The following is a 121,896-nucleotide window of genomic DNA, read 5'->3' on the forward strand; positions in this document are numbered from 1 at the left end:
TGAGCCAGCTCAGTCCCAGGAGGAGGCTGCGCTCGGCTCAGGGGCTGCTTGGGCTCCCGTGTGGGCTCCGCAGTGGTAATGCAGCTTCCTGCTCAGCCTGGCTGTGTCCGTGAAGATGAACGTCCTGCTCTTCGCCCCTGGACTCCTCTTTCTCCTCCTGCAGCGGTTTGGTCTCCTGGGCTGTATCCCCAAGCTCTGCATCTGTGCCCTGCTCCAGGTGGGTCCCTGTTTGCACCAGTGCAGGAGCGGGGAATAGTGGGCTGCCTTGCCAGGCTGCAGAGCCGTGGGTGCAAACAGTGGTACCAGCGTCTGTGGCCTCTCACAGCAAGCTGGGTGTTGATAAATAGTCTAACTCTTGTGACTCTCATCTTGGGCTGACTGTCCCTGTCACCACGCATGGCACTGGGCTTCTCAGGAGGTAGCTGGGGTAACAGTGACCTGGTGTAGGGCTCTGTGATGGTGCTGCTGTGTCCCTGGCAGGTGGTTCTGGGCCTGCCCTTCCTGCTGGTGAACCCTGTGGGGTACCTGACCCGCTCCTTTGACCTGGGCCGCCAGTTCCAGTTTAAATGGACGGTGAACTGGCGCTTCCTCCCCGAAGAGGTTTTCCAGAATCGAGTCTTCCATGCTGCTCTGCTCCTGGCTCACCTGGCAGGCCTGGGGCTCTTTGCACTGCACCGGTGGCACAGGTGAGATCTGGGATTCCCCACAGGTGTTGATCCCTGCCAATCCCATGTGCAGGATACAAATCCATGACTGCCTGCAGTGCTGCAGTCCTGGGATCGCAGGTGTGAGTTGGAGGGCAGTTACTGTTCTATTTTGGGGAATTTAAGGCCCAGGCATTGTGGCTCACAGGGGAACACTGGGGTGGGAGAGACTTTCAGCAGCTGAGATCAATGTTTGTTCTTCCCTCTCAGTTCTAAAGAGAACATTCTGACTCTGTTGAAGGATCCTGCCAAAAGGAAACCCGCATCTCCTCGCTTGACTGTGAACAATATCCTTTGGCAGGGTGGGCAGCAAGGAGAGAGGGAGAAGGCAGGGCAGGGAGAAACCTGGTTGGGTCCCAGATCATGCAGTGCTGCTGTACCAGCCTGCCCTGGAGAAAGGAGCTATGCTGGGGAGTTGTTGTGGGACCACACCTCCAGCCTCCTGTGTTTGCCCCCTTAATGCCAGTGCATGGATTGTCTTCATCCTCTTCTCCTCCAACTTCCTGGGTGTCTGCTGCAGCCGCTCCCTGCACTACCAGTTCTACGTCTGGTATTTCCACACTCTGCCCTACTTACTCTGGTGCACCCCGACCACCAAGCTCGCCCACATGCCCAAGTACGTGCTGGCAGGGAGGGGGAGCACCCATCTGCTGGGGGTCTGGGGGTGAGGATGGCTGGTGTGTCCCCCAGGCTGACCCCCAGCTTTCCCCCTGCACAGGGTGCTGCTGCTGGGCGTGATCGAGCTCTGCTGGAACACCTACCCCTCCACAGTCTGCAGCTCCCTCTCCCTGCACGTCTGCCATGGACTCATCCTGCTCCAGCTCTGGTACGGCACGGCCCCCACGCCAGTGTCACACACCCCTCCACAGAGCAGGAAATCCACAGCCGTGTCCAAGAAAGCCCAATGAGAGTGGGGATGGCTGGCCAGTGGGAACTGGCTTCTGGAACTGCCCCATCTGCCTGCTCTTTTCCCACTTGACTCCCAGGCTGCCCACAGCAATCCCAAGAGGGCCATGAGCCCTGGAACTGTGCAAAGGGGGCAGGTGTGGGGACTCCCAAAAGGCAGAACTTCCCAAATAAAGGGGGCTTTGTGTGCCCTTCCCAAAAATCCTTGTCCTGTGATGATGTCAGAACAGCTGTCTCTGGACTTGCCCCACCTGAGGGAAGGCAGAGCATCTTCTAGAGCCATGAGCACTCTTACTTCCCAGCTGTGGGAACAGGGTGCCCAGGGCTAGGCAGCAGCCTCTGGGGTGAGGTTAGAAGAGAGGAGTTGCAAAACTGCTTTGCCTCAAGGTTTCACTTGCTTTGATGGAACCCAGGAGTCCCTCCAGTACAGCTTTTCCTATTCCCCTGCCTGCTCCCTCCCACCAGAGACGGCTGGGAAGGGGGTGACCCCCTCCTAGGAGTCTGGTGAGTCCTGGCATGGCCTGAGTGGAGCCAGCAGCTCTCTGCTGATAACAGAGACACCAGTGCAGGTGGCTTGGAGCCAGGTGTCTTTATTGGCCCCTTGGGCGGCCGTCAGACGTTGTTGGGGTTGTAGCACAGCATGTTCAGCGTGATGTTCTCGTCCCAGTGACGCAGCAGCAGGAACAAGTGCCTGGCTGCCCCTTTGAGGCAGCCCACGTCCACCCCCTCGGGCAGGCGCTGTGCCTGCAGCCACGCGTCCGCCTTGGCTGCCACCAGCTCCCACTCCTCAAAGAACCCAGCGCAGCGATGCTCCAGCCACGCCAAGGCCACCGCCGTGGCCCAGCTGGCACTCTCCAGATCCTCTGGCCCCGTGTCCTGACAGCTCACGCCGGCCTCAGAGGGGGCAGCCGAGTGGGGCCCGGTGTCGGACTCGGAGCCGTGCCCGCTGTCCGCCTGCGCCCACGCGGCTGCGCTGGGCACCTCGGAGCAAGTGCTGCGGGATGGGGGCGAGCTGGGCTGCGGGGCTGTGATGGGCTCCTCGCCCTCCTCAGCCCCGGGTCCTGCCTCAGGCATGCTCCTGGCTCCTGGGGACACGGGGCTGAGGCTGGCACGGTGGGAGGCGTAGGGGGAGGCGCGGCGCAGGCGGTCCAGGGGGATCTGCACCACTTCAGAGAAGCTCTCGGTGAGCTGGAACGGCCCCCGGGCTTGCTGCAGCTGCACCTGCAAGGAGGGGACACAGATGAGTGTGGGGGGCAGGCAGGGGTGCAGACCCACCGCAGCACCAAACACTGGGGGCTGCAGGAGTGTCCCTGGGGCACAGGGACAGTCTAATGCCCCCCAAAAAGCCAGCCAGAGACATTTAAGGATGCAGCAGGGCTGAGCAGGCACCTACTGGGAGCATCTTCCGCTGCTCATGCTGCTGGGCACGACCTGGGTGGCCCAGCTGGCACCCAGCAGGGCAGGTCCCCCTGCTGGGATGGGGACAGGGGACAGGGAGCAGGTCCTTACCAGCGGGAGGTAGTCATGGCTGGCGTGGTTGCTGGAGCGCTCGCTTTCTGGGCTGAGGCACTGCGGGCGCAGCACCAGGCTGGGACCCCTGCGCCTGCTCAGGCTAAACCTGCGGGGTCACAGGCAACATAACAGGATTGGGGGGAATTCCTGAAAGGCAGCTGGACACCAGACTGCTGCAGGGAAGGGGCTGGAGTGCCAAACCACCCCCCCAACCCCGCCACTTATGCTGCAGGAGCTGGCACAGGACAAGGGACCAGCAGCTCCCCAAAAGTGGCACTGTCCCCCTCTCCCCACAACATGCCATTTTTTGGTCCCTTACATCCCCCCATCCCACAGTGTCACCTGGAGCCTGCAATGCTCTCTGTGGATTTCTGGGAGCCCATGGAGGTGGTGGAGGGGCTGGATGGAGGCCCTGCAAGGGGGAAGAGTTAAGCACAGTGGGAACATGATGCACCCAGAGGTGTCTCCCACTGCTGGGAGGGCAGCTCAGCCCACGTGTCCAGGGCACTGAGGGCACAGTGGATGCTCCAGCTGTGGCAGGACATCGAGGGTACCCCATCTCCCACCCTCATGCAGCCCTCAGCCCCCTCCAGCCTGAACACACCGTTTGAGTAGTTCTGCTTTTCCCAGCCAAAGGTAGGGGAGGAGATGCTGCCTGGAGACCTGGCGATCCCATCTCGCTCTGCAAAAGAGCAAATCTTGTGGGGCCCCGGGCTCCAGGGACCCTCAGGGCTCACAGCTGCTCTCAGGGGCTGCTGTGCTGTCCTCCCACACCCCCCTCCCCAGTATAGGGCAGATGCCTCTTTCCAGATGCCCACAGCACCCTAGGCAGGACCAGCCCCACACAGCCACCAGCTGAGCGTCTCCAGAGACCCCAGTGCAGATCCCTGGGGAGCAGAAGTTGACATAAAGGTCTGACTCAGTACCTGCAGTGCCAGGGGCCTCATCCTGCTCCTCTACACCCTGGTGCTGCCCCTGACCCGCTGAGGAGCTCCGGTGGTGCCAGTTCCCTGCTGCAGCAGCTCGTGTCCGGCTGCCTGAGCCAGCTGCAAGGGATGATGCCACCTCAACCCTGTCCCCTTGCTGCCCCCTCTCCCTCCCACCATGGCCTTGTCCGTACCTATGCCCCACACCTCGGGGGCTGCGGGCAGGGCTGCCTGCGTGGCACCGTCCACGGGCACCAGGCGGGTGTAGAGGGAAGGCACGTTGCAGGCTTTGCTGGTTTGCACGGCTTTCAGGCGGAACCGGCGGGCAAAACCTGCCCGGAGCAACGCGGTTAGAGCGGGGGATGCCGGAGCCGCACCGGGGAGACGCCCCAGCACCCACCCTGCTCCAGCACCCACCCTGCTCCAGCACCCACCCTGCTCCAGCTTGGCTTCCCGCTGTGCCACGCTCTCGTTGTCCCGGACCACGGAGCGCGCTGCCAGGCGATGCAGGGGCTTGTCCCAGGCTTTGGCCACTCTCCGCGGCTGGTCCTCCCTGCCCGGCCCCTCCCAGGGCTGCAGCAGTGACTCCAGCGAGGCTGTCACTTCCCAGGACACGGGCTTGCCGGCTCGCAGCGCGTGGATCACCACCTGGCAGCGCAGGGGCACGCTGGCATCACCCAGGCTGGGTTGCCCTGGCTCGGGCGCTGGCGAGGCACTGAAGAGGTAGGAGGGCTCCACCAGCATGTCCCAGTCCAGGTGGGTGGGCGAGAGGAGGTTATCTGGGCAAGGGCAAAGGCTGGGCTCAGCAAGGCGGGGGCACCTGGCTCCCCCCACCGCCCTTGTCCCCAGAGCCAGCACACACTTGACTCCACTGCACCGGGCTGCATTTGCCGTGGCTGGGGTCCCAGCTCATCCAGCCGCCCCTCCAGGGACTGGTTCCTCTTCTGCGACACCTTTTCCAGGGCCTGGCAGAGCCGATGGGCATCCAGCTCCCCGTGGGGCGTGGAGAAGCTGCGCCCAGCCAGGGCAGCCCGTGCCAGCACCTTCTTCTGCCGCGCCAGCTCCTCCGTGCTCAGGGCCACTGTCACCTGCGGTGGGGACAAGGCTGTGGGCAAGCCCAGCATGGAGCCTGGATTGCCCTGAGCTGCCATGGGGCTCCTGCTCCTCTCCTGCTGCTGGCTGGAGCCTCGGCTGTCGTCAGCCCCAGTGCTCTGCAGGCTGGCACCAGCTGCTTCCCAGGGATGCTGCCTTGGCACCACAGACATGGGAAGCACCCACACAAGAGTTTGCAAACATCCCTGGGGACTGACTCAGGCTGATGCTGGAGTTGCCAGGGATTTGTGTGTGTGCAGAAGTGAGGCTAACTAGGATACTCGGGCTGGATGATGTTACAATGGGATGCATTCCCCAGTGCAGAGTGGTGTCCCTGCATTGAGATTCTTCCCCTAAAAGCCACGTCAGGGCAGTGGCACCCATGCTACCTCTCACCCCAGCAGCAGGGAGTTGGGAGGATCATTTACTCTGCAGGGAAATCACTTACGCTTGACATTTCAGCAGCAAAGGGCACCAGCTGTGCTGCTGTGTGACAGGAGTGGGTTACCTAAGCCATGCCACTGGGAAGGAGCGTGTCCTGGTGCTGGGTGACAGCTGGCCTCACCAAGCTTGGGGCCGTCATCACCGGGGCAGCTGCCTTTCCCCACCCCAGCGACCCAGCTGGGTTTTAAACCCAGGTATGAAGCAGTAAGGATGTGACCCATTGCTAATGAAATGTCTGGCAGTGTTGGCTGAGGGCTGCAGTAGCCAGGCTGAAGCCCAGCCAGCCAGCCTTTCTTCTCTGGCTCAACAGATTTGTTACGTGATGTCAGCCCAGCTATTTTCATTTGGTTTCTGCAGCTTTAAGGCGTCACTGAGCTGGCTCAGTGGTCTGTTTGACACTCAGCTGACTGCTGGCTAGGGATGCTAAGGTCCCCAGCTGTCCCACCTCAGTAGGGCAAAATTACCCAGGAACATCCTCGTGGCATCCATTGCTTATTCTTGCTTAAAATTCAGGCTACAGCACTCTGTTTCCCAGCCCAGTGGGCAGATGCCTGGGCACAACGGGGCAGCGAGGCTCCAGCTAAGCCATGAACAACCCCCACTCCATGAGCCCCTGCATCCCACTGGCATCCTTACCTTGGTGCCAGCTGGGGCAGAGGGCAGCGGGGCAGATTTGGTGGAGGACTCGCAGAGGGACAGGCTCTTCTGGCCCTGCTGGGAGGTGACATCAGCACCAGGGGCCGAGGAGCCACCCTCGGGGGCCACATCCCGGGAGCCCGTGGACTCGCTGCTGGTGGAGCTGCGGGAGAGCAGCCCCTGGCTGCGGTCAGTGCTGACAGAGCAGTGTGTCAGGACATACTGCTCCTGGATGTAGGAGGGCTGGTAAATCCGCTTCCAGATGTCTCCCCCAGAAACAGGATCAATACCTGCCCGGTGAGCACACACCCTGTTAGCCCATGGCTCCCATGACTGCCCCCTGCCCCAGCTCTGGACCCCACTCACTCCGCTCTGACACCTCTGTACTTCCAGAAAAAATGTCCAGGGAGGCATCCCCAGTTCCTGGGTTGCTCTGGCGTGGCTGATGGCTCTCCCCAGGACTGAGCACTTCCTGCTGGGAGAGAAAGGCTGAACCCCGGGAGCTCTGGCGAGCCCCATCCTGGCCCTAGGAGAGAGAGGACAGCACCATCAGCCCCAGCTGGGGGAGCAGCCGCAGCACAGGGACCATGCCACCCCCCAGGCCAGCGCCAGCCGTACCAGTGGGCGCCTGTCCCCGAAGCAGGCGATGCTGTAGAGGACGCAGTAGCTGACGAGGCAGTCACCGGGGTAGAGGGCCGGGAGCTCGGTGGGCGAGAGCAGAGCCTCCATGCTGTCGGGGACGTACCAGTCGATGGTGATGTCGCTGATGGCTGGCTCGATCGCCTTCTTCAAGGACTTGATCAGCTGGGGTGGGGGGTGGGGACAGTGTCACACACGGCGGTGCCCCCGTGCCCCCCCTGCCCCTGCCTGGGTCTTACCTTGGGCTGCAGCCTCTCGGCCGGACTCAGGAACTCGGCACGGCCCCGGCTCACCTTGGCCATGGCCTTCAGCAGCCGCCGGCACGCCCGCGGGCCCATGCCAAAGCTGAAGCACCTGCGGGAGAGCCAGGGGATGGAAAGCCACGGCTGGGCTGGGGCCGGGGCTGGCAAAGCCAGCGGTGAGCCCTTCAGCAGGCATGGGCAGGGGGATCTGACAGCCAGAGTGCTGCCCTGGCTCTGTGTTGTGTTGGGGCACCCCAGGAAGAGCCGAGGGCTGAGGGATGCGAAGGGGGAAGCAGCACACCCTTGGCGCAGGCACAGTAAGATTTGAGGCTGCACAAGGAGAAATCAGTGGGAACAGCGCGGGGGATTTAGGGAACACCGAGACCTGCCGGTGCCGGTGCCGTACCTGACGGTGCTGGCCTGCCTGCGCACCAGCCGCAGGATCCTGCTGGCGTTGCCCGCTGCTGCTCCGGTGAAGAGGAACAGCTGGCGAGGGTAGCCGTGGTGGAGGGGCTGTGCCAGCGCCCAGCCCAGGGCTGCCAGCAGGTTGGTGCCACCAGGGTCTGCCCGCAGTCCGCCGAGGTGCTCGCAGGCACGCCGCAACGTCTCCTGCCGGCACAAAGAGCCGGCCTTGCAGCGGTCCCCTGCCTCACCAGCCCCCACCCCAAGCCAAGGAGCTGGGAGAAGGACAAAGAGGGGTCGGTGGATCCCCAGGATTTGCCTGTGGTACTCACGTTGCTGCAGAGGCGACTGGATGGGAAGAGCGGCTTGATGTCGGCGCCGAAGCTGGCGAGGTTGAGCAGTGTTCCTGACGGGAGGCTCTTCAGGGCCACCAGCAAAGCCTCCTGAGGTGACAGCAGGGACCAGGGACAGCTGCTAAGGACTGGCCACGCAGGGAGCACCCCTGAACCCATGGCCATGCCTCACCTTGACCTTGTCAAGGTCAGGGCCGCTGATGGAGTCGCTGCGGTCGACGAGGAAGAGGAGCTCGCGGGTGACGCTCTGCAGGTCCCCGGGGACGCCCTCCACAGCCGGGCAGAAGTTCAGCATCAGCACGGGGTTGGGGAAGATGTCTTTGTGGAAACGCTTCTGCACGAAAGCCACCTGCGAGCCAGGCAGGGCAGAGCTTTCTCACACCCTCCGGGCCACAGCAAGGTCTGCCTCACCCACATCCCACCACCTCCCCTTCCCTCCTCCTGGCTGGGGCAGCAGAAGCTCTGCCCTCTCACCTGTCTCTCGCCACTGCTGTCCTTCCTGGCAATCCTCACGTAATCCCGGCGGCTCCGGATGTGCGCCTCGTACTCGGGGTATGTCATGGTGCCATCCTCAATCACCAGGTGGGGGCTGTGGGGCTCTGGGGGGCACAGGAGAGTTTTGAGCTACGCTGTGCTGCAAGGGGCTGGGGGATGCTCTGGATGTTTCTGGGGTGATGCCTCAAACCCTCCAAGGGGTTCCATCTTCTCTCACCACAAGGGTAGAGGATGATCTCCAGGTCCCTGTCATAGCGGTGGGGCTCGGCTAGGGTGACACAGGTGGTGGTGGCAGAATTGGCCCAGGGGTCGGCATCAGCTCTCAGGGCATGTGAGGGGCTCTCCAGCCCTGCAAAGAAGGGAAGGCAGCAGGTCAGTTCCCCACAAACCCCCTCCTCAGCCCCCCACCCAGCAGGCCCCACAGCAGCGGCTTGTTCCTGACAGAGCTAATGGGATTGACTGGGCCAGCAGCAAAGAACACATCCCCACCAAGCAACCTCGCTCCCCTCCTCACCCACCCTCTCCCCAGTGCATCACATCTCCCCAGGGAAGGAGGCTGCTGACCTAGAGCTGCCCAAAGGCACCGGCAGGGTGACTTTGAGGGACCCCAGCCTCAGGGATGGAATGGGAAAAGGGATTCTTCACCTGGAGGGAGGGCAAGAGGATGCCCAGGAACAGGCCCTCACATCCTCCTAGAAGGGAGGGACCAGGGAACATCACCCACATTTTGAGGAGGTTTTACACAACCAGCTGATAACACCCACGCCACACCCCCTACCTGCCAGCAAGCAGGGGCCCTTCACCAGCAGCTCGAAGGCAAACTCGTAAGGAAAAGGGTTGTAGGGTCGTCCCCGAAAGACATCCACGCTGTCCACAGGCACCACAGTGGGTGACTGGCTCCGGGCACCTGGCCCCCCAAAACAGCTTGTGGGGCTGCAAGGGGAGAGGGGGTGATGGCTCCTGCCCCCCGGCCTGCTGGCCCAGCATTGGCATCGCCCCCCTGGGATGGCAGAGACTGAGGAAGCCATGAAAATCACCATAGGGCCAACCTGTCGTCACACAAGCTTGCCGGCTCGCTCTCGGGGTCGGCGGGGACGTGGGGTGTGAGGACGGGGGGCAGGAGGAGGCGCAGGGCCCCGTCTGGCAGCGTGGGCAGCTCCTGCACTGTGCTCAGGGTGACAGCCAGGCTCTCCGATGGGCACAGCGTGCCGGTGACAATGATGAAGGTGGAGCGCTCCACGTCCTCATCCAAGACAAGGTGGCCTGGGCAGGAGAGGGAGGAGGGATGGGGGAGGTCAGTGAGGCTTGTGGAGGAGGTCATTAGTGGCCCTAATTGCTCCCAAAGGTGACAGCAGAGCACAGGTGTCACGAAGGCTGTGCCCATGATGGCAGAGCCCCAGAAGAAGTGCAGGGAGGGGAAAGGAGACGTTGAGATCTCCAGCCCCAGAGACCCCCCCAGGCACTGGCAGGGGCTCTCAGCCCCTCGTATTCCCCCACACTTCCCCCTGCCCGTTCTGAGCCTCCTGGCAGGAGCAGCCAAGAGCAGCACCCACGGCAGGGCACTTACCGCTGGCACAGCGGCGCAGCCGCCCGGGGCTGGGGCTGCACTGGAGGCAGCAGTCCTGCACCCGGTGCCGGTTCTGGAGCTGGAACGTCACCCGCCGGCTGCCCACTGCTGCCTCAAAGCCCGCCACCACCTCCGACTCCTCCAGCGGGTAGATGAAGATGCCTGCAGGCAGAGAGAGCCCCGAGGCAGATGCCGGCACGGCCATCGCTGCACGAACAGCCCATGGGAGCCCCGCTGAGAACCTGACTCACAGCATGCCAGTGAGACACAGGAGCGACCCAGAGCGAGGATGAAACCCTCCTCTTCCTCTGTGATGGCAATCTGTTTGCTCAGTGTCACTCTCCTCCTGCCCACAGCGTGTGACAGCGGCCCCACCTCTGCTGGCCTCTGTCTTTGCTCCCCAGACTGAGCAAGGTTTGGGGGTCGGGACACAGATGGGCTGGAGACAGGACGCTCTCCAGCACAGGGGCTTTCAGGGGGCCGTGCAGTCCCTGCCACACCTGACAGCCCTCCCTTACCTTCCACAGGCTCCTTGTGGGGGTTGGTGTACGTGAGGTGAGCCGTGATGCTCAGGGAGTACCCGTTGGCACAAGCCTTCACCATGGAGCTCTTCAGGGGCAGAGCCTCCCAGGACAAGAGGGCATAGAGGCCTGGCATGGTCCCTCAGTGGGCAGCTGTGAGCAGAGGGAGGGAAGGCACTGGATGCCCAGGGACAGGATCTGCTGGAAGGGGCTTCTGCCCACAAGCCATTTACACCTGCCCAGCCTGCAAGAAGGAGCAGGTCTCCAGCCCTCCCACATCCCAGGCTGCTCTTCAGCATGCACAGAACATATGGATCTGGACTCAGGTCTCTCCTTGGACCCCAGCCCACCTGCAAACCAGGTCTAGAGCCACAGGAGCCCCCAGAGAGGGCAACAAAACTCCTGTGGGCAGTGGTTACATGCAAGCCCCAAGCCCTGGCAGACAAACAGGGACTCCTGAACAGAATAGACAATGGCCAATATCATGCAGCCCATCTCTCAGCCAGCCCAGAGCAGCTCCAGGCCATCTCCTGCACTGGCTGGGACAGGAGCATCTGCTTCTCCCATCTCCATTCGTCCACAGAGGTTACCAAGGTAATTTGTTAAAAAAAAAAAAAAACAAAAAAAAAACCAAAAAAAAACAAACAACCAGAAGGGTGAGAAGCCCACAGTGTAACTAGGACAAAGCAGCCAGCAGTGTTTGCTGGGGGTTTAATAATTAACAACAAGGTCAGTGCTGCACGGAAGAACAGCACAGAGGGAATGCACTGCAGGGTGGAGCCCGACAAGTGGATGATCATCACCTTCTTTGCCCAGACATGGATGAGTCTAAGGTCCCAGCCTTTGGGAGGAAGAGAGGTGGCTGGGGATACCTTCCAGCTGTGGCATGAACCCACTCCAAACCTCTCTTTCCCTTGGGAAAAACGCTCAGGAGCAGCATCATAAATATTTTTCTGGAGTCAAGGCATCTCTACAAGATCAGCCCACCCTGTGCCATCAAGTATTTGTGTAAAATATTCCTGTCAGCCTCAGCCCTGGCTGTGTGGATGTGGGGACAGTGTGCATGGGGTCTGTTCCACACGTGGGTCTGCACCTCTGCTCTGCCCCAAGCACCTGTGACCCAGCAGCAGCAAGGCCCCTGCCCCACGCCATGTGCTGGTGCTGCAGCACACAGTGTGCCCAGGGCAAGGACAATGCCAGGTACAACTGAGCCATCTGGTGCCCCCACTCCAGTGGCCTTCATCCTGGAAACAGCTCATAAGAGCTTTGGTAATGGGAGGCTTGGGGTGCCCTCGGCGTGTGGTCACAGAGTGCCTCTCACAGAGCATCCTTGAAAGTGGAGCAGGGGTACATCCTTGGAGGCAGCACCAGGACCAAACTCTCAGCTGGCACAAAACAGGGAGCCTTGCAGAAGTGCAGAAGTGCATTAGCAACGTGGCTGCATCCCAGGAAAATCAGCCCATTACACCAGAGGAGAGCCATTTACATGCTTAGCTGGCATTGCAGGGTTATGCTGGCAGATCCTGGCCACCCAACCACACCCCATCATCAACAGCCCTCCACCCTCTGTGCAGGATGCTGCACACACTGCTGCGCCCTCCAAACTGTGCTCCCAGCACACGAGGTGGCACAGGGTCCCTGCACAGCCTGCTGCTCCTCCACACTTGCAGTTTCACAGCTGGGAACATCAACAGCTGGTTCCTGCCCCGACCACGGCACCCAGATGGGATCTGGAGACCAGGATGCCTCCAACCCAGCCACACTGAGCCATGAAAGATGTATTTCTCCCCAGAGCTGTTTAATCTGTTCCCAAGGCACCCAGTTTAGTGCTCAGCAACGTGCCCGCTGTTTGGCATGCCGCCGTCGGCCGGGTCACTGCCAGCTTGTTTACCAGGGGCTCGCTGGAGGAGCCGTCCCGGCTGCGTTTATCACTTCTCTTTGCACTTACCCTCACAGAGTAAACAGGCCCCATCTGGCCCTGCCACGCTTTGTGCTGGCTGCTCTAAGCCCCGTGGTAATGAATAAAACCAGACCTGATGGTCCTCACCCCAGCCTCTTCATCCTCTTTCCCTGGGGCAGCAACTTGTCCCCAGATGTGGCATCACCAACAGGTCCCCAGCCCTCTCCCCATCCCCAGCATTATTTCCAGTACCTTCACAGCCCTCTCTTCTTCCTCCCCTCCACCTACTGCCTACAGGAGCTGGTTTATCCAGCAACACCCGCAGTATAAAAGGGCTACAGCAGGCTGGGGGTAGCTCTCTGTGCTGGCAGCTAAAAACTGTCTGTGAAGGCAAGACGGAGCTGACTCTTCCCTAGGTCAGAATAAATCAATGTTTCTCATCTCTCCTGTGGGCAGGCTGAGTTTCCCAGCAAGGCTGGAAAGAGAGGCAGGTGCCTGAGCCCAGCAGACCCTCCTTAGCTGCCTGGGGAGTTGCCAGAGTTTCACCTGCTGCAGCAACAGCCGCCCAAGCCGGGGTTCAGCACGGTCCGGGGCAAGGAAGAGGCCAAACCCGACACAGGCAAAGCCAGCGGAAATTTCCATTGGTGATAGACACACAGGCAGGTTCAATAGAAAGGATGGAAGGAGAGGAGCCAAAACTCTGCAAGAGTGCCTGGAGTGAGGGGCCATTGCTGCCCCTGCTGCTCAGCTGCGTTACCCCCTGCTTCCCTGGCCTCCTCTCCCTGTGAGACATCCCATGTCTCACAAAGAGCACAAAGGCAGGAGAGCAGGATCCATCCCAACTCCTGGAGCATGGAGAAGGCCATGGATCCAGGAGGTGATGGTGTTGTTGTCCTGTACCCATGGGACACACCACTTTGCAGAGCCCAAAGAGGAGCGAAGGGGAAAGGAGCTGCTGGATGGAGCAAAGCACTGTCTCCAGCCTGTGGTGCCTCCTGCTTTGTCTGCTGGGGAGTGGGAACAGGGAACAGAGTCCATTGCACAGGCGCGTGCAAGCTGGCACTCACACCCTGACTCCGGCATCACATCCAGGACCACCACCTCCAGGACCTGAGCTGCTGCTTTCGCCTCCCCAGAGCCACCAGAACCCCTGGAAAAACCCATCCTTGTGTCAGGGAACAGGAGTTACTTGTCCTCAATGCACCCTAACAATGAACCCCCCAAAAGAAAAGTCTCAGCCCCATGGATTTCCCCTGACAAAGGCAAACCCTGGCAGGGCAGTGCCACAGAAGGGTCCCAGTGTCCCCCACCACGGGACAATCATGGGCCAGGGACCGGCTGCTGATGACCTGGAGCGTGCTCCCAGCAGTTACTGTGTGCTCCCTGCCGGATGGTGATTTCAGCACTTTTGTGGCCCTGCTGTCTCATCTCCACCTCTCACCCCTCCTCTGACCCAGAGCTGCCCTGACAGCGGATGCACAACCCTAGGACACTGAGGAATTGTGAGACACCCTTGGGGTCCCAAACCACCACGGTCCCTGCCCTGCCTGCCCCTGGTCCTTACCTGGAGGAGGAGGATGAGGATGACACAGAGGCTCCTTTCAGCACCCGCTGGGTCCCTGCCTTCTGCAGAGCCCTCTTCCCTGGGGATGGGTTTCCCTGTCCCTGTGTCTGGGTGGCTGCGGTACCCGGGGGATGAGCGCTCCTTCCCCGCCTCTCCCTGCTGCAGGCTCCCTCTCTGGCACTGGCTCCTTCACCGCCCTCGCTCCATCCCTCACTCCCTGTGCCAGCAGCAGAGCTGCTCCAAGCCCAGCCTCATTAAAGAGACACACTCCCTATACCGGCACCCTGGGGGGGTGGGGGGATGCTCTCACGGGGAGCCGTGGGGGTCTCAGGGGACAGCCAACACCCTCACAGAGTGACAGGCACCAGTCGAGAGCAGAGTCCTTGGCTGTGGGCTGCTCTGTACCCACAGAATAGCAATGTCCAGGCAAACTGCTGAGACCCCTGGTGATGCTACAGCAAGAAAAACCACAGGGTTTGTCTGACTGGGACATGTAACCACCCCGTGTGCCCCCCAACAGATCATGAGGCAAAATAGCCCCCATCTACCAGCTGAACTCTCCAGTACAAATCATGCTGGCCACAAGTGTCACAACCAGCTTCACTAGGAAAGGTCTCAGCTGCCCTGAGACAATTACAAAATGACTGGGAGCAGGTAGATGCTCAATATCCACCCCAAACCCAGGAGATGCCATGCCCTGGGGTACCACTGGGCTTCCATCATCAGCCTCCATGTGCTGCAGTGAAATCACATCCCTGAGGAGCTGGAATGAGAGGGCATTCAGGGACAGCACAGCTTTTGGGAGACAAGTGTGACAACAAGTCCCCCTGGGGAAGGTGCAGACAGTCAGGAAATCCCAGCAAAGTCAGGACATGTCTGCTGGCAGGGAGATCTCACAGCCCGGGGCGCACTGGGAATCCCTCAGCCACTGACAGCCCCACATTCCCAAGCAGGACCAGAGAAATCCATCAGATTTGGGCTAATCCCTGCCCTGCCTTTCCCAGGCAGCTCCCTGTGCTATAGATAGGACTGTGCTGCTGCAGCTCCTTTTTATAGAGCACAGAGAGGAGTCCCCCCCACCTCCTGCACCGCAGAACCCACCGCCACAGCCACACGGAACCTGGAGCCAGTCCAGGCACAAACTGGGGCAGAAGAATCCAGCAGCACCACAAGGGGAGCAGTCCCCAGTCCTCAGCAGGTATTTTTAGATCTCACCTCTGAGCTGACCCATATGGCACTGCAGCTTCAGCCCCTTGACACGCGTTTCACAGGTGACAGCAGGAGCAACGGAGGGAAATCTCAGTGGAAGATGCCCTTGGCTACAGCGTGAGACACGCTCCTCCTTCCTGACCCCTCACCCCGAGCTTTAGTCAACAATTATCTGGCCAAGAGGCACTCTGTGCATCCCTAGGGCCCTTGCTAGAGCACTCTGGGCCATTCCCTCCCCCATGTGAGATGGCCCATGGCATACCCCTTCCCCTCCCGGCACAGAGAGGAGAGCTGAAGTGTGCAGCTGCTCCCCTTCCCTCTCCTTTAGGACCACAGGAGAAGGATGCTAATCCATGTGTTATCCCTCCGTGACAGCCACCAGCTCTGGGAGCTGCTGGAGGCCCCACACACACCACGACACATCCACACAGCCTGGGACGTGCACGGCACTCCCGCTCCCATCACCACAGAACGCGCCACAGCCACTCCAGCCCCAGGAAAAACCCACAAGCTTTGATTTTTCTCTGAGATATCATTTCTAGGCCAAGCTGAGGCGAATAAAAGCATCCAAATGCGAGCACTGGTTCAGTGCCACCAACCAGGGTGATGGAGCTTGGCCAGCCCCCAGGGTCAGAGGTGGCCCCGGTGTGGCAGCAGGTGAGTGACAACGGCATGTGCAGCACTGGGGACACAGCTGAGCCTCCCCAGCGTGCTGGCAGCTTCGGCAGGAGACACAGAAGGGCTCCATCCCAGCAGCATCAGGTGTTTGTGTCCCTGCTCTGCACTGTCACAGCTTCCCTACAGCAGTTCATCACCGACACAAACAGACCTGGAGAGCTTGGCATTGCTCTTCGGCAGAGTGCTGAGCTACGACGTGCTAAATTCTGCAAAGAGAGGCTCAGCTCAGCCCAATGGCTCCATTCAGCACCTTCACACCCCAGTAACACCTCGCCAGCAGCTGCAGCACAACCCAAGGGACCAATCAGGATCTGGGTATTTATCCCCAAATCACCTCTTCCTGGAGCTGAATTATCACCCATTGATAGGACTTGCTGGAGGGGGCACAGACCACAGAGATTTTACAGATGCTCTCAGGCCCTGAGTAGCTGATAAGCCCTGTGAATTTAGTGTGAGTTGAGCTATTTTGGGAAATAACCCAAAACCCAGGCTGGCAGGAACTGTGCTCAATGCAGCTGCAACTCCTCAGTCCCCGCTGAAGATTGTACAGGCTTGCCTGTAGGGAGAGAGGCAGGGGAGTCCTGTTTAGCTGCTCCAGAATAAGCAAGAACTAAACCAAACCCTGGGGATGGGTAGCCATGGAGGAGGAAGGTACCACTGTTGTTTCTGGTCAAAATCAGGCACACTTTGGCTTAACCTGCATAATACTGGTCTGCCCAGCCGCAGGGAGTTACAGAGAGCCTGGAGGGAGGAAATGAAACGACACATCAGCAGAGCTAGAGATGGCTGGTGGAGACATCTGGGATCCTTGGGGAGAGGGGCTGGGAATGCTGCCAGCACTTCAGCCTGCCTGCCTGAAATCTTCCCAGGATGCTGGCAGAGGTAGATGGAGGGGCTGGAAGCCCCTGTGGGGCTGGCTCTGACACAGACCAGGCCACACACTGGTGGCTGCTGGATTTGCTTTCGGCAGCCGAAAACAACAGGGGCTCCCAGCCGCGGGGCGGGCCCGGGGGGAGCTGCAGCAGCCTCTCTGCAGAAACCGAAACTGCCCGGATTTGGGGAACCTGAAACTCCGTGACGCCTGCCTCCGCTCCCTGCCCGGGGGCCGAGCCCTGTGCGAGGCTCGGAGGTGGGGCTGTGCCAGCCCTGCCGGAGCTGCTCCCCCGGCGGCACGGCACGGCACGGCACGGCACGGCACGGCACGGCACGGCACGGCACAGCGGGCGCTGCACGGTGGGTATCGCCGCTCCAGCTTCTTGCCCTTCTCCCGAACGCCTGCTCGCGGTGGGACGTGGAGGTTCAGATCAGCTTGGGCCATCGGGGCTCGGCGGGGTCCCGTCAGGTCAGCCTGTCCCTTCACGGTGGAGCTCGGGAGGCTCAGCCCTCTGCCCACGGGCGGGATGGGCTCCGCGAGGGCCGGCTCGGACCCCTGCCCACGGGTGAGGCTGCGGGGTTTGACCCCAGCCCGGGGGTGCCGGGAGCGGCGTGATGCGGGGAAGGCGGAGGGATGTCGGGCCGGAGCGGAGCGGGCATGCCCGGGCACATCCCGCGGAGCGAATGGCCGAGCGGCTGCTTCCCTCTAGCGGGGACCGGGGGCTCGGCCGCCGGCTGCGCCCGGCCCCGCGCCTCCCTCCCCGCCGCACCGGGGCCGCCGCCCCTGCGGCACGTGGTGAAGGCGGGACGCGCTTCCGGAGCGGCGGCGGAGCGGTGAGAGCGGCGGCCCCGGGCCGGGAGCTCCGCACCGCGGTCCCGGAGCGCGCCTGGGATCTCCGGGGCCTGGCCGAGCGGACGGGCCCGCGGGGAACGCGCCGCTCCCGGGCAGAAGCGGCTCCGCGGGGCCGCCGTGCCCCCGCCCTGCCCTCGGGGCGGCCCGGGCTGGGATGCCGGGAAGGGGGGATGAGAGCGAGCACCCCAGCTGGGCCAGCTGCCGCTCCTCCGTGACACGTGAGCCGAGGGAAGGTGTGGGAGTAGCAGTTCTGGCACGGACACGGTGTGCCCTGGAGCAGGCGCTGGGAGGGCTGAGAACAGGGAAATAAGTGCTGTGAAGATCTGCATTAAACTTTATTCCATGTTCGCAGTATAAGACCGTCTGACTTGTAGCAATGGGGAGACCCAGGAAGGAGTCTGCTGGCACATCATCCCCCCGACCGGCCACAGCCACCTCCAAAATTGCTCCCGCTGCGCCCCCGCCTTCCACTTCAGCCAGCCGGGCCAAGGCCGCAGCTGCAGGGAGCCAGTCCCGAAGCACTTCGGCTGCCAAAGCTGCCACCCCCACGCAGGGGCGGGGGACAAAGGCAGCCTCTGCTCAGCCGAGATCCACAGCATCCCGTGGAGCCCGAGGAGATGCTGGGGACAAGAGCAGAGCACCCAGCAGGAGTTCTACAACCCAGAAGGCGCCTGATGCCAAGGGAGCCGCTAGTCCTGCCGGAGCTGACCTGTACCCACAGAAGAAGCAGCCTGGGGCTGACCTCAGCAAGGCCTGTGACCAGATCCTGCCCCCTGTGAAGGGCCAGGACATCCCGAAGGTGGAGAGGGAGACCCGGGGCCAGCGGGAGAACCCCAAGTGGTACAAGTGGCGGGAGAACCGCATCACTGCCTCCGTGGCCCCCAAAATTGCCAACAGCAAGTTTGCCAACAGCAAGACAGACGAGGTGCCCAAGTCCTACCTAAAAGAGGTGATGGGCTCTGGCTCCAAGGTGCAGACCCCAGCCATGTCCTGGGGGATCCGCAATGAGAAGGTGGCTGTGGAGGCCTACAAGCAGAAGTCACAGAGGGAGGGCAAACCAGTGCAAGTGGAGGACTGTGGTCTTTTCATTCACCCCGAGAAGAATTGGCTTGCTGCCAGCCCAGATGGGATCATCAAGGATCCAGCCACAGGGAAGGACCTGGGGCTGCTGGAGGTGAAGTGTCCCTACAAGCACAGGAACAGGACGGTGCGCGAGGCCTGCAAGGACAAGGACTTCTGCCTGGAGGTGGATGGGGATTCCTATGCCCTGAAGAAGAATCATCCCTACTTTACCCAGGTCCAGTGCCAGCTGGGAACCACTGGCTTGCAGCGGGCTGACTTCGTGGTGCACACCAACAAGGAGACGGCTGTGGTCCCTGTGGAGTTTGACAGCGAGTTCTGGGGGAAGACAGTGCCCAAACTGGAGAAGTTTTACACAGAGGCAGTGATTCCCCACCTGGAGCAGAAGGCAGGCAGCTCTGTCTGGGCCAAGGAGGAATAGACCACTGCCTACCTACCTCGACTGGATACTTGCTTGGTTGCATAACTCCAGCTTTGTTCCCTAGCATAGAAGTTATACCCAGGTTAGTTGCTGTTCCTGAACCGTTTGCAGCCTTGGAACTGAAAAGTAGTACCAGCAGGACCCTGCTTGGTAAGGGTCCCCAGAAACAGTGCCTTCTTGCTGCCCCAGCCAGGTCAGCACTCAGCCCAGAGCCTTCTTGTCCTGTCACCCTCACTGCATCCCCCACCTGTCCCAACAGCCTGATGGAAGCTGGCACACGTCTGGATCTGCAAATGAAACCAGTATCTCTGTGTTGGAATTAGAGGCTTATTTTGTGCAGAAAACTGGAACCTTTGGTACCTCACTTGCTGTTGGGACTGATTTCTGACTGCACTCCAGAGTGGAGACAGAGACAAGGAAGGTTTGTCAGAGCCCAAGAGCAAAGCTCTCCTTTTGAGCCAGTGATTTGCCTTAAGCATCAGAGCAAAGGCACATGGACACCCGTCCTCCCTGAGCCATCAGACCTGCTGCTTCTGTGGCATAACCCACAACATTCCCTGTGAGATGGCAGCAGCCTGTGGAACATGATTCCCACTGAAAAGGTTGTCCCTCAGGCCATGCACCTCCTGAGGACCTATCCATGGAGCATCCCTGTAAACTGCAGCAGCGTGGGGAGGTGGTCAAATACAAATTAAATACAGATGCACTGGTCTGCTCGTTTCCTGTTGTTTTTGCAGCTTGGGATTTACCTGGGGGAGTAGCAGGGCTGAGAGGTGTCCCTACACCAGATCCCCTCCCAGCCACAGCAGAAGGGAAGCAGGGGAACGCCTGGTTCCCCCAAGGGACGTGAGAATCCAGGTCACTGACCTATGCCAAAGCCACCACTGTTATGGCAAAAGTATTTATTATGTACATAAGACTCCAGTCACACTCCACAGGGCAAGGACCAGAATTCGCTATAATACAAAGAAACTATAATACAAAGTAACTATAATACAAAGTAACTATAATACAAAGTAACTATAAAAACATAAAGCACTTTTGGGGCCCAGGCTTTCCACAGGAGGAGAGAGGCACAGGGACAAGCCTGGGGGCTGCTGTGTGACAGGGGGCTGTCCCACACCCTGCCCCCAGCTGTGGTCCCACAGTAACCAGATGTGCAAGTAGGAAAGAACCCAGTCAAGAATTATAGTCATGGGGACTGGCAGGTAGGGGCTGAGCTGAGTGTCACCAGGACAGGAGCAGGGCCTGCATCCCCCAGGGAAAGTGCAGAAGGCACATGGGCAGGGCTCTTTGGAGGGGCTGTGAGGAGGAGGTGGGATCCAACAGTTAGTGCATGTGGGGCCCCAGGAGATCACAAACACTAACACACCACCCACAGGGATGAGCATCTGGACCACCCTCCTATCCCCTGCACACTTCTGGGATAACCGAGCTCTATGGCCAATATGATCCTCGGGGAGAACACGCAGGGCAGCTTTCAGGGGCCAGAGGTGTGAGGGGACAGTCCAGCCCTGTGTCCCAGCCCCTCCCCTGCCAGTGCATTGATTGTCTAAGTCTTCAGGTTAAAAAGGGACCCCCGGCCTTCCTGCTCTGCAGGAGCATCAGTCAACGAGGCGCTTGCGGGGCACTGTCCGAGCTCGGTTGGAGCGGCGGATCTCCTGCTTGGCGTCCCGGCACCGCTGGCAGATGAAAATGTCAGGCACGTTGGATTTGCGGATCTTGGCACAAGAGAGGTGGATCCAGGTAGCGCATTCGTTACATTCGATCATGGGCCTCCCTGCGAAGGGCTTCATGCAGAAGCAAGTGATCAGATCCCAGGCATCGTCATCTGCTCAGGGAGAGAGAGAGACACGCTCAGACACCGCCTCGCCAGCTGCACCTCTGCTTGTGGCCAGAGCAGCCAGTTCTACTGCTGTTAAACGGGACAGCCCCCCACTCACCTTCTGCTTTGGTGTTGGGAACTTCTGCAAATTCGACTGCTAAAGTTGCAAAAGGGGGAAAAAGAAAAAAAAAAAATCAAAATCAGATGAGTAAGGCAGCCCTGCACCCCACTTCAGACCTGTTTCAGGTCTGCACCACTTGCTCAGCAGAACAGAGCTAGCAAAGGGCTGGTCAGCTTCCTGCCCTCTGCACTTCAGTCCCCCAGGTCCCAAAAGTATTCCTCTTGCTGGGAGAAGCTTGGGCTATGGACAGACCCTCCCTGTGGCCAGCAAGGGTGGCTCCAGCAGAAGGAGGGACAATGTTTGGCACTGGCTGCAGCACAACAGGACCCTCTGCAGTCCCCCAGACACTTACCACTGAGCTGGGAGGTCTCTCTGCTTGTATCTTCCCCTGTGCTTTGGTCCAAGGTATTACAGGGACTAGGGCTTTTCCTCTCTCCAGAGAAGGAGTCATGCTCCTTAAGCTGAGGATCATCTGCAGGCTTCTCAGTTCCCTGTGCTCCGTACATCAAGTCCTTCTCCTCCGTCGCTGGCTCCTCCAGGAGGGAGTTGGGCTGGGGGTCCCCAGGCGGGTTGAGGGAAGGCTCCAATATCTCCTCTTTCACAGGAGACAGCTGTCCTGCCAGTGCAGCCAGCTGCTTCACCCCATCCTGCTCTACCCCAAAGTCTTTCCAAGCACTCAGCGGCACCCTCTTCTTCACCTCCTGCTCCAAAATGCGTTTCTTTGCTGGTGGTTTCTTCCGTTTGATTTGCTGGGGCCGGACGTTGTAGAAGGCAGTGGAAAAAGCAGGGCTGTTCATTAGCAGGCCACTGCCCACAGCCCCCCTGGCCACAGCATTCCTGCTCTTCCGATTGTCCATGGGGATGTGGCCATCAGAGGAGTGAGATGAGGTTGAGCTATCGCTGTCCTGAGTGCTCCCCGTGCTGTTCTGGGGGCTCATGCTGCCTCCGTGGGTCCAGGGCACATACTAGTGGAAAGAGGGGAAGATGAAGGATTAGCAGGGGAGACCAGAGCACAGATACTTGGGGTAAGGAGAGAATGACTCTGCAGCAGTGTCTACCCAAACTTCAAGGCCAGACTGAATGGGCCCTGAGCAACCTGATCCAGTGGGTGACACCCCTGCCCATGGTAGGGGAGATGAAACTAGATGATCTCTAAGGTCCCTTCCAAACCAAACCAAAGAGCTGAGTCTACACATGGCAGGGAGACCAGGAGAACCAGTGTCTTTGTAGAGGAACACTGTGCCAGCCCACTTACCTCTTCAGGGTAGGGGATGTAGCCTGCATAGGCCAGAACGAAGGTGCAGAACTGGTTGAAATCCTCCACAGTTCTCCGTCGTTTCTGAAGTGGCTGCAACAAACACCGCGAGTGGATTAAACTCCCGGGATATCCCAACCAAGCCGGTATCACAGCCGGCTCTGGCGGCAGCCCTGGACCACCCGCCAGCTTTACAAGCACAGAACATCGAGGTCACCCAAACACCCATCCTTCCCGTAACTCTTCATCATCAGCCGAGGCAAACGCAGCCCTTCCCTTTAAACCCAGATCCCGGGCGGGGTGGCGGCGGGGCTGGGCGGGGGGGGAGGGAGGGCCGGACACACGCGACGACACCGTGACGACATGCCGGGACACCCAGAGCCGGGCAGCCGCCGGCGGAGCCTGAATCAGCGGCTCGGGGCCCGGTGCCGGGACGTCCGTGCACCCACGGGCGGTGACTCCGGGATGGGGGACGCTCCCGCGGCAGCGCCCGGCGCGCCCGGGGCTCGGTCCCGCGGGGGGAGGGCCGGGCGCCGCCGGCAGCACCAGCGCCCCACCGGGGCAGCCCCGCACCCCGCGGCCGATCCAGGGGGAGCCGGGGCCGGGCCGCAGCGCTCCCCCCGCGGCGGCCGGCCCCCCCCGTACACACTCAGAGCCACACAGAGGGCACCCCCCTCCCTACACACGCACACAGAGTGAACCCCCCCGTACACACACACAGCCACAGAGAGAGGACCCGCCCGGACACACAGGGGACCCCCTCCCCCTTCCACACACACACAGAGGGGACCCCCCCCGCACACACACACACAGACAGAAGGGACTCCCCATCCGCCCCCCGCCGCCCCGCTCCCCCCCTGGGGCGCCGGGGACGCGGGGCTGGGCACGGGGCTGCTCCCCGCCGAGCACGGCCCGCCGCGGGGGCAGGGCTCCGCCGGCTGCCCGCCGGCGCTCATGCCGGTGCCGGTGGCGGTGCCGGTAGCAGTCCCGGTGCCGGTAGCAGTCCCGGTGCGGTGCCCGCCGCCGGTGGGAGCGAGGCTCGAGCGCCGCCCCGGCCGCAGGGGCGGGACCACCTGGTGGCGGGGAAGGCGGAGGCGGGGCCTCGCGCCGGCCGTCCCGGTGCGGGGGGGTGCCGGTGAGCGTCCGCCTCTCCCGGTACCGAACACGGGAGTGCAGCCGGGCTGGACTCGCCCGGACCCGCCGCCGCTGCCAACGGCAACGCCGAGGCACCGCCCACCGCCCGCGCCGGTCGCGGCTCATGGAATGTTGGGGCTCGGGAGGAACACCGCGTTCGAACGGTCCCCGCGCGCCGGGGCCGGGCGGGACCCACCCCACCGGAGTGCTCCGTCCGACTTGGCCTGGAACGGCTCCGGGGCCGGGGCATCCACAGCTGCTCCGGCCAACCTGTGCGCCTGCCTCTGCACCCTCCCGGGGAAGAATTTCCTCCTCATATCCAAAGTGTCCCCTCTTTCACTTTAAAGCCATCCCCCCTTCTCTCACCACTATCCGCCTGTGTAAAAAGTCACTCCCTCTTTTTAAAATATGTCAACAGCAAAAACCACCCCAGAATTCACGTTTTCTCGTTACTAGATGAGGATGGGCATCCCACAAGCAGGTAGATAGGCGAGGCAAAGATGTTTAATGCCTTCTTCCCTTCAACTTTCAACACCAGTGATGGGCTCTAGGGGTCCCTGAGCTGGAGCACCATGACTGTGAGAATAATAAACTCCCAGTCAACTCCAAACTTGTGCAGGATCTGCTGCTCCAGCTGAATCCCTTTCTAGGGATGCTGTACAAGGCCTTATGGAATTCATCCAAGAGTACTCAAAAGAGTGGTGGATGTCATCATGAGACCTCTCTCCATGATTTTTGAACTGCTATGGGAACCTGGAGAGATCCCACTTGACTGGAAATGGGCAAACATTTTCTCTGAAAGGGCTAGAGGGATGATCCTGGGCACTATAGGCCTGTCAGTCACATTTCAGTGCCTGGTGAAATTATGGAGAATATTATTCTGAGAGTTATGGAAAAATACCTGAAGGACAACACAGGCATCAGTCACAGCCAGCAGAAGTTCATGAGGGGAAAGTTCTGCTTGAGAAACTTAACTTCCTTTAAGGACAAGGCGACTCAAGTAGTTGATCTAGGGAAGCCTTGATACAAAATTTGGAGTTCAGTAAAGCTTTCAATATGGTCTCTCCCAGGATTCTTCTGGACAGAATGTCCAGCACACAGATGGATAGATATGTCATGCTGTGGGTGAGCAAAGCCTCACAGGTCACGTTATAGTGAATAGGGTGGCATCAGACTGGTGACCAGTCACTAGTAGGGCTCTGCAGAGCTCAGTTTTAAGGCCAATGCTCTTCAAATCTTCATAAACAACCTGGATGCAGGACTTGAAGATACACCGAGTTTGCCAACATATCTGAAGCAAGGCAGCTGTATCAGCAGACCCCCCCAGCCAGCCAGCCTGCAGTAGATGCCAAACACAGGGTGTCTTTTGCTGGTCCTGTTCTTGATTTTTACCCACAGGCTCTCAGCCTGTTCATGGCTGTTACTCAGAGGCAGCTCTTCACTACCGTCCCTTCCTTAGGAGAGTACAACACCCCTGCCCCATCTTCTCATCCTCTCTTCTGAAACCTTGTAGCCCCCATTGCAGTGTTCCAGTCGTGTGGCACATCTGTTTCTTTGATAGTAATTATGTCACAGATTTTTAATTGCACCATGGTCTCCAACTCCTCTCACTTGTTACCCATGCTGTATGCTTTGGTGTGGAGACACTTCAGCTGGGGGTATTTTTGCTGTTTGGGAGGAGCCCTGCCTAATAATTCTTTTGAGACGATTTATGGGTATTACCCTGTTGCTTCCTAAGGTGTTGATGTTTCCCGGTTCCTTTCTGACACCCAGAAATACATCCCCATTCTCTGCTCAATGTAATTTAAAGCTCTGCCCCCTTCCTCCTGCCCACCCTGGGCCCATTTCCCCCCCAAACCACAACCGGATCTGGTACCCTCCAGAGCTGACATCCAAGCCAGCCTCACACCAGCTCCATGCCTGAAAGGTGGCCGGTGGCCTCCCACTGCCCAGTGGGACACTGGCACACTCCATCCAGGAGGTCCCAGCCTCACCTGCACCACATTTAACTCAGATAATAATCTGGAAAGCATCTCCCCCTCACCAGCCTTGTGTTTGAGGCAACAGCAGGACAATCCCGACCTCCCCTCCAAAATCAAGCCCCACAGCCCCCCAAGGAAAGGAGAGCATTTTACCCACTGCGTCCTGGGTTTATTTACACCACAACCTCTGTGTGGGTGGGCAGGGAGGGATGCTGGGCAGCCCACCCCAGGGCAGTCCACCCCCGAGCCGGCTCAAAGGCAAGGCAGGCAGCGAGGAGGTACCGGCAGCAGCACAGGGAAAGGAGCAGGGAGCACGCCCAGGAGAACAGGGCTCTGGCTCCCTTGGCACTACAGACGTAAGCAAGCCCCAGCATCGGGGGGCTGGGGAAGAGGCAGGGGTCACTTTTAGCAGCAAATGCCTCATTTCCCTCCAAGGCAGCAGGGAGGACAGTGGCATGTGATGGAGCTGGACTAGTGCTCAGGCAGTTAAACAAAAAAACAAAGAAAGAAAAAGGCAGAGGGTGAAGCGAAGAAACACAGAGAACAGCTCTTCTGCCCTGCAGAGCACGGAGTTAAACCGAGGGTCAGGACGCTCTGCCTTCCCTCCTCTCGGCACAGCAGCTGCTCCAGGCACAGCCTTCCCAGTGTGCCCAGTGCCAGGCACAGCCCTGGCCAGTGACAGAGCCCCTGGCGTGCCCCTGGCCACGCACACCAGGCTCCTGCTCCCGCGCTGTCCTTCCACGCGGGCCCGGGAGGGGAGAGCAGTTCAGGTGGCAGTTTGATGGCATGGCTGACGGTCCATGTGGGCAGCAGCGTCCTCGGCGCTCTGCCAGGCACAGTTGGGATGGAAGCCGAGGTGGCTGAGCTCTGCCCTCCGGCCCCTGGCGCAGTCCGGCTCCCACCTCCCTTATAGGAAACCCTCCTTCCGGAACTGCTCCTTCAGGATGTCTCTGTACTGGTCAAAGCCGCCCTCGATGCGTGTGACGGTGGCGTTCTCACACACCCACAGCTCCTGGCACACCAGGCGGATGAAGCGTTCGTCATGGGACACCAGGATTATACCACCCTGTCAATACACAATTGGGAAAATGGGGAACTTAGTGGAGCATAATCCACGGCCCAGGATGGGTGGCATGGGGATCTTGTGCCTCTCTCTAGCCTGTGCCCAGCACTTCAGGTTTCCATCAGCTCCAGGGAAAACTTAACAGTATTTTACAGGCAGGGAGCTCATCCCAGCTTTTCCTCCCTTCAGGGGGACAGACAGATCACCTATGGAGGAGCCATGTTAACATGTAACTACATGAGCAGTAGTAACACATTTAATCTTCTCTCTCAGAAGTCAAGTGCAACGTTTCTTACTGGCTCTCCAGGTGTCCAACAACTTCAAGGATGGAGAATCCACACAAAGTCAGTAACAGTGAAAAGGTGTCTGGGTAGGGCCCTGAGCAGCCTCAGCTAAGCTTTTCTGTCATAGGAAAACTGCTCCAACCTGAGCAAGAACCAGTGAGATCCAAGGTGATCACAGTGGTATCTGGAGGCTGAGTCTCTGGAGATCAGGCATAAAACGTGCCTAAGGAAGATCTGAGCGGCCTCAAGGCAAGGCTGGCTGCACACAGCATGTGAGAAGCCAGAGTGTAGGTGAGGATGGGACAAGGTGCTCTCTGGGCTGCTACTGCCTCTCTCAGCCACTCCTAGCCAAAGCCATCATGTAAACAAACCACCAGGATGCATGGCTAAGGCACAAATGTGACTAATTTCCCAAATTCTGTCCTAGACTTGAAGTCACTGCTGGTATTTCACCATCCACCTCTGGCTGAGATAACAAGTAACTTGAGTTGGAGGCTGCAGGAGGTGTTAGAAAAACAAGAGATGTTGCTGGGAGAACCTTACCCGGAACTTATTCAGAGCCTTTGCCAGTGCCTCAATGGTCTCCATGTCCAGGTGATTTGTTGGCTCATCAAGGATGTAGAAGTTCGGACTGGAAGAGAAGACAGCTCTGAGGATGCAGTGAAACAGGCTCAGGCTGGGTCTGCACCAACTGCTGCTTTAGCTGCTTAGAGCCACAGCCACTGGCATGTGGCTGGCCCCAGGATTGGCACTGCCCAGTCCCAGGGACACCTCTTATCCCTGTGAGCTCACAGCAGTGGAAGAAAACCACCTGCCTCCTTCCAGTCTCCCCAGGGTGACACCTCCCTCTCCATAAAAACCCCCAAGGACAAAGCTTCTGTGAGGTAGCACAAAGCCCCTGGATGCCTGCCTTCCTCCTGGTGAATCAAGCTCCAGGGATGAAGCCATGCAAAAATTAACAGCGTTTGGGAGAACATTACCAGGGCATAGTCATCTGGGCAAAGGCCACCCGACTCTTCTGGCCCCCGGACAGGCTGGCCACGGGGCGCACGGCCAGCTCCCCGGAGATGCCGTAGCTCCCCAGCTGATGCCGGTACTCCTCCTCCGTCTTCCCTGCAGGATCATGTCACAACACAGCTATGGCACACCTGGTGTGACACAGGGTCACAGCTGGACAGCCTCTGTCACACCAGCAAATGGGAGATCAGCAGCACTTCCAGGCAATTCCCTCCCATGGAAGGTTTGTCAGGGAAAACCTGACACAATCAGGACAGGGGCTGCAGGGCTGGTGACTGACACCAAGTGATGCTGCTCCCAAGTCCCTGTGTCAAGTAATGGAGAAAGGAAACCAGAAAGGAACCAGAGGTTTTCACAGCTGGGAAAGGGGGATCCAGTGCTTATCCTATGAGCAGGAAAGCAGCTCATCTGCCCCCAAAACTTGGCACCAGCCTGAGATCTGCAGACTACCAGCTACCCCTGCTTCTCATGGCCAATGACCTGAACTTGTCTGGATGAGGGGAGTTATCCCAGTGTTGGCAGTAACCCTTAAGCACTGATGGGACAGAGCCTTTTGCCCAGGGGCATGGACAAATCAATACTCCTCCATGCACAGCACATGTTGATCCCTCTGGGATCAACAAAAACTCACCTGGGAACTTTCTTGCCAGTAATTCTACAGCACTGATATTCAAGTCTAGTTGATCCACATGGTGCTGGCTGAAGTAACCAATCTTTAGGTTTCTGCAAAATGAGAACAACGACTGGGAGCTGGTACCAGACCCTACAACCACAGCATTCATAGCTGCAGTGCCATAAGGGGGCACATGTGTGGGTGTGCTGAACCCATCCTGGTCACTCAAGCAGCCACTGCTCCAAAGCACAGCCCAGGAGCCCCCCAGCTGCACCATTCCTCCCAGCCCCCCAGCCCTTCCAACCAGGTACCTGTGAGCATGTCTGATCCCTCTGACTGGTGCCAGCTCCCCCATTAAGATCTTTAGCATGGTTGACTTGCCAGCTCCGTTTTCCCCAACCTACAGAAGCAGCAGCAGCATTGGAGAATGTGAAATCCATGAAGGCACTTTAGAGAGGGGAGCAATGAGCAGGGAATTTCAGCTCTTGCAGATGATGAGGGAGAGCAGGACAGAGCACAAATGGTGTACCAAGAAGCTGCATTTCTGTCATTGACAAACAGCACTGGCAGCTGTGCCAGATGTTCCCTCCCCAACCCTCAAGCCTAAGGATTACCCAGTTCCAACCTCGTCTGCAATACAGTGTCTGCTGCCCCATCCAACGCAGCAGGGCCCCCACTACATGCTGCTGTCCTGTAACAGGAGTCCTGTATGGATGCAGTCTCTTCCCAGACGTACCCAGTGAAAGGATGAAATCACAAGTTCTAAATGGTACTCAGAAAAATGTCCCAGTGTTCCTCAAAATGAGGATGATCAAATGCTCTGATGGGAGCCAATGGAATGGAAGAAATAGTCCTCCCTGGAAATATCCAAAATTCAACTGCACAAGGACCTGAGCAAGCTGACCTATAATCAAAGTTATCCCTGTTTTGAGCAGGGTCCTCCCAAGGTCCCTAGCAGCCTCCATTATTCTGCAATCCCACATACCACACAGATGCGGGACTCCAGGTCGGCAGAGACAGAGAGGGAATGAAAGATGTAGTGACTTGGCTCATAATAAAAGTCTACTTCATCCAGCTGCAGGATTGGGGGGGAGAACTTCTCAAAGCCATCGGGGAACCTGAGAAGGCAGGAAGTGGTGAGAGATGCCAGGAACTTCAGAGACTCCCAACCACGCAGAACCACCTCTGTAACCCCCATGTGACAAGGAGGGCTCCCTATCATGCAGAGCCTTAGGGAAGGATGGTCAGAAGAAAGCAAAAAAGACCTGCAGCCCTGGCCCCAAGAGAGAACCCAGCCTGAATGAGGGGACCTGTCTGGTCTCCCTGTCAGAATAAAACTGGCCCACATGAAGGGGTGGCTGTCCCAGCTGGGACAGCACCCTGGAGAAGTTCATGTCAGAAATGGATCCAGGTGCCCTCCAAACAATGGCTCAGGGGACCCCTACCTGATGATCACCTCAGATTCCTTGTCCACAGGTTTCAGCACTGGCCTGAAAGAAGAGGAAACATAACCAAGGTGCTCTGCACTGTGGGTCTGCTCCCACACCAGAAGCCCAGGTAGAGTCTCTAGCTCTGTGACACCTCATCCTAACCACAGCCTCTGGACCAGAGACAGGCACCCAAAAAGCCCAAACCACAACTGTATCTGCCAGGTACCCTGGGAACCTCCATTTCTTCCCATGAGCAGTGCCCCTTTTCCACCTCCAGAGAGGAGCAGGATAGGCACTCACAGCTTCTCCAACAGCTTGAGCTTGCTCTGGACTTGGGATGCCCGGTTGGCGTTGTAGCGGAAGCGGTCAATGAAAACCTGGGAGAGAGAAAAGCATCAGAGAGCCCCAAGTCCCTTCAGCACCAGCCACCCTGCTGCACTGCCAAACCTACAGCAATACAATCACTAAGGCAGAGAGAAAGGGACAAGGCTGGGAGAAGAATGCCCCAGCTCCACTGGCTTCCCCCAGTACCTGGATGTGCTCACGGTACTGCTGCTGGGCTTCATACTCTCGCTGCTGGTTCTTCAGCCTCTCCTCCTTGATCTTCATGAAGTTCTCAAAGTCCCCACGGTACATGTCCAGCCGCTGCGAGTGCAGGTGGATGATGTCCGTGGCCACCGCGTTCAGGAAGTTCCTGTCGTGGGACACCACGAGGATGGTCGACTGCCAGGTCTGGAGGAGACAGCAAGAGGGAGGCCTGAGCACCACCAAGCCAGAGCACAGGGGCTGGTCCCACACCCAGGCAGGTGAGGATATCTCCCTCCCTCACCCTTTCTTGGTATCAAGGTCTTCTCCTACCCCCCTACCTGTAGGTAGCTCTCCAGCCACAAAATTGCCCTCACATCCAGCATGTTCGTTGGCTCTGAGGGAAGGGGAAAAGGCATGAGGTCAGGAGGGGGGATGAGGTCAGGGATGGAGATGGCTGGATTCTATTTTTTTCCCATAGGAAAGGCTAGTGATCTGCATTGAGGGGAAAGAGCCTGCGTGGAGACCTTCCCAGCCCAGCTCAGGGGACTTGTGTAGGGTGTAATGCTGTGTGTGCACGGGGGCTCAGGCTTAGGCAGGGATGCTCCTCACAGCAGCATCTCACCCAGATTCCCTACCCAACCTGGGCATGCTCTGCAGTGAAAGGACTTCCCTCAGCACAGACTGGCAGCCAGGGTGCATTCCAGGAACTAGCAAGGGAAAGGGAACAAAACCTGGGGCAGGATGACATGCAGGCCACCTGACTGGACACAGGGCAAGGCTCTGCTGAGCACAGTGAGAGCTGCTGCCCAGGCACATTTCCCTGTGCCACTGCTGCCAACTGTGCTGCCAGGCCAGCCCATCAGAGGGCTATTTTGAGCAGGCAGATAAAGGCCATGGCATGTTCCCAACCCCAGGAAGGGCACAGGCAGGCACAGCAGTGTCAGAGGGGGACTCACAGTATCAACTTACCATCTAGCAGAAGGAGATCTGGCCTGGGGAAAACAAGACATGGGTATCAGAAGTAGAAGGAGCACAGGGTGGGTCAGTGCAGAGTGCCTCATCACACACACAGAGCTGCAGTGCCTCCAACATCCCCCACCTCAAGAGCCTGGGTTGAGAGGGCCCCCAGGCAGCACCCCTGCACCTCGCAGCACAGACAACAAGGAGGCTTAACCCCAGAGCATGAAGGCCTGGACACCAACCTGGCAAACAGGGCCCTGGCTAAGGCCAGTCTCATTCTCCAGCCTCCAGAAAACTCTCTGAGGAGAGAAGATGCAGAGAGGGGTTACTGTTCAACACAGAACCACTGTGGTTGCCTGCCTGCAGGATCCCTGCTCCCCCATGGGTCTTTTGGCTCTGCTGTCACCCAGAGGCAACTTGTCCCTGCAGAGATTTCAGGCACAGCACAAGATCTGAGGTCCAGCAGGAAGGTGGTAGGAGACCACAGGCACCCCCAGGGCAGGAGACCACAATGGATGGGCAAGAATAAACCCTTGCTCTTCCTTACAGCCACAGCAGTGCCTGGGGGCTCAATTGGAACATCTTCCCAGCCACATCACTGCCTCAATGCCCAAAGTTTGGAAACTTACTTGGTTGTCTGTTGTTGCATCTTTGCATTAAAGCCCAGCCCAGCAAGAATGACGGACGCCCTGGGGAAAAGGGGAGAGAACTGGAATCCAGCTACAGCATCCAACAGCAGGGCACAGTCTGAAGTCTCACACCCACAAACACAAAGGGAACTCTGCTACATATTTTAAAGCCATTCTGGTGCAGGAAAACTTCCCTGCACACCCAAGAGAAGCACGTGGCTAGGAAATGCAGCCCAGCAGGGCACGGCATCCACATGAAGTCCCAGGAGATTTGCAAGGAGTTTTCATCTCTTTGGCCAGGAAGAGAGTCACACCATTACCATCCCAAAAATGCTTCCCAGACACCAAGAAGCTAAGGAGGTCAGACAGCAGCAGCAGCAACAGTACAAGCCATTTGGGGCAAAAAAAGTCCCTCCAGCTTCAGTAGAAAGCTCAACTATTCCTAAACTAGCAGAGCTGTGACAGAGAAGAGACAAGAAGAAAAGCAGGGAAACCTCATCCCCACATGCTGGATGCCAGGGCCACAGCATGACTCTTCCATACCCCAAACCACTGCTCAGCTCTGGCCATGCCAACACACAGCAGTGCTCACAGGGCTGTCTCACCTTGCTGGGGCCTTGTCCGCCTCAATCTCCTCCAATTTAGCATAGATCTCCGATAGCCTGGCACCTTCTGTCCCTTCTCCCCTAGGGCAGAAAAAGGAGGAGTGTGTGGGACTCACCAAGTCAGGGTTTGAGTGCTGGGGGAGGCTGATCTCCCCAGGCAGGACTAAGGTGGGCAAGATACAGCCCACCCCTGCCAGAGCCTGTCTTTGGAAGGGACAGACCTCACAATGAGACCTTGTGGTCAAGAGGCCACAGGAGGGCTGGAAATCCAGGGAAATCCACCTCACCTGCCAGAACTGATCTTGGCTGTCAGGTCCCTTTCCTCCCGCAGCAGGCTCTCACGAGTGGTGTCACACTCCAGCACACTCTGCAGCGCTGGTGTCTCATCCCCTGCCACCTCCTGCTCCACGTGCAGGATGCTGATGTGTGAGGGGATGCGCAGGCTCTGGCTGGCGATCATCTTCAGCAGCGTGGTCTTCCCCAGCCCGTTCCTGCCCACCAGCCCGTAGCGCCGTCCGAAGGCCAGGTTCAGGTCTGCTCCCGTCAGCAGGACACTGAAGCAAGGGAACAGGAGGTCCCTGGTCAGACTGTCCCATTAAGAGGGGACAACTGACAGCCGCCTGCCCCTGGTGTATTTCAGGCTGTGCTGTAGCCAAGCAAAAATCACAAGCTTCTCCTGCCCAAAGCCAATAGAGTCAGTGCCCACCTTGCTTCCTGATCTTTGCCACACCCTGTGTAATTTCTCAACTGCTCTCCAATCCAGTCTCAATCCCCCATGGCCCAAAATCCCAGGCAGGGTCTGTCCCACGTCCCCACTGCACTCACCGCTCACCGAAGGACACGTCGAAGTTCTCGATGCGCACATCATACGACTTGTTCTTGCCTGACGACTCCATGCGAGTCTCCTTCTTGCTGGAAGCTTGGCTGGCAGACGCCTCCTCAAGGACACTGAGGACAGACAGAACACAGAGAGGGGGCTCAACAGGAAAGCTCTGGAACAGCCAGATCCCAGCCACGCTCAGCAGAGCAGGATGGGGATGTTCAAAGCGCCCTGCATACTCACACAGGGCCAGATGACTTCAGGGAATCCCGCTCCAGCCTCTTGTCCTGCTTGGCTTTCAGCCTGGCTTCCGCCTTCTCCAGTTTCTTGGCATTCACCATCTGGGACACAGAACACAGTTTGAAGAAGAGACAGCATCTTCAGCAAAACCCCCAAAAGCCCAGCTCTGGGAGAAAAAAGATCAATCAACCTCTCAAGCCTGGAAGAAAGGGAGGGAGGAAGGACAGGGAAACTGGGACAGATTCAAGCACATTTTGAGGAGGCTAACCAGGCCAGGAAGCTACCTCAGGAGTGAAGTCCTAAATCAACAGCTCATACACAAGTTTTGCTTCAGTAAGGCAGAGGTTTTGGCTGACCCTCTCACACAGTCAGTTTCTGTAGTTCCAGGGACCTGGATCAGCCAAGTCACTTCAACAGCAGCAACCTGCAATCCCAGTGCCTCTTCTGGTATAGCCTGTAGCCACTCTTGAAGGGCACCGTGAGGTGTTTCCCTTCCCAACACGTTAAACGTTAGCCAGTTTGGAACAAACTCTTCTTGAGCAGGGGATCAGAGACAAAAAGCATTTAATTAACCCTGAAGGCAAGAAGGCGCCAAGTGTTTAAACCTGGCTTCTGGTCTTGGCCAGGCTTTCAGCCCACTCCAGCTTATTCCTGCATAGACTCAAATATTTGTGGCTGACCAAGAACACTCCTAGGTATTTCTAGGCAACTCTGCAGGCACTGGAGCACATTAGAGACCTGCATGCCAGACTGAAGAGTGTCTTGTTACTAGAGCTGTGACTCCACACCTACAGACAGAGTCACTCTGTAAACTATACCCAGCTTTCTGAATCTCCCAGTAAGACATGTCCTCCAAAGCTTGACAGGCCTCTCAAGGCTTTCTCTGAATCCTCTCCAATTTTTCTGAAGAGCCTTTTTTGAATTGCAGACACGAGAGCTGGAAAGTGAATCCAGCTGCAACAACTCTGGTGCCAAAACCAGCCAGAGCTGCCAGTTTTTGCCTAAGACTCCTGTTCAGACGTGGGAATCATGTTAGGTCTCAGTCCCCAAGTGAAGGGTTCTCATCCTCAACACATTAACCCATGGAAAGGGAGCTCTGTGAGGGACCAGCCTGGCAATGACACTGCCCACACTGTGCAGCCACAGCCATCCTTGCCTTGTGGATGTACACCTGCACCTCACCCATGCTCAGACTTTGGCACATCCAACACATACGGCAAGCCAGGCTGTTCCTGAGCAGCTACACATTCTATCAAATATTTCCTCAGGTCATGGAGTGGAACTGCTTCCAAACTTCTCTGCTCCTGATCTTATGCCCAAACCACAACAATCTACAGCTGGCTCTAGAGCTTAAAATGTCCCTGCAGCAGCTCTCTGCTAACTTCCCACCTGTAACAGCCCCCTCTCCTGCCATTACCCAGGGCTTTACCCCTTGCTGGACAGTCAAGATGTCATTCAGGGACATCCTATTTTCTCAATCAAAGGCCTTGTTGTAGGAGCCAAAGGTCCTTGCAAAAGTCAGAGTTCACTAAGAAATTACAGCAAAATAGATCTTGTCAGATTAATAAGCTGCTAACTCATCTGGAGCCTCTTCACCAGACCAAGGTCAAGAGTTTCCCAAATTACAGAGAGCTTGACAAGGAGGAGCAGTACCCCCTGCAGCTATACTCCAACCCAGGCTGCTGCCTGCCTTGGCTGCTCTCCAAGGGCAACCTGGACCGGAGCAGGGCAGGGCACCTGCAGCCCCACGTGTCAGCTGTTCCCACAAGGAAGGGCACAGCCCTCACTTACCGAGGTCTGGCCTCTCTTCAGCAGCAGCCCCGGCAGCAGATCCGCGCTGGCGTCGCCTGCAAGGAGCCGGTGGGGTTGGGCTTGGTGAGCACGTGTGGCAGGGAGGCTCTGCAAAGCCCTGCCTTAATGACCACCCATGCCCAGACATGACCGATCCCTCTCCCGACAGGATGAGGGGACCAAAGGGCATGTCTCCACCTCCACCTCAGCTTACCCCGTGGGCACTGCTGCCCCGAGCTCAGCAGCAGGATGAGAAACATGGCGTGAGGGAGAGCCTGAGGCTCCGCTCCCCAAGGTCAGGAGAGCACACCCAGCGCCCCGAGCCCTTCCGAGCTCCAGCTCCCTGGCGGCAGGACGCGAGCCGAGGGCATCACTCACCGTATCCATCAGTGATCTGGGAAAGCTGGATGGGGGCATCCAGCAACACCTGGCTGCAGCGCTGGGCTTGGCCCTCGTCCCTACGGAGAGGAGGAGGAGGGTGAGGTGCGCGAGTGGGGTGAGGAGGTGCGAGGGGACGCCGGGTACCCTTACAGCTGCAGGGTGTTGAAGAGGCGCTGGCAGATCTCCCTGATGGCGCCGTCGTCCTTGGTGTCCTGCGACACCTCCCGCAGCAGCTCGCCCACCGCCTCCTCCAGCTCGTCCACCGACTCGAAGTCCGCCCCGCTGCCGTGCAGGATCCCTGCGGGCACACGGCGCCGGCGCTGCACACCCCGCCGCCGTCGCGACAGGTGGCACCCTCCCGGTCCCCCCACCGCACCCTCCCCGGCCGCCTGTCGCGATTCGGGCGCCGCCGCCAGTCGCCACAGCGGCGAGGTGTCGCGACATGCGGCGCCGCGGGAGGCCGAGCCACGGCGGGCAGGCGGGAGCCGCTCACCCGTCACGTAAGCGAAGAGCTCGCCGTCCAAGTCGGGGAACTCGGAGCGGAGGATGTCGGCGCAGGACGCCATGGCGGGGCGGGCCCGCCCCGCGGAGCCGCCGCCGCTCGAAGCCGGAAGGGACGGCGGGCGCTGCCGGGAAGGAGGCGGACGGTCGCCATAGCGCGGGGGCCGCCGGGAGATGTAGTCTGTAGCCCGGGCCCAACCGCGCCTGCGCATTACGGGGCCAGGAGCGGGGCTCCCGGCGCCACGTGCCGGGACAGCGGCACCGGGAGCGATCGGGACGGGCCCAAACCCCGCTCAGCCCCTGCTTGTCCCGTCGCCCAGGGAAAGACGTTTTGGGAGGACTTGGAATTCTTTTCTTCCCTCTTTTAAAAACAGTTTCTGCTTTTAAACCACAATCAAGACACTGCAGGTTCGGGTTTGAATTTTTTCATCCACCGATGGGGAATGACCACTTGGATATCGTCACCTGCTCACAGACTGAAGGCAGAGGGGCTGAGCCAGGGGCCAGGTCCAGCTGCTCAGCAGTTACTGACTCCCTCAGCTACCCCACACAGCACCCACCTTGGCCCCTGCCTCCACAAGCCAAGTTAAAAGGAGAAACTGGCTTTTGAGTTTTTTTTCAGGTGAGTGCAAGGAAAGATGACCAAGATTCTCTTGAGCCTGGCTGGGGCACAGGACCGTGACTTACAGGGGGCTGGGACACACCACTGAGTTCAGTTCATTCCAGCTGCAGCCCCAAGGAAAGCCCAGAGCATCCTCATTTCTCCAGGGAGCTGCAGCACTGGCACAGCTGGAAACAAAAGCATCACTTGTCCTTTTCACCTACTAGCCCCCAAGCAGCCAGGGCTGGAGAAGCAGCACGAGCAAGCCCCAAGAGATTGTGGCACAGGCCCAGGGCACAGCCCAGGCTCTTGCAGCACCAGTCCCAAACAGCAGCGCAGGCAGCCTTCTCCATTCTACATACTTTATTAGATTCAGAGCTGGACAAATCACAAAGTGTACAAAATGGAGACCACACTACCAGAAGCAGGATTGTGGGTTCCAGCAGCATTCCTATGGCCCAGAAGCATTTGGTAGAAGTGTGGAGAGGGCAGGCTGGGTCAGGGTGCTCTTACTGCCAACTGCATTTGAGATTCCCCAAGGACAGACCCTGTTCACATCCTGACAGAGCTCAGCTGGCCCACACTCCCTGGAACAGCGGGGCCACGTCTCCAATTTGTTTGGAAAGGACAGACTGGCTCAAGCCAGCAGTGGGTAGGGGTAAATGCTCCAAGGACCTGAAATGCTGTGCCACCCACATACACACCAGCAAGAGCCTAAACCCTCATCATCCTTTTTGGTCACAAACCTTCCCACGGCAGGACTCTATACTGACAACTTTGCAAGAAATAAGGTGGTGGTGAGATCTGGTGAGCCCACCATCTTCCTGTGGTGGGGGCCCAACAAACTCACCACCCCAGACATCTCAGACTGGCCAGCAACATCTACCACAACAGCAATAGCTAGTACAGAAGCCAGGGTAACTTCAACTCAGATTTGTCCAGTCTATGTTTAGGTCTATTCTACGAGTACATATGCACAAGAACTTCAAAAATACTAGGATATGATGCAAGTAGTGAGACACCAACAGAAGAGGAGTTTAATGGTGGACGTTCCCTAGAAAGATCACGAGAGGATGGGAGTTAGACTAGCCCTTGCCCACCCTGGGACGGGGAGCAGGAGGCTGACTGCACCCCTGCACACGACTGGGTTCTGAACTTCATCTGCAGCGTGGGTGGTAACTGAACACAGGCAGGCGAGTCCACTCCCGGGGTGAGCCACAGGGTCTTTCAATCTGCGTCGAGGGGCCAGGCAGACATCTCTGAATGTAGCTGAAGACCGAGGAGAGGCAGAGCATGGCTTGGAGAAGAGGGAGCCCGCCAGCCTGCTGGGGCTAGCATCTGGTCTCATAGATCCCACTCCTGCCGATGTACCTCACCCATTTTATCACATCGTGGTCACTGTAGTTCAGCTTTGGCTCAAAGACTTTCAGGTAGCGCACCTTCAGCCCAGAGGGTGCAAATGGGACCTATTGAGAGAGGGAAAGGCAACAGAGAGCATTGGAATGGGGGTAAGATGCTCTCCGTACACAAATGCCAGAGGACCCCTGGGCAATGCATCTAGAAATGGACATCAAGAGCCACTGTTCCCTTCCCTGCTCCCTGCGTGCATGGTGCCAGGCTCCTGTGGCTCTAAGGGCAATTTGCTTCCATTAGCTTCACCATCTGGCTGACCACACCTGTCAGCTTGTCACAGGGGATGCTCAAACCTGAGTAACTCCCAAGAGGGGCTGACAAAGCTTCTCCAAGGCTGGGTGCATCCTGTAAGGCAGACGGGTACTCACCTCAAAGTTCATGGAGATGGGAGGCCGAGCCCACTTCTTCTTGTCGTTGGTGGGCAGCAGTTCAATCTCCGCACTGATCTGGGATTCCTTCATTCCAGCCATACGTTTTATCCTATTGGAGAAAGCTCAGAAGTAAGAAGGTGCCAGAGTTTATGTTTCCCATCACTACATAATCTCAGGGCACTAAACAGACCCTGCCTCCCAGAGGCCTGCCCCTGCAGGCCAGCCCCACCACGCTCACTTACTTCCAGACAATGGCATTCTCACTGGCCTTGTACTTCGCCTTCCCTTTCATGCAGATGACTTGCACTCCACTGGTATTGAGGGGCGTTGGGATCCGGACCTGGAAGGCACAGTCTGTAAGTGGGGGCAAGGAGATTGCAGCCTGGGCACTCTGGGCAGTCTCAGACGGTCTGTCCTGCACCCCTTGGGCCTTCTCTCTCCCAGCTCAGGGCCCAGAGGACATCAGCTATCACAAGGCATCCTCAGCTAGCCCTCCAGTTTCTTGCTTTGAAGTACACGTTCACAGTTCCATAATACACAAAGTCAGTAAGGAAAAGGGCAGAGATCGCCATGCTGCAGGAATCCTGGCTAATGTTGGGAAGATGAACTCAGGAAGGATGCCAGGCATTGCAGCAGGCTCTGGACAGCCCAGTCTTGCAACAGTAAGCCTTCTCAGATAGGGACTAAGCTGCAAAGCCATCCCTAGCCAATCTTACACAGCTCACAGCCTGCTGCCTGTCTGACATACCATCAGATCATGCAGACAGAAGAACATGATATTTTCACAGTGGCTGAGGAATTAAGTGAACAATTGCTGCAGGGATGGCATGAGGCCCCTGCCAAGGCAGCTGTGCAAATGAAAACAGCTTCCACCTCCCTACTCTACAGCACCTCCTTCCCACACAACAGCAGCACCACACACCTAAGAGATAAATCAGTTCGCTTTTTAAGCCCTGTTCAAGCTTGAGGACTCATCTGTGAGGACTCTACCACAGTGGACATAAAACTAGGACAAGATACCACAGTTGTTTGGTTTTTTTTTCTCTTACCTCTATCTTCTGGGCCAGCAAGGAAGGTTTGAAATTTGATTTGATCACCACCTTCACTTCCAGCTTGGTCCGGCCCACCTCCCGCACCAGTGGGATCACACGGAAGGGAAGGATAATGTCCTTCGTGGTCCGGTATCTGCAGGGATGGAAGCTACAGTGAACTCTGAGGAGGAGTTAACTCCCTTACGCCTCAAACTGTATCACCCTCCTAAAGAGATAGCCTCTGAATATGCCAAACAGCTTAAAAACATCAGCCAGAAAGGGAGACATGCCAGAAGGAAATAGCAGTTAAGATCTGTGCTCCTGCAGGGCAGCAATGGTTTCTTGTGTCTCAAGTTTTATATCTGGTTCCTGCCAACAGCTTTGTTCAAGGACACCAGTGTTAAACACTAAAAACAACAGATACAAGAAGCTCAAAAGCAAGAAAACCCAATCCAACACTATGGTTGTGGCAAAGAAAACTAAACACAGCTGGGCTTCCACATTTGTAACAGATGGATTTGTGGGACACCCTACAGATTCCACTCTGAAAAGGGGGTGGTAAGTGTGTATTTCTTAAGTGCTCAAGGGCTGCAAGTCTGCCTGGGAGCAGCAACACTACCATAGCAGCAAGCAGATGCCAACACCAGCCTGTTCACCCTCCACCCACAGTACCTCATGAGCTCAAATTCTCCATCTGGTGGAATGAAGCTGATGCTCCTCTCAGAATCAAACTTGCTGAGCCTCACACACTGGTGGAAAGTGCAGTCATCAATGGCAATTGACTGTTTGCCGCTAAAAACACAAAACACAGTTAGGGAAGCACAAGCTGCAGCTCTCGTATCTTGGTGCAGTCAAAATCTGTCCAGGCAGAAACTACTCTACAGAGCATGTTGCCATTGCAGGTGTCCAGGAAATGGGGAGGCAGGGAGAGATTTAGGGGACAGCAGCCTCTTGGCTCAGACTTTCCTTGTTTCACCACCACAAAAATCATATTTCAGGAAGCTTGTTTGAAAGAATTTTCCCCCTCCTCTCTTCAAAGAGGAGAGAGCTTAGAAGAGCACCCTTCTGTCATAGCCAGCAACACAATGCTTGGGTCTGCCTGCCAGCAGCACTCAGTACTGCAAAGGCAACTCTGCCAGCCCAAGTCTTCCCAAAGCACAGTCCAAAGGAGAGAAAACACTTTCCTGTCCACAAAGCTATCCCACTGCCACACAGCCAGGAAATGCCAGGTTCAGAGTCTTCCTGTTCAGAAATCTCTTCACCGCTGTTCATTTCCACACTGCCAGCAGGTGGTTTGATTCTGAACCAAATCACCAAAACCATGATATTGTGACATACAAGTCTGTATCTCTCCTAAAAATCTGAAGAGCTACCACCTTTCCATGTATGTGCACCAGCCTAACCTGTCAGCACTGAACTTGTGCCAGGTACTAATTCCTGAAAATACAGGTCCTAGGCCAGCCAAAACCCCTCAGCTACTGAGAGAGACCAGGAGGCAGGAGCAATAGAAGAGGCAGCAGTGTAGAGCAGGTGCAGCAGTGTATCACTATGGTATCTAGGCTGCCTCAATTGCTGGAAGCAACAGGACAACCATGCCAATATGCCAAGATAGTGTGAGAACGACTGCAAGTTTAGCTCTCCGAGGAACCACCGCTACCTACACAAAGGGGAAGCAGACTGACCCCAGGCTGACTGGCTGTCTACTTACACAACCACCAGTGGTCTGGTTTGTGCTTCAAAAGGAGGAGTTAGTCTTTCCTAATCTGCTGCTCAGATGACAACCAATCTTAGTCAACTGATTTCTATTTCTTTGCAAAACAGCTGAGAAAGCCCTCTACCTAGGACTGCTCCACGTCTCAGGCAGCATTACTCACGGTTGGCCTTGCCACAAGCTAGATCCTAAAAAGCAACTGACAGCAGCTGTCCTTTTGGTCACCTCATAACTAAATGCTTCTGGAGAGTAATGTCTCCAAGCTGAAGATATCCACTGGATAATCACAGAACCACCTACCAAGAATCCCTGTTCATCTTACTTCTGTAACTCAGAAAACTAGCATATTTACTGGCAAAGGCAGTTGGCACAGGAGCTTTGGGACAGTGCACTGACTCTTCAAGACCTGTGCAGTTGATATTTTCACTAGAGTAAATCCTCACTGGGTCCATCAGCCATCTCAGGCTCATCCATTTTACTAGCTCAATTCAGGTCCAGGAAAGATGGCTTAAAGGTGACAGTGAAGCAATAGCTCTTGGCTCGGTTCTGAGAGAAAAGGCAAAGAGCAGCTCAGCTCCATTTACAGGAACCATCATGGAAAGTGTCTGAGATCCAAGTTACATGCACAAGTCACACAAAGCAAGAGACAGAGGGAGAGCAGAGTGCACACAAAGCTGAAGCAGATTATCTACCTTCCCAATTCACTGGGGGTCAGCAAAAAAAAAAAAAAAAAAAAAAAAAGACAACCAAGAGAAATACAGATGAGTTGCAAATGGTTAGTGAGACTAAAGTGGCAGTCCCGTTGCTTTTATCTCTTCACCCCAAGCAGGAAAGCTGGAGAAGGTGTTAAGAGCTGTTTTCAGTTTAACGTGGATACTGACTGAGGTGCAGCTGGGAGGGAGGGTAGCTGGGCTCACAGAAAGGATGTGCCTCCTACTCACACAACCACTGATCACCTGTAATCAGCAGGAGTGGCTTTCCCAGTCTTTGTTCTACTTTGTGGGATCAATCCAGGTAAAGCATGCAGAGGGATTCTTTCACTGTTTCTTGGGAGCACTGCTACTGCTTTTATGATTAAGAATCTCTGCACTGAGCAAAACTGCTAAAGATACAGATTCTAGGAAAATCCATCTTGGGGAAGTGTTTCCAGATGCAAGTACTCTAGACTTAAAACTGTGTTTGAATCTTAATACTTCAAGAGCTGTGGAGAAGCCCTCTGTATTGAAGCCCTCAGGATGGTAACTTGCATGACAACTGATCTACCCAAAGTCAGCAGTACCATCTGAAGAAAAAAGCCTAGCTTTTAGTCTGTCAGATCAGAAAAGCTGTTAAGGGCTGCCCTTTCCTAAGTCCTTGGTGGCAAGTGGTCACCAGGTCCAAGCCTCTTACCTTTTCCCCGTTTCATCCGCAGTCCCTTTGCCCTGTTTTTCAATGACAATCTTGTCATTCATGCCAAACTTGCACTCTGGCATTCCACTCAGATAACTCTTCATCACCACTCTGCCAGAGACATGGGCACTCAAAACCTGACCTGATTAGAGAAGATCACAGTTCAGAACACTTACAAGAGTCACCACTCACAAACCCTAAGCAGGAGGAAGATGCCAGCTCAACACCACCTACTCACCCTGCGGGGACATTAAGAGATTCACACTCTCCAGCACATCAAGAAAGAGTTCATTGCGACGGTATTTGATTCCTTCACGTCTCCATCCAATCTGTCCAGTCACCTGGCTGGTGATCTGGGACTGCTCTTCCTTGGTCTGAAGAGAAGAAACGACATCTCAGACATAACTAAATTCAAAGACTAAGAAACCTTGCTCTGAATCTAAGAGCAAACTCTTGCCATTTACTACACATAAAAGTTTTTGTCACTTAGATACGGGTGCTGTGACACCTCACATGATTTGATCATTCCCTCCTCAGAACACCAAATTCTATGCCTAACCAAGAACTGGCCATAGCAACAGCAGGGAACATTGTTCTGTTTTGCCAGCAAGTCCATTAGGCTGCCTCGTAGTGCAGGGAGGCATGGGTTCCACCAATGGCACTCAAATCTTATCTCAGACTGTCACATCAATCCATATTAAGCAGAGAAGCTTAACATGGATTGATGTAGCAGTTCACACCCTTACCAAACATGAAACCCCAGGGCCACAAGGGAGCTAATCTCCAAGGCCTGTTTATTAATAACTGCAGTCATAAAAGTTACACACCAACACAAACCCAAAATCCATCTAACAGCACCCAGGCTCTAAGCCTCCGAAAAGTACCACGGGCTGTGCTGAGAGGCACAGAGAGATTTCCTACCTGATGCTAGAGGTGGGGTCCAGTCACACGCAGAAAGTCAAGAAGTAGGTGTATAGTAGCAAGTGCAGTGCAGACAGGGTTAACAGGCAAGCAGGTCAATAGCAAGAGAAGGGAGGAAGGGAGAAAGAGGCAGATTAGGCTTAAGGCTACCCGAGGACAGGAGAAAGCAGGTCAGCTCTTTGTTAATTAGGGAGCTAATTAGCACAAACAAGATGAGGGGTTTTGACCTTTAGCTCCCTGCAGGAAACCCAGCACTCCAAGCAGTGAAATGAATTTTCAGACTTGGCCCATTATTGACAATCCAAACGCAAGGTGGAGCAGAGGGGGAGACAGGCAAAATACCACTCCCAATAATGTTTCTATGCAGAACAGACTCATGCTGGTGTTCCTAATGCAAATCTTGGATGTCTACCATGTCACAGATGCCCAGACTATGAGAAATAACAGGCACTTTGGGTTCTGTATAAAGTGGTATCCTTGTTAATTCTGCTCTTCCACACTACAGCAGCTCAAGACACAAGTGAGTTCTCCCACAGCAGCCCTGCAGCAGGCCCACAGGGTGGCAGTACATGACCTCAGCTTCACAAACGCTCTTGCCACAGACATGGTCAGTTCCTGAGCAAGCACAGGCACTGTCTCATCATCTAAGAGACAGAGTATTATATTCCCCTAAGAACTACCTAGGTAAGTGCTCAATACAGTACACAAAGTACCTCTCTTGTCTGTCCCAAAAGGAAAAAAAAAAGCACTGCCTTGTTCAATGCTTTGTTCAGGCTTTAGAAGAACACACAGATTTAATACCCAGTGCTCTGTCTTCCAAAGGGACGTTGACCATGTGATGACATTCTCATCTCCTGCAACAGCACCAGTACCCTGACCTGACACTTACTCTGTAAAGTAACTGGACGGATCTGGAAGCAGCTACTGAAGTTGACACCACCCAGCAGCATGACTATTCCCTAAGGGAGGCACTGAAGACCTCTGGGTCTGGGATTTCTCAGGAATGGGTGCTTCTCAGGGCAAATCAGCTAAAATGGCCCAAGAATACCCACCTTGTGCTGAGCTGTCAGCATGCTGACTAGGTTAAAGACAGCCAGCTACCAGCAGGTTTCCTGGGATCTTCCAGCTGGTGGTGGCCCTCTGTCCACTTTAAAGAGTAACACCAGCATTTTAGCACTAAAGAGTATCTATGGTTTGCAGAAACACTGTAACTAAGAGCCCACACACCCAGAAATCACTTGGAAGAAAATTACAGTGTACATCTAGTTAGTGAAGTCTGGACAAATACAGATTGCACCTTAAGAGTGAGAACAGTACATGAAGCACAGCTACTTCAAGCTGTAAGAGCAAGGTTAGGCCTCTGTTGGAGGAGATATTCAAGCCAATTGCTTCATCAGCTCTGTTACAGGACATCAGCACAGCCTGCAGTCCTGACATCTGAGTAGTGGGCTATTTCAGGTGTAGGAACTAGAAGTAAAACTATGTTGCATACCAACACCTTTAAAAACCAGTGTGGAACATCACTCCATTCCCAGAGCACACAGCTATTTTCCTTGGCAAGCAGTGCACCAGTTTCAGTCACACTTTAAAAGAGAATAAAACAGATATTGCATTTCAAGATCACCTGCCCTGGAAAGATCACTGTAGCCATACAGGGAGGGCATTCAGAACACAGCAGCTCAGTACGCCTCCAACCTTCACTAAGAACAAAGTCAAAAAGTCAAGTTTGGAAAGTCTGTCATAAGTGGATTTTGCTCCTTAAATTCCTCAGGACACAATTCCAAGGAAAGCATCACCAGGAACTACGTGAAGATAAGGAACACAGATTATAGGCCAGATGATTCAGACCCAGATTTTGGTCCTGGGTACCTGTGTGAACTGGCTCTAAGTCAATGAGGAGCTGAAGGCTAGAAGAATCAGAGTAGAGAGCAGACAAGGAAACATGGTAGGTACTGTTTCAACTGGAGCCCTTGCCATCCTGTGCCAGCAATGGATTAATTCTCGTTTTTGAACTGGGCTGCGCAAAATTCCAATACTGAGCAGAAGAACTGCTTACTTGTGTAAAGCTGAAAGCAAACTCCTCTTTGTAAGCACTAAACCTGCTGTTGAATTAAAAGCATGACGTTGTGACAGTGGTTTGCACACAAACGGGCACAGAAGTTTGTTAAAACTAACAAAAGCAAAAAAAAGAGCAAGGGAAGGAAATGAGGGGTGTGGTTAGTTTTGAGTTTTCCTAGGAACAGGAGCTGATTCAGCTATCTTCAGTGCTGACTGCCCAAACTGTCAGACTGCAGAAGGCCAGAGATTTACACTAGGACTCGTGATGGGGACTGAGGCCGGATGCATTCACATCTGGCCATGTTGCAAAACAGTTTGCTGTTCTAGCGGGAAATACGTTGCTCAGGGGCAGCTTCTCTCTCTCACCTCCTCTTGAACTGCAGTTAGTCTTGCTACTAGATTAAAAGTTTTCAAAGGAATTCTCACAAAATCAGTGCTGATGAACTGAGTCGAAACAGAGCCTCCAGAGACTGACCTCTGCTAACCTAAACAAGAACAGTCGCCATGCAGGCTCTTGTTTAGCCCTTTGCTTCTGTTTGTAGCTGAGGCTGAAGCTTCACTCTGCCTCAGACTGCCTCCACGGACACACAGCTTTTTGTTCCTGACTCACTGCTGTGCTGGGGAGAGCACTAACTTTAAGGCTAAGTCCTTATTATTGACTTGCACAGCCGTGTCAGATGGACAAGGTGGACAAGATTCCTTGGGGACATGAGAAACAGACTATGAGTTTCCTTTGAATTGAGAGGTTAAGCATGAGCTCATGAGACAGGAAACCTAGTTTTGAGGGCTGTACTTGGAGTAGCATTAGAACTAGTTTAAACACATTCCCCAAACCAGTCCAACTAACCCTCTTTTTCCCATCAATTCCTTTATCTCCAAACACCATGTAAACTTTATTGCAAGGGTTAACACTGCTAAAAGCACAGCAGAGATTCTCATTTCTAACCTAAGAAAGCTCAGATTGTACTGGCACTGACCTGCAAGGATGTTACAGGCAGAGACAGAGCAACATGAGCTTCCTGACTTCACAGCAAGATTCACAAGGCTGAAGAATACTTCATTATAAGGCAAGCATGAAATCCTGACAGCTCTGGTGCAGAATAGACTTGCTCAGTGAGATTCACATGCAAAAAAGCTACTTCTGGTTCAGCAGGTAGATTTGTTTATCCTCTCAGAAGCTGACACAGAGCAGAGCCTGAAGCCAGCAACCATATTTACATGCAAGGGACTGACATTATCCTAGCTCTGGGCTCTTCCTCCTGCATCTTACTGTGTGCCAGGGAACATGAGGTAGCATAGGGCAGGGACACCTAGAATACACTGAGCTACATCTCTGCCAGGGTGTTCTCAACCTATTCAGGCACCTTCCTTCCATACAAGTCAAATGGCTAGATGGTAATTAAGACCAAACTCTCTTGAACAGGTTTAGCAAAAATTAACCAGCAGAACAGTGCTGTACCCCAAATTCCTCTGATTACCTGACTCTTGATGCCTTGCTGAGTGATGAAAGTCTTCAGGGCCCCTGTTTCAGAGTTCTGAGGATAGCCAAAGTCCAGGATTTCTACAGAAAGGTAAAAGGTTAGTTCAGAGCCACAAGGTATAAACACATCAACTAGGCTAACTGCTGCTATAAGGAGAGAGGCAATTAGTGCACAGATACTGCTTACACATGGAATTTCTGGGTAAGTTGCTGCAGCATTCCTTACCAAGGGAAAAGAATCATTCTTGCTACACTGAGCTCCCAGAGCAATACCTGGAGGTCAGGGGTGATGGAACGCTGTGTAAGTGCTGAATTTGCCAGTTTTTAAACATAACAAGACCTCAGGACTCAATATCAACTAACCTAGCCATCTGTGCACAAGGCACACTGAGGAGTTTTTCTAAAAACATCCAAGGGACAATAGAGAGTTTGTACAACACCACAGCAATTTTATCTTTGAAACTATTTTTTTTTTTAAGTTTTGTTCTTATGAAGTTGTAATAAAACCAAAACCTAAAACAACAGCTGAGTAGTGGCACTGCAGGATGAGTGTAGGAGGGAAACAGATGTTAACTACACACCAGGAACAGTGCACACCTACTCCCCTCAAAGAGGAAGGGAACAACCCACAAGAGATTTAGAGGGGAAAGAAGACCATTAACATGATACTGAGCACACTGACAGATTTGATCTCACTGTGCCTGCAAAGAGACAGCAGTGACTGACCAAAGCAGAGAACAGGCAGTGTCTTGGTCTGCCCTGAGGAACAGGGAAAACATCAGTCACTGTGATCCTTGGCTAAGAATCTCAGGACACACATGTATGGTGCACTGTCTGGAAAACAAATTGAAACGTAACTAACACAAAGTCCTCACGATATGTGAAACAGGGGCAGCTCAAGGGCAACCTCCACAAGCAGACTGATATCACAAGCAGCTGAAGGGACACTATTATTAATCTGAGGTGAAATTTGGAGCTGTATCTGTGGGGGAGGTAGGGCTGGGACAGAGCACATTGTGTTTTGTTGACTTTCTTCTGTTCAGAATTGAGCCCAAAAGGCAACTTACTAGGGGCAATCAGCTTAAGCCTGGGGTGGCTGATTCCATACACTGCTAGAGCCATGTGGGCACCAGCTGGCCTTACAGGTGTTACTGACAGTCCTGGTGATATACCTCAGGGTAAGGAAAGCCTGACACGTACACAGGATCCCCTCAGAAGCTGAGCTCCAGTACCAGCTGTCTCAGTCTCAGTTGTACAAGTGCACAGCTCCCAACATTTCAGGGAAGGGAATCTGCACAAGGCTATGGACTTGGACATTCACATTAGCAGTACAGGTGACATCAGAAAGCTGAACAAGTAATTTTGAACTCTGCCACACGTTAAAAATACTTCAAGGATTATTACTACATCATACTAAGCGAAAGATTTCAGAATGACCAAGTGCAGTAGGCCACAGTATATAAGGGAAACCTCTCACCATCCAGCAGCTCATAGATCAGCACGAAGTTGTTCTTTATGTTCTCCTCACTGATCTTCCCGAAGTAGGCAGTCATCACGTCACACATCTTGTAAAGAAACTCGAATACCATGGCGGCATTGACATTCTGCTTGGTGACAGCAGCCAGCCAGATGTTGGAGCGCTTGACATGGAAGAAACTTGTGCGGGCGATGTTGGTGACGGGCGAGCGCACCTGCTGCCGTGCGTGGATGACGTTGACGCGGAAGGCGTCCACGGCATTGCGCCTACGAAAGCATCACCGAAGACAAGTCAGCACAGCAAATGTGACACCGGCCGGCTGCACTGCTCTGCTTCTGCCATTACGGTCACTGAACTACACACACCAAGCTCACCTAGGGAGGGTGCCTGGGGATGTCTCTAAGACGGCAAGTGAAGGCTCTGAGCAGAGTTAGACACTAAATTCTGCACAAGTTCAAGGAGAGAGAGTGCTGCTGGTATCTAGGGAGCTTTAGACTGCAGTGTAACTGTACTCAGAAGGAGAAGCAAACCTCCATCTGGAGTAAAATGGTAAAGAAACCTTCCCTTCAATTAATTTTGACGGCACTCCCAATCGATTGTCATAGCCGGAAATAAACACATCAGCAACGTACGGCTCAGAGAGTCCAGTTTTGACCAAACACCTAATTATTGTCTATTCTGCATGCCCAGGCCTTCACACTCTTGCCCCAAAGCAAGCTGTAGTCTCCCAAGATACATGTCAATGGCAGTTGCTCCCAGACATACAACCAAGGAAAAAACAGCAAAATTTGCTTGGACCACCCAAGAGATGTCAGTGCCCAGGTACACTCCAGAAGGGAGCTTTAGTTCTCAGATCCAGCTCACCTCCTTACCCCACACACCTTGGAGGTCAGGCTCAAAGCAGCAGGAGGATTAGGATCACCATTTGCTTTCTAGTTACATATCACCTCCAGACTGCTCTGCTTCAGAATGGGTGTCTCGCATCCAGACTCAGAGTCCCCACAGTGCAACATGTCAGCAGTGCTGCATAGTCCAGGACCATTTACAGTCAAGGGTTCTGCCCCTGTGCTGAAAAACTGCTGCACAAGCAGCCCATAGGTACTGCCCTCTGATCCAAACTATCTGTACACTAGCAACAGAGGAGAAAACCCTCCTTGTTACACAAGGAGTCCAAGTGACATTCTGGATGCCAGCTCTTGCACAATGGTCTCCTTTATCCTGTAACTACAAGTCAGAATAAACTTCCCAAATTAAGTCCACCAATCCTAAGAATACAGGAAGGAAGCCCAAGTGCTTTATATGACAAGACCAAAACTTAAAGCAACAGTCTACACACAAAGCCAAAACTCATTTAGTCGTGCTTTATTATTCATACTCTCAGACACTGTAGAACAGGGGGTTTGACTGCAGCATCAAGGCCATGGCACCGATTATGCAGAAACACGTTTGAGAGCAGACAGTAATATCATCCTTGCAAGCAAGGATACAGGCATACAAATGCTTGTAGGCACTGAGGGTTATCAACAATCCAACACACAGTTCTAAGTTAGAAAACAAAGGATATTCTAAGGAACATATGCTACCACAGCAGGTGTTTGCTCCTTGAAGGTCTGGGGACATATGTAGAAGTTTCATCAGTAAACACACTCCCCCATCAGAAAAATTCTGGCTTTTGAATACTTCTTAGGTTTTATTGCTCCAGAAAGTTTGCAAGTTGGAGTTAAATTAATATTTCATTTCCACTTTAGTTTTTCCATAAGAAAGTAATTAAATCTACTGTAAGATAATAACTAAAAGCCCAAATCCTCCCCTCCAGTAAGACTTGAAAGGAAAGTTCAGCTTGTTCTGGAGCATTAGCCCTCCCAGCCTCAAGTTCTAACCCGCTAAAAGTAGCACCAGAACCAGTCACCAGACTGGTGCACACTAAGGAGAAGCCTCAGGTCAGGGAGGCTTTGCTAGCACACCAGGTGCCCACTGTGCAGTGCCAGTCGTGGCCTACCACGCGTCTCTTACCTATTGCTACAGCAGCCAATGAGATGGGATGGACAGAAATGGCGCCAGCGGAGAAAGGAGGAGTGACAGCAACAAGAGAAAGGGTTAGAAACACACACACAAGGCACAATGAATCCAAAGAGATAAGAAGAGACCAAACAGCACCCCCTCCCCCTGCTCCTTGGCACAAAAGGCCAAGGTGGTATTGGATGGACAGTAACAAGCTACAGCAGCAATGAAGCCCTCACGAGGTACAACACTGACATGCCATGGTCAGGCTGTCAGCATGGACAGATCTGTGTTTGGCTGAACTTTAGGGATAACTGAGCATTCAGTCCAGGTGAACTGCACCCATATCACAACAGTGACACCCAGTCTGCTCTGCTAATATAGGTAGCAGGCCCTGGTGTGGAAAAACCCCAAAGCCTCAATCAGAGGCATCACCTGGGGACTGCAGAGTATCAAGTATCTTCTTCCCAGTCTGTCTCAGGACAGGGCTACAAGTCTGGGTGGGAATTTCTGTGACAGTACTTCTCATTTGAAGATGTTTGGGTCGATGCTTTCTGGTTTGGTCCAGCCAACAGGAAATACAGCAAGTTTGATAGAGCTGGAGCACATCTGGAGAGATAGGGCACATCCTGCAGATTCAGACACTGCTCTATCCAGCTTGCACTTTTTCCATAAGGATCAAGAGCCACGAAGCTGACGTGATGTATTAGAAGCTCAGAAACCAAACACCTATTACATTTAAAGTGCATGCAGTTTGTCATGTAAGCTGCTCAGTTTCAAATAGCTGAAGTTTATTACACAGCTGCATTCTTAAATGCAGGTAGGTTCCCCAACGACTAAGCCACTGAAGAACAAGACAGTCGAAAATTACAGCAGAACCCTCCATGGTATCCTGAATTATATGCATGGTGTTTTGCCTTTTTTTTTTTTAATAAGGCTGCTTACACATGCAGCTAGCTGCTGTATGGACAGACGTGCTACATGCACCAAAGCCATTCTAAGTTGCAAGCAAACAAAGTTCAAGTTTTGTGGTACTTCTGCCTTTAACAAAGTCATAAGAAGGATATCCTCATTGTTCGTTGTTTTGGTCGTTACATCTGAGCTATGTGCTTTTTAAGGCCCTTAAACTGTGCAAGGGGAGGTGTTCTCATAACCACAGATGACCTTTAATATCTCCCAGCTCAGAAACTAAGGCTTCAGAATGCCAAAGGCAATGGCCAAGACTAAGGAGTCCTATGGGTCAATCACTCATGAAGACAGGGAGCAGTTATGCTCTTTTCCTATTCAACTACCTCCCAACAAGCAGGGTGGGTTCAGCCCTCAGCACTTCAGAACTGCTGCTTAGGATCTAAGAACTGTATCTTATGCTAGAAGTCTATCACTCAGCTGTTTGGTTAGAGACAGAATTCCTATAAAGTTGAGTACAAGCTACAGTATCTTTTAGCTGTTCCTTTCCTTACCTCCCACGGACGGTTAGAATATTAAAAATTTTAAATAGATCTGGCATTAATGCTAACTAATGTTCAGACTAGGAAATGGAAAGACTCTCAGTTTATTGATTACACCACAAGATGAGACATAGCCATTTTAAAAAAACTTTTTCTGTAAGGCTACATCTTTTAAAAAATCCAAACCAGCACTGAAGGCCTGTTTGAGAAGAAATCCAGCACCTTGGGAGCAAGTTCAGTTAACAGCCAATGCCAGCTCCACCTAAGTCACGAGACTGACACTTTCACAAGAACTGAACAGATGATTTCACTGAAAGGAACACCAACTCCTCAAGTACTAGAGAAAACACTGGAATATTTTGGCACTCTGCCAAATGAACAAGTTAAGATAGGATCAGGCAGGAAATCCCATTTTCTAGCTTGGTTTGGCCAGCCAGCAGGAAGTACTTTATCACGTACAGAACACAAGGCACTCACTCTGTAAGAGAAATGAGCCAAGATAAAAAGCAATAGAAGATCATATTAAAAATACCTGCTTTGCTCCCCAGTTTGCATCTCCACAGTCATAATACCACTTAAATCAAAAGGCCTTCTTGAATAAACATCAGTTTGAGAACAATCTTGCGTTTCAAGTTTGCAAACAACAAAATATTTTTGCCAGAAACCACAGTGAAAGTGTCCCTAGCCCCCACCTGAAATATTCTCCAAAGTTACCTATAATCCAGACTGGCTTGGCTCAGTCACTGTGATACCAGCTTTACAAAGTCAGTCCTGTCACATAATTGCTCTGAAGAGCTTCAGCTAACAAGTACTGAAGACTGGTAAAAGTTTGTACAGTAGAAAAGACTCAAAGCATCACAGCCACTGGCTTTCTGCTTGAGAAATACAATGCTTCCTTGGCTCAGCTATGTATGGAAGTCCTGGAATAACTCAGTCAACCTTAGAACAGCTACTTCGCCTTAGCTGACCTAGAACAAGCCAAGAGACTTAAAAGCTCATTAGGTGAAGCCTCATTACAGACACTGTGTTGACTGCTTCCTCAATGAAACAGTGCAAGCCTTGACTAGCTACTAGTTCTACCCCAACTTTTAACCTCCACTAGACAATCCATAACCAGAAGGGACATACTCTTCAGATCAGAGCAGTCTGAAGGCAGACTGGCTTGACTGCTTTTGTAATTTATGGCAACAAGTTATTTCACAGCACATTCTACCACTAGTCATTGTGAAGACCTGGTACAAACTGCTTTTTCCTAAATTGGCCTGAAGGCTCTCTCTCACTGAACTTTGAATTAGCACCTACCACAGCTCTGCCTCTGTTAGCTCTGTCATAACTCTGCCAACTTAATTACTAACTTCCACACTAATGAAAACCCACTAGAAAGAGTACTGTTGTGCACAAAACCCTTAAATTTAAGGTTTTCAGCCCAAGCAGCACCATCACTTATGGTTCCCTACAGCACTATCCACTGCCTACAAGACACTGTATTTTTAGTAAGATGCCTTCTGGAAACTAGCAGCCTAAGGGTTGCGCAGATCCAGTCTAAGTGAGCATCATAACACTTCAGGGAAGTGCAACAAGACACCTACAATCCACTGAAGTTTTTCAAGGCTTCCCACAACTTTAGTTGCTTAATGAATGTAAGCTTTTCACACTAGGCTGCCATACAAAGCTGGGGAACAGAAAGCCAGCTGTAGCAGAGCCATAAGACTGCTTGCAGATGAAACTTTCCAAGACCACAGTCTCCTGCATGCCTGCACTTGATGTTAAATATCAGTGCCTGAAACTAATTCAGAACCCTGGCTATAGTGTGTGGCCGACAGTTCTCACATTACTGCTCCTGTAAAGTTTTAGCAATTACTAAGGTAGGCTCCCACAGTGGCAGTCCATGCTGCTGAAACATTTGGAATAATGGCCAGATCCCCACCATCCAAAATAAAGTCCCAGGTTTGGCTGCAGGCCATCCTTCACTGTAGGTGACCAGGGCTTAAACTTCTTTATTCTGAGGTAAGCCTAGAGCAGCAAGTTGAGTTGCAGTCTCACATGCATGCACAGCTAATGCAGAACAAAGCAGCTCTGGGTTGTTTACTGCACCAAAATGAGACAAAAAATGCAAAAAACGGAGATGCAACAGAAGCACTTACCCGATGTCATCCCGGTAGACACGAGAGATTAAAACCTCTCCTTTGTGATTATAGATGAACAAGCCTCCGATCATGATGGAACTTTAGTCTTCACTTCCCATGTTGCTTAATACCTGAAGCAAAAAAGAGCATATTTAAGTAGGCTGTACAGAAAGTATTTGTAGCCAGGACTAAAGCTTAAAGTTGGCACTGAAATAGAAAATGCCTTACTTCTCATTCCAAAAATCAGCACGGACAGATTAAGCCTCAAGGACAAGCATCCCAAACATACCTCTTGAAAGTGAGAAAAAACACAGGCCTGGAAACTACAAGAAAATCAAAGACCCCTTACTTCTACTATAAAGTGTCTATCTCCCTAAAGACTGAGATACAAATCAGACACAACTCCTCAGTCTTTTTACATGCAGTTCACACAAAGGTCTGACATGTCACCAAGCCTATCACCACACGACGGAGGGTTCCTAACAGCAAGTACATCTCCATTTATTACCTCTTTTCCATAGTTTTTACACATCAGTGTAAGAGCCTTTGATAATCCCTAGCAGCCATATCAAGTCACACTTCAGAATTTAAACTGAGAGCCATTCAGCTACAAGGTACCACTGGAGCAGTCACAATCATGACCCATCTGAATGGGGAGACAGTCCCTTAGAAGTTACCCTCCTAAACTGCTAATTTGCTCTTTCTTCAAAGGAAGATTGCTTAGGAGAAAGCTACAAAGCTCTCTCCAAAGACATATATTATTGATAGGGTAGATAGACATTGATAGAGAAGACTTTTTAAAATATACAGCTACTTCACCAGATCCCATTCCATCCAGTGCTCCTGCACAGGAGCACTCCTCTTCACTTAGGTCAAAGTTGTAACACCCACAAGCAGCAACTGCTTGGTTGGCTTAGTCCCAAGAAGAAAACTGCAACCCTGACAGGGCAGGCCTTGGGGTGGTCACACAGGAACTCCTTAGCTTGGGCACTGCAGAGCATTAGATAACAACCATCTCCACACTGCTCTTTGGGTGGGTTAGCCTCCACCCACTAGTATGGGCTGGGTAAAAAGGATAGGGAGAGGCCAACCTAGAGACAGATGCTGCCAGTGAACCGATATGTGTCTGCTCAGGAACACTGCAATGACAAAGTTGAAGTGACCCAGCCTTGGATCACTTCGAAGGTCAGGAAAAAAAGAAAATACAAAAACAATGCACACATCAGAGGGACTAAAGGACTTCTGGATTATCAAAAATAATGTATCCTCTAGAAGTTACACCCAATAAACTACAGTAGCTGCCCATCTGAAGGAAGAACTGCAGATGTGAGTTCTGTGCTAAACCAAGGTTTACATTGCAGCCACTACTTTTAATTTCAGCAAGACAAAAAAAAATTTTAAATTTCCTAAGCCTTTACACCAACATTTTTAGTTACATCTAGTGAGTCCTCAAAGAATAACACTACTCATACCTCTCTGCTACAGGTCTTCAGCTTCCAGATGGGTGCTTCTGCTTATTAATAGAAAAAAAAGAGCCCAAAAGTCAGTTACATCAAAATAGAAAGAAACAAGCAGTTTTCCCAAAGCTCAGCAGTGAGCTTTCTGGCTTTTATTCTCCCATTCTGCTGGTCCAGTATCACTGGCTACTAATGGGCTGCCTTCTGCCACTTTTCAGTGGCTTCTTGTGGCACTGTCACCAACATATTTTCATGCGAGACTCCAATTAGCACAGAACAGCTTTCCAAATATGTATTTCTTCCATTCCCAATCATAACACTTTATAACTCTGGGATACAATTATTTATTTCTAAGTCTCTGTAACCAAATCTATTAAGACATAGGCAGCTCCAAGATTCCCATGTAGTTGGAGTGGGAAAAGCTACTGTTTTGTGACCAAGGCTACAAACTGTAGGGGCAGCAACATCAGCATCCCCACAGCACAAGAAAATCCCACTGGTCAACCAAGTAACCCAAATTTCTCAGACTAAAAGAATTGGCTGTACCACAGACTCACAACTACTTACAGAAAGCACACACAGCCCTAACAGGCATTAAAAGACCACTGTAGGTGACCAGGGGAGGAAACGTGCAGGGCTGAAATCCAAAACATGGAGAACTGAACACAGCTGCCCAACAAGACAGGCAGAAGCTGAAACATTTGCAAGGTCATTCACACAGGTCAAACAATGAAAAAAATTAGAAACATTATGACAGTGAAAGCAACTTGTTGCCCACTCCAGAAAAATCCTTCCTATTAACTAGTTTTTTCACTCCAGATAAGAAACAAGCATGTGTTTTCAGAATTCTACAGTGCTGGCTTCCACATTCAGATACGGACTATTGCAATCCAAGATCAAGAGTTCCTGCATTCTTTTTAAGACTTGCATTGTATAGAGCAGCTTCCTGGAAGCTTATGCAACTGGTCAAAGCTGGATCATAAGAATCCTACAAACCCTTTCCAGAAGAATCCTAGAAAGCACATCCTAGTCTTAAAAAAAAATAATCTCCCTCTGGGTTTTAATGCTGCTTAAGCTATTTGTTTCACTATTTTTAGTATAAAGGAAATGTCTGCTTTGATAAGCAACAGGATCAGACATGCAGCATAAACAAGACAAAACCCTTTGCCAGCATGACAAGCCAATCAATTCTGAAAAAGCCTTGATTTGAATATTTACTGCATTACTATAAAACATGTAGAAGATTGCTGATCAAGCTTTGCATAGGAAATTAAAAGCCTTCTCTTAGGAAGATCTACAAACTTTCAATGTTGCCTGAAATAATGATGCTATGCTTTCTCATGTTAGTTTAGAATATATTCTGTAACAGCTTTGCTGAAGTTACAGGCAAAAAAAATCAGCATTTTTAATTGTATCACAGTACCAGGCAGCAGAGTGAACTGCTTCCTCATCTTACATGTTAGTAAAAGCATGTTTGATGGAGTAGATAGATTATGATTCAAAGGCTTTTAGTCTTCAAAAATTCTTCATCAATGCAATGAAATGCTAGGATTCTTCCTTACACAAAATATCCCAGGAGATGAGTTCGAGCTTCAGACCCTCCATGTAAAGTTAGCTCCTGGTTCCACCTTCACTGGCACAGTTAAGAGCTGCATTGGTTCATGTTGCAGAGCTACAGGTGAAGCCAGAATTGCCTTTGCTACTTCACCCACACACCTCCTATACGCACCATTGTACAACTGCGCATCGTGGATTTAGGGTGCCATTTTGTAGTCCCACCTGCACCTCTTGGTCTGCTTTGATCTACTTTGCCCTTACCACTCTGAATACCCTCACATCTCACACATCCCACTGCCATGGCTACTCACCAGGAGTGCTCTTATTGCAGATTCTTGTATGGTACAAAACAGAAGCATGCAGAGATCTGCCACCAACCAGCTGACGTGTGCTTGCTGTACTACACTGGCAAAACAACTCAATAATGAACTTGCTCTAAATCAGAAGGGGCTGCTCTGTGCTACGTGAGGCCCTGGTGAACACCTGAGCTTGCACTTTTCCCTACTACTACAGATTTGGCCACAGGATCAGGACCATTCTGACAGTTTATTTCAAAAGGGCAGCAAACCATACTGAGACATGCGTGAGCATTATTTCACATGTAGCAGCAGAATGCCTCATATGAGTTAGGATTCACCTCAAGTCTGAAAGAACTCGCAATTCTACAACTGTAAAAATTAAACCTGAATTCACATTGAAGTACAATTTATCCAATGATTTGTGTCAGACAATCGGTAAAGTGTTTCCAGGTGCCAACAAAGTCACATGGGCTAAAAACGGTGACTATAAGAACAGTTTTAGATGACCTACCCAACTGCACCAGCTACCAATCAGTTCTTTGCAGCAGCTGAAGGACACAAGCAGTACAAACCTCCAGCTGCACTCCCATCTAATGGCATCAGAGAACAAGGAGGTCTCAACTACGCTTGGTCTGCTCAACTTCTGCAGTTCAGCATCTTGAAGAGTTCCAGGCATCACAAGCATAGACAGCACAACAGCATCAACACAGCTTCCAGCAAGTTCAGTTTGGTACAGGGCTGCTCTCTGTCAGCCTTCACCAAGCTTGCCCGTGATGGGAGTTCAGGAAACGTGGACAACATTCCAGTCTTTTGTTCACATCTTGCACTACATCCCTCCAAGACACAAGATCAGAGTGACTACACTGCCTCTCCACACAGAATTACTTCCAACAGCTAATGGAAGCATGTCCACACAGCTGGAAACTCAAGAGGTGGAGTAAGTAGCCCAGAGATCTATGAACAGAGCAGAAAGCTATACAAAGGGCAGAATGCAAAGAAAGTTGCTTAAAGCTCAGCAAGAAGAATGGCTCTTCAAGATGACAATGCCTCTCCTTGAAGTGGCTGCAGTGAAAATAAGCCTGCTTTGTTTTGAGCCTCCTTTGTGCTTCAAGTTTCACAGATACTCCTTTCAACTATTTCAAGGTTACATTCTAACTAGGATGAGGATTTTAGTGGTACAATTCAGACCTAGCACAATCTTCCACATATTTTAAAATAATTTATAGTTTTCTTTACAGATTGGCTGTGGAAGTTAAAGATCTTAGTACTTGCAGTGGTTAAGAACTGCAGGGAAGAGGGTTGCAATTAATTTCAGACTGACATTCAGTGTGACTCATGGCTGCTGGAATCAGAAGGCCTCAGAATAAAAACTCCAGCACAGGAGATGGGTTCATCTGCTCCCTGTGCATTAGCAACATGACTCAGAAAGCATTGCTCAATCAGCTTTCAGTGACTCATTCTGCCCCTCTCCAGTCAGCCTTTCCTAGGGAGCTTGCTCTACGCTGCTTCTGAGTTTCCCCAGCCTAATATCTCACTGTCAGACACAGCTTAAGAGCAAAGCCCACCATTTCTTCAACTGTTTACCACAAAATGCCTGGAAACCAAGGTGACTCTAGCTGAAACCTTTGGGTTAATGATCCATCAGCTGCATTTTCAGAGCTTTGCAACTTCACTCCTGTTTCACTAGCTTGAACATATGGCAACCTGCTCCACGCTGGTAGCTACAGCTTTCTGCTTACAGTGTGGATGGATTTATTCTAGTTAAGGTACAGGGATAATCCACATGTATGCTGAATTCACACCAGTTGGTGACTAATCACCTTAATTTAGGAACAACAGCCCTCTCCCAATACACTCTGCATTCTTCAAGCAGCTACTAGGGTAGATGTAACATCTGAATGCAGCTCCTACAAATACCTAAGGCCAGTAGGCTTCCTACCCTCCTGCCAAGTGCTCACATTCCTACATACTTCCATTTCAACCCATAAACAGAAAAGGAGCATAAAGAACATCACAGACAGACCACACACTTATACACATGCTTATAAACCCACCAGGAGTTAAGACTACATGGAAATGACTTTTCAGAATGCCTTTTTACTCAAGTGAAGATGAGAGCATTAAAACACACCTTTAGAGCAATTGTGCCAAAGCAACAGCATTAAGACACCAATTGCAAAAAAAAAAAAAAAAAAAAAAAAAAAGGTTCATGTATAAATACAAAGCCTGGGATAAAGATTTTAATGCATTTCAGTAGTTACATAACAGAAAAGCAGCAGGATTAGCTGGGCCTACAAAGACTGATACAATAACATGCACTTTCCTAAGAATCACACATACTTGCCTCAAATCCTGTCTCAGTGCTCCCACTGGGCAGGGGATGTGCAATAAGCACCCCTCTCTCAACCAACCAGGAGATGCTGGAAGCCCCAGAAGTCAGTCTGCAGCAGGTAAGCTGCAGATCATAACCAAGAGAGTCCAGAGAAAGATAAAGACACATAAAGCACAGCATCTGAAAAACTGCTTTTGTCCACTGATTCTATCATAGATGGAAAATGCTCCGTTTATTAGGTCTGATCTAAAAACAGGTGGCTCTCCAAAAGTCAGACTTCATCCTTTCAGTGTGCCACCCACTTGGAATGCATGGGCGGAGTCAGGAGCACAAGCTCAGGCAGCAGGATCCTGCTGCTCGACTGTCAGCTTCACATATTGTGAGATGCAACAAGTGGCTGGACTGGGAGCTGCCTGGTGAGATGTGGCACCAAACCTGCTTTTATCAAGTGGAGATACAGCAGCTCTCTCCTGCAGCATGTGAGAGCCCAGCCTTCCTCTTCCATTTCCTCTTCATCAATTCTGACTTACATTAGCTGCACAAAAATGAACAACACGCAGCTTGGAGCTTTCTTAGACTAAACAAGGCACACGTAAGGAATCAACTAACCAGCACAGTTTGTTCCCTCTGCAGCTGTTTATCTAAAGCAACTCTTTCAGAACCAGCACAGCACACAATACCAATGCTGTAGTTTCTGTTCAGTGCATCCTTCCATGTTCTCTCTAATTGAGAAGCCAAAGCATCACAGCAGCAATAAGACACGCAGTATCAGTCATTTGTTCATCAGCCTATGAAAGACTAAGCTGAATTGTAGCCCAAATCTCAGAGACACAGATATTCAAATGAGTGATTTTCTCCAATACCTTTGTCCTATAACCTGAGGTCTTTCACATGACACCACACAGACCATTAACCATTCCCTGCACCAGCAAATGGTAGCTTCAACCTACACCACAACTTTGAAACAGTTCTCTGCCTTTTGTAACTGTATTTGCAGAAGTGAAAACAAGCAAACAAGCTGAACTGCTCAAATTTTTTGCTTAGGAAAACCAGTGAATTTTTAGTCTGTTTTCTTCAGTGGTAAAAGAAACTTGGCTGCAGTAATTCCAGTTTCACATGCAAGGCAAGAAGTACTTGTTCTAGCTCCAAAAGAATTAGGAACTGTCTGAAAGAAATGTGTCACTAGCAATGTGATGCACCTACAGCCTAATTGTACCAGAGTCACCATAAATGTTGGGTGTATATTGGTATTTCTACCTCAGGAAAGTACAAATACAGTTCTTTGTATACTTCCATGCCAGCTTCTCTATGTCCAGTGTAGGCCAAAGTTGAGGAACTCTTGAGCCAAGTCTGTTTGCTCTCATGGCATCTACTCAGCAAATCCTCTGTGTCCTCTCTTCAGAGGTGCAGTGGTGACACAGCAGCTCAAGAATAACTGCTCAGGAGCAACGTGACTGCAGCAGTTCTTAGGCTGCCTGCAACAACATAACTACAGTTTCACATTATCACCCCAGCTGTGCCAGGATTTGATGAGCACCAGTAGCGTCACCAGTGAGCACATCTGTCCACTCATTTTAAGAGGTAACTTGGGGATCAGCTGTATTTTCCCAAGCCAGCTGTGTGGGTGATACTCTTACCATAGAGATACCTGTCCAGAAATGTCTGGCACTCCAGGTGGGGAAAATAAGCCTTCAACAAGCCACTGACCAAGGCTGGATGAGCAGATGTCAGGACTGCTTGCTGCTAACCTGCAGAGCCCTTTTGGCCACAACCCCACTGTGAGACAGGCCATGAGTTTCATCCTGTACCATCCGGTACAGGGTACAAACAAACACAAGTTGATCAGTAGTGAGCCCAAGACCCAGCTGCTTGGACTTTGTCACTCCCATTAAGGGGCTGAGTTTCCTACAGCACAGACATCACTTAGCTTGAATGCAAACAGGAATGCTGATTTCTGTAATCTACAGAGCACATCCAGGAAACAACGATCACAAGTCAGTTAATAAGCTGGTGTAAAGCAACCAACCCCTTTAGTAGTCTATTAAAAGACAGTTTGGGTTCTGACTTAATAGTAAGTAAGACTTCTGTGCATTAATGAGCTTATCTAACTAAGCAGTTCAAGGTACATTGGCTGCTGAGTTTTCATCCAGGAAGAAATCAGGAGAGGTACTGAAGGCAAATCACCAACTACAGCCATTTCTGCATTCCAGAAATCAGTATGATCTTGGACAAGTGACAGCAGCTGAAGCAGGAGAGGGATTAGTCAGGCTGCTCTGGCAAACTGAAGTTGTTGAGAAAACCCATCCTTTTAGCTAGCACTAGCCATTATCAACCCAAGACTTAAGGCTCAAAACAATGCCATTACCCCACCAGCTAATCTGAGCACCTAAGCCTGGCTTAGTTGGCTGCATTAGCCACTTTCCAGGAGGCCACGGGCTGCACTTGGTTTGAAACAAGAGTAGCTGCAATCACTTCATCCTGGGGAAGACAGGCTGCATAATTTACTTAAGGGGCATACCCCGAGCTAAAGAGCTCCTGAGATAAACCCATCAGTTTCAGAGAAACTGTTCCTATTTTAAACACAATCCCATAAATCCCCATAACCAGTGGGCAGGAAGAGAAGCACGTTCCCTCAGCAGGCTCTCCTCCCACAGCCCACTTCTGCGTGCCATACTGCACGCAGCCAGTCTGAAGAGTAACAAGAGATAAATACTGCCACAGGGAAACACAAGAAGCTCCAGTGAAACATCACAGGTACAGCATTTAACACATCTCTCAGCAATATTTTGAGCCCAACCTGATGTGAACAGTTCCAATGCCTTTTTCTACCACCCGTTCCACCAAAGCATTTCTAAAGTCAGTTTGAACTGCTTGATTTTCACTCTTGAGCTAGAAACCTCAACAGTGATTTGCTTCCTATGCACCTTCTAACAGAAGAGGTTCGAGGCACAGAGTGGAGTTTGAGTAAGAGCTTGTACTCTGCAGACCACTAATGGTCTAGGTGCCCTGATGTGTCAGCTTTTCTCTCACTACTCTTACTGGAGAGCAGATAACTGCATTTCACATTCTGTGCCTCTGCCTGCAAGCTTTTAGCTGAGTTGCTGACCTCCTGCCAAGATCAAAATAATACATGACTTGCCAGTAACTTTTGACTCAGTAGGTCACTCACTAAAGGAGAGAAGCAGACTCTGCCTCACAAACCAATTATATTTTGGCACCACAGGCCATCCTCCAGTTGGCCCCAGGAACAGCCTTTAATGGTCTTCAGTAGAATAAGCTTAGAAAACCAGTGCAAGACATTGAGCTGCAAAAGACAGTCTTGACTTTACCTTTTTTGATGCAGGGATGAGGCAAGAAAGTTTAACTAGGGTTACAGGAAGTTTCTTTATAAAGCCTGTTTTGTTTGGTAACTGTTGCTGTTCCACCAAAAAATCAGGAACAGCCTTTGAATACTCTAATGGTCTTCAGTAGAATAAGCTTAGAAAACCAGTGCAAGACACTGAGCTGCAAAAGACAGTCTTGACTTTACCTTTTTTTGATGCAGGGATGAGGCAAGAAAAGTTTAACTAGGGTTACAGGAAGTTTCTTTATAAAGCCTGTTTTGTTTGGTAACTGTTGCTGTTCCACCAAAAAAAAAAAAAAGGGAAAAAATAAGAGATCGTATCAAACAAGAATGCATGTCCAGTCCCCTGCTTTTCAAAGAAATTAAGATGTAACCCTTCACAGCCTCAAAATTCAATTCTCCAAAAGCCAGGACTGTGCTCTTTTGGGAGGAGGAAGCAGCTGGCCATGATACCCTTCAAAGACACCCCAATGCTCTCCCTGGAACATGGCCACTCTGCAGCCCAAAGAACACCAGGTATCTTTGTCACTAGATGTCAGTAACATGGCATTTCCTACAGAAGAGGAGTGATGCCTCCCTTCTGACAGGAAAAATATGGAAGTAGACAGTTTGGCAGCATCTCTTCAGATTTGAGATTGTCCCTCCAAGCAAAACTCACAGGGACACACAGAGCTTTTACTATAGGGAAAAAAACAGTAGCTACAGCTCTGACAGCATTCAAGTACATGTTGCCCAACCAAACACCACCATGAGCCCATGTACAGTTAGAAGCCTGAAATACCGAGACTTCCAAGCCACAGAAGCCGTCCAGACTCACCTATCTGGGCAAGTTCCAGGCTCAGATTTTGGCAGCCTGAGGCTAAAACTTGATAGCTTTGTCATACAAAAGCAAGCAGAAAACAAATCGTGCACTCACACAGCTTATGGAGAGAACACTAGATCAAAAAGCAAGTCATTTCCCAGTGGGGAGAGAAGTCAACTGCACTGGCTGATAAACACGGGCTGTGCTTCCTGCAGTTATCCTGAATCCAAAAACCTAGTCTTGGTTAGAATGGATGTGGAAATGCATCCAGAAGAGCCGCTGGATAGGAGCCTGCTTTAAGCCTCAGAATAAGCAGCTCGGCATCAGCAGCGCCGCGTTCTGCCTCAGCAGGTTTTCCGGGGAGGAAGCAGAGTGCAAGCCATGACCCAGCTAATTCACATTTCGATCAGCAGTACAGGCAAATAATTTTCGGTGAAGTTCCAGCCCGATCCGACTGAAAAAAAACCTTTGCTCAGGCTGACCTGACGCATCGGTGCCGGCCTTCCTGTGCCACACACAGCGCGACCCTGTCCCCACCCTCCTCCGGTGCAGCACCGCAGGGCTGCCGCACAGCTAGTCCGGCCAGAGAGCTAATTAACAGCTGTTAATAACCCCCCTGAGCCACAAGCAATGTACGAACGAACGATGGGGTCGCCCAGCACCTCCCCAGAGCAAGCCGAGGAAAAGCCCTCCCGTCGGCCCCGCTTCTCTCCCTCCCTCCCGGCTCCGGGGGCACTCTCGCGTCCCTCCCGAGGGCAGCCGGCAGGACACCTCACCCTGCAGCCGCCTCCCCGCCCCGGGGCCTGCAGACCCCAACCCCCAACCAGCGCCCAGGGAGCCGTCACCCGCAGCAGCTCGGCCGCTGCCCGGGCGCGGCCGCAGAACGAGCCCGACCGCAGGAAGCCGCTCGGAGGAGGGACGGCGGCCGCGCAGCCAGGCGGGGAGCGGAGCGCCTCACCTGCCACTGCCGCCACCACCCCCCTCACCCCGCGCCCCCCCGCGCACTGCAGAGACGCCGCGCGCGCGCCCCGCCCGCGCCCCGCCACTGCGCATGCGCCTCCGCGAGGTGGGAGGGGGGGCAGCACGGCGGGGGCGGGAATTACATTTTTCGCGCGGGGCGTACTGGGAGTTGTAGTCTATGGTGGGGCGAGGACGGCACGGCAGCTGCGCTCAGCGAGGGGCTGGGCCGGGGGTGCGCCGGGCAGGAGGCCGCGCTCGGCCTGCGAAGTCCTGGGCTCGCCGCGCCCTTCCAGAGCCGCTGGCTCCCGCCGGCCTCGCGCCCCCGCATCCCCGCACTGCTGCGCCAAGGGCCAGCGCCCGCGGTCGGACTGGCCCCTGGTTCTCCCCGCAGTGCTGCCGCTGGAAACGGGGACCCAGGGAACCCCGAGAGCCCCGCGCAGGCCCTGCTCCGGAGAAACAGCCTGCAGCCACCCTCGGCATCCCGGGAAAAGACAGCTGGCACACTGACACAGGGTGCCCTGACCCTGCTGGGATCTCGCTTTACAGCGAAAGGCAGGAGGATGGAGGAGGCCGGGGGGAAAAGAATAAACGAACGACACAAGGCAGGAGTCCAATAAAACTATGTTTATAAATAAAAACAAGGAGATTGGTGTTGTTTTTATAAAACCCAGTGGATAGGGCAGGGCAAAGGGTGCGCAGTGGCCAGGGAGGCTACTGGGGACAGTCTGACTCCAGCGGGCTGAGGGAAGGAGAGGCTTCAGGGAGTCAGGGAGATGAACTGATGGCGTGTGAGAGCTGGCAAGGGGGCTGCAGGGGCAACGCAGACTCCCAGGGAGCAAAATACAATTCAACTCCATCGTATAAAAACTGTGAACACAAGAAAGGCCAGAGGAGGCAACGCTTGTGGAGAAAGCCACGGCGTGGCAGGAGGAGAGGGCGCCGGGGCGCCAGCACCAACAGCGGCAGGGTCGACATGTCCATACTGTACCGTGCTCGGCCCTGGGCATGGGGAAAGGGCTGCCCCAGCCCCAGGCACGTCTCCGAGTACCCAGAAGTGGAAGGAAGAAAGGCAGGGAGCACTGGAGCAAACAGATTCAACTGTCCCAGCACACACTGAGCCCAGAGGCCATGGTTCAGGCTGCAGTCTCACCCCTGGAGAGCTCGTGTTGCCACCAGGCACGGCTCACAGACCAGAGGGAGTGGGGCTGTCCCAGAAGTTTGTCCCTCCCAGCAGCCAGGCCAGCAGCACTGGGCAGAGGAGAAAACAGGCCCTTCAGACGGCAAATACAGGGGACCTCCATGTTTCTCCGAAGCATGAAAGTGAACCAGTTGTGCCCCACCCTCGCCTTCTAACTTAGTCCAGGCCCCTAAAGGTACCACACAGCTGAGCAGCAGCGCGACAGCAGGAGGGAGAAGGCCACAGCTGCCACCGCCAGCCCCAGGCAAGGGACAGCCCCTACAAACAGGACAGGCAGCAGCACATTGCAGGCAGGAGGGCAAAGAGCAGGATGGAAGGAGCAGAGCTCTGCCCTTAAATCCCCCCAAAGAACCCCAGGGCAGGCGTAGGGCACTGAGTCACGTAAGAGACTGCACAGGCAATCACCACCTCTCTGGGCTGAGGTACAGCCCCAGCCCTGAAACCTGGCCAAGGTGAAGGAGGGTCCTGCCATGGGTCAGTGTCAGGCTTGGACCTGGCCCAATATGTGGACAAGAGAAGGGAGGCAAGAGGGAAGTGGCAGCATCTCTCCACTCCCTGGAGGCACTGAAGCCCTGGAACATTCATGCATTAGCCAAAAGGCAGCTACAATGGGATTTAAAATACATATATAAGGCTGGTCCCTGCTCCCCTCTCAGGGCTGTGGGAAGGGCAGGGCATCTTCCGCGAGGGGGAGGAAAGAAGCCATCTTCAGCGCCATGCGTGCCCAGCGCCCTGGAGCTCCGTGTCCTGCTGTCGGGCCACGCCATGCTCCAGCTCTCCCCCCCATGGGCGGCAGGCTCAGAGAAAGTCAAACACCCCGTAATTCTTTGCTGCTTGATAGAAGAAACACAAAAGGGTGAAAAGAAAGAAGAGATGTTTAGGGTGAAAGGACTGAGGCAGCAGTGACACACGGGCAAGCAGCACAGGGTGCTGGGACGGATGCGGATTAATGGGGTTAGAGAGGATGGCAGGAGGGAATTACCATCGGAAATACACAAGTCTGGGGGCAGGAGGGGCTGACAGCACCCAGCAGGCCTGCCAGGCCTGTCCACCCTACTCGAGGAGGGATTAGAATCAAGGTTTAGTTCCATTTATTATTTTTTTTCCCTTTTTTTCTTTTCGTTATCAAGACCAAAAAAAAAAAGAAACAAAAAAAACCCCAAAAAAACAAGGGGTGAAGCCAGGGCTGGTCCTAGGAAACAAACAACAGGGATAGAAGGGGGAAGGAGGGACAGCAGACAGACAGGGGACGGGCGCTTCACATTACATCCACAAAGAACTCACTGGGGTTGCCCATGGCCATTCGGAAGGACTGTCTACTGGCTGTCAGTTCGGGGGGCACAGAGGCCAGGTCACGGCCCGGCGGCGCCCCGGGGGGCCCCATGGCTGACGGCGGTGGAGGCATCAGCAACATGGGGGGGCTGAAGAGAGGGGGGAGGCCGGGCGGCCCGTACGACTGCTGGCTGTGGTGGCTGCGGATGCTGTGAGCCAGGGAGTGCTGGCTGCGCTGGCTGTGCTGGCTGGCCGGCACCGAGCGCTCGCTGGCCGCACGCTCGCGCCGCATGCTGCTCCTCGTGGTGTGGTCCGACTCGCTCCCGCTGCCGCCTGACTTCGACTCCCCGGTCTTCTCTCTCTCCTTCCTCCTCTCGCTGCCACTGCGATTGGAACCGCTGCTCCGGCTCCCTGCGAAGCACGTGAGGCAAGGTTAGGCACCAGCTCGGACAAAGATCTCTTCTAGTGGACAATGGATCTCCTCTAGCCAAGGGAGGACTGCAGCACACTCCGGCACAGCCAGGCCCCAGCACTGTCTGTGCTCTCAGTCTCCCTTCAGCAGCGAGTCCCACAATCCTTCCGAGATGGCTTCTACCCTGGCTTCCCCCACAGAGTCCTGCTGCTGCCCTGTACTGAACAGGGTATCTGCCCACCTACAGGTATATTTTAATCCTTTTCACTCACCTTCACTGTGCTGACTGCCTGCACTGCCCCCTCCGTAGCTGTAGCCTGGGTCAGGGAAGCCGGGATGGGGGTTGTATGGATGAGGCGGTGGATACTGATATGGGAAGGCCATAGGCCAGGGTGCAGCTCCTGGGTGGGGGAGCGGAGCCAAAGTGTCCTGATCAGAGGCGCCGCTGGAGCCGTCATGATCATGAAGAGACAGATTAGCCATGTCTGCAAGAAAGCAGAGAATAGGGGTTAATCCAAGCAGAAAAACAACCATGTGTGGTGAAGCAGCTTTCTGTCCATTCTTGCTGATGGACAAGGACAGGATATGCAAGGAGACACAAGAAGTTGGCACTCTCTCTGTTAGTCAATGCCACCATTTGTGCTTCCTGGCTGAACAACTGCCAGGCTGTGGGAGTCCAAGCTGCCACTCTAATACAGAGACCAGCTTGGTGGGAAAGGACCACATCAGAGCTACAGCTCACTCTGCCAATTCCTTCCCCCATCTTATCTGAGCAGCCAACTCTGAGCACCAACCCCTTGCCAGCACTGAAATTGAGAGCCTGGAGACAGTCAGTAAAGACTACGACTCTGCTATGACTGTCCAGGAGAAAAGATCACATAGTAGGTGACTCTCAATGCTGCTTCCAACTTTACTACCTCAGCAGCAGGACAAGGGAGCTGGGATATTCTTCATCACTCCTTTAACAGAGTCTGTAGAACAAGGGGCCCAGCCTGATGGCAATGGATGTAGGTGTGTCTCCATGCTTTCAGCAGGGCTCTGCAGGACCACTACCCCTCCATCCTCTCCCTCCCACCCATGCCAAGAGCCATACTTCCACAGAGGTCCCCGAAGATGTAATAGCACTGCTCCGAGAAGGTGATCTTGTTCACGGTGTGTCGGATGTAGCCAGCCTTCAGCAGGTTGCTGGCATATTTGCGGGATTCACGGCGGTCTGTAAAGCCCTCCACATGGTGATAGAGCCAATCTACCACATCCGAACCTGCCACCAAATACAGAGTTAAATTTGGCAAGAGAGAGGAAGACAGCAGCCCTTGAGGCAGTGAGCCACACTGGAGCAAAGACAAAGTGGGTCAAAAGGTTCCATTTCTGACTCTTGCCTAGTCAACAGCTTGTTTATGGTGTCAAAGATGCTCACTTGGACATCTGCCTGAAAACAGGCCACCCATTCCCCAGTCCCTGCCTCTGCTGCAGGCAGCACGGTCTCTTACCAATGAAGGCATTGGGGATGGTGATCTTCAGCCACATGCGGTCACGCACTTCGAGGCCTGACTCTGGTGAGGCCATGGCTTTGACAATGGTGGCCATGTCACTGTGGATGGACAGGTGAAAGTCATCGAGGCCTGTGGTGTGGATGAAGGAAGGTAGGCAGAGGTGAGAGAGGACAGAAGAGATTACAGGGCCACATGGAAGCATCACACACGGGAGGAATGGGCCAGGGAACAATACATCACAGACAGCCTTGGGGTACATGCTGTGTAACCCCCCTTCCAGCCTTCCCATGTTATCCTTCACATGTCAGCAGTTTCCTCTTGGGCAAAGCCCAGGCAAGAGTCACAAACTTACAATAAACTCTTGGCTTGTTGCCTCACCCAAGCTCTCCAGACCCTTGCTTCAGGGCTTTATACACCACATCATACCAAGCCTTCAGAAAGCAACCAAGAGGCCTGTGCTCAGCAGGACCCTGCCCCACCACGAGGCTCTTTGCTCTCAGCTGCCTCCTCTATCCTGCTCTATCTGCTGTCTGGGAGGAGCTCTCAATTGCTCCAGGGACATGCTGAATCCCTTTGGCTTCACATTCTCAGCAGCCAATCCCTAGTCAGCCTTTCCTCTACACCTGCCACAGCTCCTGATTGCAGCCAGGCTCCTCTACTCTCCTCACACAGAAGGCTTAAAAACATGGTATTAATTTTCCCAGGCAGAACTCCTACTGATCAAAGTGCCGGCCCGGCAAGAGCTGCCTTCCTCCCAGTCCCTTCGCAGGGCAGATCTGGCCCACCCCAGCTGTCCCCAGGCAGATGTATTGGTCCCTTCACAGCATAGTGAAGGTGAGGAGGCCGTGCAGCGGGTGCAGCACGGAGGCACAAGGACTTACGTTCAGTCTCTGGGATGGAGCTGGTGATGGAGGAGCTGGTGGAAGTGATTGTGCTCATGGATGGACTCATACCGTACGCTGGGTAGGTGCCAGTCATCGCTGCCGTGTGAGACACCCAGGCTGCCGGGTCGATGGGCCGGATGGGCTCACCTGCAATGAAGAAAGAGTCAGTCACTAGTTTTAAGAAATTATCACCTCATCAAAACAACCTCTGGGGAGGGACAGGGACACAGCACAGCCCATTCCATCCCCAGTATTTGCCGGGACTCACCCGGATCGGAGCATGGAGAGTCTGGCCCAGCCCAGATCCGCTGGGGAGCAACTGGGAGAGAAAGAAGAGAGGGAGGGTCAGCAGGAGAGGTGCAGAGGGAGAGATCCCCCTATGGCTTAAGGGGGGGGTTTCTCTTTCCTCTGGCGCCCCGAGCAAGTGACCTCCCTGCCCCAGTGAAACGCGTCCCCAGCGTGATGTGGGAAGAAGGGCTGGGCTTATGGGCATTTTGGTTTGGGAATAGGCTATATCAGCCTCCTAAAAGGAGAGCTGAAACCCCATCAAACCCCAATTCAGTGCCCCATGGAGTCACACACACAGGGGAGGAACAAGACAACAACCAAGTAAGTGCTTAAGGCAGGGCTCTCACATGAGCTGGGCACCAGCGCTAAGGGTGGGTCAGCTATCCACTTACTCCTGGGTAACGAGAAGCAGCCACGCGGACTGGGGTCCCAGCACTTGGCCACTGTCAGGGTGATGGGCCTGCAACAAAAAGGTGAGAGTCAGAACCAGAGCACAGTAACACAAACCCTGCACGATGAGTGGATGCTGTGTGCCAGCTCTCTCCTGGGAGACAGGGAGAAGCTGCTAGTATAGTGACTTTGTTCCCCTCCAGCTATGGGTTTCCCCTAGTGACATGAACAAAATGATGTGACCCTGCTGAGGGCTGCTGGTGACCCAAATAAAATCAGAGAATCACAGCAAAGTTTGTTTTGGAAAGGATCTTTAAAGGTCATCTAGTCCAATTGCCCTGCAATGAGCAGCAACACGGCATCTCCACAAAAAAAGGGGCACAGACCCCAATTTCCTGCAATTCTGTTGGCTGCAATTCTTGCATTGGACATGAAAACCCAGGAATCAAAGCAACACAAAAACCTTAAGTTCTGAGCTTCTGCAGAGGCACCGGCAGAGGTAGCTGGAAGATACGCCTCACACGCTCCAAGCACAACCTGTGCAGATGTCCCTGGATGGAAGGACAACCCAAGTACTCACCCCGGCTTGTGCACGATCTCCCGCAGCACCCGCACAGCATCGTCGTTGCTCATGTTCTCAAAGTTGATGTCATTTACCTACAAACAACACAAAGAGGTGAGTCCCAGAGATGTGACCAGAGGCTGAGCTCCCCACTCGGCCCAGCAGTGACTCAGCTTCCCTCTTCCAAGCATGACTTCCTGGGTTTAGCCTGCCAAAGTTCTCAGGGAGGCTTCTGGGTCTTTTCTTACTGCTTTCCCAGGCCCAAAGATGGAGATATGTGGGTGTGAAGTACCTGCAAGAGCATGTCTCCTGGCTCAATCCTGCCATCAGCTGCCACAGCACCTCCCTTCATGATAGAGCCAATGTAAATGCCTCCATCCCCACGCTCATTGCTTTGTCCCACAATAGAAATGCCCAGAAAGTTGTATTTCTCTGCAGGGATGGAAAGAGAAAGATGTAAGTCACCCCAAAGCATCAAGCACAAGCAGACCTAACCTCCTAATGGTGGTGATTTGCACCCCTGTCCCAGAGAGATGTCCTGGGACACACAAACTCTTGAGAGACAATTTCTACAAGAGAAGCCAATCTCCTACAGAATCCATCTCCTCACTCCTCCCCCATGCGTTCTCTTTGCCCCTTCCCCAGTTCCCTCTCCACAACCCAATCTTCCTCTGGAAAGACTGCAGGCTCCATGCACACCTCCCACTCACCCATGTTCAGCGTGACTGTGATGATGTTCAGGGACATGGTGGAGTCTGTGATGCTGCTGAAGGACGAGGACTGCAAAGTAAGCAAAACATGAGATGTCCTCCTGTGCCTAAGTAACATTCCTAACCCTAGCTTCCTCTACTTGTCCTTTCCTTCCTGCCCCTCCTTGTGGCACCACAGCCACCACCCACAACTCCAGTCTTATGCTGTGATCTTTGCAGAGCCAGAGAACAGCCATGGTCCTTATGACCTCTCTACAGCCAGGACAAGGCCTGTGGTCCCAGCTCTTGAGGCTACTTTGGCTTGGAAAAGGTTCACAGCACTTTTTGAAGTCTCAGCACTTGGACACTTGTCCAAAGCCATGCCCATAGCAAAAACAGCTGAATCCCTGTGAGCCCACCCCGACCTGCACTGCCCTCCCCAGGACACCCAGCCCCTCCCTGGGTACCCGCTCAATGCGTGGAGCCTTCTGTTTCCTCCGGCGTCGCTTGTGCCTCCTCATTAGACGGGAAGCACTGCTTTGCTCTGTTGAACTGCTAAACCTGCAGGCAAAAGCAAGAGTCAGCTCTTCTACTGCCATAGTGGTGGTAGCAAGAGAGCCATGGAAATGGCACAAGGAATAGAGGACTGCAGGGGCAGAGGGGAGAAGATGCACGGGGGACAGACAGACAATGGCAGAGGGGTCTGCTGGGTGAGACGGAAGCAGGTCTGAGCCCAAGACTACTGCGCCCTACAAAGGCATCTCTCTGTTCTGAGAGTCAGGGGGAAATTAGTGTTTCCCAAGACCCAAGCTCTCCTACCTGCTGGTGGAGTCATCTTCATCTGAATCGAAGAAGCTGGTGGTCTCCAGCTCGCTGCTCATGAGCGTGGAGGAGCTCTCGTACCCACCCAGGTCTCGGCGCCGCTCTCCCTTCACTGTCCCATTCACCCTGGGTGCTGTGAAAAGACAAGAGTCAGTGGGCTTGAGACAAACCCTTCCCCTGTGCTGGGCTCATGGCAACCCCTTCAGAATAAATCTGGCCATCAGTCAATCCCATCTAGTGCCAAATAACTCCCAGTCTACCCTGGAATCAGATCCATCTCCTATGGGACACCTCTTCTATCACTACAGAATGGGAAGGGGCTGATGGGCCAGTAGGAACAATGCTGCTAAACTTGTGGAAGACTTGCAGCTGTTTCCTTGGTAGAGCAAGAAGCAGCACAAGTGGCAAGGCTAAAGCTCACTCTGCTTCTCAGCTAAGAAAACAGAGGCACAACTGTCTCCTGCTCTTGGGGCTTCTACAGGAGATAACTCCCTTGACTCCAAAGGGTTCAACACCATGCTCTGATGTAACACTGGTGCTAGCTCCTACCTAATGTGAGGCTATGGCCCTTTTAAAAGCTACAGAAATTAAAAGCCCTTTTGAGCTGGGAAGGTTCTGCAGAGCAGAGAAAGCTGCTCCAAGTTTGGAGCTGGTGCTGCTACCATGCCCCAGCCATGCCCTTCCAGAGCTCTCACCATGTTAGCAACACTCACCATGCTCAGGCCCATCTGTCCGACGAGGTCGTTCCCTCTGTGATGACACCACCGAGTCTGTCTCTGTCTCATTGTCCAAGTTTTCCCGACTCCCTCCAGTGTTCGGGCTGTGATGAGATAAAAGCAAACAAATATGTTCAACAGGGAACAACTTGAGGCTCTCTCTACCTCTGTCCTGACCAACACAAGGTTCCAGCCATCAGTTATTTCCCTCTTGAGGGACAGGAACAACCACAGCACATCTACAAGTGCAGGGCAAAAGACTGGGGATGCTGTGCTGGCTCTTTCCCTGCATTATTTTCAGCATGCCCTTGTTTGTTCAATAAAGCAGCTCCACTTCAAATCGGCTCCCATCCCCACTCTCCTCCCCTCTTGCTGGCTGTCATCCTTGACAATTTGGGTAAGAGTGTCCCAGCCTGGTCTGGGATACTGGTCTGGATTACAGCAAATGCACCCTGTGGCTCTTGGAAACCAGAACAGATGTCCATGTAACTTACTGGAAAGAGGGGGGCCTGGAGTCTCCAATTCCTCCTGTGCGCTCCATGGAGGGTGGCAGCTCTGTCTGGTTATCAGCACAGACTGAGCCAGCATCTGAATGGGAACCCTCTGCAGACACCAGCTGGAGGGATGAGAGACAGAAAAGGAAACTGAGAAAATATTTATAAGAGTGGCCAAAGGAGCTGGCCAAAAGCCTGCCTGGCCCAGAATCTCATTTCTGGCAGTTGACAACAGCAGATGCCCAGGAGCAGGTATGGAACAGGCCAAGCATGTAGCAGCATTTTCCCTCCAATGCCTTCCCAGACACTGGCTATTTGTGGTTCAGGAATTCCTGACCCAGCAGTGAAGCCCAGGTGGGTGACAACTGTGCTTGGACACACTGACATCACCTGCACACCACACACTCAGGTAACCCTTAGCTCACATCCTGCAGCAGGGACTGGATTCCTCCAGTTCTCACACTGGGAAAGGCAGTTACAGTCATTCCCTTCCTCAGCTCTAGCAGCCTCTATACTTCTGCATTCAAGCTGTGGAACCCAGCAGGACTTTCACCTTCACAACCCTCAGAAGCTGGAGGTAACAGATCTCAGGGCCAAGGCTGGCTTTGAAATAAACTTTTGAAACAGGCTCTTTTTCTGGCTTCCATATGTACTTCACAACCTTTCAGGCTGTGCTCAGCTTATTGACTTGAGCACAACCTTCAGCCAATCTCTGGGATGCTCAGTGCAGAAATTCAAGAAAGGGTTAAACCCTAGAGCCTCTTTATGCCAGGCATGCTGTGGGGCAGCCCAGGCACACCAACACACCACCATTCTGGCTCTGTAAAAAAAACATCAAATTCAGGGCTCAGGGAATGACCTGGAGACTCTCCCAGGGGCCATGAGCTCACCAGTGGAATGAAACAAAAAATAGCCCAAATAAGCTGCTCCCCAGTATTGCTCCCTGTCCAGATTTGCACTCTCCTGTACTTTTGAGCTGTAATAAACTGGGCTAATCCCAATAGGGTCAAGCAAGAAAGCAACAAAAAGCCTCTTCCTTGACAGAAGCATTCAGGACCTCCAGAGCAGAGATGACAGGGCCCAGAAAGGATCTATCAGAGGTGAGGGATACCCCTATTGCTCAGGACAGACAAAACATGAAAGGCTGGAAAAAAGCTGATAGCTGCCATCCAAACCATAGTACCCAGTGTAAATTCAGAGGCAGTACTACTGCTTGCTGGTGATGGAACCACATCTGCATGGAGCCAAGAGAAGAGGCCAACTCCGACAATAGAAGCACAGCCCATTTATACAGGTCTTGAGTGCTTCCCAGCATCACTGATGAAAGAGCTGTGCCCTGCCCACCTTCAGGAACTGGGGAAATCCTCAAAAGGGGGGTATGGACCCCACAGATCATCTTAAACATAGCAGATGAGAGGTCTACTGTCAGAGATATTGGAAACAAAGACAGGGATGTAGCTGAGGCAAGGAAGACAGGGCAGCCTTGAAAAAGCCAGAGCCAAGGCAGCAGACAGGGCAGAGAGCAGCCTCGGGTGTCAAAAGCTGCAGAGCCTGTCCCACAAGCCCCAGGACAAGCCCAACGGCTCCTGTTCTCGCCACTGTCTAACCAGCTCATCTCACACTCAGGTCAGCTTCTCTCCCTCCAGCAAGCCCTAGGCACACGCCTGGCTCTGCTCCTGGCACCTTCCTGGTGACCTGTCTACCTGTCTTCCCAGGATACATCCCTATTCTGGTAGCCATTGCCTGGGAGCAGAGGGTAGAAAAGATGCTGAAAGTGGCCAGCATTGCCTAGGGAAAAGTCTTATAATATTTTCTGCTTGAAAATCTCAAGGCAACATCAAGCAAATAGAACTGGACAGAGGGAACTAGCCACAGGCAGCTGTCAAACAGCAGTGAGGAGAGTTGAGGGGGTGCTCCCAAGCAGGCAGGATAGATGCTATCTTCCTCTAACACTCCCAAGGCTGGGATTTCCTCTCAGGAAGGTTTTGATAACAATCCTGCACTTTTCCTGCCTCTTACACTGTCAGGAAATACTTGGATCCAAGCCCCTGTCTTTCCCTGTTGCTAAAATTAGTACTGAGTTCCTAAAATAGCATCATCCCAGCATGTCTGTTGGAAGCAGCAAAGCAAGTGCTGCCCTCTCAGCCCCCAAACCACCCATGGACTAGGAGAGTCTCAGCAGAGGTAGAAAAAGGTGCACAAAGGCCTCTGGGACTGCCATTATCCTTCATGCACAAGAGCTGGTAGTGATGCTCACTTGGGGCACAAGTTCCCTGTAAGGATCCAGCCCAGCAGAGCAGCAGCATGGTGGGCACACCAGACAGACCTACACCAGATCTGTGCCACTCACACACTGAACAACCAAAGAGCTCCTGCAAGGAAAGCCAGCAGCTCCATGGACACATGGATCACAAGGAAAAGCACACTAGATAATAAAGGAGCACTGGAATAGATTTAGAGACTCTGGGACTCCCCATAGGGCAGGTGAAAGCAAAAAGCAGCTGGAAGGGGTGGGGTGGTGGGACATCTTGGGGCAGATGCAGCAGCAGTGGGATGGATGCAGAGGAACGTGCGGTGGCCAAGGGCCGGACACAGGCTGTTTTCCGAAGGCCTGGATAACCGCTAGAGGGAGGACGGCAGGCGTCCGGCCCCGGCTCTTTGTGCGGGAGCCCAGCACAGCCTTTCCTCCTGCTCCGGCCTGCACCCTGCTCCCCTGGCTGGAATTCCAGCAGCAGCTGGGTTGGCAGGGGGGTACCTGCCTACCCTGTCACTGTTTGGTGCAGGGATAGAAGCAGAATTAGGTGTGACCTGCTTTGATTTGCTGAGGATTTTTACTGTTCAGAGGCCTCTGGAAAAAGGCACTTGAGTCTTGGTGTAGATCCACACACCCTCATCAGCACAAACTGCAGCTCAGCAGAGGGAAAACTGGATGATGTGCTATGGAGACTCTCCTCCCACTAAAAGAGGGTCCCCGTGGGGACAGAGGGAAGCATGCGAGCAGGGAGCAGAGCGTGTGCATGGCATGGTACTGAGGGAAAAGCTTGTCCTGCAGCTGGCCCAGGCAGTACCTTTAGTCTTCAGGGCAGTTAAGTCCAGTCCGCTTCACCAGCACTAAAGTCACTTAAGCCCTTTGCACCAGTCATTGGAGCGGGACTTTCCTTGGGAAGCTGACCCTGCCATAGGGGCACAGGGGTTATGCTGTGGACAAGCCACGACCATGATCTCTGATCTCTGTTAGCCATCAGTCACCATGAGCTCTTCATAGAGGTATCCCACATCTTCCCTGGCACAGGGGAGATGTGCCCAGCACCACAGAGCCCCCTCTCCAGCTGAGGGACTGAAGTGTGGGGATCCAGCTCATCAGCTTCGTGAGCAGCCCCTGTGCCTCACGGGGCACTCCACATCCAAACGTTGTTTTTCAGAGAGGGCACAAACAAGCTGAGAGACACTGAAGCAAGGGGCTTGCTTACCCACGACACCACCCGGCCGTTGAAGCAGGGAAGCTTGGCATTGTCATCCGAGATCTCTTCTTTCACCACCCTGCAGAGGGGAGAGGAGGCAGTCAGAGCTGGGTTCAGGACTTCAAAGGAAAAGGAGACTCACAGATGGGTATTTGCACACAACACCAGGCAGCCCAGGTTTGGACTGGCAGCTCTCTCCTGCTGCTAGGCTGCAGGCTCCTATGCCCACAGCCATGACTGGCAGCCTGAAGAGGGGCCAAAGACAGAATAGCCTTTCTACAGCTGTTTCATATCCCAGATCACACTGTAATCAGTAAAAGTAAATTCAGGTGCATATAATAGAATTATAGAACTGTTTAGGTTGGAAAAGACCTTTAAGATCATCAAGTCCAATCATTACCCAAGCACTGCCAAAGCCACCACCAAACCATGTCCCCAAGTGCCACATCTACACAACTTTTAAATACCTTCAGGGATGATGACTCTACCATTCCCCTGGGCAGCCTGTTTCAGTGCTTGACCTTTTTGGTGAAGAAATGTTCCTAATGTCCAATCTAAACCTCCCCTGGCACAACTTGAGGCAATTTCCTTTTGTCCTGATGCTTTCTATTTGTAAGAAGAGACCAATCCCCACCTGGATGCTCCTCCTTTCAGGGAGTTGCAGAGAGTGGTAAGGTCCACCCTGAGCCTCCTTTTCTCCAGACTAAATACTACCAGCTCCCTCAGCTGTTCCTCACAGGACTTCTGCTCCAGACCCTTCCCCAGTTCTGTTGCCCTTTTCTGGACATGCTCCAGCACCTCAATGTCTGTCTTGTAGGGAGGGGCCCAAAACTGAGCACAGGGTTCAAGGTGTGACCTCACCAGTCCCAAGTACAGGGGACAGTCACTGCCCTGGTCCTGCTGTCCACACTACTGCTGACACAAGCCACAATGCCACTGACTTTCTTGGCCACCTGAGCACATGCTGCCTCATGCTCAGCCACTGTCAACCAGCACCCACAGGTCCTTCCCCACCAGGAAAGGCAGCTTCCCAGGCTGCCTTCTCCCACCCTGCAGAGCTGTGTGGGGTTGTGACCCAGGTGCAGGACCGAGCACTTGGCTTTGTCAAACCTCATACAACTGGCCTTGGCCCGTCAATCCAGACTGGCCAGATCTCACTGCAGAGCCATCCTACCCTCCAGCATATCAACACTTCCACCCAACTTAGTCATCTGTGAACTGAGTGTGCCCTCAATCCTCATGACCAGATCATTGATAAAGATATTAAACAGGACTGGCCCCAGTACTGAGCCCTGGGGAACACCACTGTGAGCAGCCAATGGACATAGCTCCATTCCTGACAACCTCCTGAGCCCAACCAGCCAGTTTTCTACACAGGGAACAGCACAGTTGTCCAAGCCATGAGCAGCCAGTTTCTCCTGGAGAATGCTGTGAGAAATAGTGCCAAAGGCTTTACTAAAGCCCAGGTAGATAACAACCACAGCCTTTCCTTCATCCACTAACTGTGCCACACTGTCACAGGAGATCAGGCTGGTCAAGCAGGTCCTGCCTTTCCAAAACCCATGTCAGCTGGGTCTGATTGCCTGGCTGTTCTGTACATGCCCCATGATGGCATTCAAGATAACCTGACCCATGACCTTCCCTGGCACTGAGGTCAGGCTGACAGGCATGTAATTCCCTTGTAGATGGAATCACATCTGCCAATTTCCAGTCACCTGGGACCTCCCTGGTTGACCAGGACTGGTGGTAAATGACAGAGTGACTCAGTAAGCACTTCCACCAGCTCCCTCAGTATCTTTGGATGGATCCCATCTGACCCCATAGACTTTCGTGTGTTTAAGCACGTTGCTGACCATTTCCTCTTGGATTACATGGGCTTCATTCTGCTCCCTGTCCTTGTCTCCCAGTTCAGAGGGCTGGGCACCCTGAGAAAAGCTGATCTTGCTATTAAAGACTGAGGCAAAGAAGACATTAAGTACCCCAGCCATTTCCTCACCTTTTGTCACTGTTTCCCCCACATCCAATAAAGGACTGACATTCTCCTTAGCCCTCCTTTTGTTGCTGACATTATTTGTAAAAACATTTAAATTGTCTTTTAACAGGAGTAGCCAGATAAGTTCCAGTTGGGCTTTGGCCCTTCTAGCTCTTCCTGCATAACCTCAACATCCTTATAGCACTCCTGCGTTGCCTCCCACTTCTTCCAAAGGTAAAATATTTTATTTTTTCCTGAGTTTGAGCCAAAGTTCCCTGCTCAGCCAAGCTATTCTTCTTCCCCACTGGCTTGTCCTTCAAGCACATAGGGACTGCCTGCTCCTGCATCTTTTAGATTTCCTTCCTGAAGAATATCAGCCTTCTTGGGCTCCTTCGCCCTTCAGGACTGCCTCTCAAGGGACTCTGTCAACCAAGTCCCTAATCAGGCCAAAGTCTGCCCTCTGCAAGTTCAAGGCAGCAGTTCTGCTGATCCACCTCCTCACTTCTCTGAGATTCAAAAACTCTTACCATGTTGTGGCTGGTTGCACAAGGTGGCCTCCAGCCATCACATCACCCCCCAGTTCTTCTCTGTTCACAAACAAGTCCAGTGCGTGCCTTCCCCAGCTGGCTCCCTCACACTCTGTAGCAGGAAGATTCTTCCACACACTCCAGCAACCTCCCAGACTGTTCCTGCTGTACTGTATTTCCAGCAGATATATTTCCACCAGTTTGCTTATTTCTAAAGAAATACATAATTTAAGTCTCTTTATAATGATCTGAAAGAATCACAAACTATGCCAGAGATTTCTAATAGATGAAAGTGAAATACATTAAACATGCTGCCTACTAAATGATACTGCTGCTTTTTAATTACATACATAATATTTCAACATCACTTCAAGCTTTATAGTTGTGCCATAATGTCATGTTCCTGCATTACACAAACAGCTACATTATCAGCCTTCACAGTGAAAGAAGCACTATCTTTATTTTTTCTCCAGGAAAAAATAAATCAGTTTTCTTCGGAGAAAGTTTATTTTTTTAATTTTAAATAACCCTGGACCCCTAAATACTTTTTCCACACAGAATCTGCAATCAAAACGACATGCAAATTCAGAAGATTCAATTACTACTATCTTTGATAAATCAAATACCAAAATAGGCTTTAACAAGCTCATTTTCTTTTCTATTCAATGACAATATTTTAAGCACTCTTATTTAATACAAAGATATATTAGCTTGTGATACTGTGTTTTTGTTTCCCCTCCCAACCTATATTTAAGGTAGCTTGACACATATTATGCTTAAAACATGAGGTAACAAGATAGTGAATAAATTATGAGGGTAGGGGAAAAGTCCAACCGAAAAAAAAGAAAAATAGCAAAGTAAAAAATGTGAAACCAAGAAAAATTATGTATTAAAACTAAGCAGATTATAAGTGTTCAACACTACTTAGAGGTGGAATCCTATCAACAGCTCTGAAAGGTCCCCAAGCTAGTCCCTAACTCACGAGGAATCAAAGAGGATGCAAAGGTGGGACACGGAGCTGTGACCCACTGCCCCTATCAACAGCTCTGAAAGGTCCCCAAGCTAGTCCCTAACTCACGAGGAATCAAAGTTAGTGATTTTAAGGTGGGACACGGAGCTGTGACCCCCTGCCCCAAGAGTGCCATCAAGTCACAGCACGCTGGGGCTTGGAGAAACAGGCACTCTGGGCTCCTGGCTGTGCTCCCTGGTGTGCCAACAGCTGCCCCAGCTGTCCCCAAAAACAAGACACAAGGTTTGCCAACACTCACAAGGCATCAGCAAAAGGCAAATGAGCAGTGCTGGAAGCCTAGATCTGGGGAGCAGGCCCGCTCCACCCTGCCAGCCCCACTGGTTGCACCGGTGTCACACACGCTCAGCAAAGGGCTGTCCCACGGGGTGACAGGCAGCACGTCACCCTGCCTTTGCTGACAGCTGGCACTCACAATCCCTGACAAAACTGGAGAGCCAGCAAAGGGACTGCACAAAGGCTACCCATCCCCAGAAGGCACAGATGAGGAGGTCATGGTTTGAGCAGTCTAATCCACTCCCCAGGATGTGTGTTAATTCTTCTTGCACAGATGGAGAAGCAGGAAGAGCAGGAAAGGAGCAGTGACGATGGATGAAAACCTTGATAGCTTAATGCTTCACTATGTTCTGTGCCAGCCTCTGCCCAAATCCCCTGCAGCCCAGATGAAAGTCAAATACAGGCCCTTGGGACCCACCCTCTCTGGTGCCCACACCAGCCCTTTCCAAAGCAGGCAAGTTGTCGTCTTCTCACTTCCAAGTGCGCACACATGCACCCTGCCCTGGCTGCACTAGCATCCATTCATACTGTCGCCAGCAGCCTGGACTGCATCCAATTCCTAGAGAGAACTTCAGGCAGAGCCAATTTTCAGTGCTACATACTGCCTGCTCAGGGACACAGAGCCCTGCCTGTGGGTGAAGGGACAGGGTGATATATTTGCTGGGTCAAGGTGACCAACTGCTCAGCACAAGTCAACTATTCCACTTTCAGTGGGGACAGAGGAAACCAGCCCCAAGACCCGCCCATTCAGCCTCAGCTGCAATGCCTGATGGAGAACAAGCTCCCTCTGTCCTGAGAGCTGGTCCCTCCTCACTCTTATTACCCTGCGGCTGCCCCAGACATCCCAGGGGTCAACTCCACCCCAGAGTAGTTTTCTCCCTCCTTCCCCAGCCACTACATTATTTATCACTATTTATCACCCAGATGCCAGAGCACAATGGATTATATATTTAGACTCTACAGAGCAAAAACTGATAGTGCTGGAGTCAGGCACATGCCGAGCAGGAATATCTCTGCAGCACTGCTCACATATGTCACCCCTCACACCATCCCAGCTATTCGTGCCCTGCATTCCTTTCCAGCCTCAGCCTGAACTGCAGCCTTCCTCCTCCATTCCTTTCCAGCCTCAGCCCTAGCTGCAGCCTTCCTCCTCCCACCTCTCACCACTCTTCCAGTCACACTTCTCGCACGGACACGACCGCAGGTTCACACGTCAGAAGCCACCGAGCGAGCAGCCTCTGGGGGAGCTGTGAGCAGTGCCACGTTTCTGCTCCGCGCCTGAATGGGGAGGCAGCCATGAGACGAAACTGTCCCGCGGATGTGCTGGCAGGGAAAGCCATCCTCTGAATGTGCTGGGAACAGCCCCCACCTGATGGGGTCTGAGCCTGGGATTCCTGAAAGAGCAGACCCAGAAAGAGTTCAGGCTCTCTGGCTCTCACCAAGCCTTTCATTTTCCCAGAGCCCAGGGAAAACATCTGCCTAAGGCTGATTTCAGAGGGACTGCTTTGAGTTTACTGTCAGGTTCTGAATGTTCCAACGTCCTGCTGGGGGCTGGGTAGAACACGGCTAAGAATGGTGGCCAGGAAAAAACCCTTTCATGTGGGAGCAACCCGAGCCTTGAGTCCAGGACCCTCGGTGCTGCTGCCCTACCCAGAGAATCGCCCTGCAGCCGGGCACTCACCGGCCCCCTTCCCACCCTGGGGCCAGCAGACACGCCGAGGCCAAGCTGCAGCTCAGCGCCTGGCACGCAGGCCCAGCGCTCCCCGGCACTCATCTGCCTTGAATTTTCCAACAAAGAGACCTGCGGGAGGGAGGAAGGAGGGAGGGTTACAGGGGAGGCAGGCCGAGTGGGCGGATGATTCCACCGCCATCCCCAGTGACACGGGGCCAAGCCGGGGGGGAGGAGGAGGAGGGGACGAGGCTCTGGCTGTGCAGGAGCGCGGCTGGGGTGTGCGGAGGGGGCTGCCAGGGCTGACACAAGCAGCACATCTGCTCCCATGCAGCTGGGGGAGGGGAAGGGACAACCCCGCAGCAGGGAGGGAAGCAAAGGAAACCCAGCTCCAACCCCGGCTCCATTGCTACCCTCCCACCAGCTCCTCCTTTGGAGCCAGCAGACCCTCTCCCCACGGCCTGGGAAGGTGACATGCTCCCAAGTTTTCCTCCCGCTGCCTTGCCGGCAGGAGCAGCGGGCAGCCTGGAACATGGATGCAGAGGCGGGTGAGGGACAAGCAGGCAGACGCTGCCTTCTCCGGGGAGTTCCAGCCTGGCTCAGGAAATTAGAGGGTATTTTATATCACAGAGTCATGTCCTAGGAATGAAGGGAAGGTGGGGAACAAGAGAGTGTGCACAGGAGAGAAAGGAGGCCATAAACCCCAAGCTGCGGAGACGGCTGCGCCGTGTCAGACCCCGGCTGCGCACACGTCGCCAGAACAGCGCAGCTGCTCTGCTCCAGCCTCCTCGTTTCCCCTCGGTGGCCTCCAGCCTGGCTGAGGCTGTGGATACAAGCGAGTTTCTAGCTTCAGCCAGCTCTGGTCTCTCCTGAGCAGCATCCGCTAGCCACAGCAAGGTCCCTGCGAAGAACTCTGGCAGAGTAATACAAGCCCAGTGAAAAAAGAAATCCAAGAGACACGGACAAAGGCTTCCACAGGATTGAACCTCAGCTTTGGAGGCAGGCTTGGAGCTCAGCAGCAATTACTGCTTGTTTCTGGCAGTCCTGTCCCCCAACTTGCCCACCTAAGGGCTTGCCGCAGGGAGGATACTCAGCGAGAAGAAATCACAGACATGGTGGCAAACACAAAAGCTGGATCTGGCATCAGAGGGGTCAGTACCAAGAAGGGAGGTAGCGTTGGGGACCTCTCAAGCATGTTGGACAGCTTGATGGCCAGGATGAAAAACAGGGGACGTGCAAAGACTGAGAAGACAACTGAGCACTGACAATTTCACACTGAAAAGATGCAAAGTTAGTAGAGCAGATGAAAGATCCTCAATTGTTAAGAGGAAAAACATTTACAGAGCGGCAATGTTCTTTCCAACAGTGCAAAGCCCAGAAATTAAATTATAAACAATCTTCTCTTACAACATTCCAGAAGTGCATAATTAGGTTGGTCATTCCTAACCTTAACAGTCCCCATCTCCTACAGCTCACAAAGGAAGGAAAAAAATAACCCCAACCAAACAAAAAAAAACATCAGGAAACACTTCTACCCAACAGCACAAGCTTCAGGGATTTACACACTAGAAATGTGATCTCATTTTCAAGACATCTAGTACACTCCCCTTAGGGCAGGGATGTCTTGCTTCCAATTGATTGTATAGATTAATAATTCTGCATAGCAAAAGGAACCACCTTCATGTTTTACTACCCAAATATGAGCAGTTCCTGGCTCTAGAGTAAAATCCTCATCTCTCCTGTAAGATAATGCTGAAGCTACAGGGATGAGCTCTGCAGCCATTTCACCAGATTAGAAAACTGGACAGGGCGATTCTCTATAGTGCTGGGATTTCAGTTGGGAAATATGTGCCTGTTAGATTAAGCCCAGATATGATGTGTGTATTTCCCAAGGGGATACAATTCACCCAAGAGCTACAGACCCAACCAAAGAATACACATGGCAGTGATCACACATGTATCGGTGAGACCTCGGGCTTTGCAGGAAAACAGGATGAATCAAACAGGATTAGAGGATTTGACCTGTCTGTCTCTGTAAGCCAACACACTCTTTGGGTCTCCCTCACTGTATTTTCACCTCCTGTGCAAAGAAGAGGAGTACAAATTGCATTACACTGGGGTGAGAAGGGCTCTCTGACCATAAACAGACTGTTGCTCTCCCATTTAATTCCCCTTCCAAGCCCCCAGACAGGGTGTTCCACACTGCTCCTCTATGCTGCAGCACAAAGTAAAAGGGGAAACACAGATTTGCAGATGGTTTCATTCTCAGACCTACTGTCCTGTCTGTCCCTGCACCCCATGTGAACATGAACTCCTTTGCAGCACTGTCTTTACCTGGTGTGCTTTTCAAGAATCAAGAAGCACAAATCATCTGTTAGCAGCTGTCCTATATCAAAACAATAGGACACCTCTGCACTTGTGCAGGAATGGCCACCCCTGCCCTCCTAACAAGTCCAGGGAGCATCACAGGGACTCCTCAAAGGTCATTCCATTCCAAGCTACTATCTGCACTCCTTAAGAATAGGCTCTTTCATTTTCAGAGAATGGTTTGAGTTGGAAAGGACCTTACAGATCATTTAGTCCCAGTCCTCCTGCTAGGGGCCTAGAGCCTCCCTCTACCATGGTCACTTCTGCTGCCCCACAGCCCCCTCATGCACCACGAGGCTCCTTTCTCAGCCTTCTGTGCTTTCCCCACCACGGTCAGTCAGGCAAGGGCTGACAAGACATCCAAGACGCCAACTGTTTTCCCTGAGAAGCCCTCATCAACATGTTTGCTATCACTCCACTGGACAAACACCACGACAAGCAGAGCCCCTAAGTCTGGGTGATGCTTGGCTCCAGCTGGACCTGTGCTCAGCCCTACACTGGGTGGCAGATGACAGAGATCAGACCTCCTGTTCACCTAGTCCAAAGACTGGAAAAGGAATGGCATTTAGGAAGGAGCCACCCAGGCTCAGAGGCCAGCCCAGGAGCAGCACTTATCAAAGCAAAGCTACAGACAGATTTCAGGGTGAGCGCAGGGCCCTGGCGGCCCCTCCCACCTTGATCCCAGAGTGACCATCTGGCTGCAGCCCTGCTCTGCAAACAAGCCCGACAGGCCTGTCCTCCACCGACCCACCGGCAGCAGGAAGCTGCACGGGGACTGCAGGAGGCACCTCCTCGCTAATTAATCCCGCCCTGCCCAAGCGAGGCTTCCAACCTTCCAACCTCCGGAAGGACATTTACAGACATCATCAAAGAAAGCATTCTGCAGGGCCCCGAAGGTTCAGTGACACTTTCAGTCTCTTTGAATTGGAAATCAGGACAAACGGGAACTTCCAGCAGAAGCCAAGTCAGGTTATTCACGCTGCTAGCTCAATTTCAGCTCCTCAGTAACTAAAAGCTTGCATAAAGATACAACACAACACAAAGATACAAGACAAGTGGACGGACTCGCTGTGAGAATAAAAGATTTGAGGTTAAACATCTGCAGAAATGACCTTTAGGGAATGGAGACAATTCCACAGACATTGTAACAGTGGCCAAAAGCTGGGCTTGTATTCTGAGTGGGAGAGGAAACGGGCCCAAAGAGGCCCCAGCCAGAAATGTGTATGAGACAGGGTAAAATCCTGATGTGGTTGCTGTGGTTCACACTAATGTGAGGCAGCGAGCGCACCGGAGGAGGGAGGCTTGGTCTGCTGTGACACTCAGCTCCATCTGGACACAGACAGCAGGAAGGCAGAGCTGCAAAACACCAGCTCCTGCCGACAGAGGGAAAGGGAGAGAGATGAAAATAGTGCAGAGGTGGACAAAGGGTTTATCTGGCTACTGCTGGTTACAAAACTCAAAGGACAACAGCAGCTTATCAAGAAGCTTGTGAATGAGGTGTTTGGGCTCCACAGGGAGCTCCTTGCAACTCCACATGAGCGAGAAGTCACTCCCCCCTTTCTAGGCTGACTAGAAAGCAACAGCCTTCCCTGCAATGTCAGGGACTTCACACTGGTTAAGACAACTGTAAGGAGCTGTAAAGAGCCCCAAGGGCTGCTGGGGGGACAGCGTGAGGTTTGCACATACACCACAACCAAGGGAGAAGGCCATGATGCCTGTGAAGGCTCTGCATGCACCATGGGGAATGCAAGACCAGGCCTTCCTTTTCTGGCCCTCAGCTGAGGGACACCCAGTCAGTCCTGCTTTTTCTAACAGCAAGTGAGGCTCCTGCCAAGAAAGCGCTGCTGCTGTGGAATGTGCTGGGCCAGCAGTACAGCTCATTCCTGGAAAAGCATCAACTCAGCGGGAGACCAAGGAGAGGAGAAGAGAGGGAAAATTGGGAAGAGGGGGAGGGTGGGAAACAAAGTCTGAAAGCTTGGACTTCCACACCTGGGGAAGCAGAGAGCAGTCTGCTCACCAGCACCTCCTCGTCATGGGCTGCCAGCACAACAGCCCTGCCCAGCAGCAGCCCTATGCTCTAGGAGCACTCTCTGCCAGCCAGATACCTCCAGAGCAGATCTGGGACCACACAGGCCAAGGCAGATGTCTGTGGGGAAGAGGAGCAAGGCTCATTTCCCCCCATCATGTTAATAATTAATTAAATTTAATGACAGATCTCCACAAGGAGATGACAAAGCAGCCTCCACATGTGTCCTGTCCTCTAGATACTGACCAGCTCACATTACTCTCTCCTTGCATAAACAATTTTGCAAGACTCTCCCCAGGAAACCGACTCAACCTCCTACCCGACGGGAAGGGGTTTTGAAGCATGACAGGCTGTAGATGGCTGCACCTACTCTGCACATCCAGCTGGGCTGCCATCAGCAACAGCTCTGCTAACTGGGTCTGTAAGACATACAGAGAACCCCCATAAAACCAACAGGCTGTTAATAAAGCTCACAACAAACTTTCACCACAAAACATGTGCCAAAGACAATGAAAAGAACTCACGCAAAGAAGAGCCTTTCAGTGTGACAACAGCTGCATGGTGGCAAAGACAGAACTCTGTCCCAGATTGCAAGCTATGGCAGTACCCTGAAAAATGGGCAAACACTGATAATACTATGTCCCTCTGGTCCTAAAATGCAGGAGGCAGAAGAGAGCATGAGGGGTCTGAACACTCATAAGAAACTTTTCTGACCACTGCTAGGCCAGGGACTTTTAATTGTTTTTCTTCCTCATCTGTTTTTGACGGTGTCAAAAGTGGATGGCACAAAAAATTCCCTGTATAAAAAAACAGTGAATAGATCACGTTTAGTAGCCTTAATATACTTCATCAATTTCACTAACACCAGTCTTATTCACCAAACTCCATTCAAGACATAGAGCAACAAGTAACCTACCAAGCATCCTTTACCAGGCCAGCCAGGCTTGCCCTCCAGCCAGCAACCCAGCAAGCATGAAAATACTGTTCAACTCCTGGAAGAAAGAGACAGGAGAGGTGCTCCAGTCCCAACCAAACCAGTCATGTGCTAGCACACAATTTTCTCAACTAGAGGTCCAGAAAGCAGATGAAAACCATCCAGCAGGACCCAATACATTACTGTAAATATAAAGTCTTCACAGTTACCATGTACAGAATTCAGTTCAGGTCCTACTAGGACTCACCTCCACACCAGGAATCATCTTCATTTTCAACAAGAGGGCAAGCTTCCCCTCAGTTTAGAAGAGGACAGTGTTTTGGATCACTGTAGCACCAGGTCCAACTGCTGCTTTTCTTTGACACTGTGAGCTCACCTGACCCTGTCACATACCATGCAAAACCTTCCACCAGCTGTCTCTGACAGCTGCACCAAAGGTTGGGTAATGGCCATTGACCTCCAGAAATCACCATCACAGGACATGGAATGTTTCTCTTGTGGAGGGTCTCAAAGCCACCTGCCAACTCCTAGGTCCTTGAAGGACAGAAGAGTGCAGGGGAAGGATGCACAACCTGTCCACAAGTCTGTATCCCATGAGCTCGGTAACTGTGTTGAACTGGTCATGCTACACATTAGCTATTCCCAAAGGGAGTCCAGAAAAACTCATCACATGTTATTACTGCAATAGGGCCATCTCCTGTGTGTGTGGATCTCCTGGTAAGTCACATTACAAGACCACCCTGATTTTGAGCTTCCTAATTATCTGCAGTACTGACATCAAGTTCCCTTGAAGCTTCTCTCCTGTAAGTTACATGCAGAGTGACCACAAACATTTAGTACCAACACCACATGTTGATCAACCAGGAGTACACCTGGACCCTACAGTCAACATGGCCAGACACAGTCCCACCTCACATTTACAAACCCTTCTACATGGCACAGCTAAGTCAGACCCAGCTCCAACATCAGGCACACTGGCAGAGATGTTACACACCTTGTGTTAGTTTGGAGCTGCCCCAAGGAAACCCAGAGCTTACCCATAAACTGATGCAGATGTTGATATCCTCAAAGTCCCCTGACACTTCCAGGATGACTAGACAAGGAATAGTCTTGAAGAGTTTTCCTAACTCTAACTGTTTGGCCCCAGCTGAAACAACACATTTTTAATCTAGAAGAAAAATCCACCTCACAGGACCCCCTTCGAGACCTAAAGGTGCATTTACCAGCTCCAGGTCTAAGGCAAGTTTGCCATAAGGGACTCAGCTCTGCAGCCAAAACCATGAAAATCCACCCTTCTCAGAGCCACCAAAAACAGTAAGAAAACTCAAACGAACACAGTGCAAGAGGAAGACTTCATGCATTGAGGCCCTATATGGATTTCCAGTATGGCACAGCCCCATCTGGGCCCACAGGCAAGTCTCTGTGTGAATGGCACTAACATACTGGTTGAGCTAGGCAGGGCTGAATGAACTGGGACAGCTGGTTAGCTGTATGCAAACACAAGTTTGCATATCCATCACAGCTTCTGAAAAAAGCTTCAGTTTGAGAAGCTGCTACTCCCTGGAGCCAACCAGGCAACAGCCATCAGCACTGCAGCAACTTTCTCCCTGCCCTGATGGCATCAGGCTACCAAGTCAAGGTTGTCACCTGCTGCTGACACTGCTCTAGCTGTCAACAACAGCAGCACAGCACAATGTAGTGTACAGGGGACAACCTATTTGCTCACAGGTCATGAGACACAAAAACACCATGAGTAAGTAGCCAGAGTAATGCTGAGGGAAAGAGTTGAAGCCCAGGCAGTGGCAGGTTACTGCACTAACACCAGCTCCCCTGCTATAATAATCCATGCAGAGCCAAAGCTCCTGAAACACAGACCCCTCTGGCAGACTCTCAGTGTCCCCAGAACCAGCCTGTAGCCATCAGCAAACAAGGAAAAGTCCACAAACTCTGTTACCCAGACCCAGAACTCCCAGCCTATCACAGAGACAGCTGCCAGCGATCAGAGGGGCCACGTAGCAAATAAATTCCTCTCCAAACCCTAGGGGCAGGTCAAAAACCAGCAGAGGAAGGACCTTCCCACACAGCAGCCAGTGACAGCCCTCCCAGAAACAGAGCTTTGCTCCAAGTCGTGTGAGGAAGCCTTTCCCCCTTCAGCTTCTGTCTTCAGCCAGGACCAGAAGGACAGATTCCCACTGCAGCAACTCAGCCACTGCTCACACTGCACCCTCTTTTCCTCCAGCTCTACCTACTAACAAATTTTAGCCAACAAGACACAAGGACAAATACCCCAGTGAGGAGATAATCACCACAAAGGATTTAGTGGAGTAGGGTACCCAAATGCTGCTTCTGCTGCCTTCCATAGTTAGCTGGGAGTGGAAAATGCCTCTGACATGTACCCATTAACAAATAACTGATACAACAACCACAACAGTCCCAACCCTCCACTGTGATACAGAATTACACAGCACAGGAAGGTCAGGCTAGGCATCTCTGCCTGCCAAAGCCTCCTGAGAGTTCCAGCCCATTCCCGGATGGGTTTAATATTAGTGCTACAGTAGTAACAATATGTGAAACCAAGAGCTTTGGGGCTCAGGGAAACACTAATGCTTCAGCTCTGCAAGCTAATGCAGTCCTCAGAGACCACAGCCCAAAAGCTCACACTCTCTCCTAAGGCCACCATGGCATTACACAGATAAGCACATGGACAAAGCAGACAAAGTCACAGAGATTAGACTAATTCCCCTATTTGTACCTTATTGAAACGCCTTCCAAAAAGCCTTTATAAAAGGATTTTGTCCAAAAATTTCCAACAGCAGCCACCAGGGATTAAGTTTTACTTAACTTGCCAGCTGCTGCCTAACAAGCCAGCACCAGCGGGACAAACAGTAACACAGCCACGTGGTGCCACATCCCCCTTCTGGAAAACAACAATCCATCCAGCACAGGTCAGAAGGGCAGGCTCTGAATAACAAACAAGGGATGGAGAGAGGAGGAAATCAATAGGAAACACCAAAAACACACAGCTCTGACTGCTGCTTCATCAGATGTGCAACATGATGCAAAGCTGGTGCAACACGAAGGCAATTTCCTGCAGACTGTGGTGTGCCGTGATATGCAAGCCCAGCTCCTCTTCATGGGCTTTTTCACAGATCAAATATCTCAAACCACAACATTGTTCTGTCTATTTGGATGCAGTCAAGGGTGGAGGAGTAGCAATTCATTACAGTAGGTACCCTCAGCTCAGAACACTTCAGCAACTGCCATGCAGACATGGAAGAGGCTTCCCACCCCTTTAAGTACACTGAGCTCAAAAAGTACTTCAGGAATTTCAACTATGCTCGCTACACCTCTGCATATACAGCTTTCAAGTCTAGATGAAGGGCCTGATGCCCACCCTGAGAGAGGATTGAAGCCAAACCCATGTGCGCAGCAGAAAAGCTGCAGGGAAACCAGATTTTCTTTGCTTATACTCACAATGAAGGGCCTGATGCCCACCCTGAGAGAGGATTGAAGCCAAACCCATGTGCCAGATTTTCGTTGCTTATACTCACAGACCCTTCTTTCCTGAGCATCCCCACGTGCATAGTGATGGGTGGCAGCCTCCACCTTGAAGAATTCACATCTGCTAGGAGACAGGTGAAGAAATCACAGGAGAAAGAGGCCAGGAGCTTGATGAACAAGAGGGACTTACTGAAAGCTCAGTCCTCCAAGTACAATGACCTTGGGCTCATGGTCCATCTACCTCCACCCCTGCACACCAGCATCTTCCTTCTTAGAGGCCATTATGAAACACAGCCTCCCCAGCAACATCCTGCTCTTACTGCAGCCATGTAGGAAGGAACATCACTGCTTACACTACCACCCAGAAGACCCAGTACCCACCTTGCAGGTGAGCCAGTGTCTGCGATTTGGGAACGGCAAAGTTCTAGATGAAATTCTAGAGTTCACTTTAGAAAAAATATGTATCTCAGCAGGAACCAGAAAACTGAGTGGTGGGGCCACAACTATCATACCATAACAACAAAAAATGCTCAGGTTGTGACCCAAATTATGGTGGTTTATGAGCCATTTTTTATGGCATTTTGCCTTGACCTCCAAGACTGAACCATCCTGGAGCACAGCTGTACCACAGCTGGGGCACACCAATTTACTTTGCAGCAATTTCTGAGACATCAAGGTAGGTTTTTGCTCTGTACTGGAATTTGGAGGACCAGAGTCCTTCAGATGATTTCAGAACACTGAACTGCACCAAAACAGCTGCATTCATACGGCTGAGTAAAGGTTTCTTGACCTTTCTTTCTTTTTTTCAGAAATGACAAAAGAGGCTTAAAATTAAGAAACATTCCCATCAAGCACATAACTGAAAACAATGCCTCTCCAAGAAAAATGCTGGCTTCAACATGACACCATATTTTGGGAGAAAATACATTCAGTCAAAAAAAAAATTTTGACCAGTTCTGGCTGCAAACTAGTTCAATAGCTGTTGTAAAGCTTCATTGTTTGCATAGGACACACAAGGCCTTAGGGAAATTGGTCTGCAGCCTGATTTGGCTAACTTGGCTTTCGGAACACCACCCCTGGGCAAAGAAACCACGCTGCCACTGCCATCCAATGTGGCCTTCAGAGCACAGCTCCAACCACAACTGAGAATGCTGGACACCTACAGAGTCAGTAATAGCTGGGTCTGAACAGCAGGACACAGGGCCAGGCACAGACAATACAACCCAGGGAAGCAGGGAATACTGTCAGCTAACCATCTCCATCTTCACCTCAACCCTGGCACTGCTGTAGCCCCCACCACCACCACAACACTTGTGGTCTCCAGCAGCAGCTCCAGCCAGAATCAGCTCCGGTGTCCATGGGCCACCCCAAGCACGGGCAGCATTACAGGAACTCCCCACCACAAATGCAGACAGTGGTTAGCAGCTCTCTGCCAAATCCTCAGCAGCTCAGGAGACAGAGGCACAGGCTGCCGCAACCTACATGCAAAATGTCTGAAGTAACTGCTGGTGGGCCCTTGCTAACCAGGGCAGCTCACCTCACAGCAGGCACGGAAACACAACCTCCAGAGCACAACAGATGGGGTGCTGTGGCCTTTCATGTGTAAAGTGCTCCTCTCCACATGGAAGGGACAGGGACTGACTAGAAACTGGAAAAAAGTGATGGCCACCTTCCAGTAGGGCCAATGCTGTCACTTAGAGCACCACAAAGGACGTGAACACGCAAGGGAGTTTTGCAGGCCCTTTCACTCACAAATTTCTTGCCAACCTCTCCCAGTATGAAATTCATGCTGACATGGAAGCAGTCTCCATCAGGGGCATGGGACAGGCAAAGGTCTTCTGGAGACAGCAAAAGTTTCCAATTAAAAATGAATTTTAAGAAGTTCCCAAAATCAAAATAAAACAACTCCCCCAACACATGTTACAAAGAGCTGGCAGGAAAGGCAGGGGCACCATGCCAGGGCTCACCACTGCTTAGAAACTGACACTGCTTATTAAGTTTAGGATCCCTTCCCCAGCTCCCAGCATTTCCAGCCAGAAGGACAGTCACCACTGGTATCAATTTCAAAAAGACCCTGCAATAAAAATAAATCACTCAGCCTTTCAGAGAGCATCAACACGTTTCCTCATGCACATGTGCAGAGATGAGGCTGCCAAATACCAATGGCATCTGACCCCTTCACTGGGAATTCCCGCAGCGCCCGCTTTGTTCTGTCTCCAGAGCGCTGTCCTAATCACTGCCTCGTACCCAGCTTTGGAGAGCAGGTGATAATTAAGCAGGTCTGGATAAGACACTGGGCCAGTGATTAGCTGGATACCAATTTTCACTTCACAGCTGCAACCAAGGAATCACTCACCACAGCCATGAAACTCAAATTGGAATGGAGACCTTCAAGAGGGAGAAACCAGCAGGGGCAGGAGGAGCAGCACCATCCCACCACTGTACCTCAGATCACTGCTGTTCTCCCAGCAATGCAGAACCAGTAGGATGGGGAGGGAGGAGTGGTCCCCTTGCAGAAGAATGGGGCCCTTCTGCTCTCCAGCCTACAAGAGGGGAGGTGGCCAAGTGAAGATAAACAAAATGATCACCAAAGTGATTTCTTCACAGGCAAAAGAAATTCAAACTTTTAGCACTCCACAATTTATGGAAAGACAAGGCAGAACTTCAGGCTAGGTGCTAAGGATTTACATGGACACACAATTTGCACTCATTAAAATGCTCTGAAATGTTTAGCTTAAACTTTAGCATGCTCCTGTGGGAGCACATTTTGATCAATAGAAAATGAGCAGTATCAGTAAGGAACAATGAATCAAAAGAAATGACATTTCACCTGATATAAGAATATTCTCAGAGTTGTACCAGATGAAAAGACAAATCTGTAGTTCAGCTGAGGCAAACAGGCACAATACCTGTCTGGTGAGAAGTCCATGCTGCCCAGGTACATTTCTCATGATGGACTTGGGTAGGAGACAACACTTGACACACGACTGAAGCCTATGTCCCAGCAAACTACAAACTACAGACCACCACCATGGTTGTTCCCTTCCCAACTGCACAGGTGCCCAGAAGAATTTACAGTCCTGTTCTTGCAGCACCTCTATGGAACTGAGAGCTGTGTCATGCTAAGAGGCACACAATTGTTTGCCCAAGAAGCTCCCAGTGTCAGGTGGACAAGACAAGGCACAGCTGGAAATTCCATTTTATGGATTAAGAAAAAAAAAAAAAAAAGTCTGCTCAAAATCCCATGAAAAACCTGGGGGAAGGTCTGATGGAGAATATGGATGTCAAAAGCAGTCACAGCACTGCACTGATCTAAGGCCCTCTCCTGCTGATAGCACACAGCTCTTACCTGCAAAACACTGAATGAAAATATTCAAGGTGGAGGAAGAAACCTTCTCTCTCTAATGAGTGCAATGTTAGCAGCCAAGGATAGTTCCACACTTCATGGTGAGACACATCCACACAAAGCATCTCAGGTCCAAGAAGAGTCTACCACGTCTGTGCACTGCCACACTCGCACCACCCATCAGCTGACCTTCATGTGCCTCCCCTTCTGCGATTAGCAGCACACAAAGCCAACAAGGGCACAAATATCTGCACCCTGTTATGTACAGCTGTAGCCCACTGCATCAGAACAAAACCCTGCAGCCTTCCTGCTGCTCACAACTGCTCTCCCCAGGACCAGGTGCAGGAATTCTTTTCATATCTCCTCCTTGCCACCCAGAAGTGACACCACTCTTGGGTCTTAATTATTTGAAGCTGAGCACTAACTCCTGCCATAGCCCGACAACTCCACAGCCACCCAGGGGAACCTCAGTTCACATTTCCAAGGAGATATAAACACTGAAGCTGCTCCATCACTACTCTGATTCTCAGAGCAAACAAATATTAACAAGATAAACAAAAGAATGAAAAATCCCACACACCAAGACTGAGGCTGTAATACTGCCTTGGGGATGGGGTTAGCTGAAGGGGATAACAGACCAGAGATCCACAGCCTGGATAAAAGGAGGAAGAGCAAGAAAGAGTCAGACTGGGCTACAGAAGTGAGAGGAAACATTGGAGATTCTGCTCCAGCTGGCTCTGGAAGGTGAGATGTCTCCATTCCTAATAAGATGAGAGGAAAAGTTTTGTTTATGCCACAGGGATCCAGCAGAAGGTCCAAAGCAGAACCATGAGACCTGCAGGCCTCCTCCTCATTGATCAGCTGCCCTAAGGCCATCTACTTTTCTCATTGAGGGGGCTTTAACCTGGGTCCTACTCCTGGACACTGCCCAGCTGAGAGACAGCAGCCCAGCACAAGCCAGACAGAAGGCACCCTGAGGGAATCCCCTCAGGGAAGGAGCTGAGAGGAATACATGTGTGAGAGAGAAATGCTTTTTCCTGTCACACAGCTTCTGAATGCCACCATTGTTAACCTCCAGTCTAGTTTTCACTAATTGCCCATGCATTTGTAGCCAAGCAGCCAAGGTGCCTCCTGCCCTTCTGTCTCTGATTCTCCCTGCAGGCCAATGGCTCGCTTTCTCATGGACATCAGTTACCAGGGATCATGAAATTCTGTGTGCTGCCTGGGGCTTCAGAGCTTCCCAGAGACAAGGCTGCAGCTGGACTGCTCTGGCTGTTCCCACCATGTTCCAGCCAACCACCAGCACATTCTTCAGCTCTCTGGAAAGCAGCAGAGACAGCTTTCCTGAAGAAGCATCCATGGTGACAGAGGCTTGCTCTGTCTCTCACACTCCAGGCCTTGCACATGCTGCTCCAACTGCACAACTCATTGCCCAGGACTTCTCCAAGGAACAGGCTGCCCACCAACAGCCCCCGATCCCCTCTCAGATGCACCTTCCCTTCCAGAGCAATTTATGCTTCCCAAACAAATTAGCTGAACTGATAACAATAAAAATCCCATCCCATGCATTTCTGATGCAACTGATCTTGCTATCCCCCACTATAACTCCCTTTGCTGCTTTATCATTGAGTTTTGTTAATATATCATCTAGCTCCTCTTCTAGAACCTTAAAGAGATAGAGGATGAAAAGGCACAGCACAAAACCTCACAGCCACCAGACCCCTCTTCCCAACGCAACCCCTCTTCCCCACTGCTATTTATTACTAAACTTTGTTTATAGTTGTGCACTCTCCCACCCACATGGCAATGTTTCATTCAAGACAAGTTTGAATTCACTTCAAGAACAACATTTCAAAGGATCCCAAAGCATTTGTTTACAAACAGCGTGCATGGAGAATTCACTTCTCCCACCAATGAACGTGGTCCCCTCTGAGACAGGGAGAGGCAGCTGTTTCATAGCACCCAACGCTACTCAACAGCTGAGGGACAGGAAACGATCCACAGACAACTGATATTGCTGAGGAAATTTATGGAAAATGAGGGTTGGAGACTTCTATTTGCCAGGAGAGAAGGGGGAAGCTTCTGAGGATTAAAGCTCTCCACTGGGTCAGGAGGAATTTAGGGAGGCAAAGCGTCCCAGACTGCGGTCAAAGGAGCGACTCCAAATTTCAAGCCTCATCTGAAAGCTGGCACCTCCCAAACTAACGGGAACCTGGGCACTGGGATAATTTGGCTGAGGAAGGGAGAGCACCCCCTGCTGAGGCAGCCACACAGATCTCATCCAAGCCCCAAACAGGCCCAGCCCTGTTCAACATGAGGTACAAGCCAAAATCACAGCCTAGAGAGGTATTTGGTGCAGAGAGGAGACACTGGGAAGACTATAAAACTGAAAACACTTAGGAATCCCAGCTCTGTACACAAGACCTACTGTAAACACTAAATCTTCAGAGGAGGAAGGATCACACAACTCCTTCAAACACCAAAGTCCTAGGAATGGTAAAGGGTCACATGTTGTAGAAACCAAGAGGGTCCCAGGATGGAAAAAGAGGTCCTCAAAAAGGCTAAAGAAAAGTCAGATGTAGGAAATCTGGACAAAACAGAGTGAGGACAAAGGGTCTTACAGGGAGCTGGCTTCACATGGTACTTGCTCCCCAGAACAGTAACCAACTACCAACAGGTAGGGGACAGCAGGGGCTGCCCAGAAGATCGGTGAGTGCAACATCCAAACAAGGGACAGAACACACCTCCTCATCTCCAAAGAGTCACCCGTGATGGGAGGAACCAAAGGGCATCACAAAAGAATGATGGAAACACCAGTGCTGGAAGAGAGCTGCCCTGCAGGAGCTGGGACATGAGGCAGGGCTGCACCTCTCTTCCATACCAGAGATTGAGCATGGGACATCTCTGAGGATGAGACACGTACATGGGTACAGTGAGTCTTGCACACATCCCTTGCTCAGAGATGGGCAGCACATGGAGAGCTCTCACTCCTTCTCCATGGAGGTAGGGGAGGAGAAAGCTGGTCTTCTCTACACATTCTTCCCAAAAATGAGATGCGGAGGACAAAGCTGACAAAATGGATGTCCCTCCCCAAAATGGATGGTAGGAGAAAAAAGCTGTCCTCAAATCCATTCCATGGAAAGGGCTGATGGAGGTGGCACTATCTCCACACCCTTTTGGAGGAGGGAGCAAGGGGCACTTTCCCCAGGCAGGCACAGTGGGAGATGCCCAGGCCCTTTTGGTGGGAAACAACAGAGTAGGATACAACCTGGTACAGACAACCCAGTGTGGGCTGCATGGGAGATACCACCTCAGGCACGGTGTTGGCCAAACATCCAGAGTACGGGGAGGATGTGACCCTCAGATGGGGATGAAGGTCTCCTCCAAGGTGCCTCTGGCACCTCAAGCAGGGCATCACCAGCTCCCTCACCGAGGAGTTAGCATGGCTTCCCCAGAGCCGATGCGGGATCCGAGGACGTGCGGCTGTCCCCAGAGGCAGCACCCAGGGACAACGAACCCCAGAGAATGTGCACGGGGGGTATCGCCACCAGCCTCCCACAGGTGAGGTGGGGTGCACGGAGGGTGTGTCCGTCCAGACAGAACCCAAGGGGGTCACCATCCCCATCCCCGCCAAGGAAAGGCAACGGGGATGGAGGATGGATGGGGGTCGCCGTCCCCGCGCCGGGCACGAGGGGTACCTCCCCATCCCGGGGGTCCCGGCCCCGCCGCCCCGGGGGCGCTCCCGGGGCCGAGGGGGCAGCCAGCCCCGGCCCAGCCCCGTGAGGGCGGGAGCTCCCCAGCCACCCCCACTGCTCCCCGGGGAGGCCCACGGGGCCCGGGCTCCACGCGTGGCCCCGGGGGACCGGGCCCGGGCCCGCGCTCACCCGAAGTCGTCGTCCATGGACTTGAAGTAGAACTTGTAGTTGGGGCGGTTGAGGAGCCCCTTGAAGTCGCCGAGGGTGACGCGCTCGGCCGGGATCGGCAGCTTCACCAGGTACGGCGTCTCCTGCTCGTCCAGGTGGTAAATGATCTTCGTCTCGGCCGCCGCCATGGCGCCCCGCCCGCCGTCCCGGCCCCGCCGGAACCGGAACCGGCGCCCCTTGGGGCCGCGGCGCGGGAGCGACCCCGGGACCCGCCATGGGCCGGGACCCGGCTCAGCGGGCAGCCCGGGAGTTTGGGCCCAGATCCCGCCACGATGCTGGCCCGCATCCCGCTCCCGAGCCAAATCCCGGCTCGACAGGAGACCCCCCTTCGCTGGAGCTGACCCTCTCCTTTGGAACGGACCCCACACACCCATCCGCCCCGCTGCTGCTGTGCCCCGTGGGGGTGCATGGCCCCTGGGACTGCCCGTGGGAGCGTTGGGATTTACACTTTACATCCACATCCTCCTGTCCACAGCCTGGTACTCCCCGTGCCCCCACGTGCCCAGTGCCAGCTGGGAATATACCTCTCCCAGGCTCCCCACCCCATTCAGCTTTCACATCCTCTGTACGCCCTCTGATGCTGTTCACACACAGGGTCATTCCTGTGTCTCACAGCTTCCACTTCTGTCCACACCCCAGGCCTCCCCTTCTATCTCTGCAGCCCTAGTCCTTTATCACACACCTCCCAGCCTTCTCCATGCTCCTCATCCAGCTATGTGCCCCATGAGCACAACTTACAAAACATGAGGCATATCCATCTCTACCCTATCCTCCCATGTACAGAGCCCTTAGAGCTTCCCATGCTGTCTCAGATGGCCACCACACACAGGGACTACCACCCACCCCAGCTCCTCTCCAGCTAAGGCTTCCCTCTGAACCCCTTGTCACCATCCAAAAACTAACCCCAGTGCTCAGATCTTTTCCTCACCAAGCAGACTCTTTCCTATGCTCTTCATGAGAATCCTCTGTTCCATATACCATGGCTTCTTCAACTGGGCACCCTTTTGGCTGTGTGATTTCTTCCCATCCTCTATCTCCCCAGACCCCAGCACATTCTTACCTGTAGTCATCAGCACTGTGACCCCAGCCCCTAGAACTTGCCTCTGTTCCACAGCAGTCTCAGTCTGCCTGGTTTCCCCTCTGCACATCTTGCCAGCACCCAGCAGACACCAAGGAACCATTCCATCAGCAGTTTCCCGGAGTTGTGGCTGAGAGCAAAGCTGGGGTGGATGGAGTTTTGGGAACACCCACCAACAGGAAGGGCAAGAACCGCCTTGCACCATCCTGGATTAGAAGGAACAAATGCAGGGGAAGCACCACACCATGGGCCTGCACAGGGCACGAGACTAGATCAGCCCTCAAACTAGACTCCCCTGCCGCAGGAAAAGGAGCCAGAGAGATCCTACAGGGAACAGAGCCAAGTTCCTCAGGCAGGCTGGCTGAGCTAAATAAGCCTTCTGCTAATGCATTAAAGAGTCCTGCAGGCACTGCTGGTAATTACCTGGGCAGCACTATTAGACTGGGGGAAGAACCTGACATTAAACTGAAAAAAGAATAAAAATTCCAGGGAAGTCCTCAGGTAAGCAGAAGTTGTAAGAGGTTTGAGACTCTCCCATGTTTCCACATCAGCTCTTGGAAGATTGTAATTTCCTTATGCTCGGAGCTCTGGTAAAAGCTGGTGTACCTGGAATGAAGAATCCAGGTCAGGAATGGAAAAGTTTAGTTTAAGTTGTTTCTTCCTCTGTCAACCCTGACAGAGCTAATCTTAAAGTCCTTTTGCAACACCTCCCTGCCCCAAAAGCAGGCACATGTGAAAGAATCCCAGTGTGTCCCTGGCAGGGACACTGTCACACCCACCTCGCAGCACAGCCATGGATGCACCTCGGAGCCTGTATTGTACACATCAGACACTTTTGTTACAAAAAGGACAATTTTTGGTAGTGCTGAGTTCCCAAGGGAGCACATGCAGCTCAGGGGAGGGGTGCCACACCTCCAAGGTAGTAATAGATGAAATCTCATTGCTACAGCTGCCTTTTCTTTTAAAACAGGCCAAGTCACTGAATAGACTCAATGATAGATCAGTTTCACTGCTCACAGAGGCCTTGTGCTGTATGACTCACTGAATGGGAGTTAAGAACACAGTGCCAAAGAAATTAGCAGGAGGGGACTGTGCTGTGCACTCCAAGGTCCACAAGGAAGAGTTTTTGAACTGCCTGTTGGCTTATTTTTGCAATTACGGCAACTTAAAAATTGCAGCATGGATAACATTGCTCCTCCTTACAGAGTACACAGGCTTCAGACATTTCAGTGCATCTTGGAACAGCCCAAAGCAGAGGTGGATGTAGTTGAGTTCCATCACTTACACTTTTAAGCAAAACCAAATTATTATCTCCTTTTAAAAGGGTTACTATTGTTAACTGAAGTTGTAGGTTTGATGGAGGAACACCAAGTTCATTTGTTCGTTCATTCCTTCCTTCCTTTCCTTCCCTTCCTTCCTTCCCTTCCTGTCAGATGGGAAGGCAGACAAGTTGGTTATTATAGCCTTAGGAAAGTAAAGTACTTAACTGCTTACATTGCTCAGATGGGCAGCAATGATTCCACATACAAGATTGCTCTCAAAGGCATTTCTAGTCTTGCAAACAAAAAAACCATCTTGACTCAAGCAACAACAAAGCACCAAGCCCACCCTACACTTCAGCAATGGAATAAATGCTCCTTTAAAAAGTACAACACGTATCAGTACATAAGGATGCTGCACCATGCCAGAACTCCACCTTGGAGAGTATCAAGTGTTCTAATTTGTTTTATTTTTGCTACTCTGTTCTTGGCATCTGTAAAACCACCCCACCACACACATCACCAATGCCTGAAGGATGTGGCCATAGAGAAACATTCTTCCCTTGGATTTTAACTCTCAGGTAAAAAGCAGCTCATACCACAAAGTTGGAGCAAAGGAGGGAGGAATGTGGAAAAAAACAAAAGTGGAATTGTTACTTGGCAGAAATAATCAAGAACTTCTGGCAAAACTGAGCCATTTACAGCACTACATGTGAAATTTATTCTTAAGCCATCTTTACCCTGTAAAAGGAAAAAAAAATATTTGAAATGTCCAAGGAGATTTTAAAATTACCAAGTCTTGCAGCTGGTTTGTAAATGGTTTTTCTGTAGCTGCCTCTGCCAGTTCTTATTTCCCAGCATCAGGAGGACACAATGCATGACGTATCAGCCAGCATTCCCATCAATTCCCATAATGACAAATGACAACAGATTTCTTTGGATGTAACGTTCATCTTTGCAACATAATTCTGTACAAAACCAAACCTCACCCACTTCAGGATTCCAAGTTCAGAAGTTTTAATGAATTGTTCTCTAGTTGCAAACAGGGCTCATGAGTTACCATCAAACACTTTCACCAATTAAATGCTGTGCTGATTTCCTACCTGGCTATTGTGTGCGTAAAATCTGAGCAAAAAGAAGTGATGAGTTATTTAACTTACACGTGAAGCCCTGCTCAGGCATGTAAAATGGAGACATACAATTTCAAGTCAAAAAAAGCAAACAAGCTGGTAACACCAGGATACTTTTTATTTGCTCCCTGAATTAAATATTGGCAGATACAGAAAATTCAGATACCGACTATTTCCCCAACATTTACAAGACTGAGTTTGCAATGTCAGAAAACAAGGACATTTATGCACAATCCTGGCAACTGATAGTGTGAGTGCACAAGATGGCCCTGCCTGAACATCAGCTTTTTAAAGGCAGTATCCCTGGTCTCCAGCATCCAATGCTGTCCCCTCACTGACAATTGTGGCACCACGGAACGGCCAAGTAAATATCCTGAGTGGGCAGCTCCAGTGCATTTCCCCCTGCAAAGGATTTATTCCATGCTCCTCCTGAAGGGGCAGAGGCTAGGTCAGCACATCCAACAAATAACCCACCTATGAACACAAGCTGATGGTTGCAGTACCCTTTTTACTCTGTTCTTTGAGAGCAGGGGAGAATGCAGCACAGTGACACTTCCAAGTTAGCTGTTCCTAAAGGCCTTGCTGCTGCCACACATAGTCTGAGCCAGAGGCACACTCACTCCCTGCTGCCTGCCGAGCTGCTCTGCAGCTGCAGAGCCTCACAGTGGGTCTGCAGTACTTTCCCTGCTGTCTGAGGGAAGTTTCAAATAAATAAATGGCCATGAAGTAAGCAAGCTTATGTAACTGAAATCATGTGGATCCACAGACTGTGTGCTGCTGAAGGAAATAGCACTCGCTCCTTTTCACACTGGAGCAGAACTTAGTAACTTGCATTCTCCTCAAAGCAGCTGGTGCAGTCAATGCCCCCAGGGCAAAACACAAGTGTAGTTGGTGCAGCAGGAGGAGCCAGGCACCTCTGCTCCCTTTTCATAAAAAAAATAAGAAACAGACACTTCTCTAAAACATGTCTGCTAAGCTGGGGGCACAGAACATCACATGCAGGATACGGTGATCCGTACAGCCATCCACCATCAACCACGTGGGGAAGCTGAGCACACATCACCCCCAGTTCTACAGCACAGGAAACAAATGGTTTTACCAACTCCACTGTGCAATTTGTGTTAGATCCTAGCATGGCAGATGGCAAGAGATTTTCCCTTTTGCAAAGATCACAGAAGTGCCTTCTAGGCTGCAAAATGCCTTGGGCATCCTCAGACAGCTGTTCTTTAGGCACAAGAACTCCTGAATTCTAGTCCTGCACTCCAGATCCTAATCCACATGCTCTTACCCACCAACCTTGCCGGTGTCTCTTCAGCAGGAGTTTCCTTAGCTCCAGAAGCAACAATGATTCCAAATACCTCAGCTGTATGACCATTCTTTCACAACCCCGATGGTTAGATCTACAGGGGCATCGCATGCATTTGCATCTACTCTGTCCCTTTGTATTAGTAACAAGGACCTCCCAAAAGATAGCTTATAGTACATCATATCCAGGCTCCAGAGGGATTTTAAGTATCACTGCCTCCTGCTTTTCCCTTATAGTTTTTATACTGGGTTGCAACATAAGGTGCAAATGAGGGAGGGAGGGAGGGAAGTGGCAAAGTTGGGAACACACAACTGAATTAATGATGGGATTGTCAGTCATTTCGATGTCAGGCCCCACATCTATACACCATGCACTGGCATTGATCTTGCCCTGCCCACTTGGCCCAGAAAGGCAGTGAGAGCCTCTTCTCCTGCTAAGCCACCATGTCAGTCTTGGTCGCCGTCAGACGACTCCTCCTCTGCCTCCTCCAGCCACTGGATAAACTTCTGGAGCTGCAGAGAGAATGAAACATAACTGGATAACAACTGACACCTAAGAGATGCTGGAAATGCCCAACAAATACACTGTGTGAGTGAGCATCACAACCATGCACCAGAAAGAGAAAGGGTTTCCAGAGGAAACAGAAATGGAGGCAGACTGAGGGAGCGAGAGACAATTAAGTGAAAAACAACTGGGATGCCACAGACAAATGCAGTCTGATTGAACTCCTAAAGGAGATTCCTCCAGTCAGACAATCCCTCCAACACTCAGCAAAAAGACAAAAGCTTGAGAGGTTTTCAGAGCTTCAGGACAAAGAGATGGCAGCTGCACCTTAGCTGACATGTTAGGAAAACTGTGCTGGGAAAAAAACTCATCCCTCATAAACTGCTATTAAAAAGGCAGCTCATTTTACGTTTTAACTGGGCTTGAATAAGCAGCTGAAAGCACTGCTGACCTATGTTAGCAGCTGACTTTGCAAAGGTCTTGAACAAAGTTGTTCTTTAGATGGCTTTTTTCCTCTACTTCTCTTCCAGATCCAGGGAGGAGGACTGGAACAGGGCTCAGCCAAACTGCAGCACAAAGTTCTGCCTGACGGAGGAGGGAAGTTTATATGCTCCTTGCAACAGAAGCCAAATGAAACTACTCAGTACAGCAAATGCTTAGAAATATATGTGAAGGGACTGCTGAGCCAGGAATGAAAGCTTCAAAGAAACTGCATGGGGCCAGCACACAGGGCATTGGCGTAAAGCCCATTTCAAATGGGTGTTGGCTTAGGGAAGCCGTGCTGCTACTCCAGAAAGTGCTGGCCTCGTGCTACAGACAGCCCACTAGAAACAATCCTCATACTACCTCCATTCCTTATCCAAACAGGATGATTATGGTAGAATGCACAGAAACTGTTCTGGAGAACAAATCTGTGTTGCTTAGTGTTCAGTGCACTGGTGTGTTTCTTGGCCTACCATGTGATGGCAGCTGCTCCACAGAAGGCAACAGTGACAGCAAACTTTACTCGAAGTTTCTTTCAGCAGCTGTTGTCTGTCTCTCTCCCCCCACCCCAGCCTCTCCCAACACCTTTGAGACTCACCCGTTGGTTTTTACGAAGCTGCTTTCCTTTGTCAGACGTGTCCCGCAAAGAGAACCAATTGAGAATTACATCTTCTTCCAGAATTTCCAGCTGGTAAAATGTCATCAACACCTGCATCAATTAGAAAAGAGCAACAGGCTCTCTATAAACTCTTTTGGGACTAGCTCACGTCCAAGTACAAAGTTTGCACGTAATCTGTGTCTCTCAGCTCCGTCTTCACCAGAAGGCACTCAGTCTGCTTCATTTTCCTCCTACTGTTAAAAATAACCGTGATTCTCTTACCAAGCCTTATGCTCCTGACAGATGCTGTGACACATAATGAGTCAAAGTTCAAGCCCCACCAACTTCAGCTCTGATGATGCTGGGTATGACTGAGAGCAGCGGGCAATGAGGGGTCACAGAGGACATCAGTTCAAGACGTAAGTTCTCCTTTTAAAGCAACCCAAACGCCATCCCCAAAGCAGATCCAACAAGCAACTGATGCCGGCTCGCATTCAACAGCGACACGTGCAGAGGAGCATGAACCTATCCAGCTGTGCCCCTCCTCCTGCCAGCTCTGTCTCTGCAGTGCCTTATGGCAGGTGTCAAAGCAATTGGTCATTCCTCAGCTCAAGGCCTGGCCCATGAGCGAGGGGGAGACGCGATCAGGCTTTCCCAGGGTGCCTTTGTGCTCAGGCAGAGCGGGCACTTCGCGGTCGGGCTCCTTGCAGCAGAGCGCTAACAAAGCTGGCTGCCAACTCCAAATATAAAGTGTCACTTCAATTCCCAGCCTCTAGGGAAACCCAGGCCCCTAGAACAATGGACACATGCCAAACAATTGCTGTAATTCAAGGACATTTTGGCTCACCAAACTGAAGGCTTTTGGCTCCAGTCCTAAGTGCTTTGCCATCAGCCAGCAGCACTGGTAGCAGAAGTTAGGATTACTCTTTCTTTAGGAATCAAGAGTTAAGCAGGCTCTAGGAGAGCTCTTCCAAAACAGACAGGGGCTTCCTGAGTTGCTACTAAAGGAGCCTTGTAATCCAAGTCAAATGCTCTCCATGTGATAAGGCAGACAGAATTCAGGGACAAAATATTTGTGAAGGATGGTGAGGAGGAATATATGAAAATTCTCAGAAGCAGGGAGACAGATAATAAGCCACATGACTGCTTTCCTTTATTCCCAATTTCATAACTAGCTCAGCTTGAATAAAATTCCACTTTTATTCCCAGCTTTCGTGTTTTGCACTCCAAAGTAGGATAAACCATTTAGCAGTGAGATCCCACGGAGAGATAAATGAAGAGAAGCTCTTCCTAGAGCGAGTCTCTGGCCTTGCCTCTTCCAGTGTCACACAACAAGAGCATCTGTGTTGGAAGCTGCAAAATAATAGCTCCCCACAGGCTGCAGGCTGGTAATTAATACTCACCCTCAGCTGTGCTCTCTCAGAGGCACAGGCAGACACAGAACTATTTTTTTTTTTAAAGAAATTGTTATAAATGGATTTTCTACACACCCTCTCCACTGAGACTCCAAAATTCTGTCCCTTAAAGCAGAGAGGTGATGATGTAAACAAGATGCATTCCACTGTGAATCTAGCAAAAATAGATTTGGGAGAGGATACTCACTTTAGCTATCGATGTGCAGAGACTGTCATGTTCCAAGAAGAACTCCTCAATGGCACATAAGGCATTCAAGTGATCTGATGCTCGTTTTATGTAGTTCTTAAACAACGGGGTCCAGTTCTTCAACAGCTGCAGGGAGAAAACACAGAAGAGCTCCTGAGCCGAGATGGATGGGTGCACTCAGCCCTGTGTTTCAGCTGTGTTACACCAAGAAAGTGACCCAGGGAAGCATTTTATGAAATTATTCAGCTGACTGCTTCAGGTATTTGGCCCTCTCTGTCCATGAAACAGAGGATATTGGGTCTCACATGTGAGGACAGAACCTGGTTTCACTAAGCTTTCAGAATATCTGTTAGCTTTCTTGTTTTTGCCTCTCTGGATGGAATACCAGACCATCACAATGAATGTGTTCAATGGAGTCTGGTATTCAAACAAAATCTCTTCACTGCAGACTGATAAGGAGAGATACCTACATGCTACTCACAGCCTCCCCCCACAGAGCAGCTGACATTTCAGTGGAATTTTCCTTCAAAGCAGAAGGACGAATAAGGAAACACAGAAAAAGATAATGCCAGGTTAATTACCAGCTGAGTAGAAGTGAACAGTGAAAAACAACCACCCCTAAAACAGGAACGTGTCAGAGCAGCCCCTAAGTGCAAATCACACATTTGCTGTGTGCCTAGAGGCTTGTTTGGATCCTGAAGCCTGCTGCAGGGAATGAGTGGGAAGGATGAAGGGCAAGAAGTTGTTACACTATTAGTTGTTCTCTCCTCCAAGGCTTATTTTTCTTGAAATCTTAAGTTTAATAATTTTAGTGCTGCCTCTTCAAATAATATTTCTGAGTCCCCCACAGCTCTTTCCCTTGTTGTACATATCTGGGAAATATGCAGCAGGGAGCTCTGCAAAGCAGCACAGACTGACCTGAATCTGGGATAGGAGGTAATACTTAGATCCCTGTCCATAAAAATTTTAAAAGGTATCAGAACTTGGATAAGATACAAAATTTCTTCATTGGCCAGATCATGACCTGACCATCCTACAAAAGTATTGTAGGAGATTAAATGAGAGTTCCACATCTTTTTAAATGGAGTAATTCAACAGCAGGTGATCCTGAAACTACACCCCTGGCATGCCTGCACAGATACACAGATCTGCTGTGCCTTCAGCAGTGTCTCCTTACAGAACACATCTGGTCTGTTTTGGAGGGAAACTGGCAATTCACTGGCATCACAGGGTGTGATGAAGAAGCTTTGAGTCACCTACATTTAGGGTTAATCAGCATTATACTGTCCAGGATAACTGTTAACAGGCAGCAGACCTGAGAGAGGGAGAGCTCCAGGACACACTGCAGAGCTACAACCCAGGCTATGGAGATAGTCCAGGCTGGTGTGGACTACCAAAAGTGGCCTCAGCTAGGAAACACGGCTCATCTACTCTGCAGTACTGCACTCCATCACCTCTTCAGACACATCTGCTAGGCAACCATGCTGGAATTTGCATGCCTCAAGCAGAAACAAAGAAAGGGATTAGTACAAGCAAACTCCTCTGTACAGTGGTACACTGACTGGTTTAAGGAACAACAGTAACAGCACAGAATTATCCTGATCATCATGGTATCACACAACTGAGGGTTCTGTGGCATATTTACAGGAGGTACTTTAGCAAAATGCTTAAAGCTAAACAGTCTTCCCTCCTCTACAACCATCTCCCCATTCTCATTATTCTTTGGAATCTTCACCTCAATTGCAGTAAAGCTACAGGAAAGTTCCTTCCAGGCTAAGAAACACATTTCTGTTAACATCTTTAAATCATAAGCAGTCACAAAGCTATCCAGAAGCTATGGAGTTTCTGAAAGCAGGTTATTTATACAGAAAACATTCATAACCCCAGGACCCAATTCAGCGCGCCTGCTGCTGGAAAAGGGAAAGAAGAAAAAATATACCATGTCAAGTTGAGAACATGCACTGCACTGTAACTGCTGCTAATGGGGATAGTTAGACCACAACAGCATCTGTGCTGATCACCATAAATGGCTTCAGTAACAGCAGAAATGCATTTGGTCTCCAAATAAGCAATCCCACCGTGTGTTCACATGCACACCATTACAGAATCCCAGTTCTGGGAAAGGTCTATAGTTCTAGGAAAGGTCTATTTCTGCACCTTCTTTGCTTTACAACTTGCACAAGAGCTGAACTAGACGCCTGACATACATCAGACTGGATACCTCTATTTGTCAAGCCTCCATGTTCCATCTGAAAAAAATACCCACGGGCATATCCTTTACCAGATGCTTGTTTCTTAAAATTGCTGCAACACTTTAGAGCTTCATGCTCAGGGGCCAGCACTTCAGACCACATAGTGTGGTTTCAAGTCAAACCATACATCACAACTATGGCATTCCCACAATTTCCTCTCCTGAGCTGCCTGGGACTGCTCTGCCATAGGTTTCACATAAGCAACCCATCTTATTTCAGCATCTCTATGTCAGAGTTGAGCTACAAAGAGAGCGATAAACATAAAACAGGTCTGTAAGGTTCAGTGGGCTTCTGATACCCATCACTCTCTGTATGCAGATAGCCCTATCTCATGCAAAATAAAACTTTTCCATAAGTACTCCATCATGAGCAGCTCTCAGCTCAAAACTGCTATTGCCTGAGGCAGTTTTAGCTGCAAACTGCAGCAGGAACTACTTTCATTATGTACTAACCTACACCAAGCCTGTGCTTGGGATTTGCAGAGTGTAAATAAGAATTAGTAAATTAATGGAGTGTACTTTTTGCTAACCAGGGAATTGCAAGCTGCAGAGAAGCCACTGTTCCAGATGCTGTACAACTGCCTGAAGAACTGATCTTTGCAGAGCACTGCTGGTAAATACACAAAGCTGCTGCCTCAGAAGGTCAGCAATGTGTGTTTAATAAGCCTTTGAAGGCTGGGTCACTACATCTATTAGAGTTACATCTCATCCCAAATACTGGGTTACTGTAACAGTGACAAACACCATGAACGCAAGGGAACACACCTGTACCTCACCAGGACACTGTGCTCCTGCTGAATGCAGTGCAGAAAGCCAGCACAGCAATCCTGAACACAGTGAAGAGTTCTCTAGGAAACTTCCTGGTTGTTCTTTACAAGGGAGAATCTGGAGAAACTGGCTGCCATGATGGTCGACTGGTTTGACACCTGGCTTTCTTTGATAAATCCAAGGGTAATTTGTACTTCATAAATGAACACAGTTCCCTGCCTAGACAAATGCCACCTGCCCATGACATGACACATGGCCACTCTAAACATCCCATCTTGATTATTACTACTTCTCACTAAAGGTGAGCTGACTTGCTCTCTCTGCTGCTAAACATGAGCATTAGATTTCCTTTGAAGAAAAAGATATGGACGAAGTTACCCAGAGAAACTCTTCATGTACGACCACTGTCTTTGGCTTCTAAGGCTTTGGGGCAATTACACAAAACTTGCATTTATATGCTTCATCCCAGACTAGAACATCTTCTGACTGAGTGCTGCAGTGAAATTCTCCTTTCCCACTCATGCTACAGTTAAGAGCCTAATCTGGGAGACCAAGAGATGCCATATCCCAGCTGGGATAAAAAAACCCATCCTATAGAGCTACCAATTCCACACAAGTTGTTGTCTAGATGTACTGCTTTCCACTCAGAATCTAACACCTGCTCCAACATTTTCTTTGGTCCTCCTCCTTCAATTCTCTTTTTCTAGGACAGGACATGCTATTCAGGAAAACAATCTGGAAAAATGAACAAAAGCAAGCAGAATTTAAACAGAGTGAGCAGGAAAATCTCACTAAGCCATCTGAAGAATAGATCAGTTTACATGAATGTTTTCTGCAGAAGGCATCTCCACATGTCCAAAAGGTGAATTAAGTAGCACGCTTACACCTACACAAAGGAGAATTAGTTTCCCATGCTTTCCCATCAATTGAAAACACATACTTCCTCTGAGAAAGGATTATGAGGAAGTCTAGTGTTCCTCTCAATCTCCTAAAAAAAAAAAAAAGTAGTCCTAAAGAAAATTAAGTAGTCTGTCCCAAACATGTGTCAGACCTATTCATTCTGAAAGAGCATCTTCAAAATCTGTAGTTTGCAAAGTCAAATACATACATGGACTGCAACAAGGAGACAAAAACACCACAAATGACTTCAGTTTGGGTGAACAAAACTATTAAGAGAAGACTACCTGCTTTTTAAAACACATCCTACCCTATTTTGTCTGCCATAAGGCAGGAAATTGAAGTTGGTACACCCAACTATACAAACCATGTCCCTAGAAACAAAGCAGAACTTTACCTTTGCACAAAGACAACAATATCATGCCTTTGTATTTGGCTGGGAAAAAAAATTGGCACCAATTATGGTATGCAGACAAGTAAGATCTTGGAAAGGATCCCACTGGGAGAGGAGTGCTCCCCACTGCCCCAGGGACAGGACTTGAGGTGGACTAGAACCAGGTTGCTGAAATGCAAGCCTGTAAAGACATCTCTAACAGACCTTCTCTTTTATCTTTTACAAATTATTCACTTCTACTGTGACACACAAGCAACAGAAACAACCACAGGTACTGAAGTAGAGCTCCCACACCTACAGTCTCAGCTGAGCTCTGTCAAACAGGAACAACAGTTTCAGTTCATTTTTATTCCTACAGAAGACAAAGAGGCTCATGAACTCGAAGAGTTCAAGTGGCTCCAGGCTTAAACAAAGAGATTTCTCGGGCAGGAACTACCTAGGGCACACAAAGACTGTTACACACAGGGAGACAAGCACAAAGAAGAGTCAAATGGAGCAGGACTCACAGGAAGTAATGCTGAGAAATAGTTCTGGGAGTCCAGGTTTGCATCCAGCTGCTGCAGTGGGAACTCCAGGATCACTTTACTGAGCACCTGCATCATCTCCTTCAGGCTAATGTTATATGCATACCTACAATGAAAAAGGCAAAAAACCCTCAACATTTCACACTGTCTGATCTCTGCAGACTGTGGCTATTCACAGAGATAGAGTAGAAAATCTGATTCTCATATTCCCAGCCTATTTCTTATTTGTTTATTTGGTTTTCCAAGTATTCAGACAATAAAATCACTTTGCATTGCATCAGGCCCCCCATAAGGGCTGAAAAATCTGTCATCACAATTGCAACAAGCTGCTGCAGGGACATCACTCTCACGTTTACCAGAGTGCTACAGGAATGCTCTTGCACAAAAGAAGGCACACAGGTTTGGATTTGAGAAACACTAGATAAAAGGCACTCTGATTATGTGTTCCAGACTTGCTGCTGTAAAAATACTGTGGACAAGCCACAGCACAGCACAGCCCCAGCTGCAGGCAGCTGGCTGAATACTGCAATGCCCAGAGCACAGACCCTGCACGAACTTCCAGGCAGCTGTGCCAAGAACTGGCCTGTTCTCTTCAGTGCACAGTTATTTAGCAGCAATTCAATCTCTTGTTACAGAGATGGGGCAGGAAAAGCCTAACCACCAAGGATGCTAGAGGTGCAGCTGGTGCTCTCCATCAACTCCTGCTGTCATTCAGTCATGATGTCTAAGCTGTATTTCTCATGCTCCACACTGACAAAATGTCTAACAATGGGCATTCATGTGGTTTCTCCTCTTCTTTTGACAGGCCTGCTGTCAATCCCAGCTGTTCAGCATAAGGGACAATATCCTGAGGATCCCTAAGGACATCCCCAACTCACTTGAGGGAATTGATTTCCAGGACCAGGTTGTCACAGGAAATGTTTTCTTCTTCACCTCTTTGTAACGTACCCAGAACCTCATTCTGGAAAACTAATAAAGAAAGGACAGGCAGTTAGACACGAGGGAAAAGCAGATTCTTCAAACTGCTCATTACTGAAGGAATGATGCTCTTCATAAAAAAAGCATTCTGACACAGATGTTTATTTTTCTCTGCAAGCTGACACAAATCCACAGCAACTATACCTATAAATAGTGGGATATAATTCAAACAAAGCAAACCACCTACTACATGTGATTGATCTATCCACAGAAATCGGCACAAAGCTATTTACCTCTGAAGCCTTTTAGAGCAGAGTTTCTATTATACTTTCACAATCTAGCCTTTTCTATTCAGACAAACCTCATCTTCCCATAATTGAAAGTATTAGTTCTACTGGTTTTATTTCCTTTGAGGCGATATTCCAACATGAGAAAGTTTTTGGGTTTTTCCAATTTGGTCTGAACCTCTTTCAAATCCAGATAAGCTTAACACAACAAAACAGAAAAACAAAACATCTCTGCCAAAAGAGGAAACTCCTACAAGAACATTTATTTCTCCAGAATGATTACAATACTAAGTTGTCCATACAGAGAAACTCTGCTGGACCTTCCCATAGTCTCTAAAATTAGGCAATGACACTGTCATTTAAACAGAGAACTCAGGGAATCTCTTTCATGAAGGTCCAGTGATAAGGAATGAGAAACATGGAGACTCTTTGCTAGTTTCTCATGCTTTACTGTCTTGGGTTAACCCAGCAGTGATACAGGGAATATTAAAGAACTCTGTAGAAAATGCAGGAAGTGAGACCAGGAAACAACATATCACAGAGATGCACAAATTTTCCAATACACCTAGAGAAAGCAGCACAAACCTCACACTCTGCAGTATCTACAGAATCACTGCACTTCTTCAGAGCCCATCTCACCTTTGATGTCATCCAGCTGAGGGGAAGCTGCCCGACTGTCTGGCTCCTCAGAGCCCATGCTCAGGTCACTGTCAGATTCACTCTCTTCCTCTGAGTGCATAGCTGGGCCTGAGGAAGGAGAAGATGCAGCATTCAGCACTGAAAAGCTGCAACCATCATATGCCATAGGAACCAGGTGTCCCAGGGACTTCCCAACCAAGTCAGCAACTATCTGTCCTTGCAAGGAGGCTTCTATTTACAGGTCCAGATGATTAGATTTGCTGCAGAGGGAACACTACAGCTGGCACGAGGACAATGGGATTTTTTGGGAGTCTGCAGGCAGACAACAAAGGACACGGACAACTGCAGAAGGAACTGCATTTTGTGCAGACTGCTGAGTCACAATGGAGCAATGTCAGCAGACACTGCCACTGGCAGGAAGAAAGCCAGCAGCACCTGGAATAGCCAAAGCATATTCCCGTCTGAGGGAGGGCCTGGTGTCCCATAGTGCAGCATTCCCAGCACAGACAGCTCTGTGCGCTAGTGTAAGGCAAATATCTAACAAACACTTTCCACAGAGCACAGGCAGAGAATCTGGTCCATGACCTGCTTTTACCTCTCACCTTCCCTCCACATAGCTGTTATCTGGAGCCAGTCTGCTTCACAAAGCCCAGGTCTTGCTCTAGACACAATTACCAGCATCCCACTTGGCCAGTTTCCCCAACACACGCCTCTCTGTTCACTCCCAAGTGAGACCACACTAAACTTTTCCTCACCCCACAGGCTTTGCCTCTGCTCTTCTTCATCCTCTTCATTCTTGTCATCTGCTTTCCAGAGATAGCCTCTTCCCTCTGAACCTACATCCTTTTTATTGTAACCTGAAAAAGAATCAGCAGAGTGTGGATGTAGTGAATCTGCTTAGAGGCAAACCTGAAATAGACTGGTATAACCTGCATGTTACTGCCCCTAAAGAGCCTTCATCAAGAGAGATGGGATTCCTGCAGATGCATATGGATTTCAGCTTTCATTTTCTCACATGCCTTGACAAGTGACTTACTCCTTCTTACAGCAGCAACATTTGGCAGACCATGTTTAGATCCCTTGACAAACTCACACTGTAGCAACAGTACTTCACAAGGACAAAGCCCTTGGACACAGCTGAGTATCCTTGCTTGTTCTGATGAAAACACATAGGTTCCAGGTTGAATGCAGCACTAAGCTCCACCCTGGCACTGCAGTATCTGGAATGGGGCTGCTAAAGACCCCAAAAGATCATGCAAGACAAAACCTTCTGCATAGCTTTAGTGCACGGAGACAGAAACTCTCATACCTTTCAGTTTCACTTTGCTCTCCTTGTTCACACCAGAATCATCACTGAACTGGTCATCATCCTCTTCCTCCTCATCTGGGGGGTGCAGAGAGATCACTGTGCCCTCAGAGAGAGTGATGCCAGGACCTACTACTACCTGAAAATATGTGAAACACATCTTAATGACAAGCACTCTGACTGCCCCCTCGTACCTCCACCAGCAGCTGCAGACAAGCTGTCACTAATAAGTGTAACTGAAGACACCAGCACTGCTACTTTCCATCCTATACTGCCCCAGCCAAGCAAAGGGAAGAAAAGGGTGGGAGCAGTAGCACAATCTTCACCTCTGCAAAAAGGCTTGGGGCAGTCTTGTGTTCTGGAATAGTACAGTGTAAGATGAGTAACCTGCCAGGAGGCAGAAAGCAGAACAGACATAAATCAGCTCACCTGAAAAGAGAGGACACAGCGGGGCTTTAGCTTTACTTTCTCCTTCACTTCAGCCTCATCACAGATAACAGAATGGTGGATCTCCACGTTATCTGCTATGTGCACTCGGTCCCACAGAACAGCTCCATCCAAAGTGACTTTATCACCTGTTATACACCACCAAGTACAAATATGTTGAGGAAGGCTGTCTGGTGCTCTCTGACACTGTTGAGTTCACTAGAAGCATCTTACTGACTCCCAACCCCCTTGATGCATGATGGATGTTTGACAAGAGGGGAAAATTTGCCTCAGAAGCCGACATCCAGTTCTTACCCAAAGGTGAAAGACAAATTTGTTCTCTACAGAGACTTGAGAGTAACAACTGATATCTCAGTTTTGGACAAATTCAGCCAAATCATAAAAAAAAAGAAAATCCAGCCAAGGCTAAGAAGGAGTGAGCTAGGAGGGAGCAAGGTTAGGAGTGAGCTGCTAGGAAACAGCTCATGAAAATGGGGACAGATATCCCTCATTTGCAGATGGTGGTGGTTGATAACTCTACATCAGTAAAGGTCATGCATTCTCTGCTGCTGAAACAACTCATTTTCATGAAACACTTTCCAGCTTCATTATGGTACCCTGAAAACTTTAATCTATTTTTTTCTGCTGGAAAACCAAGCTTTTCTCCTTTCTCCCCATTAGCAATCAATCAGTACCCACCTATCATCCTCTCTCAGTGCCAAACGCACTTTAAAAACTGAATTCCAGCAAACGTGTGCCCTGGCCTGGCACGTCCCCCACTGCTGCACTCACCTATCCTACAGTTCTGCCCAATAACGCTGTTGGTGATGGAGCAGTTGCTGCCAATGACCGTTCCCTGCCCGATGAGCACGTTCTCTTCCAGCACGCTGCCGTGGCCGAGGCTCACATCCAGCCCTCGGTAGATGTTGTGTTTAGAGTGGGTGTAACTCTGGTTCTTGTCATCAGTGAAGTTCATCTCTGGAGTGAGAGGATAAACCCAGCGCCGGATGATGTCAGAGCACACAGCTTCGTACATCAGCAGGTTGCATATATGAGCACCATAGTCTTCTCTTGTTACATGCATATGGATCTGGTTCCCCAGGACCTGGCAGACAGGCAGGAGCACGTCAGAAGGTTCTCTAAGGCAAAGTAACAGGAGCTGCCTTGTAACAACCCTCTCCTTACCTCCTCGTTCACCAACAGGCCACGCACAAAGTCATCCCGTGTCTGGTAGTCAAAGTTGTCTGTGAACAGTTCAGCCACCTGCCAGGAATAAAGTACATGAAAATACTATAGGGCCAAGTTATACAATATAGAAAAGTGATGGTCTTGCCTTGAATAAAGCTCTGACTCCTTCTGCTAGGAACATTGACCCTCCCATCTCCTTCCCCTACTACTCCTCCAGAATCCATGAACAGATTGTGATTTTCAAAAGGGGCAAGACACTGCTTTAGCACTTCCAAGCAATTTTCCCAGCCTTATTTTGTAGTTTCACTGCCAAAGGAAGGCTGCAGTCAAACTTCATCAGATCTGGAAGATATGTTAGTGAGCCTTAGCTGGAATAACCCTGAATGTTACCCTAACATGGTACCAGCTTAAAAGTACTGGCATTTCTCCACAGCACAACCACCACCTCTGCTCCAGAGATGTTATTATACCCAAAGTGAAATCACTTATTTCCTGAAATAGTTTCATTCTGTGCCAAATCAGCCAGTCTCTGGATGCATCCACCATGTAGGTCTGCCTGGGCTTGAGCAGTGGATGCCAACAACTGACTGAGCTGTGTTCCACACAGCAGCACATGATCACCCAGGCCCTCAGCTCAGGCAGTTCTGTTTCCCAAACCTGGTACTCAGGCCACACACACTCTGCACACCAGCAGTACCAAGGGAGCAGTGCAGACTGAATTTTAGACCCTTGGAAGGGCAGGGCTCACCTGTGGAGAGCAGATGCTGATATGACAATCCAGCAAGTCATGGCGCACCTCAACGTTCTCAATAGAGTTCTGGAACAGACTCTGAAAGAGGAAAAAATGCAATGACTTGAATGCCTCATGCAGTATCAAGGCCCAAAAACCATCTATAAGACAGGGGCAGTATTGACTGAATTATTAAACTAGCTGAAGTTCTGAAGATCAGAAAAATCTACAATCTATGCTAGACCCAATCTTAGCAGGCACAGACTGGTCACACAAAGAGCTGAGTGTCAGCCAGCAGAGACTGCCCCTGCCTCTGCACAGTGCAGGTCTCCCAGAAACAGCCTGTACTTCCAACAATGACTTTTCCTCCAGGAGGCTCCTTACCTCAGTCTCTGGGAGCTACAACTGTAAGAAAAACCCACGGATAAATTCAAACACAATTTTTACAGCTGGAGGTTAGTTTTGTATTGTTGGGTTTTGTTTCTTTTGGTTTTTCCTTTTTGCTTTCCTATGGTCATTTGTACTTCCATTTGAAGACACGAAATAACCTCCTGATTACTGGTTTGGGGATGAAAATATTATACAATCACAGCCTTAGTTATGAGTTGAAGAAAGAAACTGGTCCATCTATCTCATGAATAAAGTGCCTCCACAGACATTTACAGAGCATTTACTACATTACTAGGTAAACAAACAGGTAAAAGGAGGTACCACTCCTTGCACCTCTGTAATTCCACCCCATGTCAGGCTCAACAACACTTCAAAAAGGAAAGGGCTGTTAAACACTGGAATGGACTGCCCAGGGAGGTGCTGGTGTCCCACCCCTGGAGGTGCTCAAGAAATGACTGGACATGCCATGGTCCAGATGATAAGGTACTGATCAAAGGTTGGACTCTCTGATCTAAGAGCTCTTTTCCAACCTAAATGATTTGGTAAAAATGGTAGTGGGTATATGCAAAAATTGGGAGCCCCTGCAATAGTACAAATAATCTCCCTCGTTTTACATCATGGAAAGGAACTAAAGGGCAAAACCTGAACTCTGAGAAATCATCTGCCTCATGCTCCAACTGGAATGAGGCACAAAATTGCATGTCCCAGCACGATTTCACCAAGCCACAAATAAAGATCAAGGGGGAAAAAAGCCATTTACCCCAAGTTACTTCCTATCATCTGCTCCTCCAAGAGGAGCAGCTAGGACAGCTCCCCAGCCCTCACTCAAGGAGGATCTCCTTGGGCGGGCTGCTTCACTACCACAGCCCTTTTCCACCTGCCAGGCTCCAGACGCACCATAGGAAAGCGGAATCGTTTCAGCCCCTGCGTTCTCTGGTAGTGAAGGACACGGTTTGTGGCACTGTCCATAGCAATAACAATGTCATCCTCCTTGCACCTGGCATGGTGGCCAGGCGAGGACTCCTTGAATATCATCGTCATCACGGACACATTCTTTTCCATCTTACGACGCAACCTGGAAAAGGAGGACAGAACTATGAGAACACTCGGAGAGCTACAGACCGCAGCTCAGCACACCAGGCAAGATTCACTCTTCCAGCACCTACTTGTGCTCTTCCAGGGCTTTGGAGATATTGAAGTTGGACACCACATCGCCAGTGACCAGGACGAAGTCGGAACGAACGAGGGACTTGGCGTCCACGTCGCGCAGCACGTCACCAAGGGAGCGGTACAGGTCCGAGGTGACAAAGCGCACCGTGTTGGGAGACGTGTGCCGGCACCACTTGGATTTTCTGCAAGAAGGAAAAAAAGCCATCAGGAAAGGCATAAAGAGGCTGCTCCCACAGACACGCCAGGACACAGTGTCCCAGTGCGTGCCACACCTACAAGGGGGTGCAAGGAGCGTCCTGTGACAGGATCAGGTACACTCAGAACTGAGGAGCAGTCCCACAGCGCTGAACCCTTCCAACACACTGCACAAGCACCCTCCTGCACAGCAGGGATGGTCCTTTCTGAGACATGCTGGGAGACCACTGCTTAAAGGGTGTCTCTGACAGTTTTCATGAGAATCAGTGAGGCCTTTGAGGCTTGCTGGAGGGCAGACGAATACTTTCCATGATAAAACTAAAAAGAAGAGATTCTTACTGCAAATGCTCTTTTATCTCAGCTGACTTCCAACAGCAGAAAACAAAGGTTTCTTCCACTCCAGTTGCTGTTAGGAACTCCAAGGTATAATCAATCATGGCCACATTTGCCATAGGTAAAAGAGCCTGAAGAAAAAAAACAAAACCAAAAAATGATACAGATAGCAGAACAAACACTCAGTACTTCAACATCAGCAACAGCCCCTTCCAGCTTGGAGGTGTAATGTCATCAGTAGTACCAGAAACATAACACAAGTAACTGCTCCACCAGGTTTTATAAAAATCTTTTAGACTTGATCTAAACAGTTGATCTAAAGAGCTAATTTGTGATCTTCTAGGGGCAGATCCTCAGTTGAGAAAGGAATAAAAAAGTGAAGGTATCACTGAAAACTGTTCAAGAAGACCAGATAAATGACAGAGACTGGATGAAAAAAAGTGTTGATTCCCTGACTCAGGCTTTAAATGCTTCAAGAAAAACCTGTCAGACATGAATAATGAAGCCACAGGAATATGAGTGTCCAGAATTAAACAAGGGGGAAAAAACTCCAACCTGAAGTGAAGTAGGTACTGTCTTGACTTGAGATTCAGCTCACAGTTTTAAACTGAGTTACTGAGTCACACCTGAGTGATGCCATGCCATTCCTTAACTCATTTTTGGTGCTGTTTCATTTCAGGCCTGAGCTCGCGTGTATAATTACAAGCACCACCAACACTTCATCAGCAAAGGAGTTGAGATAATTACTCAGACCTAAAGCCTCCAGAAGCCTTTTATGTTCCTTTAACACACAGCCTTTTGAGCTGGATAATTAAAGTACTACCCCCATCCATTTTTCTGGCCATATTCTTTCACGCATTACAGCTGGCAAGGACCAAGATTTTGTTTCTTTCCTTTATCAGAAAGAAGCCTGTCCAAACCCGCAGCCAGCCCTGCACCAGCCGCAGACGAGGAGCCAACAGCGCAGCTATTTTCCAGGCCATATGGAAGAGCGGACAGCCCCGACACAGCGATCACATCCCGCCGCCTCTCCGGCGGGGGACACAAACTCCTACGGGCGAGAGCTGCCGGAGCGCAGGAGCCTCGCCCCCTCCCGACCCAGCCCGGCCTCTCGCCAGATCCCTGCCCACCCCGGCCGCCCGGGGACAGCGCACACCGGACAGGCGGCCCCGCAGGCACCGGCGCGGCGCAGGCAGCGGCACTCAGAGGGGAGTTCTCACCCGCGGCCGGTCCTTGGAGATCGGGAAAAAGCGGCGGTTGAAGCTGTCGGCCACCAGCACGGCCTGGAGCGGCGGCGGCGGCTCCTCCTGCGGGTCGGGGCCGCGCCATCGCCGCACGCGGCCGCCGCCGCTTCCGCTTCCGCTCGCGACGGGAGCGGCAACGGGCGCCCGGCGGGGACACAACAGCGCGGGGCGGCGCGTCCCGGCGGGAGCGGGGCGGGAACGGGGCGGGAGCCGGGCCGGAGCTGCTCGTTGCCTCCCCATCGCCTCCCTCCTCCCGGCATCGCCTCCGTGGCGAAGATCCGCCGTTGCACGGCCTGAGGAGCGGGGAGAGGCGTTTCATCGCCGTCCCCAGAGCAGGGCGCGGAGGTAGAGCAGCGCAGCTCCCTGCCATGGCCGGGCACGGTCGGGACGCGGCCTGGGAAGGCCTGAATGTCCCCGCAGACATCCCCAGGTGGCCTCGGGGTGCGAATAGTGCTTTGATGTGACCCTGGTGGTGTCTGGTTTTGAGAGCAGTGATGTTTTCTGATACACTTCCTAGCAGCGACGTGTTTGTGCTGCCTTCCCAAATGTCCAGAGGCTCCTTCTGCAAAGGACAGCCCTGATGGGAAGCAGCCCCTCTGTGCACAGCTCACACCTGCCATCAAAAGGCTGTCCCAAAACCCGGGACCCCTCGGAGCCCCCTCAGAGACCCTTCCAGAGCGGATGGGAGGAAAGAAGACGTGGTTTCTGAGGGTGGCGTGGCATTTTTGTTGCCCTCAGCCTGGTGGAGCTGCTGGGATGCCGCAGTGCTGGTGTCTGGCTGTCCCCCTGCTAGGACACTGTCGCTTCCACGGATCCCGATCTCCTCCAGCCATTCCTCTGACTGTGCTTCAGCACTATCCTGGTCCTCAGGAGGGGACGGGCCATGTGCAGCCTTCAGCACAGAAAACCTGCCCTCAGCTGGGTCCCCCTGCTGCCTTTCCCTGCCGCCGGTCCCAGGGCTGCAGGACTTGCCTGGCACAGTTCACACAGCACCGTCACCTGCTCATTTGTCACCGAGGAAAAGCTGTGTGATAACCCTGCATTCAAAACCAGG

General features: G+C 51.6%; 8 protein-coding genes across 19 annotated transcripts in view; 2 read left to right on the top strand and 6 right to left on the bottom strand.

The window, feature by feature from the left end:
* Positions 1 to 1,804, top strand: part of ALG3 (ALG3 alpha-1,3- mannosyltransferase) — a 3,095-nt gene extending 1,291 nt beyond the window's left edge. Inside the window, exons 5-9 of one of the 3 annotated variants that reach the window (XM_041405892.1) lie at positions 97 to 217; positions 481 to 686; positions 915 to 991; positions 1,176 to 1,320; positions 1,423 to 1,804. In XM_041405892.1, the coding sequence (XP_041261826.1) occupies positions 97 to 217; positions 481 to 686; positions 915 to 991; positions 1,176 to 1,320; positions 1,423 to 1,612 (739 nt within the window). In that variant the 3' untranslated portion in view covers positions 1,613 to 1,804. Of the gene's footprint in view, positions 1 to 96; positions 218 to 480; positions 687 to 914; positions 992 to 1,170; positions 1,321 to 1,422 lie in introns of all 3 variants that reach the window. The other 2 variants (XM_041405894.1, XM_041405895.1) reach the window with 2 other exon arrangements.
* A 418-nt stretch (positions 1,805 to 2,222) lies between these two features.
* VWA5B2 (von Willebrand factor A domain containing 5B2) lies at positions 2,223 to 10,575 on the bottom strand. Its single transcript, XM_041405919.1, has 21 exons — positions 10,437 to 10,575; positions 9,919 to 10,080; positions 9,389 to 9,614; positions 9,130 to 9,284; positions 8,569 to 8,700; positions 8,331 to 8,455; positions 8,029 to 8,205; positions 7,836 to 7,946; positions 7,508 to 7,710; positions 7,099 to 7,213; positions 6,839 to 7,024; positions 6,587 to 6,746; positions 6,221 to 6,510; positions 4,911 to 5,136; positions 4,483 to 4,827; positions 4,243 to 4,380; positions 4,049 to 4,168; positions 3,727 to 3,804; positions 3,465 to 3,534; positions 3,120 to 3,228; positions 2,223 to 2,831 (listed from the first exon to the last, which is right to left on the bottom strand). Exons 1-21 carry the CDS (start codon positions 10,573 to 10,575, stop codon positions 2,223 to 2,225), a joined length of 3,876 nt encoding a protein of 1,291 aa, XP_041261853.1.
* Positions 10,576 to 16,704: 6,129 nt separating this feature from the next.
* On the top strand, positions 16,705 to 19,717 carry LOC121336677. Of its 3 annotated transcripts, none has more exons than XM_041406033.1 (2): positions 16,705 to 17,023; positions 17,869 to 19,717. In XM_041406033.1, the coding sequence occupies exon 2, from the start codon at positions 17,893 to 17,895 to the stop codon at positions 19,015 to 19,017; it is 1,125 nt and encodes a 374-aa protein (XP_041261967.1). In that variant the 5' UTR covers positions 16,705 to 17,023; positions 17,869 to 17,892; the 3' UTR covers positions 19,018 to 19,717. The 3 variants fall into 3 exon arrangements, with proteins under 3 accessions (XP_041261967.1, XP_041261969.1, XP_041261968.1); XM_041406035.1 differs by lacking the exon at positions 16,705 to 17,023 and adding an exon at positions 17,466 to 17,497; XM_041406034.1 differs by lacking the exon at positions 16,705 to 17,023 and adding an exon at positions 17,504 to 17,734.
* Positions 19,718 to 19,904: 187 nt separating this feature from the next.
* Positions 19,905 to 23,689, bottom strand: LOC121336538 (PHD finger protein 13-like). The gene is made up of 5 exons (XM_041405820.1): positions 23,075 to 23,689; positions 22,219 to 22,313; positions 21,316 to 21,928; positions 20,961 to 20,999; positions 19,905 to 20,848 (listed from the first exon to the last, which is right to left on the bottom strand). The coding sequence occupies exons 1-5, from the start codon at positions 23,172 to 23,174 to the stop codon at positions 20,622 to 20,624; spliced, it is 1,074 nt and encodes a 357-aa protein (XP_041261754.1). The 5' UTR covers positions 23,175 to 23,689; the 3' UTR covers positions 19,905 to 20,621.
* A 1,792-nt stretch (positions 23,690 to 25,481) lies between these two features.
* ABCF3 (ATP binding cassette subfamily F member 3) lies at positions 25,482 to 36,345 on the bottom strand. Its single transcript, XM_041405906.1, has 21 exons — positions 36,189 to 36,345; positions 35,846 to 35,993; positions 35,693 to 35,772; positions 35,315 to 35,370; positions 33,527 to 33,624; positions 33,289 to 33,411; positions 32,751 to 33,017; positions 32,464 to 32,544; positions 31,859 to 31,918; positions 31,472 to 31,528; positions 31,239 to 31,261; positions 30,608 to 30,663; positions 30,273 to 30,473; positions 30,042 to 30,118; positions 29,757 to 29,801; positions 29,297 to 29,429; positions 28,623 to 28,711; positions 28,330 to 28,421; positions 27,662 to 27,794; positions 27,225 to 27,312; positions 25,482 to 26,400 (listed from the first exon to the last, which is right to left on the bottom strand). Exons 1-21 carry the CDS (start codon positions 36,259 to 36,261, stop codon positions 26,242 to 26,244), a joined length of 2,139 nt encoding a protein of 712 aa, XP_041261840.1. The 5' UTR covers positions 36,262 to 36,345; the 3' UTR covers positions 25,482 to 26,241.
* Positions 36,346 to 37,145: 800 nt separating this feature from the next.
* On the bottom strand, positions 37,146 to 65,004 carry AP2M1 (adaptor related protein complex 2 subunit mu 1). Of its 6 annotated transcripts, none has more exons than XM_041405706.1 (12): positions 64,972 to 65,004; positions 54,242 to 54,354; positions 50,662 to 50,667; positions 48,649 to 48,914; positions 47,170 to 47,252; positions 42,951 to 43,086; positions 42,713 to 42,854; positions 40,285 to 40,404; positions 39,631 to 39,766; positions 38,824 to 38,921; positions 38,579 to 38,690; positions 37,146 to 38,263 (listed from the first exon to the last, which is right to left on the bottom strand). In XM_041405706.1, exons 2-12 carry the CDS (start codon positions 54,313 to 54,315, stop codon positions 38,129 to 38,131), a joined length of 1,308 nt encoding a protein of 435 aa, XP_041261640.1. In that variant the 5' UTR covers positions 54,316 to 54,354; positions 64,972 to 65,004; the 3' UTR covers positions 37,146 to 38,128. The 6 variants fall into 6 exon arrangements, with proteins under 6 accessions (XP_041261640.1, XP_041261642.1, XP_041261641.1 ...); XM_041405708.1 differs by lacking the exon at positions 64,972 to 65,004 and adding an exon at positions 63,198 to 63,216; XM_041405707.1 differs by lacking the exon at positions 64,972 to 65,004 and adding an exon at positions 55,696 to 55,733.
* Positions 65,005 to 65,582: 578 nt separating this feature from the next.
* On the bottom strand, positions 65,583 to 99,373 carry DVL3 (dishevelled segment polarity protein 3). Of its 3 annotated transcripts, XM_041405967.1 has the most exons (17): positions 99,184 to 99,373; positions 77,664 to 77,733; positions 74,194 to 74,315; positions 73,697 to 73,803; positions 72,981 to 73,116; positions 72,629 to 72,722; positions 72,183 to 72,252; positions 71,765 to 71,904; positions 71,491 to 71,567; positions 70,913 to 70,980; positions 70,501 to 70,551; positions 70,230 to 70,379; positions 69,346 to 69,477; positions 68,949 to 69,116; positions 68,128 to 68,340; positions 67,456 to 67,854; positions 65,583 to 67,001 (listed from the first exon to the last, which is right to left on the bottom strand). In XM_041405967.1, the coding sequence occupies exons 1-17, from the start codon at positions 99,348 to 99,350 to the stop codon at positions 66,970 to 66,972; spliced, it is 2,196 nt and encodes a 731-aa protein (XP_041261901.1). In that variant the 5' UTR covers positions 99,351 to 99,373; the 3' UTR covers positions 65,583 to 66,969. The 3 variants fall into 3 exon arrangements, with proteins under 3 accessions (XP_041261901.1, XP_041261902.1, XP_041261903.1); XM_041405968.1 differs by lacking the exon at positions 70,501 to 70,551; XM_041405969.1 differs by lacking the exon at positions 70,501 to 70,551 and having other exon boundaries at positions 65,583 to 67,854.
* A 3,416-nt stretch (positions 99,374 to 102,789) lies between these two features.
* EIF2B5 (eukaryotic translation initiation factor 2B subunit epsilon) lies at positions 102,790 to 120,958 on the bottom strand. Its single transcript, XM_041405933.1, has 16 exons — positions 120,819 to 120,958; positions 119,605 to 119,729; positions 119,067 to 119,252; positions 118,798 to 118,975; positions 117,529 to 117,609; positions 116,778 to 116,855; positions 116,385 to 116,697; positions 115,596 to 115,741; positions 115,170 to 115,305; positions 114,616 to 114,717; positions 113,861 to 113,968; positions 112,895 to 112,985; positions 111,999 to 112,122; positions 107,183 to 107,308; positions 105,581 to 105,691; positions 102,790 to 104,507 (listed from the first exon to the last, which is right to left on the bottom strand). The coding sequence occupies exons 2-16, from the start codon at positions 119,715 to 119,717 to the stop codon at positions 104,442 to 104,444; spliced, it is 1,959 nt and encodes a 652-aa protein (XP_041261867.1). The 5' UTR covers positions 119,718 to 119,729; positions 120,819 to 120,958; the 3' UTR covers positions 102,790 to 104,441.
* Between the last annotated feature and the right edge of the window lie 938 nt (positions 120,959 to 121,896).

This window comes from Onychostruthus taczanowskii, unplaced genomic scaffold (genome assembly GCF_017590055.1).
Source record: "Onychostruthus taczanowskii isolate IOZ18803 unplaced genomic scaffold, ASM1759005v1 scaffold24, whole genome shotgun sequence".
Lineage (NCBI taxonomy): Eukaryota > Metazoa > Chordata > Aves > Passeriformes > Passeridae > Onychostruthus > Onychostruthus taczanowskii.

What these genes read in the sequence shown, in the direction of transcription:
- EIF2B5 (XM_041405933.1), bottom strand. Translation starts at nt 119,717, where the DNA reads ATGGCAAATGTGGCCATGATTGATTATACCTTGGAGTTCCTAACAGCA. An exon ending in CTGGAAATCAATTCCCTCAA is followed by an intron (nt 112,123 to 112,894) that starts GTGAGTTGGGGA and finishes TTTTCATTGTAG; the next exon opens with GTATGCATATAACATTAGCC. An exon ending in AGCTTCGTAAAAACCAACGG is followed by an intron (nt 104,508 to 105,580) that starts GTGAGTCTCAAA and finishes TTCTCTCTGCAG; the next exon opens with CTCCAGAAGTTTATCCAGTG.
- VWA5B2 (XM_041405919.1), bottom strand. Translation starts at nt 10,575, where the DNA reads ATGCCAGGCCTCTATGCCCTCTTGTCCTGGGAGGCTCTGCCCCTGAAG. An exon ending in GATCATCCTCTACCCTTGTG is followed by an intron (nt 8,456 to 8,568) that starts GTGAGAGAAGAT and finishes TGTGCCCCCCAG; the next exon opens with AGCCCCACAGCCCCCACCTG. An exon ending in AAAGCAGAACTACTCAAACG is followed by an intron (nt 3,535 to 3,726) that starts GTGTGTTCAGGC and finishes TCCCCCTTGCAG; the next exon opens with GGCCTCCATCCAGCCCCTCC.
- LOC121336538 (XM_041405820.1), bottom strand. Translation starts at nt 23,174, where the DNA reads ATGAGCGCCGGCGGGCAGCCGGCGGAGCCCTGCCCCCGCGGCGGGCCG. An exon ending in AGAGACCTCCCAGCTCAGTG is followed by an intron (nt 21,000 to 21,315) that starts GTAAGTGTCTGG and finishes TTGCAACTTTAG; the next exon opens with CAGTCGAATTTGCAGAAGTT. An exon ending in TCCCAACACCAAAGCAGAAG is followed by an intron (nt 20,849 to 20,960) that starts GTGAGTGGGGGG and finishes CTCCCTGAGCAG; the next exon opens with ATGACGATGCCTGGGATCTG.
- LOC121336677 (XM_041406033.1), top strand. Translation starts at nt 17,893, where the DNA reads ATGGGGAGACCCAGGAAGGAGTCTGCTGGCACATCATCCCCCCGACCG.
- AP2M1 (XM_041405706.1), bottom strand. Translation starts at nt 54,315, where the DNA reads ATGATCGGAGGCTTGTTCATCTATAATCACAAAGGAGAGGTTTTAATC. An exon ending in GAGAATGCCATTGTCTGGAA is followed by an intron (nt 38,691 to 38,823) that starts GTAAGTGAGCGT and finishes TTTCTCCAATAG; the next exon opens with GATAAAACGTATGGCTGGAA. An exon ending in CCATCTCCATGAACTTTGAG is followed by an intron (nt 38,264 to 38,578) that starts GTGAGTACCCGT and finishes CTCTCTCAATAG; the next exon opens with GTCCCATTTGCACCCTCTGG.
- ABCF3 (XM_041405906.1), bottom strand. Translation starts at nt 36,261, where the DNA reads ATGGCGTCCTGCGCCGACATCCTCCGCTCCGAGTTCCCCGACTTGGAC. An exon ending in CCAGATCACTGATGGATACG is followed by an intron (nt 35,371 to 35,692) that starts GTGAGTGATGCC and finishes GGCTCCTTGCAG; the next exon opens with GCGACGCCAGCGCGGATCTG. An exon ending in AGGCTCTGAATAAGTTCCGG is followed by an intron (nt 26,401 to 27,224) that starts GTAAGGTTCTCC and finishes GTGTATTGACAG; the next exon opens with GGTGGTATAATCCTGGTGTC.
- DVL3 (XM_041405967.1), bottom strand. Translation starts at nt 99,350, where the DNA reads ATGGCGGCGGCCGAGACGAAGATCATTTACCACCTGGACGAGCAGGAG. An exon ending in AGGCTCCACGCATTGAGCGG is followed by an intron (nt 72,253 to 72,628) that starts GTACCCAGGGAG and finishes CTTACTTTGCAG; the next exon opens with TCCTCGTCCTTCAGCAGCAT. An exon ending in GAGATCGTGCACAAGCCGGG is followed by an intron (nt 70,981 to 71,490) that starts GTGAGTACTTGG and finishes TTTTTGTTGCAG; the next exon opens with GCCCATCACCCTGACAGTGG.